Source organism: Bos grunniens, chromosome 5, assembly GCF_055505025.1.
Source record: "Bos grunniens cultivar Pamir isolate PY7600 chromosome 5, Bosgru_T2T1.0, whole genome shotgun sequence".
NCBI classification, from domain to species: domain Eukaryota; kingdom Metazoa; phylum Chordata; class Mammalia; order Artiodactyla; family Bovidae; genus Bos; species Bos grunniens.
This window is the reverse complement of record NC_141169.1, coordinates 116,320,745-116,462,186: the sequence shown is the minus strand read 5'-3', so window position 1 is coordinate 116,462,186 and position 141,442 is coordinate 116,320,745. Positions and strand designations below refer to the sequence as shown.

The 141,442-nt window shown below is 54.4% G+C and overlaps 1 protein-coding gene across 3 annotated transcripts; it reads left to right on the top strand.

Annotated features, from left to right (window-relative positions):
- The first annotated feature begins 48,700 nt into the window (after nucleotides 1-48,700).
- On the top strand, nucleotides 48,701-127,409 carry SHISAL1 (shisa like 1). 3 transcript variants are annotated; one of them, XM_086404286.1, is made up of 5 exons: nucleotides 48,701-48,863; nucleotides 78,358-78,453; nucleotides 82,094-82,307; nucleotides 92,043-92,360; nucleotides 123,994-127,409. In XM_086404286.1, coding segments are annotated over exons 2-5 (597 nt in total). In that variant the 5' UTR covers nucleotides 48,701-48,863; nucleotides 78,358-78,389; the 3' UTR covers nucleotides 123,995-127,409. The 3 variants fall into 3 exon arrangements, with proteins under 3 accessions (XP_086260412.1, XP_086260413.1, XP_086260414.1); XM_086404287.1 differs by lacking the exon at nucleotides 48,701-48,863 and adding an exon at nucleotides 48,884-48,958; XM_086404288.1 differs by lacking the exon at nucleotides 48,701-48,863 and adding an exon at nucleotides 49,489-49,622.
- The last annotated feature ends 14,033 nt before the right edge of the window (nucleotides 127,410-141,442 follow it).

Here is a 141,442-nt window from a genome sequence, read left to right as displayed (position 1 = left end):
CCTTCACCTGCTGCCTGTGCTGTCAGGGGACAGCCGGCTGCCATTTAGGGAGCCACAGGGGATGGGCCTGTCCCTGGCACGGCGTGGTAGTGGAGAACTGGCACTTGGGCTCCCTGGGTTCAAATCCCAGCTCTGCTGTTTACCAGCTCCCCAACTCTGGGTGAGCTAAGTCACCTCTCTGAGCCTCAGTTTTCTCATCTGTAAAATGGGTGAAATTATGCAGGGCTTTTTTTTTTGGTGGGGAGTGAATGAAGTAGTCCATCTGGAATGCTCCTCTCGGGGCGTGGCACCCACCCAGTGTCCACTGGCGGTGTGAGCTGTTCTTGGGATGTTATTCTGAATGATGACAGTAACTCATCGCTGTCAGAGAGCCCAGGGAGAAGTTGCAGGCCCGGGCGCAACCACTTCACTGGCCCGCCCACAGCCTCCATGGCCTCACACCTGCTTCCCGCTGGACCACGTGTCCCTGGTCCCGTCAGGCCTCGGTGCTCGCCCTTGCTGGGGAAGGGTACTCTTCCCTCTGTCCCTTTCCCCTGATTGTCCACCCCTCCCCCCGCAGATGAAAAAGTGAAAGTGAAAATCACGTTTGACTCCTTGCAACCCCATGACCTATACAGTCCATGGGATTCTCCAGGCCAGAATACTGGAGTGGGTAGCCTATCCCTGCTCCAGGGGATCTTCCCAAGCCAGGAATCGAACCCAGGTCTCCCACATTGCAGGCAGATTCTTTACCAGCTGAGCTATCAGGGAAGCCCCCCGCCCAGGTCTGCCCACCCCCTTACTCCATCTTCAGGCTCAGCCTCAGTGCCACCTCCAGGGGGGCTCCTTGGCCCCTCATCACGCTTCTCGGCACAGCCTCCCGCCTGACTCCCATCTCCTCCCCTGACGTTACATTGGCTTCTCACTCTGGAAGCAGGGCCCGCCCCGTCTTCATTTCTCCCCGCCACCCCCCACCTTTTTAATTAGAAAAGTTACATATGCCCATGATCATGGCTAATGCATATGCAGACCTTACGGGAACGTGTAGAAGGAAGAGTAAAAGCCGCCTCCACTCCCATGCCCCGCCCCGAGCAGACCCTCTCCCGTGAGCCAACGGCTGTTCTCCGTTTCCCTTTATAACTCTAAATAATACACTTCCACCTCTTTCTTATCGACTTCGCACAATATCTGCTGTGGCTCCTGCTCGGAACTGCAGCCTCCTTCGCCCACGCTCCCCGCTCCTGCCTCTCCACCTCCGACAGGGCGGGGGTTTGCCTCTCAGAACCGGCTCCATTGATTCTGGGATTGACCACGTGGACTGCAGACTCTGTCCTGCACCCCTCATCGCTTCCGGACTCTGGCTTCCTCGTCTGTTTCATCCCCATCCAGCCAGCAGCTGGGGAGCTTGTTGGGTCAGGACTCTCTCCTGCTTAAAGCTCCCAACCCGCACAGCTGCACCTACAGACAAACCCAGACTCGAGCGATGTGACCCGGCTCTGGGGTCTCTCCCCGTCCATGTCTCTCTCCCCACCCTCCGTGACCCCCCCAGCCCAGCATCACTGGCCGCTCGCAGTTCCTCAATTCTAGCCCTGCACCGGCTGCTTCCTGGGCAGAAAGCCGGTTCCCCTGCTGGCTCCTTCTTGCCACCCACTCCTAGCTTCAAGTGCCCCCTGCCCAGTGCCCCCTGCAAGTCCATTCTGGGATTTCCACCCCCCCTGAGATGCTCTCTACCCAATGACCCCTGGCAGTTCTCTGCCGCCCCTCACTTTTCTCCTGTGTCCAGCGTTTCCTGTCTGGCCCCCACCCTCTCCAGCGGCCACTCTGCTGGCGGGGGAGGATAGAACAAACAGGAACCGTCCATCTGTGCTTTGTCAGTGGACCAAGCCTAGAGTCGGGAATTAATAAAGAAGGTTTATGAAGTTAGCACGATGTAAATGCTATCCCCCAAGGAGCTGTGAAGCGTGATTGGAACTGCAGACTTGCAGGTGTGATTCTGACTCTTGAAAATGCACCCCTGGGAGGAGAGCCTGCCAGGCGCCAAGCACCACCAGGACCTGGTGCCCTGCTCAGCTTCTCTGCGGCTCCTGCGGCCTGGGCAGCCCCAGCCCGGGTCCACACTGCCCGCTTGCCTGGACATGCGTGCGCGCACATCCCCGCCTCAGGTGTGCGAGCCGGGCATGGCGGCCCCAAAGGCCTGCTCCTCATCCACAGAAGTCTCTGGTCCACCCTCATCCTGCGGACGGTTCAGGGGTGCAGGGTTCTGTTCAAAACCTCTGCCTTCCAGACTGCGGCTCTGACTCTGCTGTCCTCCCGCTTTTCTGGTCGATGGGGAGAACTCTGACCTGGGGCTGGCTCTCACCCCCGAGGCTGGGCTGTTTTCTCCCAGAGGGCCCTTGCAGGGTTTTTTCTCTTCTTGTTGCCATTCTGAATTGCACCAGGTGTGGGTATTTTTCCACCCGCTCTGCTCTCATTGGCACATTTGACCTGGAAATGTGGGTCTCGCTGCGGCTCGCGGGGTGCACCCCTTTCATCATTATTTCTTAAACATCGCTTTCCATTCCTCATCCCTGCCCTCTTCCAGGAGCTGCTCTCAGACGCTCATCTGCCTTTCTCACCTCCGTCTCTTCTGTCGTTTTGTCCTGTGTTTGGAGGTTACTTTGCTGAAGATTCTTCCAGAACGTCAGCTCGATCTCCCGCGGAGGCTATGCGGTCCTTAACCCAGCTGCTAGCCTGTTCCGGTTAAGCGATTTCCAGGGCTCTGAGTGAACCTACGGCTCTCTCCTGCCTTTCTTTCCTCTCATCGCTCAGCACCCACGCAGAACCGGTCCTGAGACTCTGGCCCTGGGTTGGGGGCGTGGTGTCAGAGGTCATGGTCACCAGCAACTCTGGTCAACAAGAGAGGAGAGACCAGAAGGGCACCCCTCGTCCCCCAGTGGGTCCCCTGTGTATCACCCTCTGACCAGTTCTCTGCCGGGGAGATCCAGGCTTCCTCTCCCCTCTGGCTGAGGCTGACTCTCCTCTGGTCTCTCCAGTCTATGCCATCCAGCCCTCAGGGGGGCCGACTACGGGTCCCTTCCCCCATAAGGCGGTCATCCTTATCCCTGCACAGTTTCTTTTTTTTTTTTTTTTTAATTAAAAAAATTTTTTTTAAAGTATTTTGCCATGCAGGATCCCAGGTCCCTGACCAGGGATCGAACCCGAGCCCCTTGCAGTGAAAGTGAGGAGTCCCTGCCAGGGGCCAGCCAGGGGAGTCCCTGCCCTGCACACTTCCTGCTTGAGCAGCCCTGGGTGGGGAGGGCAGCGTCCCAGGACCCAGCCTGCTGCCCTAACAGGGGTATTGGCTATTTTTCCTGCCAAGTGAATTTACGATGTTTCTGTTTCTTTCCTCTAAAGTAAATATTAAGGCATTGCTTCTCTCCCTGGCTTAATCGGGAAGCCAGTCCTCTGTCACCCAGGCACCTGTCGGGCACGCGTAGTTCACCCGCTCTCTGGCAGCTCCAGAGGAGCTGGGCCAGGGGGACGCGGGCTGGGTACTGTACGTGTGGGCTCAGTTGCTCGGTCATGTCTGACTCTCTGCGACCTCGTGGACTGCAGCCTGCCAAGCTCCTCTGGGATTCTCCAGGCCAGAATACTAGAGTGGGTTGCCACGCCCTCCTCCAGGGGATCTTCCCAACCCAGGGATCGAACCCAGGTCTCTCACATCTCCTGCACTGGCAGACGGGTTCTTTACCACTAGTGCCACCTGGGAAGGCCCAGGGAGCAATCAGGCTATAAAGGGAAAAGAAGGGGGGGCTAAGGATCACTAGACTCTGGTTTAAAACTGACTTTCAACATGCTGTGTGATCTTCAGGAAGTCACTTGACTTCTCTGAGCCACGGCTCTCGCTCGTCTGAAAACACAAACTCTTTCTGCTACCAGGAGCTGTTGTGCCAGGCCCTGCAGGTGATAAATGAGAACAGAGCCTGAGAACGGGAGGCCCGTGGCTGCAGGGAGGCAGCTCATCACGGCCACATTAGCATTCATTAATTCCGCCATCCATATGGATGTTTGCCCCAGGGAGAGAGAGTGCCCGGCCAGCCCCTCCTGGCCTCTCCCATTGGCCGTGGGTCCCGAGTTCAGGCCATCAGCATTTGGATGTGATCGGTTGATTTGATTAATGTACATTCCACTCAGCATCACTCCTCGGAGGGGAAGGAGAGTAATTATAATCAAGTTTGAGGAAAGCTGATGGTATTAATGAAAATCATTACACTCCTGGCAGCTAATCCCAGCAAAGGGAGGGATTGACTGTGTTTGAATTCCTCCTTTTTCAGTCCTGCTCTCCGGGAGGAACATTTTCAAACGCTTTGTGGGGGAGAGGCCGGCTTTCTTGGAACCACACTGGCCCTTGTTGGTGTTGCAGGCAGGAGACTGGGACAAGCAGGCCTGCATTTTTTCCCAGCCGCTTTCCGAACATCCTCTGGATCTCTCCCCTTCCTGTCTCCATCTCTCTCTGTCCTTCTTGGAAAGGCTGGTTGAGCTCTCTGATGAAAACACCAGCCACCTGCCGGGGTCCAGGCCTCCTGACCGGGCTGGATGGAACTCCCCAAGACCCAGATGGACGCAGGTCCTTCTGTCCTGCTGGAAACCCTTCCCTGGCTCCTGTCACCCCCAGGGCTAAAGCCCACCCTCCTGCGAGGGCCTGTCTGACCTGCTTTCCCCACGCCCTCTCCCTTGGCACGCCCAGACGTCCTGCGGCGCCCCTCGTGCCTTGTCTACACTTTTCCCTCCCTAGCTCCTCTGGGCAACTCCTACTCACCTTTCAACGTGCACCTCCTGCCTCAGCCTCCCTGTGATGAGAGCACATCTGCTGTTGTCGGGGCCACTGAGTGACACCCTCATTTGTCTGGAGTCTGGGCCGGGCAGGTAACGACGATGATGTAGCAACTCCTGAGTGCTATTAGCCCCTCCCCTCCCCTGGGGACAGGACCGCGGCTGGCCTGGGAGGGAAGCCCCAGCCGTCTGCCTCCCCAGGCCCGCCATACACACACTCCCCGTGTGTCATGCACACGCACCACACACACCCACTGTGCACACACATGCCTGCCCTTGGAGCCCTCAGGGCACGTTGCTCACCAGCGAGCGTGGGGTCTGCGCCCCCTCGGCGGCCTGCAGCTTTCCGTCCACGTTTCTCCCCAGGGAGGGCCCTCCGTGTGGACCAGCTGAGTGGCACTGGCTGGAGACGTCCCCTTCGCTGAACAAGTGAGGCTTAGTTGGGATTAAACTCAATGCCACCGTGTACACAAGACCAGAGTCCCGTCCCCATTCGCCCCTGCCCCCCGCACCCCCAAAGCTGAGAGCAGGTTGGCCGCCTGGAGGACTTGAGTGCCAGGAGCCGCCTGAACCCAGGAAGCCCAGTGATGCCAGGCCAAGGAGTCCACCCTCTGGCACCAGGATGCCAACATCTGCACGGAGCCAGGTGTGACTCTGCACGGTCACGGGACAGGCCACAGGTCACAGCAAGGTCATATAGCCTTCAGCTAAGCTGGAAGGAGGTTCTGCCCCGGCCTCCTCCCAGCCTGCTTCCCTCCCAGGCCAGCCGAGGTCCTGTCCCCAGGAGGTCACAGGCCCCAGGAATTGCTACATCATCGTTACTCCCTGCCTGGCCCAGACTCCAGACAAATGAGGGTGTCACCCTGTGGCCCTGCCAATAGCAGGCACCACAAGCAGAAAACACACACACACACACACACACACACACACAGGTGCACAAGGCCAGACCCACTCAGACACTCCTGGGGCATCGGCAGGGAGCTCCGTTCAGCCGTGTCCCCTCTGCTCTGAGTCTGAGGCCTGGGACGGAGGAGCCATGAGAAACCCCAATCCTGCGAGTGTTTGGTCCATGACAGACCACGCTTGTGCATGCACACCGCCCTTGGATCCTCACACGTGCAGGTGTGAAAACGGACACAAAGACCACGAGTCCCTTGGCAGACGGGGAGACCAGGGCGGGGAGAGCCCTTACCTGCTGGTGCACAGGAGTGGGCTGAACGCAGACACCCGGCCAGCATGCCAGGGTGTCCTGAGAGGCCCCTGGTCTGGCAGGCGGGATGCTGCTTTGAGACCCGGCTTTGCCACCTGCTGGCTGTGAGACATAAGGAAAGCAGCTCTTCTTTCTGCGGAGCATGTCGCGAGGGGATGTCTGGCTCAGGGGGCCAGAGGATGGGGAAGAGGCTCCCCCAGTAGGCAGGCCCCCCATCCCAGTGTTTCTGTGGATGCAAAGGTGCACACGTTGGCCATCAAGGCTGCTGTCGAGATGGGTTGACAGCTGGGAGAGTGGGTCTGGAGCTCAGGGAGACCTCAGAGCGGCCTTGTGCTGGTGGGCACCCTCTGTGTACAGTGGGGGTAAAACCAGGGTGGGGGCTGGCCAAGGCAGGGCATGGACACAGACAGGGGAGGAGGATGCAGGGCTCGGGGTCCGCACCTCTGGGGGGCTTTGGCTAACCTCCGCCACAGAGCTAGGGGCAAAGGTGGGTGGGGGCGAGCACCCCAACCGCTTAGATCAGAAAACAGGACAGGGCGGCGTAAATGCGTCACCGACACTCACAACTCTGGCACTTGGGCAGGTCCCATGTCCTGCTGGTCCCCAGAGCCCTCATCTAAGAAATGGGGGGGATGTTGAGCCCCCCAAAAGGCCAGGGCAAGATTCTGAGAGGATGGTTGGCTGAGCACCAGTTACGTGTGAAGTGCTAGGGTGCCCCATGGCCGGGCAGCTGGAAGGGGTCCCGGGGGCTCTGAGATCCAGGAGGTGGGCAGGCCTTTCCCAGGAGTGCAGTTCTGACGTCTGACCTTCTCGGCATCCCCCGCAGGCTCAGCTGAGGGGTCTCCCCTGGCAGGTGTCACGCTGAACAAATGTCAGCTGTTCCCTGATCGCCCCTCCCCCAACTTCTCGGGAGCCTCGACCCCCAGCATCCGAACCATGAAGGGTCCTCCAGCCCTACCTTCAAGGCGGATCCCGAGGGGCCTGCTGCTCTGGCCAAGTCGCTCTCTGCAGCCACTCACCTCTCCCCTGCTTCCTTAGTCAGGAGTGTCCCCACCTCCTTAGTCAGCTCTCTGTGGACCCTCCCCCAGGGCTTCTCACACGGCCCATTTAGTGAAGTCAAAGTATTGGTTGCTCAGTCGTGTCCAACTCTTTGCGACCCCATGGACTGTAGCCCGCTAGGCTCCTTGGTCCATGAGGCTTCTCCCGGCAAGAATAGTGAAGGGGATTGCCATTCCCTTCTCCAGGGGATCTTCCTGACCCAGGAATTGATCCCAGGTCTCCCGCATTGCAGGCAAATTCTTTACTGTCTGAGCCACCAGGGAAGCCCACAGACTCTCTGTAAAATACTGTTGGTGTCACGGCCCTTCTCCGGAGCAGCTCTGAGGTATGCCAGTGCACTCGGGATAAACACGGAGGCCACCTGGGTCTGTGCCATGTCCCCCTGGCACCGTCTCTTCGTCTTAGGAGCCCTACCCAATCCAGAGCTCCACCCCCATCCCCAACCGGGATCCAGCCACTCTGACCTCCTGGCTCTTCCTCAAGCGCAGCTCTCTGCTGGCTCCAGGTTTCTGGAAGCTCGCGGATGGTTCCCCCTGGGCTGTCCACATGGTGGACAGTCCTCACCCTTCTGCCCACTTCACACCAACCCCACAGAGAAGCCGCCCCACAGGGAACCTACTGGAAACCAGGGGTTTAACACTCTTCCCTGCAAGTCAGACTCAGGGAGCCCGGGGAAACCAGCAGTTTGTAAACACTGGAATTAGGGCGATTAGCAGGGAAGCGGGTTCCCTCATTAATTCAAGGCAGCTGCTCTTTATCTCTCCCGAGGGCGGGCGCAGGGCTGCTCTGCCCCACCGCGCCCAGCACACCAGCCTGGAGAGGGCAGCGCTCTGGGAGGATGAGCAGTGGGAGAAGCTGGCAGGGTGGGCTGGGCCAAGGGCAGATCCCAGCTCCCTGGTATCTCCCTGCGTGACCTTGAGCCAGTCCTTGCCTCTGAGTCTGCCAGTGACACCCTGAGGGTCCTCAGGTGGGCTGTGCGGGGTGTCCCGGCTTTCAGCTCCTTTCCTCCAGGACAATATGCCCCCACCAGCTACTCTGTGTGCACTCTTGCTCTGGGCTGAGCCAGGGGGCAAAGAGAAGGAAGGGTAACTCTGAACACAGGGGAAGCCCGGGAGGCTTCATGGAGGAGGCGGCTTCAATCTGTAAACCTAGACAGCATATTAAAAAGCAGAGATATTACTTTGCCAAGAAAGGGCCATGCAGTCAAAGCTATGGTTTTTCCAGTAGTCATGTATGGATGTGAGAGTTGAACTATAAAGAAAGCTGAGCGCCGAAGAATTGATGCTTTTGAACTGTGGTGTTGGAGAACACTCTTGAGAGTCCCTTGGACTGCAAGGAGATCCAACCAGTCCATCCTAAAGGAAATCAGTCCTGACTATTCACTGGAAGGACTGATTCTGAAGCTGAAACTGCAATACTTTGGCCACGTGATGTGAAGAGCTGACTCATTGGAAAAGACCCTGATGCTGGGAAAGATTGAAGGCAGGAGGAGAAGGGGATGACAGAGGATGAGATGGTTGGATGGCATCACCAACTTGATGGACATGAGTTTGAGCGAGCTCCGGGAGTTGGCGATGGACAGGGAGGCCTGGAGTGCTGCAGTCCATGGGGTCTCAAAGAGTCGGACACGACTGAGCAACTGAGATGAAGCCCAGAGAGAACATCTGCAGGCAAAAGAGCAGGGAGAGGGGAGGAGCCTGAGCCACGACCTGAGGCAGGAGAGAGAGGACCAGCACCTGGAGGGTTCGGATGTGTTCAGAGCTGAGTCAGAAGCTTCCATAGGCCATTCTAGATCGACCAGTGTCCAGGGACACCCTTCTGTGTGCAGGCCTGTGTCGAGTGCTGGGGACCCAGTTCTAGGCCTTGAGGGACCCCTCCTCTGTTCACTGTCACGAGCTCTGTCCATTCTGTGATGGGGAAGCCCAGGACTAACTCTGGGTAATCAGGGAGGACTTCCTGGAAGAGGGCACACCCTGAACGGAACCTTGTAAGCCAGGCAGGCCGGGAAGGAGACACAACGACCGTGGTACCGCTGGGCTGAGCTGCAGGAGTATCGGGGGTTGAGGGTGGTGGGCAGCAAGAGGTGTGTGAACTATCGCCGGTGTCTAGCTTGTACCGGCAACTGAACCGGACTCTCCCTCTGTGGTATTTGATAATTTTCTCAGCAACCCCCTCTGGGCAGCTGTTACTTTATAGTGTTTACAGAATAGAGCCCTGGAGTTCTGGGAGGTTAGGTGGCCTGCTGGGAACAGCAACCCAAGGCTAGGGTTAGGGAAGGCTGCCCCGGCGAGGGCCGTGGTGAAGGAGAAAACAGACAAACAGGCTCCCTCTTGAAAGCAAGACTCCAGCTTGGGCCGGACTGTGGACTCTGAGCTATATGCCCAGTATCTATGGAAACGACTTACCAATTCGAAAACCAGACCCACCCCCACTCCCCATGGAAGAGCCGCAGGGCTCGTACCTAGACTCTCCAATGCCTAAAAGAATACCCTAATTATCTGTGTAACCGAATAGAATCATACATTCTATTATGCTTATTGGGGTATGACCACAGGCCTATTGATAATTGTCCACTGTTAACTACCTAGGCTTAAGGCATATGAATCATGGATTAACTTTGATTGTATCTTTCTTTTCCTTTATTCAGACTAGTTTCAGGGAATTTGGGGAGGTGGGTTTGGGCACGTACACCTAGGATACAGAAGTTTTTCACAAAAACTGGTCGGGGTCCTTGGCTAAGAGGAGACTCTGCCTTGGGCCCGCCCATGGAATAAACTGCACTCCGCTATCTGCATCGTCCTGAGTGAGTTTGTTTCCCAGAATGCGTGGCCACAACAGACCACAGGCAGACCCTGGCCAGGGCGTATCTGATCCACATCAAGGAAGGTCCAGACAGTATTGGGAGGGCAGTGGGAGCCACTGGAGACTGTAGGCAGAAGAATAAGGCTAGGCTTGGACTTTTTTTAAAGGTTACTAGGTAAGGAGGGATGGATGAGCCAGGAGCAACCAGGCCTGACTGTGGGAAGGGCAGCCCACAGTCTGCCCAAAGCTGGGGGAAGGGCAGCCCGGGAAGTCACTGGGTGGAGTGTGGCCAGGCCTCACCTGCCACCTCCCCGCGCCCCCACTGCCCCCACCCGAGCCAGACGGTGGGCCGATGGGGGAGGGAGGAGCTGGACTGTTGCCACTAGGGGCCTGACAATGAGGTGATTATGTCTTGAGCTTTGCTTTAAAAAACCTTAATGGATTTTTTCCACTCCATAAAGTCACCCTGTGGTCTAGAAACGATAATTGAGATCCGGGGAACAAGACTTAATGCGGCTGAGAGAGCGTCCGCCGCTCCCCACTCCCAGCCCCCGCGATGGAGAGAGAGCTCCCCGGCTGTGAGCTCTGAGCCGTCCACACTGGCCCTCAGGCGTGTGTGACGGTAATCCTACCTGGTGTCCCTCCGTGCCAGCACCCTGCCCGGACTCCACAACCAGGAGCAAACGCCTTCCCCCTGCAGGAAGGGGGCCGCTGTTCTCGGGCTGCCTGTGGGCTCATCCTTGGTGCCAACCACCAGCCTTGCCTCTCAGGAGCGGGGGATTCCTGACCTGGGAGTCCCAGCCCTGCCTCCAGCACCGAGACTTGCACACCTCTGGTGACGGGGAGCTCACCACCATTTCCCACAGTCCCTCAGGTGATCCAGCGGCTCTAGCTACCCACCACGTGGGTGCAGGATGTCACAGCTCTTTGTCTCTGTGCTGCCCACTCCGGCGTCCCTCCCTGCCTGGCCCAGGAGCCCCGGGGGGACCGAGCGGGTGGATAAGAGCCACGTGTGCCCTGCAGCCCAGCGTCCCTGTGTTTCTCCTACACTGAGATCATCCTGGGCCCATGCTCACCTGTCCAAGGGGCTTGGGGAGTGGCACACAGGGCCACGTGGCAGCTGGACCTCTGTCCCAAAGCCCCACTCCTCTGAGTCCTTGCCCCTCCCACACCTCCTCCCTACGCTCTGCCAGGAAATCGCAATGATGACAACAATGACAACCACAAGAATAACAGCGGCTAACAGGTTTGTGGGCACCAGCCCCTGTTTGGAGCATTTCACACACATCACCTCCTGGAATCCTCTCCCTATTCTATGCAGAACCCATGGTTTTGATGCTATGCCACTGCTGAGGACCCTGAGCATCAGATGGGTTGTGATACTTGCCCAAGGCCACACAGCTCCCTAGGTGTGGGGACCGGGAAGAGTTGCTCTTGTTTGCTTGGGATCATGAAGCCAGAGGCCCCTTTAGTCCCTGAGTGGGCCTCTGACTCTGGGGAGCAGTGTGGCCCTCCCCCAGAGCTGGATCTACTCCTGGGGTCTGGGACAAACAGATTACTGTGCTCCCGCTCCTGATGCCAACTCCTTTTCTCTGCAGAGCAGAACACCCCTAAGCCCATGCTGTCACCAGGCCAGATGTTTACTAAAAGGGCCCAGAGGCTCTCCTCAGGGCCTGTGCGATGCTGGGACCCCTTTGATCCCCGAGTATTTACAAGGTTCAGAGGTCCCTGGCTTGTACCCCTGAGTCCAGCAGTGAATGGGTCCGAGGGCACAGGAGGACTCAGGGCCCCACATGAGCCTCGAGCAAGCGGCTTCTGGTCCACGGCCCCTTCAGTCCCATCAGCTTTGAGGGCCAGGTCTCTCTTTCCTGCACACCTGCTCTGTGCTGGACTCCTGGAGCCTTCTTCTGCCTTCCTGGTCTATAGTCCCATGAGGTGAGTGATGGTCCCGTTTCACAGAAAAGGGAAAATGAGGCCTGAAAAGTAGGGATGGGGTCGGCCATCCAGCTGCTGCCTCCAGTTCCCAGTGCAGGCCGGGGTCTGGAGTGAAGCCTTCCCTCGTTCCCAGACCAGCAGCTGCTCTTTTCACTCCCAAGGCTCTCTGGCGGCGTTCCTCGCAGGCCCCTGTGTGACCCTGGGCACAGAAGGAGAGAAAGTTGTTTGGAGCTGACATTTGGGTCCGCTTTCTCCTGGCATGATTGGCTTTGACTGGATGAGTGAAGCACACACCCGATTTGCTGAGAATAATTTTGATTTTGCAACTTTGAGCAACAGCCAGGTTTCAGCTTAAAGAGTACAGAGTCGATCCACTCGCCAGCTCTTAAGTTGGGGCTGTGCCATTAACGCCCTGCCCCCCTCCCCTCCCAGGCCACCCCAGAAGCAGTGTTGTTTGGAAGCAGAGAACATCTGGGCTGTGCGTGATCCAGCCTCAGGCCTACCAGGAAGAGGAAGACAGGGACAGCCGTGCCCTGGAGATGCCGTGCTGGGGGGTCCTACTTTGCCAGGACATGCAGCAGCCTGTGCCCTACCCCTCCTCACTCTAGAAGTTTCTCTTCTCCAGCCCAGGCAAGTTTCTGTTGCTGGAAGCACAGGTTATCAAGTTGGGTCTATGTTTGAATCACAGCCCTATGTGATTTGGGGGCAACAGGTTTCTTCTCTGAGCCTCAGTTTATTTATCTGCAAAATGGGGTAGTAACACATGCTTTGTAGAGCTGCACTGAGAATTCAGAGAGAGCCTTTGCAGAGTTCAGTCAGGTGCCTGGCAAACAGCGGGTCCTCTTTCCATTCTACCCTGACCTGCCCCACCCCTGTCACTTTCTCAGGGAGTCACACTGACACTCCTACCCCCACGAGGCCCCCCTGCTTTTGGACACTGGGGTCACATGCATGTTTGTGTCTAGCTTGATAGCAGGTCTTAAATGCAGCTCTGTGAGTTCCAATTTTGTTCTTCTTTCTTGAGATTGTTTTGCATATTATTGATCCTTTTGTTTTCTGTATAAATATTAGGATCAACTTATCAATCTCCTCCCCCCAAACACACATACAAGCCTGTGGGATTTGGATTAGTGTTCTTGCCTGGAGAATCCCAGGGACGGGGAAGCCTGGTGGGCTGCCATCTATGGGGTCGCACAGAGTTGGACACGACTGAAATGACTTAGTAGCAGCAGCAGCAGCATTCAATGTACAGATAAATTTGGGTCAATTTCAACTTGTTACAATATTGAGTCTTCTTATCCATGAACACGGCTTATCTCTCCACCATTCTAAAGGTCTTATTTCTCCACCTTTCTAAAGGTCTTATTTGATTTTGCTCAATAATGTTCTGATTTTTCCAAGAATGTCTTACACTTCTTTCGTTAGATTTAAAATGTCATTTTCTAGTTATCTGTGAATGTTATAGAGAAGTACAGTTGGTTTGGGCATATTGACCTTATAGACAGCAAACTTGCAAAATCTATTAGTTCTAATAGATTATCTGTACATTCTTTTGGGTTCTCTGCCATAACCAATAACATCATCAGTATATACTGACAGCTTTTTCCCACTTCTTATACTCTTTATTGTCTTATTGTACTAGCCTAATGTCGAACACATGGAGTGACGATGGGTAGCCTTGTACTTATTCCTGACCTCAGTGGGGGATGTTTTTAATCTCTCATCGTTAAGAATGGTGTTTGCTGAAGCTATCTATAGATATCTTCTATCAGATTAAAGAAATTTCCTTCTCTTCCTGGAGTGCTAAATATTTTTTAAAATCACGAATAGTTGTTGAATAGTATCAAATTCTGTCTCTACAACTATTGACTATTTATTTATTTGTTTTTGGCTGCACTGGGTCTTCGTTGCGTGTGCGAGCTCTCTCCAGTTGCAGCGAGCAGAGGGCTGCTCTCTAGTCGTCGTGTGCGGAGGTTTCTCTTGTTGCGGAGCATGGGCTCTAGAGCGCAGGCTCAGTGGTTATGGCGCACGGGCTTAGTTGCTCCACAGCGTGTGGGATCTTCCCAGACCAGGCGTGGAACCCGTGTCCCCTGCATTGACTGGTGAATTCTTAACCACTGGACCACCAGGGAAGTCCTCTACATTCATTGAAATAAACATACGGTTACGTCTTCTGTTCTCCTAATGTGACGAATTTTACAGATTGTCAAAATCAAGTCACTTTTTCAACCTGCAGTAAACTCAACTTGATCATAACATACTGTTCTTTGTGTCTATAGTCAGATTCTACTCTGCTAATATTTTCTTTAAGGTTTTTGCGTCCTTCATTTTTTTGGACATTGAGTCTTTTGTGTTAGTTACATATTGTTGCATAAAAACTTGCACCCCCAACTACTGGTTAAAACACTAATCTTGTCTCTAATGGATTCTGTGGGTCAGGAATTCAGTCGAGGGCATAGCAGGGACAGCTTGTCTCTGCTCTGCAGTGTCTGGGGCCTCAGCTGAAAGCTTTGGAGGCTGGGGACAGGAATTTATAGAAAGTTTCAATCAGTTGCATGCTGACTGTTGAGGTGCTGGATTGAGCCCCCTTACAACATGGTGGCCTGAGTCCAAGATCAAATGTTCCAAGAAGGGGAGAGGGAGAGAGGAGGTGAGAAGAGCAGAGAGGCCTACGCCATGCTCTTTCATCCTTTGCAGACCTCGCCTAGCTCACCTTCTGCAGCCTTCCTTTGCTCAAGGAGGTCACCAGACTCCTTCCAGGTACAGAAGGAGTGAGAAGAGGGTCAGTCTCGTCGTAAGGCAGGGCAAACATCTCGGTATGTCTGCCTTTAAAAAACACATTCTTCCCCCTTTCTTGTAAAGTTCTTCTCAGTTTCAAGTATGAAAGCCCTGCTTTGTCTCTAAAATAAGTAGGGAAACATTCCCACTTTCTAAATTCTGTGTCTAGTGTGTACGTGATTGATGTTATTTCTTCCTTACTTGTTTGGAAGCTTTCATCACTGAAGCCATGTGGTCCTGGAGATTTCCTCGTGGGAAAGCTTTACAGCATAGATCAAATTCTTTAATAGATATAGGATTATTCAAAATTTTTATTTTTCCTGGTTGGTTTTATTTTTTCCAGGACTTTATCCATCTCAACTGAAATTTTAAATTTACTGCTCAAAAGAGGTGTTCACAATACATTTTTTTTTAGAGCTGGTAAGCCCTGTAGAGATATCAGCTTTTTATTCTTGATACTTCTTTCTGTGTTTTTGATCAGTCATATTAGGGATTTAGCAATTTTATTATGCATTTAGAAAAACAAATTTAATACTTTGTGGATTTTTACTATTACTTATATTCCATTTTATTATTTAAGATCTCTCTCTCTCTTTCATTTCTTTCCCTCTCATTTTTATGAATTCACTTTGTTGCTGTTGTTTTTCCTGCTTCTTGAAATATTTATTTAAACAAGTTCTTTCCAGCCTTTTTCCCCCTGAAATACTTGTTTTGGGACTATCAGTTTTCCTCTAAGCACTGCTATAGAGACATCCCTTATTTTGATGATTAATTGTAGTTATTGTCCATTTCAAACTATTTTCTCACTTTCATTGTGATTCCTTGTCCAACTCACTGAATTTAGAAGTGTATTTAACTGATAAGAAATGGTGGGGATATTCTAGTTGTCTTTTTGTGTTTGATTTCAGTAAAATGCCACTGTAGTCAAGGGACATATGATTTTAATTAATTGAGATTTACTGAAACCTGCTTTATGGTCTGACGTTTGAGCTGTTGTGGTAAATCTACCTGGTGCACTTGATGAAAGTGTGAATTGTGCTGCAAACATAAATGCTTACACAATTCTCTCTATGTGGGCTCAATCAGGAGTACTGATTGTGTTCTCTAAATTTTCTATATTGTGAGTAAGTTTTTGTGTGCTCATTCTGTCAGTTACTGAGAAAAACCAATTGCTCTCCCACATGACTGCTGCTTCTCCTCTTTTAGTTCCGTCCATTTTTTGCTTTATTTTTTTTTTTAAGATTACATTATAAAGTGCATACACATTTAGAATAGTGTTTGTCTTCTTGGTTGATTGTTCATCTTTACCTTTTATGATTTTTGTCTTAAAATCTACTTCATCTGATGTTACTATGGCTGCTGCTGCGGCTAAGTTGCTTCAGTCGTGTCCGACTCTGTGCGACCCCATGAACTGCAGCCTACTAGGCTTCTCTGTCCATGGGATTCTCCAGGCAAGAACACTGGAGTGGGTTGCAATTTCCTTCTATGGCAGGTGATACTAATGATAAAGAACCTGCCTGCCAGTGCAGAAGACCTAAGAGGCGTGGGTTCGATTCCTGGGTCAGGAAGATCCCCTGGAGTAGGGCACAGCAACCCACTCCAGTATTCTTGTCTGGAGAATCCCATGGACAGAGAAGCCTGATGGGCTACAGTCCACAGAGTTGCAAAGAGCTGGAAGTGACTTAGCATGCATGCATATACTATAGCAAAACCCACTCACTTCTGGCTAGAGTTTGCATGATCTCTTTCTATTTCTTTGCTTTCAGCCTATCATACAAGTCCTTTTATTTAAGATATCTTTTCCAAGCAGCATATGGTTGGATTAAAATTAAGCCAATTTAAGTGAGATGATCTTTATCTCATATGAAAAGTTTTTAATTTCTATTTATTCCACCTGCTCTATGTCCCTTCACTGACTTTATCTTAGAAACATCAAAAGTTTTTTTATTATTTAATTTTATCCTTTCCATTAGCTTGTTAGTTACCCTTTCTTTGTTCTTTTGTTGATTACTCTAGAGATTATACTATGCATCTTTGACTTGTTATAAACTAATTTTAGCGACTATATTTACCGCTTCCTAGAAAATGCAAAAAGGCAAGGACCTTGGAGCATTTTAACTTTATTTGCTCTTTCTGTATATTTTTCTTATTCTGTTGTACACACATTTCCACTTCATTAGCTCATTTCTGCCTATATCGTTATATGTCTGCCTGAGGGCAATTTTCCTCTTCCTGAAAAACTTCTTTTATAGTCTTTCTTTTCTCAAAAGTCTACTGGGAATAAATTCTGAGCTGATCTGAAATAAAGGTCTGAAAGGATCTTTATTTCACTTTTATTTTTTAAGGAATATTATCTGTTTCCACTGTATACATTTAAAAAAACATTCATTCATTCATCCGATCATTGATTCGTTTTTGGCTGTGCCAGGCCTTAGCTGTGGCGCTCGGGCTTCTCTTCAGTTGCGGCATGCAGGCTCTCTAGCTGAGGCATGTGGGCTCAGTAGTTTGGTGTGGGATCTTAGATCCTTGACCAGAATTCAAATCAGGGTCCCCTGCATCGTAAGGTGGATTTTAAACCACTGGACCACCAGGGAAGTCCCCATTTCACTTTTATTTTTGAAAGGTATTTTCATAAAGTGTAAACTTCTCGTTTGGCATTTCCTTGAAAACTCAGCAGTGGCCACAGGACTGGAAAAGGTCAGTTTTCATGCCAATCCCAAAGAAAGGCAATGCCAAAGAATGCTCAAACTACCGCACAATTGCACTCATCTCACACGCTAGTAAAGTAATGCTCAAAATTCTCCAAGCCAGGCTTCAGCAATACGTGAACCATGAACTTCCTGATGTTCAAGCTGGTTTTAGAAAAGGCAGAGGAACCAGAGATCAAATTGCCAACATCTGCTGGATCATAGAAAAAGCAAGAGAGTTCCAAAAAAACATCTATTTCTGCTTTATTGACTATGCCAAAGCCTTTGACTGTGTGGATCACAATAAACTGTGGAAAATTCTGAAAGAGATGGGAATATCAGACCACCTGACCTGCCTCTTGAGAAATTTGTATGCAGGTCAGGAAGCAACAGTTAGAACTGGACATGGAACAACAGACTGGTTCCAAATAGGAAAAGGAGTTTGTCAAGGCTGTATATTGTCACCCTGCTTATTCAACTTATATGCAGAGTACATCATGAGAAATGCTGGACTGGAAGAAACACAAGCTGGAATCAAGATTTCCGGGAGAAATATCAATAACCTCAGATATGCAGATGACACCACCCTAATGGCAGAAAGTGAAGAGGAACTAAAAAGCCTCTTGATGAAAGTGAAAGTGGAGAGTGAAAAAGTTGGCTTAAAGCTCAACATTCAGAAAATGAAGATCATGGCATCTGGTCCCACCACTTCATGGGAAATAGATGGGGAAACAGTGGAAACAGTGTCAGACTTTATTTCTCTGGGCTCCAAAATCACTACAGACGGTGACTGCAGCCATGAAATTAAAAGACGCTTACTCCTTGGAAGGAAAGTTATGACCAACCTAGATAGCATATTGAAAAGCAGAGACATTACTTTGCCAACAAAGGTTCGTCTAGTCAAGGCTATGGTTTTTCCTGTGGTCATGTATGGATGTGAGAGTTGGACTGTGAAGAAGGCTGAGCGTCGAAGAATTGATGCTTTTGAACTGTGGTGTTGGAGAAGACTCTTGAGAGTCCCTTGGACTGCAAGGAGATCCAATCAGTCCATTCTGAAGGAGATCAGCCCTGGGATTTCTTTGGAAGGAATGATGCTAAAGCTGAAACTCCAGTACTTTGGCTACCTCATGCGAAGAGTTGATTCATTGGAAAAGACCCTGATGCTGGGAGGGATTGGGGGCAGGAGGAGAAGGGGACAACAGAGGATGAGATGGCTGGATGGCATCACTGACTCTATGGACGTGAGTCTGGGTGAACTCCGGGAGTTGGTGATGGACAGGGAGGCCTGGCATGCTGCTATTCATGGGGTCGCAAAGTGTCGGACACAACTGAGCGACTGATCTGATCTGATCTGATCTGATCCTTTCAGTATTCTGTTCCATCATTTCCTGGATTGCATCATTTGGTTGAGAAGTCATCTGTCGGTCTTATCGTAGTTCTACTGAAGGTCATGTGTCTTTTCTCTTGGACTGCTTGTGAGAGTTTCTCCTTGTCTTTGGTTCTGTGATAGTGTATTAGGGGTGATTTAGGGGCCCTTTCAGAGAAGGCAATGGCACCCCACTCCAGTACTCTTGCCTGGAAAATCTCATGGGCGGTGGAGCCTGGTAGGCTGCAGTCCATGGGGTCACGAAGAGTTGGACATAACTGAGCAAGTTCACTTTGACTTTTCACTTTCATGCATTAGAGAAGGAAATGGCAACCCACTCCAGTGTTCTTGCCTGGAGAATCCCAGGGACGGGGGAGCCTGGTGGGCTGCCATCTATGGGGTCGCATAGAGTCAGACACGACTGAAGCGACTTAGCAGCAGCAGCAGGGGCCCTTTAAGCATCTTGAATCTTGGCTTGAGGCTATTCATCAGATTTAGAAAATTCTTGGAAATTATCTTGTCAAGTATTGTTTCTAACCCACTTTTCTTCCCTCTTCTGGGATTCCAATTATATGTATGTCAGATCTTTTTTGGGCTTCCCTGGTGGTTCAGATGATAAAGAATCTGCCTGCAATGCAGGAGACCTGGGTTCATTCCCTGGATCAGGAAGAGTCCCTGGAAGAAGAAATGGCAACCCACCCCAGTATTCTTGCCTGGAGAATTCCATGGGCAGAGAAGCCTGGCAGGCTACAGTCCATAAGGTCACAAGGAGCTGGACATAACCAAGCAACTAACACGTTTCTTTTTCAGATCTTTTAACTGATTCCTGTGTCTTTTATCATCTTTTTTGTATCGGTCCTTCTTTTGTCACTCTGCACTATATATAATACAGATTTTTCTCACTCATTCATTTTCCAGTTAATTAATTCTCTATTCTGCCTAGTCCACTGTGCTCTCAACTCCATTGGCTGAGTTCTTGTTTTCAGTTATTTTGTTTTTCTGATCTAGAGTTTCCCTTTGCTTTTTTTTTTTTTTTTTTGTACATCCTGGTTTTTGGCTGAAATTCTCCATCTTGTCACCAATTTTCTGAACTTACTAATTACAATAATATTCATATCTGTACCTGATAACTCCAGAATTTGCATCACCAGTGGGTCAGTATTTTGTCTGCTTTTTTTTCCCTCCTCTCTCTTGTTTCTGCTACTGGTATACCCGCAAACTTTTAAATGAATGTTGAACACTGTGTACAAGTTTGTAGAGCCTCTGTATAATGTTATAATCCTCTTGAGAGGGTTGACTTTAGCTTCTGGAGGCATTTAGATTATAAGGAGAAAACATTAAGCCAAGCAGGCTGATTGTCTGCTGGGTCTTAGACTTTCTCAGGCCATATTTATCTCTGACTTACCCTTATTCTTGGGCTTCCCTGGGTGGTTCAGCAGTAAAGACTTCACCTGCAGTGCAGGAGACATGTGTTTGATTCCTGGGTCAGGAAGATCCCCTGGGGGAGGGCGTGGCAACCCATTCCAGTATGCTGACCTGGAGAGTTCCAGGGACAGAGGAGCCTGGTGGGCTATAATTGGTAGGGTTGTAAAGAGTCAGCCATGACTGAAGCAACTAAGCTGAGCATGTACACACACCCTTATTCCTGAGACGCAGCCGCCTTCAACAGTCCGACTGCGCTGACACTCCTCCTTGGTGGGCGCTGAACTCGTGTTTTTTTTCTTCTCGTGATCAGAAATCTGCTGAAAGTTCAGCTTAGATTTTTAGTTTCTTAGCAGCCGCTTTCTGCCAGGCTCATTCTGCTTAGGATACAGTACCTTTTTGGAAGAGTAGATGCAGAGAGTTCTGGACTCACTTCTCTGTGCTTCTCCTCTCCTGGAATTTAGATCGTCAGGTTCTGGGTGCCCTGACAGCCCTCAACTCCAAGTTTCATCTCCCAGCCCCAAGAGATCTCTAAGAGCTCTGATGAGCTGCCACTTTTTGTCTTTTTTTTTTTTAAAGCTTGGCTCCTTGGCCCCTCAGAACAGCTGCCTACAAATTGGAAGATGTCTCTGGGGAAAATCAGAGTGAACCCTTAGCTTTGCGTTAATGAGTTTCCCTCCTCTCTGGATTTGGCCTCTTTGGTCCCGGTTGCCTCTGTAGCTCTCTCATGCCTTTAAACAGATGCTCTGGGCATTTTATCTCACTTTGCTCTTTGCTGGGCGATCAGGAAGGAGGGTAGGCAAGAGGCAATGTTGGCCTCAACTCAGCTGGAGGCAGCGGAGATGGCAGAAGATGGATTGAGACAGAGGAGGTCGTGGCGATTCATCAGGGGTGGGGGCGGGGGAGGAGGCGCGCATAATGAATGCAGCTTCTTTGTACGTCTGAGATGCCAGGCACACATTCACCAACACAAGGCTCCCGCAGGCTCCTCTCTGGATGCCTAAATCTCTTCCCTGTGCACCCTCTGTTATAGTCCTGACCCTGCCATGGGCATCGTTTATGTCCTTATCCACCTCCCTCAGGTTTCCCTGATGGCTCAGTGGTAAAGAAATTGCCTGCAATGCGAGAGACACAGGTTCGATCCCTGGGTCGGGAAGATCCCCTGGAGAAGGAAATGGCACCCCACTCCAGTATTCTTGCCTGGAAAATCCCATGGACAGAGGAGCCTGGTGGGCTGCAGTCCATGGGTCACAAACAGCTGGACACGACTGAAGCGACTAAACAACAGCCACGTCCTTCACCAGCTGGGAGCTCTGTGTCCCCAGCGTTGTCCAGAACTGGGATGATTGCAGGCCCCTGAGGGAATGCGTTCATTAAAGAAATGTGAATTTGTCTAACAAAGACCTGTGGTGAGACGAGTGTCTCCTGGGTCCAAACGCACCTGGAGCCGACTGCTCTGGCCCCGGTGGGAGTGCAGCGTGGTGAGGCTGAACCTTCCGAGGTCCCCCAGGCCCCAACCCATCTGCTCCCCCGGCAGCTGGCATGCCTGGACTCCGCTCTAACTGGGTCACTGGACGAGTCTTAAGGCAATTCTCAAGGCAATCCCCGGGCTGCCAGCTGTGCCCAGCCTTTACCCACTCCTGTCCAGGCCACATTCTCAGCACCCCCACCCCTTTATCCGGTCAGAGGGGGTGTGTACCAGAGGCAGGCCTCTCCCTGGTGATGGGAGGACCTGGAGAGTGCATGCTTGCAGCAGCCTGGAGGAAGGAAAGAGATAAAAACACCACCACCTGTTATGACTTGGCTTCCCTTGGCCTCTCCTTCCAGGCCGGATTTAGACCAACAACCTGATACCTGGTGCATGCACCCCACCCCCATGCTCCCACCTTGCCAGGCCCTCCCCGATGGCCCACTCCTTCTCTCTCCTGATCACACAGGGAAGAGCTGGTGCAGCAAATTACCACTCACCTCTGACCATCTGGGCCTCCTCTGGGCAGTGGAGCTGAAGTCCCCGCAGGGCAGGGGCCACAGGACAGAGGATGCTCACGGAAGAGCTGGCCTGGCAGGCACAGCTACAGGAAACTCCTTTTGGTCTCAGATGGAGACTTTCTGAGACGCTGCGGACAGGTGTGGGGGCAGAGTTGGGAGGTGAATTCAGAGGAGGCGGTACACCAGGTCATGCAGCCTGAGGGAAGTGGGCTGGGGTCTCAGGGGCTGTATTCTCATTCTTTCCAAAAGCTCCAGCAGTTTCTGGCTCCAGGGTAAACTCCTAACCACCGCCCACTGCCTCCTCCAGACCCTGGCCACCCGATGGACTCCTATTCACCCCTCAAAACTGCAAGGCCGCCTCCTCCGGGGAGCCTTCCTGAGCCTCCCCACCCCTCCCAGAAAAGGAGTCATTCTTTCTCTAGGATGCCTCCCTGATCTGACTTCATGCTGGTGGGCGGTCCCTGCATCAGTCTCCCCGGCCACTGCCCAGATGTGGGGCAGTGAGGACATGAGGACAGTCTGCCTCACCCATCCCATGCTGTGCCCCCAGCTCCCAGTTCCTTGCTTCTCTGAGGCTCAGCCACTTCCCTTAACTGATGGGTCACTTTCCCAACAGGTCACGTCAGGGCCTCTGTCCCCACCGTGAGAGGGCAGAGATCACAGGAAGGGGTGACCATCGAGGGCTTGTTTGCAGGCAGGGGAGATATTTTCTAGGAAGCATATCTGGGGCTTCTTAGAATCAGAGACCAGAGCCCACCCAGGAGAGGGGCCAGGAACCAGTGGCTGCCTGGCAGCCAAGAACACAGGCAGATCCACCCATGGAGCAGCCGGCCGCCTCCCCAGGGCCATCCCGTGAGGCCACGGGCGTGCTGCTGCCCTCTCTAGGGCCTTTGCGGTCAGTTTCTGGCCATCGAACAATGGCAAGTTGGTCCCCAACATCCGAGGCATCAGCGGGTCAGAAACACAAGCTGTGCCTGAAGCATCTGGTTTGGATACTGCAGGAGAAACGCCCGGAGCGCTGTCATGCCGGCGGAGCCTGGGCTACCAGGAGAGCAGGGCTGGTGGCCAGAGAGTCCCCAGTGTCCAGCTGGAGAGCCCTCAGGCCGAATGACATCACTGCACATAAAACCTTCATGCTCTCTGCTTGTCCTCAGGTAGAGAGCAACCGTCTTAGCGGGGCTAAGGTCCCGCAGGTTCTGGCCCAACCCTTGACCACCAGCACCCTTCCTGTAGGCTTGGGCCACCCAGAGAGCCCTTCATTGCCTCAGCTACATCCCGAGGTTCTGCCTCAGGGCCTTTGCACAAGCTGTTCCCCAGGCTGAGAAGGCTCTTCCCCACCCTCCATGTGGCCAGTTGATTCCTCCACGCCCTTGGGGGTCTCAGCTTGAATGTCCTGTACTCAGGTGGGACTCCTCACTCCTCAGTTTGCAGTCACACACTATTGCGTCCCCTCGAGGGACTGCAAGCTCCCCCAAAGAGCTGGTTCACTGCTGTATCCCTCTGACTATCCCTGTACCCGACATGTGTTTGGTGCTCCATGAATGTTTGTTGAATGACTATGTGAGGGATCTCTGGCCTTGGCAGACTTGAATCTGGGCTCCAGCCTCCCTGTGCCCCTTAACATTTTATGTGATCTTGGACAAGGCACTGAGGATGAGGCCAGCAGAGGCTGCTGGGTGCCCTCCACAATGAACTGCACTCCGGGGCTAGCTGAGCCCTCAGGAGGCCTGAATGCCCTGCTGGCCACTGCCCCCAGCGCAGTGGACATCGGAGCTTTGCCTGGGGAGTAACTTGCAAGCACAGCTGTGCAAGGCAGCCCGAGGTAGACTTTCATCTCAGCCGATCAGTTCCCAAAGCTCCTCCTGAAGAGGAGGAAGGAGATTGTCCCCACGCCCCGCATTCCCTGTGCCCCTGTGCACACACACATGTCCCCTTTCCTGATGCCTGCCCACCTTGCATACTCCACCCAGACAGACTGAGAAGGGCCCCAGCTGCTCTCTGGGCCTCCAGGTCCCTCCAAGGCAAGGAGGAATTAATCAAGCTGGAAGCAGCTGACAAACATACCCATGGGCTGAAAAGGCCCAGACCCATTGCACAAACCACCCCATCTTCCTGCTCTGGGTGGATGCAGCCCCAGCCGCCCCCACACTGTGCCATCCATCCTGGAGGTACCCCAGCCTGCATCCAGTTATCTCCAACTACCTGCCCAAGGAACAGTGGGAGGCTGGGCTCTTATTGACAACTGCCCTGGCCAGAGGGGCTCTGCCCTCCCACCCCAGCTGCGGATCATTCTCAGCTGCAGAGGAGGAGCCCTGGGGGCTGGCTGTGGCCCATGCGTCCAGTGGAGCTGGGTCTGTCTCTCTGTCGGTGTGGGGAGGGGAATGGGATTAATTCTAGTGCGAGTGATTCTGGGAAAGACTCACTTGGTATGCAGTCTGAGGTGATGGCTGGTTGGAGTCCCAGCCCTGACACGGACCAGCTAGGACCACAGACTCATCAATTTGGTAACAAGTGGGTGGGGGGGCTCCTCTCGGGGGGCTGGGTCTTTGGTGACTGCAGCCTTTCTCCAGGCTCTGCCCACAAGCCCACGTGCCCCCTGCACAGGACTCCATTCCCGCTTGACCCCGCTTCCAGGGGAAACCCGTCCCCTTCCCGAGGGTCTGCCTCCCAAGCCCCACTCAACTGGCTGATGGCTCTTCACCCCTCGGCATGATATGCCCATGACGGACTCAGCATGGGTTGGGGACCTGGGGGTGGGACAAGCTTCATTCTTCCTCCAGCTCCTCACTCCTACCTGGCAGACTCTTTCCATCCTGGCATGAACACTAAGGGTATTTCCTGTGGTTTTTCCAGGCACTTTGGGATAATACAAAGTCCAGGCAAGTCCAACATTAAAAGTTCAGAGTCTCATGGAATTTAAAGCTTCCGCCTGGCCCAGCCCAGCTCAACATGGTTTTAGGGGCTGGGACGTGGTCACTTTCTCCTCTGTCCCCCTCGTCCCCCATTGCTGGGTGTGGTTCTTACCCCTCAGTGACCGGGCTCACAACAGGGCCAGAAGCAGGGCAGGGAGAGTCTCCAGATGGGCACAGCCATCTTCAGGGACCCTCCCCAAGGGCCCCAGAGCTTGTGGTTCCTTGGGCAATGCCTGTCCTCTGCCTCAGCTTCCAGGATGCCCCTTTCTTCAAGGACTAACTTGGCCCCAAGAATGAGCCCCTTCGTCCCTCAGCTTCTAGCACAGCCCCGCTCCTGGCTCACCTCCAGCTGCCTCTTGTCTACAAACCTATATCCCCAGAGGACTCCAAGGGACACTGGGCAGACCCTGGGGGGTGGTTTGTTTGCTTCCTCCACCCACGTTCCTCCAGCAACTACTGGCACACTCCAGTGCTTCGTGCAAATTACAGCCAGACCCATTCCTCCAGGCCGACCCCGCGGCATGCCTGGAGTTCAACCCTGTTCACAAAGTGGTGGCTGCTTTTGGGACCTGTGCCCAGGGCCGGACCAGTTTGGTGTGCACCATCTCCAATGCCTCCACTTCAGGCTCTCCTGACACCCCATGCTCCCCCATCTCAGCATTGACCACCACTCTCACACAAGGTCTTGAAGGCAGACACTGCTTCCTGGACAGGAAAGGGCTCCCCAAGTGTCAGCTGAGTGAGTGGGCTGGTGGGGAGCCAGCTCTCCATGAAATGGGGCCCCTCCATCCTGGGCACCAGGAAGCCAGAACCTCGGGGGGTCAGGGGGGCAGCCGCTGCACCTCAGGGGATTGGTTCCCCACGGAAGCTCCCCCTGCTCTGCTCCGCTGCCTAGGGAGGAGTCATATGACCCTCTGACCCCACACCCAAGACCCAGGGGTCCCACCCAATTCCTCTTTCCTTACACTAGGCCTGTCCCCACGCAGGAGGTGCGGTGCGAGTGGCCCCACCTCTGTGATCTCGAGCAAGGGGAGCAGCTGCTGGAGGGGCGGCCAGGGTGGGGGCAGGGCCTGCAGGAGCACAGCCATCCTTCTCCGGGCCTCAGTCTCCACATCTGTGAAAGGGAGCAGTGAATCAGGCCCCTCTAACCAAGGAGGGTTCTGGGCCAGGTACCCCCAACACACTCCACCGTTTCTTCTCTGATCCTCTATCTATGGGCCGGCCCAGAGCTGGCGGCGGGCATGAGCACTGACTCAACCAGAGTCAGACGCAGAGCCGAGCGGGATTCCAGGACCCCCTGGGAGGATGCTAGGTGGCATCCAGACGCCGCTGCCAACCCGCTGTGCAGGGAGCCCTCGTTACTGCTGGGCTGCATCCCGATCCTGCGGGCCGGCCCTTCCAGAGGGCTGTGCTGGGCAGAGGGGTCTCAGATCCTGGATGCCGGCCTGGTGCCCACTCCTTCTCTGAGCCCTGGGCTTGCTAACATGTGGACCGGAGGCTCCTCAAGGCAACTGCCCAGGGCCAAGGAGGGCAAGGAGGCCCAGGGAGAGAGGCCGATCTGGGATCGGGATGTCCGCTCTGAGCCAGGCTTCAGGGTGGAGCCCTCCCTGAGCTCCCAGAGGTCCACACACCTAGAAACAGGGCCCAGAACTGACCAGTTCAGGCTGGCCCTCCCCTGCCTCTCCTGCAGCCGGCCAGGAGCCTCATGGTGGGGAGCGGGCCTGTTTTACAACCGAGGAAGGGAGCCGGGCCAGGCAAAGGGATGGGCCCCAGACCCCTGGGCCCCTCTTCTACTGGGTCACTCAACACGTGTGCTGAGGGGCAAGGTGGCCCAGCGATCACACACCCTACCACGGGGGCCAAAGTGCCGCGGGTGAGTCCTGGTGTCCACCTCCAGGTGTTTAGTCTCAGGCAAGTCACTCAGCTTCCCTGGGCCTCAGTCTCTCCATCTGTGAAACGGGCTGGATCACAGCACTGCCGCAGGTACTGGACATGAGATGGGGCACAGAGCGCATCTGCTGTCACGGTCACCTGCCAGGCAGAGCCTGTGCCAGATACTGGGAGGGACAGAGAGAGGCACAGTGCCTGCCTGCCAGACACCAGCAGGTGCCAGGGGCTGGGGGGACCTCCCCCGGGAGGGGCTGTGGGCCAGGACCCAACGATCAGACTTTTGCTTCCTTTCTGTGGCGAATAGAACAGGCGTGTAGAAGTCGAGTGTGGGATAGAAGGCCTCCTCTCTGACTCCTGTCCCCAGCCCTGCGCCCCCAGGGTGCGCCCCCTCTTGCCACCATCGCGGGCTGGCCCCACTTCCTCTGCTCCTTTTAAAACCCGCCCTCCACTCCCGGTGGCCACGTGGCCCCGGGCATGCTTTCTAGCCTCACAAAATGGGATTAAAAACCATCTATCTTACTTAGGATGATAAGAAAAATAAAGTAGATAATCAGACAGCCATTCGAAATCCATCAGCTCCCTCCCCTCGTTTCCCTCTGTAATTTTCAGATAGGCTGAGTTCAAGTGATTTTAAACTCTACTGAGCGGATCTGCATGGCTCACTTTGCTTCTCTGAGCGATCTGCCACGGTGATAACCCCAGCGAGCCTCTCTGTACCCAGGGCTTCCCCACGGATGGTCCCCGGAGGCGGAAGCCGGGGCCTGGTTGTGACCAGGCCCTGGCTTTGCCCCCGTCGGGAATGATGGAAGGCATTGCCTTTGAGAAAAGCATCTGGGGCTCTCTGAGTGCGAGCTGTAAGGACCAGCTCAGGTCAGCCCTGAGAGACCCGGGGCTCCACCGACGTCCCACACAGGTAGCAGCAGGACGCGGGTGGATTCAAGCCCGAGAGGCTCTGATCTTCATTTCACTCCTCTGACATCAGTGCTGGCTGTAGTCATTTGCTGAGGCCACCACAGGCCTGCTGGCCTAAGCAACAGACTTTTATTTCCCCTCAGTCCTGGAGGCCTGAAGTTCGAGGTTTCAGAGTAGGTTCCTTTCGACCTTCTCTCTCTCCCCGTGTCTTCACATGGTCGTTGCTCTGCATGCGTCTACTCATCTCTTTATAAGGACCCCAGTCCTGTGGGAAGAGGGCCACCCTAATGACCTCGTGTTAGCTTAATCCCCTCTTCAAATGCCCTGACTCCAAATACAGTCACTCCCTGAAGTACTAGGGGTTAGGACTTAAACACATGCATTTGGGAGGGGACACCATTCAGTCCATAGCATGGGTGATTCATCATCATTCTAGAATTTATGGACCATGACCCCAGTGACTCCTGTAAAAACAGCAACGCCTACCCCTCAGCAACAACAAGACTTCTGCCTCCAATGGGGAGACCAAGGTGGGAGAGACTGTGACTTGACCATGGTCACACAGCCAGCCGGAGGCTGAGCAGGACGTGGGTTTGGGCCTGGCTCCCTCCAGAGCCCATCAGCTTTCCATGTGCTACAACAGCCTTTAAAATGGTCAGGGAAGGTTCTGGACTCCCCACAAGCTGCCTTCAGGGACGGTGACATGGCCAACTGCTTTATATCAGGTCGCCCGTGCCAGCCAGGGGCCCACTCCTGGAAGGAGCTCGAGGACACAGAACTCGGGACCTATTTATCTTGGCACGGCGGTGCCCCACCCCTGCCTGGCTCCGCAGCTGCTCAGGGGTTGTCGGACCGATCCGAGGGTGACTCAGGCGTGGTCACTGCCCGGGAGGAACGCATTCTCTCTGGGAGCGGGCAGCGAGCCAGCACACGTCGCCACACATGGGGACACGCAGCCAAGAGCCGGCTGCATCTCCCCTCCCGTTTGGGGCCCACTATCGCTCCGAGCTATGAAGCTGACCTCAGTGCGTCTGCTGGCAGAGCTCAAGTTAATCCCGAAGCCATTAGCTGTCCCGGAGCTGAGTCACGAGGGCGGTTGGCAGGGCTCCTCGGGGGTGATCTGGCCCCCACGTGCTTTCGCCTGCGCCCCCATCAGTGCCAGGAGCTTAGCCCGTCACTGCAGCCCCCAGAAATACCCAGAGAGCGCACATCCTTGCAGAATGACAAGCCCCGCTGGCCCCAGCCCCGAATTCCTCACCGCTTATGGTCCCAGCCAGCGGCCAGCTGTAAACAGCCCAACAAGGCGGCCCCACGGGCCCAGGAGCTGCAGTAGCAAAGAACATGTGTCTTTGTCTCAGTTGGAATCTTCGCCCCAAATCGCACTGGAGGCATTGGGCCTCTGGGTGGCAACTCAGGGTGCAAACCCCAGGCTCTGGGGCGCCGGATCCAGAGGCGAGTTCACGGTTGTCAGGCCCCTTTTACGTGCAGCTGCTGCCCCTGGGTGTTCTCAGGACACACCAGGAGCCCCACCTGGTAGACGGAGGACTGAGTCAGAGGGTCAAAGCACAGCCCCAGCCGCCTTCCTCCTGGCCCCGGACATTGGCCATCCCTTCACCACATCCTGGGGCGTCTCCAAGCCCTGCCAAGTCCCCAGGGAGGCCTGGACAGTCACACTCAACCTCCTTCTCCTAAGGGTCTCCCCACTTCCACATGACTCCTTCCTGAACCAAACTTCCGTCAGGCTTCCTGAGCCCTCTTCTCCTTGACCTTGAGCTGCCAAGCCCAGTTTTGGCTGAGAAGCCTGCTAAGCCACTTCAGGAAGGATACTCACCCCTCACAGCCTTGTTCTCCGCCCCTTGGTATCTGAGTCCTTAACCTTTAGGCACCACCCTTTTGGAACAATTTAGCAAGAATTCCCCTACCCTTGAGATCTAATAAGTTCCTCTTGGTAATTTTCCGACCGCTGACCCCCTCACTTCGCTCCTTGGCTCTAAATCCTCCCCAGCTATGTGGATCCTTGCTGGATCCACAAATTGAGCTCACTCTCACTCTCCTATCCCAGCAACCTTGGATAAAGGCTTCCTTGCCATTTTTAGCCAGTGCCCAGTGCAATTTTTCTCTTGATCACACGCCCCGAGACCCCTCCTCCCCGCCACCTCCACCCTCACCCCCAGCCTGGCCGTCCTCCTGAAGTTGCTCAGCCTCAAAATCTTACTCTGGGTCTTGTTCCCCAGCAAGCTTGACAGTTAGAGCCCCTGACTTTCCCTACTGGCTCCCCTCGCAGGCAGGCTCTCTCGTCTCCCAGCACCCAGCCCCGAAGTTCACATCTGTAAAATAGGGATGGGGAGAAGAGAAACCACATGCAGAGGGCAGAAGGCAGCTCTCTGAGTGGAACAGGTGCTCAGCAAACTGGAGTTCCCTTTTCCATGTGTGGCTCCCGTTTACAAGATGCCTTAAATCTGCCTGCAGAGAAAGAGTCCGTGTCACTAAGGGTACCGTCTTCCAACAGGGAAAACAAAATCCCAGGTGGCAGGCGAGGGGCGACTCTCAGAAACAGTGACATCTGCCCAGCTCCGGCGTTCCCATTTATCGCTCTATTTCAGTACTCAAAAGGACAGGCAGGTGGCCAGCTGCAGAGCTGAAATTGAATAAAGGAACCGGGAACTTATTGGATGGTTCAGGCTCAGCCCGGCGGGGTGTGGGTCTTCAGCAGGATAGATTCGGCTATTTGTTTTCTCCTCAACTGGAACAGCGGGGCAGGGGGTCGCCAAAGGCTTTAGATGTTTGTCCAGAGGTTTCTTTTCTTATCCGCAGGCACGCGACTCTCAGAACTGGCCAAAATGTCAGCCTTGAGCCTGCTGGGCTCAAGTGCCTCCAGGGAGATATGTATGGGTCCTTAGCTGGGTTGGCTTTGGAGAACAGGGGCTGGGTTCCATGAGACTCAGGGCTTCCCTAACTGGCTCAGTGGTAAAGAAGCCTCCTGCCAAGCAGGAGACGTGGGTTCGATCCCTGGGTTGGGAAGATCCCTTGGAGAAGGAAATGGAACCCACTCCAGTGTTCTTGCCTGGAGAATCCCATGGACACAGGAGCCGGGTGGGCTACAGTCCATGGGATCAAAAAAGAGTTGGGCATGACTGAGCAACTAAACACCACCAACAGCCATGAGACTCGGCAGACGTGACCACTCCAAGCTCTTCTAGGGGATGGGTGCTTGCTTTTCATGCAGAGAGATGGAAGCCCAGAGAAGGTGAGGGGCCAGCCCAAGGCCACACAGCACACGGGTGTGGGAGCTGGGAGCCTGGATACACAGATTCCCTTCCTCTGATGCCCTTTTCAAAGTCACTTACACTGTGAAGCCTTCCCTGCATCTACCACCCTGTCCAGGCTGGATCAGGTGCCCCCTGGGCCCCCGCAGCCCATCTGGATGCTATCATCAGAGCCCAGGCCCTGCTGCATTTCACCCAACACTGATGCACCTCCCTCCTGGGGGGTGTAGACGTGTCTGGACACAGAGCTTGCAACAACGGCTGAATGTGTGAACGCACATTGGCCGTGTCCTGCAGGCGGACTACTCTCCCCCCAGGGTGGTGGGCAGAGGCCCCACTGCCCAGCTCTCTGATCCCCCCTCACACTAGCTCAGATCCTACAGCTGGCAGACAATGACAATCATACTATTAATAACAACAATAATAAAAATAACCGCAGCACGGCTGCCACCAAGGACTGAACCTTACTACGAACCAGGTGCGTTGCCGCTGCGTTTTCCTGAAGGCTCGTGACAGCCGTGGGAGGTGGGTATTATTATCCTAATTTTTAAAGGCAGAACGAGGGCCGGACAGCTGCCTCTTTGCTTGATGAGCGAGGGTGTCGCTCCCAGACAGACAGTTCCAGACGGGGTGGGGCTGCAAGGGTGCCGAGTGAGGGTCGGGGGCTGGGCAGTTCGAGCTTGCAGTGCCACCGGCGTTCTGGGGCAGCTGTAGTGAAGCACCACCGATTGGGAACTCAAAGCAGTGGACATTCGTGCGCTCACAGTCCGGAGGCCAGAATCGGAGCTCGAGGTATGGGCAGGGCCGGTTGCCTCCGAGGCTCTGAGGAGTGATCTGTCCTGAGCCCCTCTCCCAGCTTCTGTGGGTTCCTGGCTGTCTTTGGTGTTCGCTGGCTTGGAGCCGCTGCCTCCATGTCTGCCTCCATCTTCACGTGGCCTTCTCCCGGTGTGTCTGTCTCCAAATGTCCCCTTTCTATAACGGCATCGATCACGCTGGACCAGGGCTCACCTGGCTCCACTGTGACCTCATCTGAACTTACCCATATCTGCAACAATCCTATTTCCAAAAAAAGTACCACAGTCTAGGCACTGAGGGTGGGGATGTCAACACGTAAATCCCGGAGGGACACAGTTCACGGTGGGCTTCCCTGGTGGCTCAGCTGGGAAAGAATCCGCCTGCAGTGCGGGAGACCTGGGTTCGATCCATGGGTTGGGAAGATCCCCTGGAGAAGGGAAAGGCTATCCACTCCTGTGTTCTGGCCTGGAAAATTCTATGGACTGTATAGTCCGTAGGGTCTCAAAGAGTCAGACACGCCTGAGTGACTTTCACTTTCATTTCAGTTCAATGTACTGGAAAGACCCTGGTGCTGGGAGAGACTGAGGGCAGGAGGAGAAAGGGGCGACAGAGGATGAGATGGTTGGATGGCATCATTGACTCAGTAGGCATGAGTCTGAGCAAACTCGGGGAGATGGTGAAGGACAGGGAAGCTTGGCGTGCTGCAGTTCATGGGGTCGCAGAGTCAGACACAACTTAGTGACTGGAAACTATCAACAACAGTTCAGTGTGTTAACAGCAATCCAAGGGCAGCTAGCGGTTGCTACAGGTAATCAGGGGCCAGTCACAGGGTTAGGGAGGCCAGGCTGAGTGCCAGGTAGGCCCTGGGGACAGGCCAGCCAGAGGCGGGGCCACATGGGGGCTCTGCAGGCACCAGTGTGCCCGGGATACCAGCCGCTGCTCAGGGAAGTGTGGCCCTGGTTCCCCATCCATCCCCCATCCCGCTCCTCAGCCCAGAAACCTGGGTCGGTCTCTGCCCGTCCCTCTCCCTCAGCCCCCAGATCGGAGCCCCCACCCACCTAAAGAACACTTGAGTCTGTTTACTGCTTACAGTTCAGCGAGTGCATGTATCATATAGTAGATGGCAATAAATGTCCCAGGGAAAAAGAAGCTGAGAAGGCAAGTGGAAGCTTCAGGAGGTGAGGGGTGCTCTAGAGAGGCCTCCTCTCAAAACTGACATTTCCACCAAGGCAGGCAGGAAGGAGGAAGCCAGCCTCAGGGATACCTGGGGACAGCAGAAATGTCCAGGAAGCAGGACAGGCCAGTGCAAAGGCCCTGAGGAAGGAGTGCGCTTGCTGGAGTCGGGGAAGGGTCGGGGACGGGAGCCTCAGAGGCGAGTTGGTTACCTTGTGTGCCCCTGGCCGGGGACTCAGCCTCTGACCTCCACCTGTTGCAAGAGGAGCTGCAACATCCTCATCAAGACCCCCAGGCCACCTCTGTCTGCGCAACAGGCCTGGCTCCCAAGCCGGCAAGAACAAACAGTGTGTGATTTCCATGATTGAAATCACTTTATATAACAATATCAAGAGACCCAGGGGAAGAGCAGTGAAGAAAGCCCCCAGAAATAATGAAATAAGATGATGACGGCCTCGCTATGAATAGAAACCCCATTTGCAAAAACCTCACCAGGGATCACAATATTTCTAAATCTTCCCGTGGCTTCTGTTTAATTGCCACAAAATACCATTTTCTTCCTTGCGCTTTAATCAACCAATTTAGATGTATTACCGTGCTTGACACCGCCTTGATTTTCTGATAAATGAAACAAAAATATTTTAAAAACACTTGCGTGGTGGAGAGCAGCCGGCCCAGATACCCACCCGTGTTCTGCTGCATGTCTCCACAGAATCCTAGTTGGTTCATTCGTTCGGCAGATTTTTGCTGAGGGCCTACTGTGTGCTGGGCCCTGGGGGGAATACTGGAAGGCGAGCAGATAGTGAGCCCGGCTCCCGGGCGGTGGAACCGCTGGATCAAAGGGGCATGTGTAACGACAGAGCAAAGGGACACAGCACACACACAGTCAGGAGGCGCTTCGGCCATGGTAGCGGGCAGAGAAAACAGAAACCAGACCGAGAAAGGGAATCTTCAGAGGGGAACAGGTAGTGAGACCCCTGAGGGCTCACTGGAGAGCTGACGTTTCAGGAAGGATTTGAAGGAGGTGAGCAGCGTTGCTGTGTGGTCCCAGGACCAGTGCCCAGCGGGGAAGTTTCTGTGAGCCAGCTTTGCTCTGGGCGCCATGGGGCTGTGGAGGGTGTGCGTCTAATTGTGGTTATTGCTGATTGGCTCTGCTGAGTTCTCAAAGGGACAGGTGGACACGTACGTACCTGCTGCACACCTGTTGGGAGGCAGAGGGCGTAGGGGTGGGGGACCACCTGGTCGCCAGGAACGGATTTCGCTATAAGCAAGGGATGATTTCAGAGGCTCAAATCCTCCTTCCGCTCTGCCTCACTCAAGCCCGTGCCTGAGACACCGGAGGCCAGACTCCGGGCTGGAAAGGGATGCTGCCCCAGCCCAGCCCACCATCTAGAAACCTCCACAGTCAGTTCACATGTCTGCAGGTCAACACAGGCACCTCCGGGTCCTCTGAGACTCAGGCCCAGGCAGGAGAAAGTCCAGGGCCCCACACATCCCACCTCGATGGTCAGGGCAGCGAGCCCCACCAGCCTGGCTACACGGCTTCACGGTCTGGGCCAGAAACCAGGGTTGCTCCGTCTGTGGATGAGAGGGGAGGGGAGCCCCAGACAGTCGGAGCTCTGGGCATTTTTCCTGGAGCGAGGAAGCGAGTCAGCTGAACCGCTGGCTCTTTGGGCCCCTAACGCAACGCCACCCCAGCTGCCACCTGTCTCCCCTCTCTGGTCCTCTGCACACCAGCAAGGCACCTCCGCCACGGAGGCTTCCCAAATGCAATCACTGGCTCTGGGCTGCAGCTGCTCCCCACTCCAGCTCCTGCTTCTCTGATTGTCCACGCCTAGAAGCCTCTCCTCTGGGGTCCCTTGTTCTCCTAGGCAGGCTCTGGGCCCCGGGCCTGGTCCACGGGACTCAAGACAGGCACCTTTGCCAGGACAGCCATGGGGGCACCACCATGTCCAGACCCACCCTCTCTCCTGGTCTCTCCTGGAGGGAACCCCCCGGGCACCGAGGCTCCAATAGCACAGGACAGACCCTCCAACTGGTCCCCCAGGCTGGAGGTGGGGGCAGCAGCCCCTCCCCCTTGGGGACTTGAAGTAGGACAGGAGCTACTTGTCCTTCCAGTCTCCCTCTGCTCTGGTCTGACTGGGGCGCCCGAGAAGGGTCCCTGCTCATTTTCTATGCCTGGGGAACCACCTTACTGATAACCCCGTTGACACGCTGCTGAGAACTTCAGCTTTACTTGTCCATCGCAAGTGCCGGATGGACACCGGTCTGTGACACTAGCTGATGGAGGGGTGATGGGAGAGGCCGACCCCAGGCCGCTGCTGCACTTGTCAATTGTCTAGGCGAGAGGGACAGTGGAGTTTTAGTGGGGTTGTTGTGGCCAGAAGTGGACAGACTCCGCCAATGGTTCGGAGGTGGGATCCACAGAGCCTGGGAGGGGCATCCGACTGGAGGGCAGGAGGGAGCCCAGGGCCACAGAAGCGGGTGGGTTTGGGGCAGCGGGACAGAGTCCCTCCTTGGGCCTGCCTGCAGACCCGGGGCCTGAGCACCTGCTGATGCGGGTTTGGCGTTCAGGAGAGATTTAGGCCCAGACCTGGGACTTGACGGCCCACAGAGGGACGAGAGAGGGAGGAAGTGGCCCAGTTATGAATATAACCAAGAATCGCCCCCTCCCTGACATCTTCTCTCCAGGTGGAGCAGTCCCTGCTTTGCAGCAGTCAGCACAGTAGCCTTGTGGAATGAATGAATGGTGGGAGGGTTTTAAGCTGAGACCCTAATGCAGAAACAGGCTCTCATTATACTGATTGTGTAAAATACCCGAGGCTGCTGGGCGTTGATACCGTCTGGAGGAGGCCGAGGAGCACACAGGTCAGCGGCTTTGGGAAGACGCCCTGAGCTGCAGGGCAAGGACACGGTGGGGGCGGGAAGACACCTGTGCCCTCACCTCCAGCATGTCCACGGGAGGAGGAAGCCGTCTGCTCATCTGCGGCTGCTTGGGGCGGTGCAGCACCAGGGCTGGGAGGTGGGCAGCCCGGAGAGCTACCACTGGAAGCTGCGGGACAGCACCACCTTCTCCCCCGGGCTACACAGTCTGTCTCTACCGGCCCCAGATCCAGAGACATCCCCGTGTCATGGAACCCCAGCGTAGATACTGTCCAGGTACGTGTGAGTTGCTGTTGCAACATCTCTGGGAACCAGACTATACTTGACTGCCTCTCAGAATGGGGAACTCTCTTCTTGAGGGGACAGCCTATTCTCTCTCTTTCATCTCCGAGAGTTGAGGCTGTTCCTCTATCCAAACCTGCTCAAATGGTCTCCCTGCCAGTCCCAGGCACCACCCCCTCCCCTGCCCTCGCTGCCAGAAACACACACAGTGCGTCCATTTCGTCTCCTTCCCAGCTTGGTCTCCAGAGGTCACTTCCTGTGCCAGTCACCACGCCCAGCTCTGCCCACAAAGAAGCACGACACCAGCACCAGCACCTACTATGTGCTCCAGAAGTACCTACTATGTGTCATTTCGCATGCATATCTCCCTCCACAGTGCTGTGGCATGTGATGATGGGTGGGTGGGTCTTCGGCTGGACAATAGCAAGAGTCATAATATTCTACCCAGAGCTAATTTTTATTGAGGTTCCAGGCACTCTTCCAAGCATTCATTCCAAGTATATTTGTTAACTAATGTAGAGGCATGGCAACACACTCCAGTACTCTTGCCTGGAGAGTCCCATGGACAGAGGAGTCTGGCAGGCTACAGTCCATAGGATCACAAAGAGTCGGACACGACTGAAATGACTTAGCACACACACACACATGCACGCACCAACTTAATGCTTGTATCATTAAAGGAGATTGCAAGCTGGATTGGGAGATGAGGGATGTCTGAATGTGTGTTCTGGTGGGTAGACAGATGGGCAGGTGAGATGGCCCATTACCTCCATCTCATGGTGGGGAAAATGGGCTGGGAGAGGTCAGGTGAGCGGTCTGAGGTCACACAGCCTGTGAGTGGCTGGGGTTTGCCGCAGGCTGTTGGGCTCCAGAGTAAGGCTCTGAGCTGCGGAGGCTCCTGACTATTCACATGGACTCAGGGGAAGCCAAGGCAGGAGTGTGCTCTCAGCAAAGCTGGACGGTGGAGGTGGGGCCTGGGACAAGGGCCTCCAAGTCCACCCACAGGTGTAGGATCGGGGTGGGGACTCGAGGCAGCTCCACACCCTAAAGCGAGGCACGACAGTATCCTCACCTTGGAAACAGAGACCAGAGGACAGGTGCTGAAGGTCACCCACGAGTAAGTGGCCAAGCCAGGATTCAAACACCTTCCCAGGCTCCAGGTGGACCCCCGGGACTGCAGCCGTGTGCTGGCTTGTCACTTTCGAAGATGGAAACTGTCCCCTCCCTCTCGTTCCTCTCCTCCCAAACAGCTGGCCGGGCTCAGCTGTGCCCCAAGGATGCCAGCGGCAGCTGGCTTCACCATGGGGGGAGACAGGACGTGCCCGCGCCCCCCCACACCGCACACACATGGAGTGGGAGGGCAGCAGGCTGCTCGGGTTTCCAGGCTATTCTTAGCTGCTCGGGGCCCACAAGCAAGGTCACCCCGTTGTCCCCGGGAGAGAAGTGACTCAGATTCAGACACACAGACAGAGGGCCTGCCCTGCTCTGGAAGGCGAGGGCCACTTCTGGTCCCGAAAACAGGCCAGGGTGAGCGGCTAGGTGGGAACCCAGGTTCTGTCTCGTTTAGTGGGCACACGATTCTGTCACTGGTCATCACTCCCCAGAAGGTGCCAAGGCCCCAAGGCCTGGGATGCCCGTAGCCACCGACTATGGTGGTATCATCTCAGCACCCAGACAGTGCCTGGCACACGGGAGAAGCTCCAGCAATATTTGTTGCATGAGCTGACTAGTCCGTGCACCAGCCCCAATCTTATTTTTGAGAAATATGTACTGTCTGGTGGGGGAAGGCAGACACGTTATTAATAATAACTGTAGCTGATTGTTTGTGAGCACAGCGCGGTCAGCTTGGCATAATGAGCACGGCCACATCTCATCAATCCTGGTGACAACCCCACTGGCGAGAATCCTGGTCTTACGCACGAGGAGGCCAGCCCTGGTGAAGCTGGGGGTCACCTCCCACAGGGACCTCTGTGCTGACTTGAAGAGGGGTGGGCAGAGATGGGAGACCCTGGAGAAAAGAGATTTCCCTGGGCCCCGAGGTGGACAGTGGGGTCTGGCCTTCCAGAAGGGGCATCGCGTGAGCAATGGGCCCAGGAGCCTGAAGGCACCTGTGGGAGGAAACCGGGCCCTTTAGTGAGTCTGCAGGTGCTGACAGTGAAAGGCTGGGTGTCCACGGGCACTGGGGGCCAGAGGAGGACTTGGGGCTGTGTTTTGGTGAGATCCTCTTGGCTGCCACGTGGAGGGGACACAGGAGGGCCCAGGACAGCTAAGGGGACTCAGGACCAAATCCAGCCAGGGCTGTCAGGAGTGTAAACAGCTGGAGCTCCGAGAGTTGGTGGGGTGAGGGGTGAGACGGCGGCCAAGGATGATGCCAGGTTCCGGAGGCGGGTATGGAGGGAATGGGGTGGAAACAGATGAAGTATCCAAGCTCTTCCCTTTAACCTTGATCTCTCGTCCACTACTCCCTCTGCCTCATCTTCCTGCCCAGCCAGCACCCCATCCGCTTGACCAAGCACCTGTCCAGCTCTCCATCACAAACACACACCAGCCAGGCACCTGCCCATCTGTGTGCCCACCAAAACACACACCCAGGCATCCATCATCTCCCAATCCAGCGTGCAGTCTCCTCTAATGATGGTTACCAACATTAAATTACTTAATGAATATACTTGGAACAGATGCTTGGAAGAGTGCCTGGACCCCCAACAAAAATTAGCTCTGGGTAGAATATTATTACTGTTGTTATTGTCCATCCAAAGACATGCCCAGCCATCATCACCTGTTAACCCATCTAGCCATACATCTATCCCTCATCCATCCATCATTCTCTCATCCATCTATCCATCAACCCCCCCTTCATTCATTTCTCCATGAAGCTCTCCATCTAGCCAAACATCTTCCTGCATATTCATCTTTCCATGGGCCTGTTCACCCGTCATCCACCCACCTACCCATCCATCCATCATCCATCTATCCACCCACCTCCCACCCATCCATCCATCCATCATCTATCTGTCCATCCACCCACCTACCCACTCATCTATCCATCAATCATCCCTCCACCCATCCACCCACCTACCCGTTAGATACCCATCTATCGATCTCTCCATTCATCCATCCAGCTTTTGCCCCATTCCCACATTCCCCTACACAGTCACAAGTACTCATCACTGAATACCCAGTCCTCTGTTCATTTCTCAGGAGGCGAAGACATGGAACCATGAATCCTCCACAAGGACTCTCAGTGTCATTGGGAAGGGCAAGCCCACACAGAGCAATCACCTACCAAAACATGAGTCTTTGCTCTAAAGGCCATAGTGACCCAGAAAAGGCCAATCTGTGTGGACTTATCAGGGGAGTCTTCCTGGAGGAAGGAGAGGTGCCTAGAACTGATTTCTCAGGGCCCTCCCCAATACCAGCTCACCAGCCAGCTTGCACAAATCAGGCTCCAATGTGCTCCACTCCACCCACCGCCCCTCTGGTTGCCTCTCACCTCTGCAAAAATTATCTTGTCATTTTTTTCTTATGACACATCTAAGCTGTTGAGACAGCAAGCTCTTGCATGGCTTTATCATAACAGTAATAAATAAGCATTCCATCCTGAAGGTTTTGAGTCCACCTGCCAGCCCCAGGGAGGGAGGAGCAGAACTGGGAAGCGCCCAGGAGACAGGGAAGAGAGGGTTCTAATTACACCCTGGAATGACTCACGGCACCTTTACAGAAAGGAGCTTCACACATCATTATCTGCCGTGGGAAGAGCAGCTTATTTGGGGTGTGGGGAGAATTAATTAAAGTTGGGGAGGCGCTCGGAGAGCTGAGGATGAAAGGTGCAAGGCAAGTGCCAAATGTGCTTATTAATAAAATATCTGTGCCAAGTTGCCGACGAGGCCAGCTTGAGCACCGGGCGTCCCGGCGGGCGCTGGGAGGGGCGTCAACCGCTCCCGGCTCCTGGGCTGGGCCTATGAGAACCGCTTATGCAAGTTCTCATACCGAGGCCTGCTCCAGGCCGGGCCCGGTGGTGGGCAGTGTGGGCGTCCTGGAGCAAGTCAGACCCAGGCCAGCCCTCGGGGAGCTCCCGGCGGTGACAGGAGCACAGACAGAAGCTCAGCGTGACCAGAGCTGTGACGGACAGAGGGATCCACCTGGCTCAGAGGAGGCTTCCGGGAAGAGGAGACAGATGACCTGGGTCTTCAAGATAAAAAGAAGCCAAGAGGGACAGGCCAGGAAGAGGAAACAGAGAGAGCTGGGATCTGGAGGCCTGAGAGCACCATCGATTCAGGAAAAGAGGAGGGCCAAGCAAGCCTAGGGTGGCCTTGAGGCAGGAGATGGAGCTCGCTGGCCAGTGGAAGGCAGACTTCATCCGGAAGGAAGGGGGAAGCCAGCAAAGGGCGTTAAGCAGGAGGGTGCTGCTGTCGGGCCTGAGTTCCGCGTGGATCTCTTTGGCTCCCACTGGAGAGTGGTCCACTAGGTGGGGGAATTGAGTCAGGGCAACTGCTGGCCACTGCACACTGCAGTACTGTCCAGGCAGGAGACAGAGAGGCTGGGGCTGGCAGCGCCGGTGAATACCAGCAGGACCGCCTCAGGGGCTGGAAGCGGAGGGTTCTTGGGGCCCTGCCCGATGAAGCCAAAATGCCTGGTGACTGGCAAAGGCGTGGTCAAGGGCAGAGTGCCCACACAGATGGGTCCCTGTGTCCACGGCACTGACCGCATCCTGCTCTGACTGCCAGGTTCCGGGTCTCAGGGTGGGGCCTTGGCCAAGTGTGTGTGTGGAGCATCAGCCCTGTGGACTCCACCTCTGGGGAGGTATCAGGAGGCTGCAAGCTGCAGCTGTTGTCCACCCACATCCAGCCCCGCTCCCTGCTGCATCTGATGAGGACCCCGAGTCCTCTTTCCTCCCCTAGCCTGCTCAGGGATCCCCTCATCCTTTATGGGTGGAGGAGGTGACCTCAGCTTCTCTGACCAGAGATTCTGGCCTGGGTTTGAGAGCTGGGCTCTGGGATCAGGCAGACCTGGGTTTCAGGAGTCTTGGGTAAGTTATTTCCGACTTCAGTTTATGGGTCTGTGAGATGGGCATGATTTTAGTCTGCATCACATTAGGCCACATGAGGCTCATCAGATGCACAGAACATGACCAGCACGAGGCTCGAAGCCGCTGGTTGTGCTTATTTTTACAGCTGAAGACCCAGAGCCCCCAGTGTCATGAGTAACACATGCCAGGTGCTTAAGGCCTCGTGTCTATTATAATAATCAGTAAATACCAGCCTACAGGTATTAGCTACTAGTGGGGTAGAGGTGAAGAGAGCCAAGTAGAGGCCCTGCTGTGTGCCAGACACCATTTATTAGAGTCCCTGAAAGAAGGCAGGAATTGTTATCCTCATTTCAAAGATGAGGATACTGAGGCTCAGAGAGGGAAGGTGACTTCTTCTGATGCAAGGCAGACCCAAGAGTCTGACTCCAAAGCTGGGGGCTTATTTTGTAATTTTCACACATTAAGATAGGATGTTAAGGCAGCAAGAAGGCTTCATATGCTAAGGGACCTTGGGCAAGTCACTGGGTCTTTCTGGGTCTCAGTTTCCTCATCTGCAATTTGGGCTCATGCTGCTGACCTTGGAAGCTTGCTCCAGCAAGCCGTTGTTCTGAGGTTCCATCTCTGCAGGCAGCACCCCAGGATATTCCCATGATGCTCTGGGGGTGGAAAGCAGCCCATATCCTCTTTGGCTGGGCTCCAAAACCAGGCATGGTGCTCTGAGAAGGTCTTAGAGCAATATGTGAGCAAGGCTGACTGCAGAGGGCCTGGCCCCTCACGTGCTCTGGATCTAGGAGGACTGAGACAAAGGCATTTATCTCCTGGACACCAAAACGGGGCCACATTTTCTCTGCTCAAGAAAGTGATGCAAATAGTATAAAGCATTCTGAACTTGGTAATCTAACACAGGGCAGGCAGCAGCTGCAACTCACCTGCTGTGTGACCCTGGGCAAGGTACTTAACCTCTCTAATCCTCCCTACCCTCAGTTGAAATGAGGCAAAAATAATAGTGCCTTGCTTTGGGGGGTGCTGGTGCGATGCAGGAGAAAATGTTTGCAAAGCCCCAGGCCTAGCATACGGTGCATGAATCCAGACTCTGAAAGCTGGAGTCTCCGGTCCTTTCCCCTCTTCCAATAGAGCCAGGGTCAGCCAGGGGAGCCCTTGGACAGGGGCTGTGGGCTGCCCTAGTCTGTGGCTGAAGGCACCGCCCCCCAACCTTCATACTCCCCACCAAGGCCCTGAGTAGCTGTTCAGAGGTTCTGATTCATCACAGATGTTGACTGGTGAACAGGCCATGGCTGGCAGGTGGCCAGACAGGCGGGGGCTACCTGGCCAGGGCCATGGGGTCTGCTCTGCGGCCAAGCTGGGGCCAGCATCCCCACGGCCGGGATCCTCACCAGAACAGAGTGCAGACAGATGCTGGAACCCACCACCAAAGGCTCCTTTTTTTCCCTGGGCTCTGTGGAAACATGAGATTTTGCAATAACAAAGGTCCCTCTGTGAGGTGGGGCCAGATCATTTATAACATTGGGAGAGGCCGCTCAGAAGAATCAAAGAAGTTTGAAATTCCGAGCCTGGCTGCCGGGCCTGAGCTGTCAAACCCCGGACAACCTGCCTCCCAACAGCTGGGCTCAAGTACAAGAAGCCAGCCCTGGGCTGACCAGCCAGGGCCTCACCCTCCCTGAGCCCGAGAGGCCTGGCCGGCATCAAGAACAGAGCAGGTGGGGAAACTGAGGCCTGGGAAGCAGAGCCAGGACGTGCTCCCAGTCCAGGGCCCTCTACTCCACTCCTCCTTGCATCGAGGTCATGGCAGGGACAGGGCAGGGAAAGACCCAGGCTCAAATCCCAGCTATGCCGTTTCCTAGTTGTGTGACCCTCTTAACCTCCCTGGGCCTATCTGTCAAAAGGGATGACTAGAAGCAAGTCCTGGGGTGGTCATGAGGGTTCAAGGAGACCACCCGAGTGACAGCGGGGGCCACAGAGCACCCAGAAAGTGGAAGAAAATGTAGATCCTCGTTCCAGAAAGGTTAGGTGACTCGCCCACGGCTTTACTGCTACAAAATCTATCATGGTCTAAGCTGCCTTGTCCCGCCCTGCGGGATTTAAAATGACTAATCTTTGCTCCTTGGAAGGAAAGCTATGACCAACCTAGACAGCCTATTAAAAAGCAGAGACATTGCTTTGCCAACAAAGGTCTGTCTAGTCAAAGCTATGGTTTTTCCAGTAGTCATGTATGGATGTGAGAGTTGGACTATAAAGAAAGCTGAGCGCCGAAGAATTTATGCTTTTGAACTGTGGTGTTGGAGAAGACTCTTGAGAGTCCCTTGGACTGCAAGGAGATCCAACCAGTCCATCTTAAAGGAGATCCGTCCTGAATATTCATTGGAAGGACTGATGCTGAAGCTGAAACTCCAATACTTTGGCCACCTGATGCAAAGAACTGACACATTTGAAAAGACCCTGATGCTGGGAAAGATTCAAGGCAGGAGGAGAAGGGGACAACAGAGGATGAAATGGTTGGATGGCATCACCAACTCAATGGATGTGAGTTAGAGTAAACTCTGGGAGTTGGTGATGGACAGGGAGGCCTGGAGTGCTGCAGTCCATGGGGTTGCAAAGACTCGGACACGACTGAGCAACTGAACTGAACTGAAGTGAATCTTTAGAACAAAGCCCCCACCCCACCCCCTAGACAGAGGCTCCTGAGAAGGGGCTGCCAGGGCAGTAGAAAGAGCTGGAGACCTCAGATTTCTGTCCCAGGATGGCCTCTCACAAGCTGTGTGACCTCAGGTCTATTACACGACCTACCTGGGCCCCCTCCCTACCTCTCCAAGATGAGGGTGCTCCCTGTCCCACTCCTGCGGTTTTTTGAGGTATAAGTGAGTGTGGAGGAAATGGAACTGAGAGACTCTGCATACGCCAGTTATCTTGATTATCATTGTTGTTGTTATTATTGTTCAGGGGCTGCCCATTGGGAGGGCTGGGCTGTGTGGAAATTGGGCCTCCAGTTCGGTGCTTGGCTCAACCTACCGATTTGCATCACATTAATTCTCATCATTTGCACACTGGGTCTGAGAGGCTGGTGAGACACAGTGAGGCCACGGGAGCCACCAGCTGCAGCAGAACTGAACCCAGGACAGATGCACGGATGGATTCTGTCTCGTTCACACAAGCTAATGCCTCCAAGGGTACGGGTGGGGTGGGGGTGAGGGCCCCGAGGGTTTGGGTGGGAGTCTTTACCTCTTTACCTGTTAATCAAGAAGGTAAAGATCTTTATCCCCTAGAAATTAAAGAATTTTGATACAAGTGGCTGCTGGGTCAGTTGGCTTCTCTGTGGTTGTGTAAAAAAAAATTAGCAGCTTAAAACCGCGCCCCTGTGTTATCTCACAGTTCCATGGGGGCAGAGTCAGGGCGGACTCAGGGAGTTCTCTGCTTAGGGTCTCAGGAGCTGGGCTCTTCGGGGAGAGTCTGGGGAGATTCCAGGCTCCTTCATGGTGCTGGCAGAGTGCAGCTCCTGGCAATTGCAGGACTGAGGCCCCCGTTTCATCCTGGGTGTTGGCTGGGGGCTGCTCTCACCTCCCTGCCGAGACCCCTCCATCTCAGCATGTCAGTCTCCCCTTTTTTTACATCCTCTTCTGCTGACAGCAGAGAAAACTCACTCTTTAAGAGTTCTACTTTTAAAGAGCTCCTGTGACTGGCTTAGGCACACCAGACAATCTCCTTATCTCCTGATCTTCTTAATCAGCCGATTAATAACATTAATTATATCTGCAAATCCCCTTTGGCCATAGCGGAGTAACACCCGGGGGAAGGCGATGAGGCCCTCTTGAAACTGGGTCTGCCAAGTGCTTTTTCAAAGAAAACAGAAGCCCTGTTTCCTCTTGGCTGGGAGGGCGGTGAACGGTTCTGCCAGCCCTCCTGCCAGCGCCAGGGGAGAAGCTGTGTCACACACCCTGTGGCCCAGGAGGGAGGCGGTGGGGAGGCCCCGGCGAGTTTATAACCCCTCGCCTGGCACAACTTGGCATCATTACAGCATGTCTGGCCTTAGGAAGGCCTCTGAACCAGATGACTGACTGTTCTCACAAGTCTCGAGAGGAACACTCAGCCATGGCAGTTATGGTGGGGTCTTGGAAAAGACCCTGATGCTGGGAAGGATTGAGGGCCGGAGGAGAACTGGGCGACAGAGGATGAGATGGTTGGACGGCATCCCCAGCTCCATGGATATGAGTTTGAGCAAGCTCTTGGAGATGGTGAAGGACAGGGAAGCCCGACGTGCTGCAGTCCATGGGGTCACAAGGAGTCAGACACGACTTAGAGACTGAACAATGGCAGTGGCTTCCACACACCGAGCGCCTACTATGTGCCTGGCCTGGAAAAATCAAAACTCACAACATCTTACAGAAGAGCAAACTGATGCTGTGAGCATGACCCAGGCCCTCGGGGGCTCCCAGCTCAGCACCCTGCTCCAGACCTGGTGTTCCTCATCACTGGGATGCCCAGCTGTCCCCGTGACCCCGCTCTGCAGCCACAAGGAGCCTGGGACTTTGCCACCACCCGTGACTCCCAGAGCCAGCTGGGAGAGTGGGAGCAGCAAGGGCATAAAGATGGCAGGGACACAGCCCTGGTGCCTCCAAGGGGCAGGACCAGGCGGCAGGAGAGTGCCCGAGGGCAGGCTCCTCCGGGGGCCTCATCTCCTCCCAGGGAAACAGGCTGTAGTTAGTGCCTTCCCGTGGTAGGCAGGCCCCGGCCTGGGGGCTTCAGCCTCCTTGGATTGAGAAGGAAACAGGCTCAAAGAGTTGAACACCTTGCCCACCACCTCCACCCACTTCCTTGAGGGACCAAGTGGCCCCCAAGCCAGGCCTGCAGTTCGGACCCCAGCTTGGCCGGATGACTTGGTCAGGGAGAGCCCCAGTTCCTTACATCTGGAATTTAGGAAGTGGGGGCTTAGAGGCCTAAGATCTTGAATCAGAGCCTGAGGAGAAGGGAGGCGGAAGGACTCTAGGGTCCTTGGGCCGGCCGGGGGCTGCTTCCTAGGGAGGTGTGGGATGACGGCAGAGCCAGCATGCGGGCTGATCGCGGCTCCTCCCCCCACCCACCCCAGGGGCTCAGCCTCCGCGCGCCTCCCTCCCCCCTTCCCAGAGGGGCTCACCGGGCCGGACCTCGGCCGCGCCCCCCCCCCCCCACGACGCCCCACTTCTAATTAAACAGCAGCAATTTTGACGTGGCAGGTGATCTTCTCGGGAAGCCTGGCTTTAAATTTAGCTCCCTCCCCAGCCAGCCCTTTGAAAAGGCTGCTCTCTCGGTGGAGAGCGAGGAGCGCGTGAGTCATCCGCCAGGCCGCCCGCCTGGGTGAGCAGCGTTTGCGGGGGAGCAGGCCTCCCGAAGACAGAGAAATAGTAAATAGGGCCGGGATTAAAGGCAAGGCGAAGAGTGGAGCACCCGCCCAACTCGACTCACAGTAGGTGCTCAGAAATGTGGGTAGCGGGGTTGGGGTCATTGCCGGCAAAGCCCAGCCCCCTTCATTTCTCCCCCAGCCCCGCCCAGAGTAGAAATACAAAAATAATTGTTGAATGGGTCCACATAGGCCAGTATTCTTATGGGTCTCACCTGATCCCCCCAGAGGTCCCAAGAGTCTGCTCTGTCCTGCTTCTATGCACAGCGTGTGAGAGGGTGAAAATGCTGCCCCTGCCCCCAAAGATAGCCTTCGAAGAATCCCCAGAACCTGAGGACCTTACTGTAGATAGGACAGGAAGAAAGGGGCTTCAGAGATGCGATTAAGGTCAGGATCTTGAGATGGGAGCTTATCCTGGATTATCTGTGGGCCCTAAATGCAATCACAGAGGAGCAGGGGTGGGGGGCTCAGACACACACAGAGGAGCAGCCACATGGAGACGGGGCAGCCAGGTGGGAAGATGCTTGGCTTGACGGGGCCACGAGCCAGGGGTGCCGGCAGCCACTAGGGAGTGGAAGAGCGCTCCGGGGAACCTCCCAGGGGGCAGCCCACACTTTCAGCCAGTGACACTGATTTGGAGATTTTCGGCCTCCAGAACTGTGAGAATATAAAGATACGCTGTTTTAAGCCACCAGGTTCATGGATGTTAGTTATCACAGCCTCGGGAAATCAGTGCCCAGGACTGGGGAGAAGTGACCTTGCCTGTGGGCACACAGTTGGTAAGTGGTGAAGCTGAGAGTCAACTCCAAGTCTGACCGGTTCCAAAACCCACACATCTTTCTGGCCACTCTGCCATTTTCTGGAAGGTCAGAAGGGCTGCTGATATAGATGACGGCACTCACTTGTTTGGGATAATCAACGGGACTATTGATGCAGCCTCTCATTTAATCCCATGATGACTCTTTGCAGGGGTAGAATGATTTCCATTTTGTAGGTGAGGAAACTGAGGCTCAGGGAGGTGAAGTGGCTTTGTTAGGGAGCCTGACCTGTAGGGAAATGAAGGTGCAGGGCCCTGGATGCACACCGAAGGCAGCCCAGCCCAGCACAGGGAACAGCTACCTCTCAACCTGAGTCCCCCCGCCACCTGTCCAGCACCGGGCCCTCAGCCAGTTTTGTAACCTCTTTGCTCCTTCGTTTCCATCATCCCATGGGATAATCATGGTCCTCCTCTTTGGGAGGGTTTACAGGAGCTGGGCAAAGTGCGTGAAATATCCTGCCTCATCTAATCTTTAAAATGTTTCGAGGAGATGATGCTGTGACCTGTTTAGAGAAGAAAGCTGTCAAAGGTGTGGAATCTGGGCTTGGAAGTCAGGGGTGGGTGGTGGTGGTGGGGAATCTAGGCTGGAGCCCTGGTCCTGTCCTTTTACAGCTGTGTGGCTCAGGGCAGTTGCCCTAACCTCTCTGAGCCTCAACTGCCTCACTTGTAAAATGGGGAAGCCAAGACCCAGCACTGTGGTGAGGAATAAGTCAAGCAAGGTGAGTGACGGGCTCAGCCTGGTTTTTGGAGAGGTGCACTCAGTGTCTGTAAAAATGGAGCCAGAGCCAGGGACACGGCGGACGTGGGGTTTGCAGGGGTGAGGTCCACCTGCCCCCCCGGGCACTCAAAGCCACTGTCCCTCCCTGATCCACCAGTCAGTGAGCCATCCTCACTCCCAGCCCGCTGCCCGGCCCTGGAAGAGGCTGCAGTGGCCCCTACACGACCAGCTTTACCCCTCAGAGGTCACTGGGCCAGGGCCGGGGGGGGGAAACTGGGGCTTAGTGAGGTTGGCTCAGTCTGGCCCCGGTCTGCAGGTGAGGGGTGAAACGGGGGAGGGGGTGGCTGCTGGGGAGGAGAAGCGGAGAGAAGGGGGGTTTGGAACAGGGGCGGGGAGCCCACGCCGCACGGAGGCCCGAGGAAGTCGGGGTTTTCCTCATTGGAAACTGGCCAGATCTGGTCTGCTGCGAAGGAGTCTCCGGCCCGAGTCTGACCCTGCCAGGGGCCACCTCAGCCTGACCCCGGCCCTGACCACCTCTGGAGGAGGGGCGGCCTGGAAGGGATGTCTGGCTCAGCACCCGCAGCGGGAGGCGCGCGGCAGGTGGGGCCCTCCAGCGGCCGGCCGCCGGAGGAGGGGAAGCTGGAGGGGCCGCCCGGCCAGCAGCCAGGTGGCCGGAGCGGGGCTGGCGTGCCCCTCGCCCGCCCCTCTACAACAGCTGCGCCGGCCCGAGGGCTGGGGAGCGGCCAGGAAGGAGGCAGGTGAGTGTGACGGGGCTGGGGAGACGGCGATGGGGTGCCGGAGGAGGAAGGAAGAAAGGAAAGGAACAGAAGGGAAAGAAAGCGGGAGGAGAGCGGTAAGGGGACAGCAGACAGGAAGGGGGGAGGAGGGGAGCAAACAGTGAGAAAGGGGGGAGCAGAAAAGAAAGAGGAGGTCGCGAAAGGGAAGAGACGCAGAGACACACGGCCGGGGCGAGGGCGAGCGCGGGGAGGAAGCGAGATTGCGAAAGGAAAAACGGGGGGAGAGAGAGAGAGAAGGGAGCCGCGGGCGCTGGGCGGGAGCGCGGGGCGCCGCGAGCCGGGAGAGGGGGCAGCAGAGGGCGAGCGGCGAGCGGCAAAGAGTGAAGTGGGCACAGCGGCGGCGGCGGCGGCGAGCGCAGGGCCGGCGAGCATGAGCGCGGCGGCGGCGGCGGCGGGCGCGGCGCGGGGCTCCGGGCCGGCGGGCGGGCGGGCGGCTCGGGCCGCCCAGTAGCCGGCGGGCGGGCGCGCGGCGGGGCATGCGGCCGGCGGCCGGTCCGCGAGCCGGAGCCCCAGCCCGAGCCCGCGCCCGCGCCCCGCGCGCCTAAGAGCTGCCGCCTTCCCGGCGCTGGCCTCGGAGCCCCCCGGAGCCGGGACAACTGTTGCGGCGGCGGCGGGGGCACCGCGGGGGCGTGGGCGGCCCGGCGCCCCGGCAGGCGGCTCAGCCCCGCGGGCGCCGACTCCCCGCGGCGCAGCGAAGAGCGAGCGGGCGGCGGGCAGGAGGTGAGCGGCGCCCCGGGGGCGGGCCGGGCTGGGGCCGCGCGGGGGAGGGGCGCGCTGGGCCGGGGGTCCGAGCGCAGCTGCCGAGAGGGGTCGGAGCGGAGCTTGTGGAGGAGGAGGGTCCCGGCGAGTTGTGCGGGGGGTGGGCGCGGATCTTCGGCTCCCTGGCTCCCCGGCTCCCCGAGAAGGGGGTCGGGCGCCCGAGGCGGGCGGGGAGAGGTGGGCGCCCTGGGAGAGGCAAGTTCGGAGCATCGAGGGATCCGGGGTGCTGTGGAAAGGGGGCCGGGGACGCCCGGGGAAGAGTCTGGGGGTGGGAGACGCGTCGGACAGCCGGCGCCTTGGCATTGGGGTCCGCGCCAGGGCTCACCAAGGTCGGGGTCGCTGAACCTTGGAGAGGACCTGGGCCGGGTCCCGGTCCGGGTCCGCGTCCAGGGCGCACCGTGCAGGGACGCGGCCGCCGGGACCGGCATTCGCGTCCGAGGCGGGGACCGGCGTCCGAGGACCAGTGCGGGAACTGGGCGAACCCGGAGCCCCGTGCGCGCCGGGCAGGGTTCCGGAGGCAGGCTGGGGACCCGACCGGTTCCGAGGGTCCCGGCTGGGCGGCGCGGGCAATCACGAAGGCCTCTCCAAGTGCGTGTCCCTCGCTCGGCACCCGCCGCGTGGTCCCAGTGGAGGAGCCGCCGCCGCCTCCTGGGGCCGAATCAATATTGATTCCGCGCCCGGGGGCCGGGTGGCCTGGCGGCGGCCTCCGAAGCGCCTTAGCGCCAACGGTTGCCATGGCAACGAGACCCCGAGCGTCTTCAGGTTATATTTATTCTAATTATTATTATCATTATCAGTGTTAGTATTTGTTACTCAGCCAGAGGAAACCAGAAAGGAGGAAGAGAAGCCAGTGTGTCCTGGCGCCTCCAACTGTCATCTCTTCAGAGAGAGCCGATGCTGGCTGGGGGGCCAGGCCCGACCTCGCGGGTCTGGTGCCCTGTGCGGCTTCCCCAGCCAGCACCCCTGGGGCAGTGGGGCTGGGAAGGCGACTTATATAATCTGCCAGCGTGCCTTGTGTCTACTGTGCCTCTCCTGACCTCTCTGATCCCTTGTCTTAGCGCCTGCTGCTCCTGCCCAGGCAAGCCCAGGCCGTGATGGGAAGAGGGAAAGGTGCCTTGCCCCAGGAATCACAGCCGGAGGCCTCCACCCCTCTCTCCCCGCCGCTGTGTGACCTTGAACAAGGCGCTTGACCCCTCTGAGCCCCTGTTTCCCCTTCGTGTAAAGTAGCACGGGCACCATGCCCACCTCTGAAGGTTGCTGTGAGGTCACACCGAGAAAGCCCTGTGAGTTCTGACTGTGTGACCCTGGGCAGGCGCCTGTCCTGCTCTGGGCCTATTTCTTAGTGTGGAATGAGGGCCTGGACCCCAGCGTGTCTTTAGTCACTGGCATCCCACGAATTTCACTCTGGGCTGCTATGGAAATACGGGTGAGCCAGTAAGTTGCCTTCAGATCAGGCTAAAGGGAGCTCCTCCTTCACCCCCTGTTCCCTCACCCGCCAGGTGGGCTGAAGGTGGCAGGGAAGCTGGCCGTCCAGCCCTAGTCCTTGGGGCCAGCCAGGAGCGTAACCATGCTGGTCAGTGTTGCCCGGGATTGGGATCCATCCCCCACCACCCACTAGACCGGTGTCCGCTCAGGGCGGAACACGTCCCTGAGCACAAATCGCCTCCCCCAGAGAGGCTGTGGTCTGTGCCTGTCCAGGCCGGGGGCCGAGTGTGGGGCAGGAGGTGGCTGGAAAGTTCACTGCGGCCAGGCAGCCCCCACTCCTCGAGGCTCAAGCTGAAAGCCCTAGGGAGGGGCTTCCCTGCTGTCACATCACACTGAATTCTCCGCTCTGTCTCAGGCTCTGGGAGGTATGGGACTGGCAGGGGAAGCTGGGAGCGGGGAGATTGGCTCTGAGCCGTGTGGGGGGTGTGTATGTGTGTGCATGTGTGTGTCCCACCCTGCCGCTCCCAGGCCACCAGCCTGGAGCTTATCGGGGGCAGCTGGGCTGGACAGGCTGAGTGGGGGCAGGGCCAGCGCTGCTCAGACCTTTGTGAGTGAGAGAGAGAGCAAGGTCCCAAGGAAGCTGAGGATGCCACGCATCATTCCTCCTCCCCTCACTCCTCTTCTTCAGCCAAACTCAGCGAGCCCCTACGTCTGCTGCTGGAGGGCAGCAGCTCTGCCCTTGGCGGCTCCAAGGGAAACCCGCCCGGAGAAGCCAGTGGGGAGGGAGGGCGGGCTTCCCCAGAGCCGGGGGAGGCTGAGTAGGGGGGATGCAAGTGGGGAGAATCTGCCCAGAGACCCTGCGGTGGCTTCAGGGCTAGGGGAACCCGGTCTGAAAGGCAGGCAGGCATGAATCAGCCAGAAGAGAGGAGCAGTGGTGTTTTCCCGGCAGAGCCCCTCCAGGGGCACAGATGTGGACACACAGCTGGGAGGGAGGCATCCTGTGGACAGGTGGGCGGGGCTCAGAGGTGGGGCGTGGGGGGCGCGGGGAGGGGGCTGCAGGACTAGGGAGCAGGGGGAGATGGTGCAGTTGGAGCAGGGCTAGGTCAGGAGGGCAGGTCACTGCCACCGCCGCCCATTCTGGGTGTGGGTTAGGTAGTGGGAGGAGGGAGGGATGGTCAGGTTCAGCCCTTGGACTAGTCCATGGTCTGTGGGTGGAGCCTGTGATTGGGGTGGGCAGAGGGAGGTTTGGAAGAACAAGAGGGGTCTGCTTCCCGGCCACATGGTGGGAGAGGACCGCTTCCTGGCCTGGCCCTTGGCTGCTGCTGGGAGGGGAAGGTAGCAAGTGGCCACCAGATCTGGCAGCTCCAACTGCCTGAGTGAGTCTATGACAGACTTCACTATCACAAGTATAAGGATTTGCCTGAACAGCAATGGGATTGCCTTTGACCATGAAAGCCCAGAGGCCCACTGTGCACTAGGTCCTGTGTTGGGCAGGCACTGAGCCCATTTAATTCTGTGCACCAACCCTGAGTCAAGCCGCTGTTGATGCAGTTGCACTGCTGAGAAAACGGGCTCAGGGAGGTTAAAAGTAACCCGGCTACTCCCGTGCCCCTAACCACTACGCTCCACCAGCCGGAGTTCAGCCTGTGCCCGATGGTGACCCTGGTGGCTCTTCAGACACTTTGCTGAGTCTCACATCCTCCTAGTCATTGCCCTGCTCACTCTCTTCTGGACTGATGCAGAGTGTGGCCCGTCTTAGGCTCAGAGGAAAACTATCACCTCCCTCCTTGGGGATGCTCTACCTCTATTAATGCAACCTCTTGTTTCAGCTTCTCTCCGGCTGAGTCACACAACAGATTCGTATCAATCTTAGGATGAACTCAGAGCCTATCTCTAGCTCTCCCAGGGTGGTTTTTCCCCAGCCCAGCCACTCTTTCTAGAAGTTGCTGAAGTCAACTCCTGAGCACTGTGGGCCCTTGGTTCCTAAACGCTCTTCTGGCAGGTGGGGTCTTGACTGTCTGGAGCCAGTGAAAGTGGGGAGGGTGACCAGAGGCCCTGCCCACCCTGGCCACAGTCTTCCGGGGGATGCCAGGTGCTACCCACTCTGTTGGTGTCAGCCTCACCCCGCACAGGGCTTGCTGGCAGGGGAGAGGCCCCACCCCCTCCGTCCTCCTTCTCCCTTTCTTTTATCCCTCCCTCCCCTCCTCCCTCCAGCACACACATTCCTTGGCCCCCTTCTCCAGGGTCTGACCCCTAAGAAGGTAAAGAAGCAGCCAAGCCCCCTCACACCTGCCCCGAGACGTGACTCAGGGCGCAGGATCTGTTTGACAACTGACTATATGAACAAATACCTCTCGGAGCTGAGACCGTGGCTGTCCCAGCACCTCTGCACCTGGTGGTGCACCCCCCTGTACCCCAGTTTGGCCCACATGTGATGAGCTGCCTTTCCTTTCCGCCTTAGCTGCGAGCAGGTTGAAAATTTTCCAGAGGGTCTTCCCTGGACGTCCTGATGTGACCACTCACTGCCGAAGCTCTTGCTGTCTGAGCCTGGGTTTTCTCGTTCAACAGTGCAGCGACTTAGCGCCTGCCTAACGGGTTTCATGAGGGTTGCGGTGGGGAAAGTCACGGGCAGAGTCTGGGACGTGGGAGCCCCTACCCTCCACATCCTATAGCTGGGGGAGGGGCAGATAAAGTCAGGGACCCCAGCATCTCAGAGGCCCATGTCTTGTACCGTGATGTTGGGATGCTTTAGGGCCTGATAGGGAGCTCGAAGCTTGTCCACTTACCGTGTAAGTGGGGACCCTGGGGCCCAGGGCAGGCTGGTGGCGTGCTCAAGGTCACAGTGAATTGGGCATCCTGGAAAGTCAAGGATGTTCACGATATGATGCCGGCCCTGTCGGCATCATTCAGGGGCATCTGAGGCCGCTGCCTGGCGTGGGGGAGAGGGGTGCAGACGTGAAACCGTCAGGGAAAGTCTTCAGAATCTCGCCCTCCCTGGCCATGCAAGTGGAGAGGCAGAAGCCGTGAGATGAAATGCAGACGCCTCCTGTCACACGTTTCCAGCCACCAGCCATGAATGGAGCGTTTCCTTGGCATGCTGTGGACCTGCTGCCCCCTTTCCTCCCCGGTCTGGGGCACACACTCCCATCCCCGCCCATCTGTCCACACGCACACCTACCCCAGCAGATGAGCGCGCACTCGCCTTCAAGAAATTAAGAAATAATGCATGAGTTTCCCAAATTACACCCATTTAACACTGAATTAAGTAAGTTCTGGAAGCTTTTAACAGAGCTCTGGGAGGAAAAAAAGAATTTTTTTTTTTTTTTTTTTGGTTCACACTTCCCTGGAAAATGAGACAAACCGTGATCTTTTAAAACCCAGCTACATAATCTGATTATTCCTTGCTGGCAAGCATCTGAGAAATGCCCGGCGGAGGGCGGAGACGGCCGCTTTACCGAGCCTGCGAGATTTGCATCGGGAAATTGGGAAAGTTTGCCTCCTGCGCCAGATTGGAAGCTCCCCGGCGCATGATGGGTTGAAAAGAAAGTGCTGCTTTCTTAGATATCGGCACAAATTAAAAATAAAGGCAAATTCCTTCCATAATCCAGCTCAAGAATTTCCTCCACGGCTCCCTGAGCGGGTTACTGAAATGATGGTGATTTGCTTTCACTTCAGGCTCCTCTTCTTTGTCAGGAGAATCGTCCACGCACAGCTGGGTTTGTAGACCAACAGAATACGCATTTAAGCTCTGGCTCATTCCACCTTTCCGGGACACCTACCCTGTACCAGACACAGTGCCAGAGCCGGGGAACAAGAGATGGTTAAAACAGGACCCTGCCCTGCTGGGTTTTGTGGTGTGTCTGTTGGAGGCAGAAGAGCAGGGAAAAAAAAAAAAAAAAACCAGACACCTATGAGGTCCCACTATACCTGAGGGGTCAGGGAAGGCTTCCTGGTGGAGGTAACTTTTGGTTTGGGTCTTAAAAGGTGCATAGAAGTGTGCCAGCACAAGGGGGCAGAGGGCATTCAGGAGGCAGAGGAGCGCCTGAAGAAAGTCTTAAAATGGGTCTCAGACATCTTTGGATCTTGGGATTTCAATGTTTGCAGATTCCTTTATTACAAAGCCCTTTTTTGCCCGTTATATTCCAGCACCCTCAGACAACCCCAGGGCTACCTTCCTAGGTTTCTTTTCCCTAAGGAGAACAGAGGCCAGAGAGGAGAGGCAAATGGCCAGGAACCCAGTCCGAGCTCTGAAACCTGAGGCTCTGGGTTAGATGGGCTCTATGGAGAAGGCGGTGGCACCCCACTCCAGTACTCTTGCCTGGAAAATCCCATGGACGGAGGAGCCTGGTGGGCTACGGTCCATGGGGTCACCAAGAGTCAGACACGAATGAGTGAATTCACTTTCACTTTTCACTTTCATGCATTGGAGAAGAAAATGGCAACCCACTCCAGTGTTCTTGCCTGGAGAATCCCAGGGATGGTGGAGCCTGGTGGGCTACTGTCTCTGGGGTCGCAGAGTCGGACACGACTGAGGCGACTTAGCAGCAGCAGCAGCATGGGGCCAGCAGAACATATTGTAACCCGCTAAATGGAAATTCTAAACATTAAGTCAAAGAATAACAGAATTACTAATACCAAAGTCTACAAGATCCTCTTTCTGCTCTTCCTTCTCGGCTACAGCCCAGGCTCGGCTTTAGGACAGGAGTCCCAGGATGTCCATGCCAGACCTATGGGCTCTGAGCCTCAGTCTCTACATCCAGAAAATGGGAAGATGGAGCCTCTCCCTGCCCATTTGTGGAAAGCCTGGGATCATCACTGAGCCCCAGAGGCCTGGCCAAAGAGGCCTGGTCAGTGGAGTTCAGCCTTCAGCTCAGGAGGAACCCAACCCACCCTCCCATGGGCTTGCCTCTAAAGAGCCCTGTTGTTTAGATTTTTCTGGGAGCAGATGGGGAACACAGCATCATCTGGCTGTCACTGCTCAGAATCTGATCCCTGAGACCTTGAGGCCTTTGGAGGATAAGCAGGGCCTCTGAGCTGAGGGCCATCGTCAGGGCAACAAGCAGAGCTGCAGGGAAGCTCCTGGCTCCGATCCCAGGGGAGCAGCCTGGACCACCGAGGCTGCACTTGGGGCTCCACCATGAACCAGTCTCCTCTCTGCTTGTTCCTAACTCTATGCCCCTGGGCAGGTTATATAACTTGTGAGCCTCAGTTTCCTCATCTGTGAAATGGGTTGTTGCGTGAATCAGATAAGATGGATTTGCAGCTTAGCGCATCGTGTGTATTCAAAGACACGTCAGCTCTCTGTAATCTCACTTTATTACCTGTTACTCTGTGAACACTTCTCCAGTCTTTTGATGAAGCAGCTGGGAGGGACCCAAACCTGATCATCCAGGAACCCCCAGAGCAGGGGATTCCAAGACTGTGGTTGTTGATTAAGTGAAGAAGTGAATATAGTGGCCCCTTAGACTGCCCTGGTGCCTGCCCGGTGCCATGGCAACCACAGAGCAGGATGGCGAGATAGCCAGCTCTTGGGCTCACCTGCCTGGGTTCACATCCCCTACCTGTGGCCAATGCTGGACTGCTTATTTCCCTCTTTGAACCTCAGTGTCCTCATTTTTAAAATAAGCTTGATAATGTTTATGATAGTCATAATAATGCCTTACAAGGGTGGTTTTGAGGATTCAAGGTGAGGACTGTGACATTCCAGGCTCCTGGATCAATTACAGTGATAACTATTATTTATTATCCCCAAACTCTGGAAGGGGCCGTCAAGATTTGAATCCCAGTTTCAACCCCTAATAGCTATGTGACCTTAGGCAAGTTATAAAACCTCTCCAAGCTTCAGTTTCTTCCTCTAAAAACGGAGAAGCACTCACCTAGCAAGAGTTCTGGCAAGAATGAAAAGAGTTGACTCAAGGAGCATATCCGGTACAGAGCCAAGCACATAAGAACTCAGTAAATAATACTGTTAACATTGTCATCAACTACATTTAATAACAGGAACACCCGGAGAGCACGGAAGCAGTGGACTTTCTCTCTGTCCATGAAGGGTAGAGACCACTCATTCCTAATTTAGCTGTGTAGCAGCTTCTAGCTCAGGCATGCTTTGGGTGGGTCTGTGAACGAAGGGATGAACTGCTGGATGGATGTGTTCATTGCTCAGGAGTGTTAAACTCTTTGCAACCCTATGGACAGTAGCCTCTGTTGATGGGATTCTCCAGGCAAGAATACTGGAGTGGGTAGGCATTTCCTTCTCCAGGGGATCCTCCCAACCCAGAGATCAACTCCTAGTCTCCAGCATTGCAGGCAGATTCTTTCCCATCTGAGCCACCAGGAAAGATGAATGGATGGGTAAATGAACAGATGGATGAATGAATGGGTGGATGGATGGATAGATGGCTGGGTGGGTGGGTGGATGGATGAATGTGTGGGTGGATAGATGGATGGAGGGATGGATAATGTATGGGTAGATGGATGGACAGGTTGATAGGTGGATGGATGAATGAGTGGATGTATGTACATATGTATGGATGGATGGATGGTTGGGTGGGTGGGTGGATGGATGAATGTGTGGGTGGATAGATGGATGAGGGATGGATAATATATGGGTGGATGGATGGGTGGGTAGATGGATGCACAGGTTGATGCATGGTGGATGGATGAATGGGTAAACAAATGAATGAGTGAGCGATGGCTGTCAGGAAACATGGAAAGCCTAAGATCAGGGAAGCTCGGGAAGGGGCCCAAGGACTGGGGCAGAGTCTTCTCTTTGAGTGCTGAGTGATGAGATAGAATGAGTTTTATAGCCGGATATGATCTCTCTTCTCTGCGTGAACATTTATCCACCTTCCAGGAACTGGCGATGAGGGGCCGAGGCTGAAGACCCAGGTTGCTTGATGTCCCTGACAGTTTGGCTTGGGAGCTGGACAGAGCTGTATTCAGACTGTGGCTTCCCCCTCTTTAGGGCAGAGGAGTCCTGGTGCTTCCTGGAACCTCTGTCTCCTCCTCCACAGTATGGGGGAATGCTGTTTCCTTTGGGGGCGTGGTGATGCACGAAGCTCACACGTTGAGCGTGGTGTGTGGTTTGTGAAGGTGCGTGGCAAGTCGGAGGAAGTGTTTGGACTCCGTGCAGTGGACGGCAGGTTGCGGGAAGGTTCTGAGGCTGGGGGAGGCACGGTGCAGGCAGTGCGGACCGCCAGCCTGTGGGCCACCTGGTTCCTTCCAAAGAGGGCACTAGACATGGGTTCTGAAAAAGAGTGAGGGGCGAGGGCACTGCCAACCTGCTGAGGCCACAGAATGGGCGCTGGGCCCTGGAGCCCTGACCTGCCGGGAGGTCCCCCAACTTTGCCTAGCCCTGTTCTGGGTGCTTTGCAAATACTACCTGATTTAATACTTGTAATACACCTGAACAAGGATGGATCACTTGTGGCTTCCCCAGGGACAGCTAAGCTTCCCCAGGGATAGCTGCTAAGGAGCGAAGCCAGGATTCAGATCTTCCCATGCGGGATGGAGAGAAGGCAGGGCACCCTCTGTGGTCAGGAGAGGTGCTGGCCTGGAGGTGTGGGTCACCACGCTCCTGTGCGCCCCCTTACGTCTGGGTAGCCTTACCCAGCCACCTCCATCCTCTCTGCCTCAGTTTCCTCCTCTGCAGAGCAGGGTCCACAGCAGACCCTCCTGCAGTGTGTCTGAAAGAGGGCCACGGAGGCAAAGCACTCCAGGAGGGAGGCCTCCACAGGCCCCACCCATTTGTCACTGTTATTTGCATTCCTTCTCTTTGGCAGAGACGCATGGGGGAGCGAGTCCTTGGGGATGGGTGGGACGTGGCAGGAGCCGGCGAGGGTCTGCCCTGGGGCTGCCTCAGCATCATCTGGGCCTGGAGCTCGAGGCCAGTGGGTCCTTAACGTCTGGAGTCTGGTTTCTGCTGCGCCTGGGACCTTCTCCAAAGGGGCCGGGTGTCCGCCAGGAGCGGGCAAGCGTTTACCTGTGTGTGTGCTGTGTGACTGACTATTCACTCCCAAGACTGTACTCAGGGCTTGTCCTGCTGGGACTCTGGGTCCCCAGAAAGACTGTTCTGCCTGGGTCCAAGTCCCGCATAAGGGACGGCTCTGATGGGGGTGAGACCAGAGGGCAGGGTAGAGACTCTGCCTGGGGGAAAAGGGCCAAACATCAAGGAGGCCTCACCGGAGGATGTGGCGCCAAAGGAAATGGAGGATGAGCTGGCCAGGCGGCTGAGCTAGGGGTCGGGGGATCTTGAGGAAGAGGAAACAGTGCATACAGAGCCCAGAGGACAAAGTCTGGGAAACGTCTGGATGGCATGGCTGTCCTGTGGTATTTTTGGAAAGTTGTTGAGGTGAGCCCATGGAAGTTGGCAGTGGCTTGATCTCCAAGGACTCGGGCTAGTTAAGGAGTTTGGACTTTACTCTGTAGGCGCGGGATGGCAGATGTGTGGCTTGAGTACCGCCACCGGCCACTGCCGCACCCAGGGCAGACATGGCTAATCAATCCATCACAGCATGGAGTCAGGATGTGCTCCGGCCCAGTCCCCTCACCCCCACAGTCCTGACCAGTTGATCCTGTAGGCACACTCGATGACACCTGTTTGCCCTACCGCCATTGTCAACGGGAATCATGACGGTCCTTCACAGCTGCCTATGGTGTGTGGCTCATCCAGCACCCAGAGTCCTTTCCTGATTAGAGGAGGCAGGTGGTAGCCTCTGGTTCCACCCCAGGCCCCCAGGCTCCACTGTCCCACAGTGTAGGGTAAGTTCCATCCTTCCTGCGAAAACAGTCTTTCTGTCCAGTGGGTCCGGGCACAAGCACCCTTTTGGGAGTGCACGCCCACCTATCCTGAGAGGGCCCCTGTCCGTCGCCTGCAGGTCAGGCTAGCAGATAAGCCTAGGCAGCCCCTGGATGTCTGACTGGGGTCTGGCCAAGGAGTGGGGTCTCCGGGGGAGGGGGTCGGGGCCTGGCAGAAGTCTGGGGAAGATTAGGAGGCTTTTCTCCTGAAATTCAGACAATTGGACAATCTGTTCTGGATCGATTTAGAAGCAGTGAAGTGAAAAAAAAAAATCAGAAAATATAGTGTGAAAGCTATTTTCTCTCTCAGTGGGGAAGAGGCGACGAGCTGGAGTTTATTTGTGGACTGTCCGAGGCCGTGGCCAGGGCCTCTCACCCCCTCGCTGCCTGTTCCGCCACTGCCCTGGCCCACTCCTACCCCCACACCCCGCCGCTGCCGCCTCCTCCTCCATGCCCAGCGCAGGGCTGGGAAGCCAGGGGTCTCAGAGGGGCCGTCCTCCCTGGCGGCAGCCTCGGGGAGGCAGCGGTCTGCAGGGGACTCACATGGATGCGCGGGACAGGCAGACAAGGCGTCTCCATGCCAAGGGCGGGCTGCGTCCGTCTCCTCACTCCTGTATCCTCAGGGCCTAGATCTGGGATTGGCATCTGGCAGGTTTCCAGCCTGAGTGATGGATGGAAGGGAGGGAGGGAGACAGGAAAGAACAGAGGCTTTGAATGAAGTGACCCGCTCATGGTCTTGTGTTTGTAAGTGGTGGAGGTGGGGTTGGAACCAGAGCTGTGACCCCAAGACCTGGATGTTCCCCTGCCATCCCTGGGGCCAGGAGCAGGTCTGAGACATCACAGGTTTCCCCCAGCACGGGTGCTTTCCTTTCCTGCAGACACAACTCCTGAACGGGGTCTTTCACCACTGGGGCCAAGTGCCCACGGGTCAGTGTGGGGCCAGACCGGAGCGGGCAGAGGGTGCTGTGCAGAGAGGCAGGGAGGCAGGTCCCCCCTCCCCACTCTCCAGTCTATGCCCAGAGGTGGTGGTGCACTGAGTTCTGGGGGATTTCAACCAGGGGCTGGATCACTGGCAAGTCCTGAGTGTGGAGGGTTGGGAAGGGCTCCAGCCCAGTAGGAAATGGAATCAGCTGATTCCAGTCCCCAAAGAATGGGCTCTTCTCTTTTCCCCCAGGCATTGGGAGAGGGGGAAATTCTCAGTGGTTCTGTTTGCTGCTGCTGCTGCTAAGTCGCTTCAGTCATGTCCAGCTCTGTGCAACCCCATAGACGGCAGCCCACCAAGCTCCGCCATCCCTGGGATTCTCCAGGCAAGAACACTGGAGTGGGTTGCCATTTCCTTCTCCAATGCATGAAAGCGAAAAGTGAAAGTGAAGTTGCTCAGTCATGTCCGACTCTTCGTGACCCCATGGACTGCAGCCTACCAGGCTCCTCCATCCATGGGCTTTTCCACGCAAGAGTACTGGAGTGGGGTGCCATTGCCTTCTCCGGTTCTGTTTGAGAATGTGGCAACCCCCTCCTCCACCCCCTATTTCCTCCCCAGATACCAAGGCCAAGAGCCAAAGGCCCGTCAAGGAAGAACCTTGACTTGGAAACAAGACCAGCTTGGACCCAAGTCCCAGGAGCTCAGCTGCTGTGTGATCTTGTGTAGGTTCACACTTCTGAGTGTTAGTTTTCTCATCTGCTGACTGTGAGCAGTAGTACCCTTTAAAAAAAAAACATTAAAAGGAGACGATTTTTGTCAAATGTCCGTCATGCGGGCCAGACAACACATACTAAGTCCTCGAGAATCGTCTCTTCCTCTCGTTTCCACGTGTGGAAGGCAAGTCATGAGACTCAGTTTAACTCTTGTTTGGGTTCTGTCTGCACCCACGTCCTGAGGTCCCAGCTCGGTTGGGTTTCACATATTCTGTCTCGTGTAATCCCACCTGCCCATGGGAGGCTGGGGGTTAGCACCCCACTTTATGGGGAGAGGCCCAGAGAGGCAAAGGGACGTGTCCAGGGTCACAGGGCAACCGTGTCCCCCTCCAACCCCACCTCTCCGCCTCTTGCTGGCTGCCCTCTGCCAGGCGTGGGCCCAGCACCCGCCTCCCCAGGAAGACCCGTCCTCACGCCCCAGTTCTGATCCGGTTTCCTGTCGACGGCTCTCTCATCAATGCTTTTTGATGTTACCTCTCGATTCCCCAGAAATTTCGGAGCAGCGTTTTCCCCACCGCAGTGCACTAATTAGACCTCCATAACACTGTTTACCGGGATGTCAACGTATGCTATAAAATTTTGCAATCTTTTTTTTTTTTCTGCACCGTAAGCAATGCTCAGTTTCAAAAAGGAGGAAGCCTGCCACGATGGTCCCGGAGTCGTGTTCAGCCCCTGGAGGACCCCTGGAGGAAGGCTCATCCTGGCCCCAGGCTCTGCCCAGTGAAGCAGGGACCTCCCCTGGGGGGGCAGGTTGCTGTCAGCCTGAGGGTGGGGTCTTCCATCCAGCCGGGGTCTGTGCTCTGCCCCTTGCTGTCCGGGTCCTTCTTTAGCATCTTCGGTGTCAAGGCCCCGGGGTCAGAGCCCACCTGCGGGATGTCAAGGGGCTCCGGCCACTCTGAACGCCTGCAGACACTTTTATTATGGATTCTTTTGTTTCCAGTGTGCAAACTCAGAATGGGTCACCAGTTGGGGGAGGACAGGTTTAAACAGAGGACGTGCTGGCTGACCCTGGCTTTGCTGGGGAGGCGCCCCCAGGCTGGGAAGGTGTGAGAGCAGACAGGAAGAGATAAATGACAGTGGAGTGGCTCAGAGGGTCTGGTCTGATTCCAGAAGCCAGCTGCTACCCAGACACCTGCCGGCACCCGGACACGATGACCTTGGGCCTGAGCTGGCCTCCCCTCCCGTCTCCTAAGACACGTGACGCTGCCACCCTCCGAGACTCAGGGAGTTCACCTGAAGGGGCGTGCCTGAGCGGGGTCTTCCCTCCCTCCTGGCCCCCTACCCCTGTCTGGTGACTGATCGCTTGTTCTTCTGGGGATGGGATGACTGAGGAGCTAAGTTTGGGGTACAGCACATGTGGGGTGCCGGAGGTCCCAGGAATGGAGATGAGCAGGAGGCCACCCAGTCCAGGTCCGGGCCCAGGAGAGCTGGTAGGGGTGAGCAAGTGTTAGCAAGCCATAGGGAGGGTGGCCTCAAGCCACCTCCTGCCACCTTTGGAAGCGTCCTCTTTTATCTCTGCCCAGCCATTGCCACCAGGGAACCCTCCTGGTGTGCAGCCTCCCAGGAGATACCCTGCCTGGCTCACTGAGGGCCAGTGTGGCCGGCCAGGCTGGTGACCTGGTGACCTCCCAGGCCAGTGAGGGCAGCTGAGCTTTTGAGAGAGGGGTCTGGGCCTGGCCTGGCTCTGGGCGGCTGGCTGCATGTTCACCTCCGGCTCTGCTTAGCAGCTTCGGTGCCAATTTACAAAGAGTGTGGGCGGGAGGCTCGTTAACCCCCAGAAGTGGAGCTGCTTCAGGGGAGATGCGTGGATGGGGGGCCCTTTCAGGCCAGGCTGGGTGGGGGAACCAGCTCCGCACCACCCCTGTGGTCGCTGCTGCGGCCCTATTTGCATAATTTTGAAGTTGATTGGCCTGAAGGCAACTTCGCTTAATCACAGCTGACAAGTCTCTGGTTGCAACGGCAGCTGCTTCCAATTAGCCGTGTTGGTGCCGTGGTTTGTTAGACTCTCCCAGCAGCCCCTCTCCCAGCCCCCCACCTCCCAGCCCTCCTTATCAGGCCCAGAAGGAACCCGCGGGGCCTGTAGCTGCCTGGGGAACGTGCCTCCTTCTCCCTGTGTGTGGACAGCCCGGGATGCAGCCGTGGGGCCCTGCCAGCTCCCGGGAGATGCTACCACGCTGGGCTGTGGACTGTGCTTTGGGCACTGAGGCTACAATGTGGGGGTGCGAAAGCTGGGCTGCCCAGTTTTGTTAATAAAGTTTTATTGGCACACAGCCTCTGCCATGCAGCTCATATTGTCTAGGGGTGCTTTCTTGCTCTGAATGCAGCGTTGAGTCATTGTGACCCACAGAGCCCTTCATATGTACTATCTGGCCCTTCACAGAAAAATTTCCCCTCCTCTGACCTAGCCCAGAGGTTCTCACACCTGAGCGGGCGTCAGAATCCCTCGGAAAACTGGCAAAGTACAAATTCCTTGTCTCCACCCTGGTTCTAGTCCAACAGGTCCCAGGGGGCCTGCAGCCAGCATTTCTAACCAGCTCCCAAATGAAGTACAAGCCCACACTCCAGGCCACACTGGTCCAGCCAGCTCCAGGGTCCCTCACGGCAGTTTCCATCACCTCACCCCATTCTGAACACCATCCTCATTAGACAGAAGAGGAAACCAAGGGTCTGAGGGGTCCCCGGCTTCTGCACAGTCCTGAGCTGACAAATTCTGGCTCTTCCCCACCACCTGCTATGCCGTTGACCCAGACACCTCTCCCCAGATACAGCATATCCCAGGGTACCCGAGGCCCCCAGCTGGCTCACCGGGCTTGGTCGGTTCCCTATATCTACACTGGGGTCTGCCATTAGTAACACTAACTCCTCGGCAAGTGAGAATGTCAGTCTTCCTTGGGTTGGGGGAGCGTGCTCGCAGGAAATCAGGGTGTCAAGGGCACCTCGTGGGGACTCAGCTGCCTCCCCTTCCCCTGACGCCTGTACCAGGTTCCACCAGGTTCCCAGCGTCCGATTGGCGTCATCTCCCCGCTGGGACAGAGACCCTGCTGCCACCCCCCGAATCGCCTGCTGTCGCTCTGTGGATGATCGAGGGCGCCTCAACCCAGCACCCTCTTCATCCGTCACCTTCCCGTGACCTGGGGGGGTGGGGAGGCGCAGGACACCCACTTACAGAGGCTGGGCGATCTGTCTGAGGAGGTTGGGCTACATCAGATGGTCCCACCTGGTTTGGGGGCACATTGCTGAGCATAGGAGGATCGGTCATGACCAGTGTCCCCAGTTTATGGATGAGGAGGCCAAGTTACCCGAATTCATGACCAGGAAATTCCTGAAGGGGCAGAGTGTCTGGGACTAGCCCGGGAGGAGGTGGGAATCACGCAGAGACAGATCCTTACGGGAATTGGAACATCCCGGCAGCAGGGGATAAACATCCTTGACCCCGCCAGCCAGCATGATGGCCGGAACAGGAGCCCCACGTCCCCTGGGGCCACCCCGTCACCCCCACTCCCCTCTGTGCCCCTGTCACAGCTGCAGGCTTTCTTCAAAAGCACATTTCTCGTAGTCCTTTCGGACCGTGCAGGATGTGACCTAGGGACAGAAGTTCCTCCCTCGGCCCAGAGTTGCTAGAACACCCCGTGACGTTCGTTTGAGCGGCTGCAGGGTGTTTGGTGTTTGGACATCCTGCAATCCTTCTCCGGTCCCTCCAGCTGGACTGTCTCCAGGGTTTCCATCCCATACACAGGGTGGCCGAGAAGGTTCTCGCACCTCGCGCCTGCGGCCAGCAGGGCCTTCGCTGAGCCTGCTCATCACGGCCTCCATGCGCAGGAGGCTGCCCCGAGCTTGCTGTGGGGTCCTGCTCCCTCCAGGGACCCCTGCCAGCCCTCCAGGCAGATGTGCTGTGATTACAGCCTCTTTTAAAGAGGAGCGAAGGAGTTCCTGCCGTGTAGGGTCGTCACCCGCGGTAAATGCCATGATGCCGCTGTACTTTCATATGATGACGTATGTGCCCAGGATCTGGCTGAGGCAGCCCAGCTCAGAGAGGTCAAGGCACTGGCCCAGGGTCACACAGCCGAGCAGCGGCAGAGCCCAAGGTCAGATCCCTTCCTTCTGGTTCTCCGCAGCTGTGCTGCACCTCAGACCAGAGGCAGGGGAAGCCGTGTTCCCGGGGTGACTGCCGCCCCCAACCCAGTCCTGTGTTTATTGCACTGAAGGGACCCTCTCTCCTGCGTGTCTTAGTCTCTCTGCCTCCTCTCTTACCCGTCCCCACTGCCGAATGCTCTGGTGTGAGTTGAGTCTCAGCTTCACTCCAGCTAGCGGGGTGACCCAGGGTGAGTTACTTAAACTCTCTGTGCCTCGGTTTCCTCATCTATAAACTGAGGGTAAACTCAACACCTCTTGATCGTGAGGATTAAATTAACACCCATCCTCCATGCAGCCAGGCTGGCTCGGGCACTTCTCCTGGGCTCCCACAGCCCCCTGGCTTCACCCTCACAGCGCTGGTCACCCTGGACTGCCCCTGTCCACCTGGATGGTGACCAGATGAGGGGCGCCCGGGCCCATCTGGACCCAGCGCTCTGTCTGCTGTAAGCAGAGCACTTGTGACTTCAGGGTACAAGAAAGGTTTATGTCTGGCCCTGCTCAGGGCAGGCAGGGTCCTGTGATGGGAGGGAGGGAGAGGGAACCGGCCTCCATTCTGGCCTGGCTTTAAAGGCCACTGTGGCACCAGTCACAACAGAAATGCCAGCTACAGATGGGGCAGTGGGACAAGAAACAAAGGGCCCTGGGTGTGGAGATGGTGCCTGGAGCAGGGAGACTCGGCTGTAGAGGCCCACGGGCCCTTTGACTATGTCCAGAGGGTCACGTGATGTGTTTCCAACAGCAGCCGATGCAGGCAGCTCTCCCTGTAAGAGAGGGCTCCTGCTGCCAGCGGGGGAAGTGCTGGGGGGTGGGGTTTGTATGGAAGGGGGCAGCCGGGAAGCCAGCCCAGCTGTGGAGTCAGGTGGACATACCCTCCTCCTTGGGCTCTGTGTGCTGGGGTTCCTTTCCCAGAGCACAGCAGGCTGAACGTATTCACCAGTGTGTCTCGCCGGGGCAGTGCCCGGCACGGAGGACAGCCTCCAGAAGTGACATCACTGGCCAGCATCTGGCTAAGACCTTGGGAGTCTCATCGTGTGATATGTTAGCCCAGATGTGCCTCTGCAGCCCCAGTTCAGCTGCTCCTGAGCCATGAGACATCATGAGACCAGCCTCGGTTTGTTCACCTGTAAAATGGGACTCTTTGTGGGGTGTTGTAAAGACAGAAAGGTGGGGAGATCTGAGCCTTGCCCTGGGGACAGTCTCCAGGCAGCACTCCCAGCCCCGGGCCTGAGCTGGGCCCCCGCCACTGAGGCAGGGCCGAGGCTCTCTCCAGCTGCCCGGCCTCCTCCCGCCCCAGAAGGACCCGCTGAGCTCCCATCCACACTGGCCGGCAGCCATGCTCCTTAGCCTGTATGACGCCTGACCGAGTCGCTCTCATTTATTGGGGTGTAGGCTTGATCGTGGTTGGGAGTCCGGAAGGCCGGGGCTGTGATGTCCTGGGTGTTCCCAGATCCGCACTGTGTAGGTACGACTTCCTTTGGAGCAAACCCCCCTGAGCCTTGCCAGGAGCCAGGGTCCCTGCCCTGGACAAGCGCCTTGCCTGGGGGAAGAGCCGGGCCAGGCCATGGAGTGACTTTCAGTCCCAGAAGGACATGAGGGGCCCCAGTGAAGGCTGTGTTGGGCAGGTTGTGGGGTGGGGAGCAGGCTCTGGGCAGAGCTAGCAACCCCATATGGGGTACACAGAAGCTGGTCCCGGACCACCAGCTCGGGTCCTCTGCCTGCAGGCTGTGTGACCTCAGGCAAGTTGCAGACCATCTCTGTGCTTTGGTGTGTCCTGTCAAGAGCCTAACCCAGCTGGCGGGTGAATAGAGGGTCAAATGCCCAGACAGGCTTGAGCTTTGCGGACCAGCGAGGAAGCTGGGATGGGAGGGAATTTAGAGTGGGGGGAAGAAGCATGAGACTCTGACCTAGGGCAGCTCCAGCCCCCTTCCCTAGCCCCCATCCCCTCTTTAAGCTCCTCCCCAAAGCCGGATGCCTTTGGGGCCCTGCCCGGGTGACCCGGTACCCTTTCTCACCTGTCCTTCACACCCAGCTCCCCTGATGGTCTCTTCCTGTGCTTGCACCCAGCTGGCCAGCCTGGCGTGTCCAGGCAGAGGACGGTGTAGGCAGACCCCAAGGCCATGGTTGGCTGCCGCCCCTTCTATGTGAGCGTGGGCCGGCCCTGCCTGCCTTCCCTCACCCATTGGGTTCAGTCTTCATCTCTGCTTCCCGCCCCTTCCTCACCTGAAAGGGCCAAACCCCTGGTTTATGACCCTTGGGGGCAGGCCCCGCAGAGTCCCGTCACACGTACTGTGTGCCAGGGGTGCTCACAGGGCCCTGCCTCCTGCTCCCACTGCAGCCGCCCCCTCCCTAAGCCCGGTCCCACCCCTTGGCCTTTGCAGTCGCCCGGCTCCCTGCTGGCGTGCTCCCTTGCCAGGCCCACCTCATCCGGTCTGGAGGAGCCCGCTGATCTCACCGATCTCATGTTCCTTGGGGACACCCTCGATCCAGACCAGGTCAGGGCCTGCCTCTGTGCGCAGGGGCCCCGAGTCACTGCACATGGAATCTGGCTGGCTCCATGGGGGACGGGATGGGTCTGTTCAGCCCACCACTGTGTCTGCGGTCCCTAGCCCAATGCTGCTGGATGGAGGCCTCCCCCACCTCCGTGGCCGCTCCCAACAGTCCGTCAAGGGGGGCATGTTATCCCCATTTACAGACAAGAAACTGAGGCTGTGCTTACTTCTGTTCTCCTCAGTGAAGAAGGGTCCCTGGAGCCAGAGCCCCCTCCCACAGAAGGAGCTGGAAAGGGGCCCCCAGAGTGGGGAGAGAAATCAGGGTGCCCTCTGACAGTCTGCGGGTCTGTCTTTCTTCTCCCTGGCCTGACACTTTTAAGTGATTCATTCTTCATGTGATATTTTTGTGTTTCTCCACTGGGGAAAAAAATACCGCTGGGATTTCCAGGGGTTGGTTGTTTTATCTCCATGGTGTAGCCAAATAACTCGAGAGAACATAGAGGCAGAGGGCTTCCTGAGCTCTCAGCTAAGCCCTCTCCTTAACCGGGAGGAGGGGACCAACGTGCCTTTGGCCGTGGCCCCAAGCAGGGAGCAGAGCATCCAGGCCTCCAGCCCAGCCTCAGCTGCATGCCCTCGGGTGGATGGCTCCCCTCCCTGGGCCTCAGTTTCCCCACCTGTGAAATGGGGGAGCAGCAGTGCCCGCCTCAAACATTCAAGGAAGGGGCCTGCCTGGAGGGCCTGGTGAGAGCAGGAAGGGTGGGCGGAAACTAGCCAGGCTTAGAACTTGGACCAGAACCGGGTTGGTAGGGGTGGGGAGGAGGCCCTTCCGGGGATCAGCTAGAATGTTCTCTCGAGGGAGGGACTGGGCGAGCAGGTGGTTTCCAAGTTGCTGGTGCCCTGCACGCAGTTCCATGGTCACGCCCGCACCGACACCCCACAGGGCACCTTGCAGAGCTCACCGCTCCCCTCCTGAGTTGACCCTACACTGGCCATGTACAGCAAGCACTGTCAAGCCTGCCTGATACGGGGACGGTGGGTGGGGTCAGGGGATGTAGATCCAGGACTCTGCGCTGTCCCACCTGGGCTCTCTGAGACTCTGGAGTTGGTTTCTTGGCTTGGGTGTGCGACATCCACCCAGGGCTGACCCCTGAGGTCACTGCTGGTGTCGGCAGTGAAAGTTGCCCTCCTGTCTCAGCGAGAGTCACGCTCAGGCCCCAGACTGCATCTCACGTGTGCCCACGGGAATGCGCTCTTTGCAGTAAAGCCAACCTGGCATTCAGGTCCATGAGTGTTGGCAGAGTTCCTGCTCTTGGGGCAGCAAACATGTATTCAGCACCTACTGTGTGCAGAGCATCCTCTGTGGGGGGTAGAGAGGCACAGAACGCCCCCACCCCACCCCAAGGAGCTGGTGCCGCACAGGGAAGCAATTAACAATCAGACAAAGCGGAAGGAAGTCACACACGCGTGATCAGTCACTCAGTCGAGTCCGGCTCTTTGCGACCGCATGGACCGTTAGCCCGCCAGGCTTCTCTGTCTGTGGGATTTTCCAGGCAAGAAGTACCTTGGGGTGGGTTGCCATTTCCTCCTCCAGGGGATCTTCCCGACTCAGGGATTGGACCCGTGTCTCCTGCGTTGGCAGATGGATTCTTTACCACTCCACCACCTGGGAAGCTGGAAGGAAGTCTGCTAGCTAAGGGCGCTACTCTTGAAAGGAAGAATTCAAACATACTTTGCTTTGCTCAAGGGCACACAGCAACCTCTCAGGGACCGAACCCATCAGCTTTAGAAACAACAGTAGGCGCCAGCAGGTGAGAGCCGTCTCCGGAGCATTTGCTAACTTGCGAGATGTGCTGGCTGCCCTGCTAGCAGCTCTGGTGCTTCCCGTCTTTCTCACCCCAGCAAGCGGCAGGGTCATGGTTCCCATCTTACAGATGAGGAAGCCCAGAAGACTCAGCTACTTAGCAGCAGGACCCAGATTCTAGGCCAGGGGAGACCAGCTCCAAAACCTGTGCCATCTTCCCCGGAACCCACGGTGAGCCCCTGCTTGGGGTCAGACAAACCTGAGTTCGAAACCCAGGCCTGCCACCCTCCAATTCTAAGCAAGCCACTTAGGCTCTCTGAGCTCAATTTATTTGAAAAATAGAAATGATAATATCTGCATTCATTCAACCACTCCAACAAGTGTTTAAAAGGGCTTACTTGTGTGCCATTAATGGAGCATTTGCTAATTGACTAGATGTGCTGGGTGCCCTGCTACCAATTCTGGTCCTTTCCATCTGCCTGCAGTGCAGGAGACCTGGGTTTGAACCCTGGGTTGGGAAGATTCTCTGGAAAAGGGAATGGCAACCCATTCCATTTGGGGTCGCAAAGAGTCGGACACGACTAAACAACTGAACTGAACTGAACCCACTCCAGTATTCTTGCCTGGAGAGTCTCATGGACAGAGGAGCCTGGCGGGCTACGGCCCACGGGGTCACAAAGAGTCAGACACGACTGGGCGACTGACACTGCCATGTGCCGGGCTTTATGCTGCTGCTGCTGCTTCTAAGTTGCTTCAGTAGTGTCTGACTCTGTGTGACCCCATAGATGGCAGCCCACCTGGCTCCTCCGTCCCTGGGATTCTCCAGGCAAGAACACTGGAGTGGGGTGCCATTTCCTTCTCCAATGCATGAAAGTGAAAAGTGAAAGTGAAGTCGCTCAGTCGTATCCGACTCCTAGCGACCCCATGGACTGCAGCCCACCAGGCTCCTCTGTCCATGGGATTTTCCAGGCAAGAGTACTGGAGTGGGGTGCCACTGCCTTCTCAGGGGCTCTGTGTTACATTGTGGCAAAACCAAGCAGTGTCAGCCGGACCGGCTTCACAGTGTGCAGTCCGTGCTCAGAGGGTCCACACTTGGTTTAATGCTCTGCCTTGGCTGTCTACAAATGCTGGGTGATTCTTGAACGAAGATATTTCTCTGTATTTTTCATTTTGCACTGGGCCCTGCAAACTATGCCACCGGTTCTGGGTCTCAGCCATTCTCCAGTTTACAGTCTGCAGTCTAGGGGAGCAGACAGACATAGCTCAGACAGAGCCACTGTACCCAGCATGCAACTATGAACCACCGTCTGTATGCGGAGAGGTAGACAGGCTGTGAGCGCACACAGCAGGGTTTCTGACCTTATACCTGGGTCAGGGGGACACCTCTTGGTGAACACTGGCTCTGGGGGATTCATCTGAATCTGCCAGGAGAGGGGTGGGCACAGGATTGGGTGGGGGCCGTGGTAAAGGGGCTGCAGGGAGGTCAGTGTGGCTGGAAGGTGGGCCTCCTGGCCAGGGAGGGGTCAGGACCCTGGCAGGAATCTGGCCTTCACCCCAGTGCTGTGGGAGGTGCTTGGAAGGTTTTTTGTGTTTTGTGTGGGGAGTTTTATTCAGCTGCACTGGGTCCTAGTTGCAGCATATGGGATCTAGTTCCCTGACCAGGGATCGAACCCCGGTCCCTGCATCGGGAGTGAATGAAAGTTGCTCAGTCGTGTCCGACTCTTTGCGACCCCATGGACTATATAGATCATGGAATTCTCTGGGCCAGAATACTGGAGTGGGTAGCCTTTCCCTTCTCCAAGGGATCTTCCCAACCCAGGGATTGAACCAAGGTCTCCCGCATTGCAGGTGGATTCTTTACCAGCTGAGCCACCAGGGAAGGCAAAGTCTTAACCACTGGACCACCAAGAAAGCACCCCCTTGGAAGGTTTTAATCAGGGATGGTACAATGGGATTTGCATTTTGAAAGGCAGCTCTCTGACTTTGAGGGGAGGGTGGGTTTCAGGCACAGGGATGCCGGGAGGCCCCATGTGCTTGACTGATTCACGGAGAGAGTGCAGGCCATCAGGGCGGGTGCAGCATGGCCCTCAGGGCCTGTGTGAGGTTGAGAAGATGGGGAAGGGCACCCAACACAGGCCGTGGCCATGACTGCTGGCCTGAGTCCGGCCCACTTCCTGGCTTCCCGCCTGCCCTCCACAGGCCCTCAGGGTCAGGAGGACACGCTCTGATCTTGCTTCACACTGGCGTCTATTCCTGGACTTCACGTTTGGACTGAGATTTCATAACCTCGAAGTGGGCGTTGTCCTTAACACAAAGGTTCACAAACCCAGGATTATGGAAGGGCCTGGACGCTTGAGGACTTGCTGGGGGGTAAACTCGCCGCCGGGGCTGCGTGTGCCGGTCCCCAGTGTGTGTGGGTCGTGGCGGGGAGGGGTGCACGCCTGTGCCTGTGTGTGCAGTTGCAGACGTGTGTGGACACGTGGGCTGCCTGGAGTGTGACACACCCGCCTGCCCATGAGGACCGGGTGCAGGAGCAGAGCGCGGGCTTTGAATCCTGGTTCTTCCCTGCCTGCCTCTCCACCTGCACCCCAGGGACGGCAGGGGAATAGCCCTCAGGGTGTCAAGAAGTAGGTGAGCTTGTCAGAGTCCTCGCCTCCCGGCCCAGGGCGGGCGCCCGGCCGCTGTCTCCAGGGTTAGTTCCGATACCCGTCTGGTGGGCACCTGTTCTGCCCGCCGGACTGTTCATGAGGCCCCAGAGGGCTCTGCCCTTGTTTCATTATTAATTCACAGAGCTCATATTGCTGTTAATAAGAAGAACACCCAGGCGTAGTTACTAGCTCATCATGGGATCACTTGCTTCCTGACTCTCCCCCACAGTCCCCGTGCCATCCCGTGGCAGCCAGACCTGGTCCTTCTTGTATGTGGCTGAACCCCAATGCCACCCAGCCCTGGGTTTGGCCCCTAGCAGAGGCCTGTTCACTGATGGGCATGCAAAAGAGGACCCGTTCCCTGGACAGTAGGGGTCGAGAGGGTAAGCCGCCTCACCAGCTTCCTGGGCCAGGTGGCACTTGAGCCGGGCCTTGTGGTAGGTCCGATGTGGACATTGGAGTCTGGGGAAGGGATGCCCAGGGAAGGGCCAGCCTGAGCAGAGGCCCTGACTCCTGTGCTCTGCCACCTGTGCCTGGCGCCCAGAAGCTGGCGTGGGACCTGTCCTCGCCCCGCAGAGCTGCAGCCCTGCAGGGATGGGTCAAGGTGGGACGTGTTTGGGTGACAGGTGCGTAACTAGTCACAGGCCCTTCTTCGTCCTCGATGCTGTGAAATAATATAGGGCTCAGGTGGCGGGGTCTGAAGAGGCCAGGCGCCCCCTCGGCAAGGGGTCTGGGTTCTCCACACCCCCCTGCCTGCCACTTGTTTTTCTCCAACCCATTTGCTCTCAAGTCGGGACACAAACCGAGCAGGCAGCATGCTCTCAACCGTGCCAGCCTTTGGAGCCCACCCAGGGGAGTGAGAGAATTAGAGGGAGGGAAGCTTCACTGAGAGATGGGCACCCCCGCTGAACCTTGAAAGCTGGTTCCAGGCTTACAGGGCGTGGACTTGAACCTGAGGAGGCGGGCGGGTGGTCGGATGGGCACTTTGGGAAGCTGGTCCTAGGCCCGTAGGACCCGGCCTGGTGGGCGAGGCTGGGGCAGAGCCAGCTGGGAGCCGGCAAGGAGCGGCGCTCCCCACGGACACTTTTGAGTTCCAAGCCCCGTTTCCAAGCCCTCAGATGCGTCACTTCGTTCAATCATCCCAAGGACTCTGTGAATTAGCTACTATTTTTATCCTCCTTTTAGGGCCAAGGAGACTTGTCCCAGGACACACAGGGAGTGGTTACAAAAGGTGGAGCCAGGCAGTGTGGCCCAAGTTCAAGGCCTGCCCTTCGAGGCCCACTGGCCTTGACCTGGTCCAGGCAAGAACTGATGCTCTTGGCCACACCTAGGGGAGCTCGTGGTAGGGTGAGCAGGGGTCTGGGAGAAGCTGGGAGAAGAGGAGAGTCTAGGTGTTGTGCCAGTGGTCACCAGGCGTGCAGGGTCCTGGGGGGCGGGGGTCTGGGGCAGCGGCCCCCTGCCCAGCGCCCAAGGCCCAGCGCCCCTCCCCACCGCTGCCCCTGTCCCCAGCCCTGCCTGGCCTGGCTGACTCGAGAACCAATCTGTTGTTGCTGGTGGGGTTTAATTCATCTTCTCCGGCTCTGTTTCTCTTCACATGCCCTCCTTCCCTTACACTCAGGCCTTGCCAAATTCGGTGTTTAAAAATACTCCTCGGATCTGGGAACAGCAGTCCCCGGCTGACCCCAGGGGTGGACGCGGAGATGCGTGCTTGACGCGTGCTTCTGGAGGCCATCCGCTCTGGGAGTCCCGCTCACCCAGAACGTTCTCCCTGCGATGCGAGCTTTTTTACCATTGGCTACCAGCTCCCACAGTGGGCAGTTTACTGGTTCTCAGAGGAATAGAACCAGGGACGATCAATTAGAGGTTCTCTCATAGCCCAGTCGGTAAAGAATCCGCCTATAGTGCAGGAGACCTAGGTTCGATCCCTGAGTCCGGAAGATCCCCTGGAGAAGGAAATGGCAACCCACAGCAGTATTCTTGCTTGGGAAATCCTATGACAGAGGAGCCTGGCGGGCTACAGTCCATGGTGTCTCAAGAGTCGGACACGACTGAGCGACTAAACCACCATGATAAATTGAATTTGTCTGTAGTAGATGTGCCTTCTGGGGGTTGGGGGGCTCCGGAGGCCCTGGAAACTCCTAAGTGCCTGGAGGAACCGCCTGCTTGGAGACTGGGCTTGCTCCCTGGTGGAGCCGGTGGGCAGCTGTGTGACCGCAGGCAAGTCACTTCACCTCTCTGAGCCTCAGTGTCCTTTACCAGATGGGAGTTTGATGGCTGCTTGATTGGGCTGTCGGGGATCATCTGAGAAAACATGGTGAAAAGCCAGCACACAGCACCCATGGAGAAGCCGGCTGGTCTGAGCTAGCCCCGGGGCGCAGCCCCAGAGGCAGGGCCAGCCCTGCGGGGCGGGGCTGGGGGGGCTGCTCACTCTGCCAGCCCCAACTCCTGCCTCTGCTGGGGGGCCTGCCCCCAAATGTCACCAGTGTGACACACCCAGGTCCCCCTCTGCAGGCTCTGGCGAATGTGGGTGCTACAGACAGCGTGAACTCTGGGCTGGCCTTCTCATGGGAACCCCGCAGGGCTGGTATCCAAAGCCGCTTTGTTCTGGCCCGGCCGGGAACAGAGTCGCTGGCTGGCTTCGAGCTTTGCTGTCTTGGGTCGTGACAAATGGAATTTTTATGTAAGTTCCCAGTAACTCTCTGCAGGGTTTTCTTTCCACCACAAATTCAGCCTTCAGTGCTGACACCTCAGCTGCCCGGGGGGGCCTGGGGAGGTGGGCAGCCCCCACCCCAACCCTTGTCCCACCAGCAGGGCTGTGGCATCCGTCACCCATTGACTCATCCTAGGCGGCCACACAGGGGGACATAGTGGAGATTGGAGGCATGAATGGGGGAAGGGGCTGAGCAGATCACAGGAGGGCTCCGCTGGACGGGGGGATGGACACGGCAGGCAAAGCACATCCCCGTGGTGGGTACACCTGTGCTGGGTGGGACCTTCACACCCACAGCAGGCCCTGAGGCCACTGTTGCTTCAGTGCCCCCAAGAAGCCAAGAATCAGAGTCAGCCAGGCTGGGGCTCTCACCCAGGCTATGCCAAGCCCTGACCCGGACTTTCATGGTCTGATAGAACAGGGCGTGAGGACCAGTCCTATAAGATAGAGCTGGTGGGCACCCTCACCCAGCACACCCTGAGTCCCTAGAACCCAGCCAAGGCCTTGGCCCAGAGCGGGGCGGGCTGGGGGTGGGGGGAGGCGGTCAATGAGTGGATGCTGAGAGAATACATAAATGAATCATTGAATTAACACATTAATGAGAGATGAGTTGGAATATGATAAGCCTCAATGGAGGGACAAGCTGCTTCCAGCTGATGGAATCAAGGCAGGCTTCCTGGAGGAGGTGGCATTAGACCAGCTTCTAAGGCAGTACAGGATTTGGTCTCACAGGAAAGAGAGGAGGGCACCCCAGGTGTGAGTGACAGCCCCCCTCCATACGTGCAGGGCTTTGTAGGGAGTAGGGGCAGCATGAGGGAGGGCTGGGCCCGTGGTGGAGGAGGACCCCCACCCTAGCATTTGTTCAGTGAACCCACCAGCTCTCAGATTGCAGCCCCGGCTCAAAAAATGGGTGGCCCCACCCTACAGGGGCCAGAGGATCCCAGAGTCTGGAGGCCGTCTTGGCCCTCAGGAAACCCTCAGCTTACCCACCTGCAGATGGGGGCTCAGGACCTGTCACTCCCCACCCCTCACAGGGTCTTTTCCCGGGGTGATCCTTAGGTCTCCCCAGTATGAAATCCTTTCCTAAGCACTTTCAAATGCTTTAATCTCCTTCATCCTCCCAGGAGTGCCCTGAGGGAGGCGGGGAGGAGGCCCAGACTCAGAGCAATTAAGAAGCTGGAAGCCTGTGGGGGCAGGGCTGCTCGTGGTGGGGGGGAGCAGAGAGGCCTGGGTGGAGGGGTGGGCGGGGGCCCTCCCCAGGGGCTGGCACCGACGTCACCGTGAGTGAGCACTGTGTTCAGGCATTTGGGCTGCGTCTCCCGGCCCTGCCACCCTCTTTTCCTATTCTGGCTCACCACACTTCAGAGCCGCCCTGACACGCTGGTGCCTCCCTGCCGCCCCTGCTCCAAGTGAGCTGCCCGGGGAGGGGCCGCAGAGCAGGGGCAGGAATCTGAGGGTACCCCGTGTTTGGTGGTGAATCTGACCCCCTCTCCTGGTCCGACACTTCCAGCCTCTGAGTTGCCCCCCACCCCACCCCCCGGTAGCTTCCTACCTCCACTCAGGATTCAGAGCTGCCCCAGACCCATGCTGGGGTCCCCGAGCTCTCCCTGGTCGGGAGAGCTGGGAGGGCAGAGGGTGGCGCACAGGACCTCGCTTGACCCAGAACGTGGCACATAGTAGGTGCTCAGCAAATCCATCCCCAGCCACATGCAGCTACAACCCCGGTGGGGCTCTAGCAGTCCACGCCAAGTACACAGGGCACGCTTGGGCCTCCTCCCCAGCCTGAGCTCTCAAACCCCTGGGGAGTGGGGGTGATGATAGTCAGGGAACCTGTCTCTCAGGTTTTTCCTGAGGCCTCAACAACCTGATGTAAAGCAGCCAAGGCCCTGCCCTAGGGGGCTTGCGGGTGCCTGCCCCTCCCCCAACCTTCCCTGGCTCCCTGCTGCTCTCACCTCAGGGCCTTTGCACCTGCTGCCCCCTCGGTCTGCAACACTTCCTCCACCCCCACCATCCACCTCCAGAACTCTGTCCTCATCCCAAACGGGAGCTCTGTCCCCAAGGAGCACTCTCTCCACCTCCCCCAGCCCCCCACCCCGCCATCCTACTTCCTGTCTCTGTGAACGTGACTCCTTTAGGGACCTCGGATGACCGACCACCCAGCATGTGTCTTTTTGTGCGTCTGGTTTGTTTCACTGAGCATAGCCGCCTCGGGGCTCATCCGTGTTGCTGCCTGTGGCAGCGTTTCCTCCCTTTTGAAGGCTGAGTGATGCTCCACGGTTAGCACCTGCCGTGTGGTGTTTACCCATCACCCATCGGTGTGCGCTCAGGCTGTCCCTTCCCTTCACTGCTGTGAACTGTGCTGCTGTAGACGTGGGTGGACACGTATCCGAGTCTCTGCTTTCGGTGTTTGGGGTGTGACCCCAGGGGGCTCATAGCCTGTGGACTCCTCATCCATTTGTCTGTGCCCTGTCAGCTCTGCTGAGTGTGTTTGGCTCGTTGCTGGGTCCCTAATGCCTGGAAGGTGCTGGCTGGATGCATGCTTGCGGTGGGGGTTGGGGGGTGGGGCAGGGAGGGGGTCAGGGCAGGGGCGGTGGAGGGAAGTCCCCGTTAGAACACAGCAGGGAGACCTGGGTCCTGCCGGCCCCTAGCAGCTGCACGAGCTCACTTCTAGTCCCCTTGCTCACCCCCATTCTCATTCCCGTGCCCACCACCCTCAGCCTGCTGGTTATTTCCACCACCTGATCCATCCACACCCCTTTGATGAAGTCTGGTTTTGCCGTGAAAAGAAAGGGAGGTGACAGTTGACTGGTTGGGGAACTCATTCATCCCAGAAAGGAAATTGGATGGCGGCATTGCCCCCATCCGCATCCTGGCCCCTGCTCCAGCACACTCGCGTCCCCGCCCGTGCCTGCTGGCCCCGCCGCGGGCAGCAGAGCCGGTGGTCCGCTCGACAGGCAGGACGGCCCGCAGCTGGCCTCTCTCGGCTCTCATTCTACAGGCAGCGCTCGACGGATCGATGCAAGCCAAACGATGACCAGTTGTGGCCAGCAGCCCTTGAACGTGCTCGCCGTCCTCTCGTTGCTGATTTCTGCAGGTAGTACCCCCCAGGATGCTCGGTGGGAGGTGGGCAGTGGGGGCGGGCGGTAGGCAGGGACAGGAGGTTCCTTTCCGGGGTCACTGCTAGCCCAGCCAGAGTTATGGGTGCTAACGGGAGTCACCCTCGTGAGGAGCTAACATTCGGCGAGGCCCCGTGTGTGTCTGTCTCGGGGAGCTCCGCTGGAAGATTCTCGAGGATGCTGTGGGGGTATCGCAGGCTGCCATCAAGCCCCAGGAGAAGCCCTTAGGTGCAGTGACTTCTCTCCTGGGCCTGGCAAGTCGAAGTCAGGCAATGTTGTAGTCACCTCATTGTGCAGAGGAGGAAACTGAGGCTTGGAGAGGGAACTGGGCAGCCTGAGATGGCACAGCTGGTGTAGGGGCTGGATTCCAACCCAGGCAGCATCATGCCAGGTCCCCGGCCCCCAGCACCCGCCAGTCTCTAAGGTCCGCCCCTCCCCGATCCCAGCAGGAGGGCTCTCATGCACCCCTTCACCAAGATGAGCATAAACCGCGTCCTTCATTTGCCTCCGGGTGAAGCTGGCCGCCTGGAGAAGGGGCACCCGCCTCTGCCATCAGGGCTGGCCCTGCTCTCAGCAAGGCGCCTGCTGGCTCTGTGTCTCTCCCTCTGTCTGCGTGCCTGTTTCTTGGTGTCTCCCTCTGCCCTGTCCCTCTCCCCCTCTTGCCCTTGTCTCTGTCTTTCTCAGGCAGGGATGCACATAACCCCTCCTCACCTCTTGCTCTGACAGGGTTGTGGGTGCCAGCCTGCAGCTTCAGGTCCCTTGCCCCTTTGCTGGCCGTTGTGGCTCAGAAAGAGGCCATGAAGGGCCCCTGGGGCAGAGCCCAAGACAGGCCAAGGCCAGGGGTCTGGGAGTGGCCACCATGCACAGAACTCCTTCCCTGCGGTGGCTTTCCTGAGAGTTAGCTCTTCTTATCCCTGGAGAAGAGGGACTCCTCACCCATTTACAGATGAAGAAGCTGAGGCTCAGGCCAGGAAAGAGACCAGTCCCAGGCCACGCAGTCAGAGAACGTAGTCACCTGGCTGTTAAGTGATGGCCCTGCAGACCCTGAACTTGGCAAATAGGGGGAATCATGGTCCCCTCTCGGGGACCCCAGTTCCTGAGAGAGTGGCTGTTCCTTGGTGTTCCGTCTCTGCTTGGGCCCTTTTTCCTGGTGACTCAAGATGCGCTGGCCTCCTAACCACCATCCCTCTGCCGTCAGGCCCCAGGGCCCTGCTGCGCCCGTACCTGAGGCCAGAAGCATGGCCCTTTGTCATCCCCTCTGTTGCTTACCCCCTCCCTGCCCTAAGCGGGACCTGTGTGCTGTTCACAGGTGCTCCTTGGGGCCCCCAGCCCCCGGGAGACTGCTGGTCTCCCATCACCAGGGGCAAGGAGGCGCAGAAAGGCCCTGATGGCTCAGGTGGTCCTGTACATTCCAGGGGTCAGACCAGTGTCCCAGCTCGGGGCCCAGGGCGCCTCGGGCTCCCTCACATTCTTCCTCAGGAGGCAGCAGTGGCCTTCTGGTCTCTGTCGGATGGTCAAAGCAGGTGGCGCCGGCCCTCCAGGGTGGCCAGGGTGAGCCTCCGGGGACTTGTCCGCCTCCCCTCCCCACCTCCATGGCGGCACTTCCGGCTCCTCCAAAGCCGGGCTCAAAGGCCCCTTCCCAGCTCTGCCCCTTCCCTCCCAGGGTCCTGCAGCCACAGCCTCTCAGCCCAGCCTCAGGGCCCCAGCTGATCTTCCTGACTCCCCACCGGGAGTTGCTGACACACTCAGCCCCTGTGCGCTGAGTGTGAGCCGACCCCCGCCCCCAGCCGAAGATGGAGCTTTTTCATTGACCGGAACACGGCCCAGAACAGTGGCTAGAATTCACTTCCTGCCTCTGCCCTTCACCTCCAGCCTCTGGTACATTGTTCCTCCAGGCCAGTGGGTCCCAAACCAAGTCTTTGCAACCCCTGCAGGTCTTGCTAAGACTCAGCTTATGCTCCCCCCGACCCCGCTCCCACTCGAGTTTCTGTCTCAGAATGCGGGGCTCGAAGCACTGTGTCTGTGACGAGTCCCTGGGGGTTGAGGATGTGGCAGGTCAGGGACCGCACCTCGAGACCGATGCGCTCAGCCTCGGTTTTCTCCTCTGTACTCGGGAATGCACGAGATCAAGTGAGATGGTGAATTCACCGAAGGCTTCCTTAGTGAGCTCTGTGTCCTTAAGATGGTCTTCTTTTTTTTCCAAGGCTGAGAAGGGGTTCTGGAGAGCTCCCCTGACTCCTGAAAGGCTGGGACCCTTCTCTTGCAGTGGTCCTGCCCATCCCCACAGAGGAGGGTGCTGTACTTTGAGGAAGGGGCCCGGGATTTCACGAGGCCACCCAAGCCAGCCTCGGTATCCCAGTACATGAGACCCACCCGCCCACCGGCCAGCACCACCCAGCTGGGATCCCCTCAGCAGCCCCGGGCGCTGGGAGCTGTGTGGGCTGGAGTCTAATAACCTCTCAGCAGAGACAGAGCTTTCAACTAACTGAGGCGCTTCTGCAGAACCAGAGCCTTTGTGGTTGGAGAAATGTATTCAGCCTACGAAGCCCCTTTTGAGCGATACAAATTAGATACAGCAGTCCCTTTTATGAAGATACTAATTAAGCTGGAGTCAGCGGGCTCCAGGTTTTTTTCCATTGTTATATTTGTTCAGGCTTTCACTCCTGTTTATCACCATCGGCATGACTAGTAAATACTGTTCTGGGCTTAGACGGCGTCACCAGTGGCTGAACACCGATCTCTGGCCTTGAGTCAGGGGAATGAGGGTCCGAGGCCAGGGAAGCTTTGTCACCGACTGAGTTTTTTGATGGTCTTTTGTGTGTCAGAAGATGCAGAGGGAGAAATTGTGTTTAAATTCAATGGTCTAGGGGGCTGAGTTATTTATGATAAGAGCTGGGGCCACTGAGGCAGCCCCGTGAGGGCTTCTGGTTCTAGGGGGTCAGTTTAGTTGAAACTAAGATGCAAGCGGACACTGCTTTCTCCACAAGCAGGACCTGGTTCTCGCATCCCTGTCGCTCACCACCTGGGCCAGCCTGGACTTGTTGGCGAGTCCACCACCAAGTCCGCCCAGTGACGGAGGAGTGGAGAGGGTCCTGGACCTTGGATCCAGGCAGGCCTGGATTGGATTCCCCCTCCACCACCTCTGACTGGCTCAGACAGGTCACTGTAGGCCTCTGAGCCTTGGTTTCTCCCTTTGTAAAGTGGGATCCCAGACCTGCCTCTTAAGATGGCCAAGTGGATTAAATCCGATAGAACCGGTGAAGCACAGAGTAGGTGCTCAATTCGTGTTGTTTCCTGATTGGGTGCCTGCTGTATGCAAAACCCTGGGAAAGGATGTCCTTGAGGCTAAGATCAGCTGGGCCTGCAAGGAGCTCCCGGGGGCTCAGTATATAAGCAGGATGGTAGCCTAGGGGGGGCCTAGGAGGGGTCAGGAGCAGGCTTCCTGGAAGAGGGGAGGCTCACCCTGGGCCACAGAAGCCTCCTGGTGAGGGAAGAGGCAGCAAGACCCTAAACTAGACCAACCAGGCTCTGCCCACGATCCTCACGGACTGACGGGTGTCTTGGGCCAGCTGGGCCTGGTGAGGGACCCCCACCAAGCCTGGTGACTCTGTTTTCCAGTCTTGTCCGCGCATTTCCGGGTCTGTGAGCCGTACACAGACCACAAAGGCCGCTACCACTTCGGCTTCCACTGCCCCCGGCTCTCGGACAACAAAACCTTCATCCTCTGCTGTCACCATAACAACACAGTTTTCAAATACTGCTGCAACGAGACAGAGTTCCAGGCGGTGATGCAGGCGAACCTCACGGCCGGCTCTGAGGGCTACATGCACAAGTGAGTACCACGCTGGGGCCCCGGTCAAGCCAGGGTGCTGCCAGGACACCCCAACCTCCCAGCCAGCTGTGGGGTAATCAGTGTGAGGATGGGTGGGCCTGGAAGGTGACAGGTTTTCTGGGCTGCTCTGTCCTTTTCTGGGATGCCTTCTCATCTGAGAAATGGGCACACGACAACACAATACCTGCCTCTCAGGACTGATGGGAAAGCGGAGTGAAGTCAAGGACATGGAAGACTTTCGGTGCTCGGACCTGGAGCCCACGGGACCCAAGTTCCTTTTTCATTCATTGTTTGTTCAACAAATATTGGTTGACATTCCTGACTCAGAAATTGTTCCCACGCAGCCCCTTTCCCTAAGGTGACTGGAACACATGAGACCAGGGCCCTGATAGGCGGGATCTGAATGTACAGAGAGAGGAGGAGTGTGCTGGTAGAAAAGCAGTAAGAATATGCTAAGTAAGGGCACATGTATCAAAACAGTATCCACTTATTCATCTTATGATGAATGAGCAGATTGCACATTTTTAAAAGCCATTGTGTCCTCTGCCTTCACCTATTTAATTTTTGGCCTTTTTCCTATTGAATCATAGGAACTCTTTATATATGAAGGAAATGGGATGCGTTTCATATATTTTCTCAGAGTGTCTTTGAGTTTGTGCTGCTTTTTTCTTCATGCTTAGTTTTAAATTACTATACAGTCAAATTGTACCCATATTTTTGTCGTTTATGCCCGGTGGGGTTTATATCGTCCTGAGATAGGCTTTTCCTACTCTGAGATCATAAAAAGATTCCCTCATGTTTTATTTCTTGTATGTTCATTTTCTTACCTTTAGATATTTGATGTGTCAGGAATTTATTTGGATGTAAGATTTCTTTCTTTAATTTGCCTGCAAGTAGTTTGTGTGGATGTTTATTAGGAATCTAGCTTTACTTTTTTCCTAAATGGGTAGACAGTTATTCCAATAGGAATGATTGAATTGTCCGTCTTCTCCTCACTGATGCAAAATGCCAGCTTCCTGTATACGATAATATACTAAACATGAGTGTCTGGGTAGGTTGGGCCGGCTTTCCTCGGCCTGTTTATGTTTGCTGGCACCTCATTGTGTTCACTACTGTTGCTTTTGATATGTTTTAATATCTTCTTAGTCTATTCCCTTAGATTGTTTGTCATATAAACTTTATAATTAGCTTTTCTAGTCTCTCTGCCAAACAAAAATCTAGGTAGTATTTTTTATGGAGATTGTGTTGGATTTGTAGATTAATTCAAGGAGAATGGACTTTTCCTGACGTTGAATATTCCCTTCCAAGAATACAGGGTGTCTTTCTGTTTGTTCAGCTTTTCTTTCATAGTGTTTGAGAGTTTTCTTCACAGAGAGATTATACATACCTTTTCATTTATTCGTATTTATTTCTTTTCATGCTGCTGTTTTATAATGAGGTGTTTTTTTCTACTGGTTGCTCAGCTGGTAAAGCATCTGCCTGCAATGCAGGTGAACTGAGTTCAATCCCCCTGGAGAAGGGAAAGGCTACCCACTCCAGTATTCTGACCTGGAGAATTCCAGGGACTGTATATAGTCCATGGGGTTGCAAAGAGTCAGACACAACTGAGCAACTTTCACTTTCTTCCACTAAATCTTCTAACCAACTGTTGTTTAAATGCTAAAACCTAATGGTTTCTAAATATAAACTTTTTTACTCAGCCACCTTACTGAAATTCCTTATATTTGTAATACTTTTTCAGTGGACTCTCTTACATGTCCAATTATGCTGTTTGCAAATAATGATGATTTCATCTCCTTCTCTCTAACTTTTGTGCCTCACTTCTTTTTCTTGTCCAATCATGTTGGCTAGTACCTCTAAGACCATCTTTGAAATTGTCAGGCACTCTGATCTCCCTCCTGACTTTAATGGGGATGCTTCAGATATTTTCCCAGTAAGCCTGAGGATGACTCCTGAGGTAGATATATTTTTTTCGTGGTAAGGAAAAAAATCTACTTGGAAGGAGTGGGTTTGTTGAGTGACTAGTGGGGGGATCAGTGTCACCGCTGGGAGCGATGGTGGTGGGAAAGGTCTGAGCCTCAGTCTCTGTGTGATGTTGGGCTTGGATGCTTTGCCACCACACCATGCTCTCTTGGGGGGAGCTGCCTCTTCCCTCTGATCAGGCAGGAGATGCAAATTGCTTGACTATCATCTAAATCTCTTCTCCTCCCACCAAGGCCAGCTCCCCAGCCTGCCTTCCTCAGATGCATGGGTGCTTCCCTTGAATATCTTGCCATCTGCTCAGACCTTAGAATAATTCTGTGTGAAGTAGTTCAGCAAGCCTCTTCTGTCACGAGGGCTGGAATCAAGCCTGGAACTTGACCCAAGCCTTTTTATAAGACCAAAGACTAATTTCTTAAGCCAGGAGGGTGGTGCCAGGACTGAGGTTAGGACCCCAAAGTGTTGTAGTTGCTGGCTGAAAGCCAGACAGAAGACAGAGGCTTGGCAAGGTGGCCAGACTTCTCCAAGGCCCTGGCGACTGGCGTCTGGGATCCTCGTTTTGAACACACAGGTTTCTGTGGTCTGCACGTTCACACAGGATGCACGTGGAATTCTCCACCGTCTCAGCACAATGGGTCCCGGCTGCAGATAATAAAGTGTCAAACCACAAAACAAAGCTCTTCCCTGGGGAGGCATGGCCACACTGAGGAAGTTTAGCTTGGTTTTTATTCTGGAACCTCAGCAAGCATTTTTGGAGCAGGCAGCATGGGGCCGGCTCTGTGTCAACCTTCTGAAGTCACCTGGGAGCCCACCCTTAGTCCCCTTGATGTACAAGAAGGCGAGGTGTGGAGAGGCTGGATAACTTGCCTGACTGAGGCAGCCAGTGCGGGTGGAGCCTAGAGCCGAACTGGATCTAGAGTTGCTTTAATAAATCCGAGACTTCTGTCAATGGCAAGCCCCAGAGCAGGGACCCCCGCCATGACCCCATGGACACATGGGCCTCATCCTCGTTTTGGGGGTCTCTCTGTGCATTGTGAGACACTGGCCACCACTCACTAGAGGCAGGGAGCACCCCCTCCCCACTGATGGGCTGTGACCCCCAACCGAGTCTCCTGACTGCTAAGCACAGGATGCGGGACTTTTCCTGGTTGAGGGCACTGCTCTGAAGGAATGCCTCCTCGTCACTCTCCACTGAGCTTCCTGTCACCTCCCTTCCCACAGACGTGGAGAGAAGCCCAGAAGAGCTGGGCTGCACTCCTCAGCTGGGCTGTTCAGCTCTCTTGGGCCTCACGAGGGAGGCGTGGTGCTTGGTCTCCCGCATCCAAAAGTGTAGAAGAAAGTGGGAGTCACGCAGTACAGAGGAAGGAGCGTTTCTGGGTAGCCTGAGTATGAAATGCCAGAGGAAGAGTGTGGAGAGGCAGCAGGGGCTGGCATGCTGGGCTGGGGGCCCCTGGGCTGGGAGCAGAGGGGGTGGCGCTTGGGCTTCCTCTTGAGGGTGGCACAGGGCCCTGAGGGCTTCAAGTCAGGCTTGTACTCATGGATGGTGCAGGGACAAGGACCTGGGACATTGCAGAAACTATGATGCTGACCTGGACAAGATGGGGGCCCCGAAGAGGGGATGGGCCGGGGACACCCAGGACAGAGCCAATCAGAGCTCAGATAAGAGGCCCTGGAGGGCCTCCTGCTTAGCTGTCGGAGTTGAGGGACCTTGGGGAGAAGGCCTGAGCCCAGGGAGCTGGACCAGGGCCTTGTGTCCAGCCAGAGCTTGTGTCAGAGAGGGGACAACTGGAAGATGGGCTGGTGGGAGTGGGAGGATAGGTCAGTGGTGAACGGGGTGGGACAGGCCTGGCTGGCTGAGAGGTCCTGAGTGCTCCAGGTGTGTGAGGGGAGCCAGGTAAAGTCCGCCTTTAGGACTGTCCTGCCCTCTGGGGCTCTGATCCCTCTGGGCAGGACACCTGTGTTGTCTCGTTAGTCCTCACAGCTACTCTGAGAGCAAGGAAAAAGGGGCTGGGCCCAGGCTGGTCAGGTCACCTACTGCAGCCACAGTTGAGGCCAAGGGATGCCAGGGCCCTTGTTCCACCAGCGGGCTCTGCCACCCCTGGGTGCCTCTAGAAAGCCAGGGCTTGTCTGATGCTGGGGAACATGCCAGACCTCAGCCCAGAGGCCAGATGAAGGTTAATACCCATCTAGATGGACCAGCGCAACTGTGACCCCCACTAGGGCTTTATGAAGATGCAAGGGCCGCCTGACACTCGCCCGCCCCTCCCAGTGAATCAGCCGGGAGGCAGGGCTGGTGGCAGGCAAAAGGAGAGTGCTTCTGATGACTTATTTACTTGTGTTTTTCTGGAGGAACAGAACGGTCTGTTTTGGTTCTGGCTGCTTGGCAGAAAGGCAGGCAGAGCGAGAGAAGCAACCTCGCCAAGCCCACCACCTCAGGGAGATGCCACTTCTAGCCACTCGGGCAGCAGTCCTGGTGTTCAGGAGTGTGTGTGCACCCTCCCATGCCAGGTTCTGGGCAGGACGCTAGCAGCAGTGACCACCCAGGGCCCTGGACAAGCAACAGCAGCAACCTGTTCAGGGCGTGGGCTGGGACGGGGCCTGTGTGGTCGGTGATCAGTCACCTGTTCAGGGCGTGGGCTGGGACGGGGCCTGTGCGGTCGGCGATCAGTGCTCTCTGAGGGCAGAGGTCGCCCCTCTGGCAGTGGGTCACGGACCGGAGTCCTTGTGCGGCACATGGGTGTTCCTTCACAAGGCAAATGGGCTGCTAGAGGTGGGAGCCTGGGACAGGAATTCTCAGAAGACAGCAGAGTCCTCAAGGCCTCACCATGGGAAGTGATGGGTTGTCAGTTTTCCCTTGGCTGCAGTGAAACCTCTTTCCTCCAAAAGCTTTCCTTTCCCCAAACCCAGAGGTGCTCCGGCCACGCAGACACAATGGTCTGAGGAGCATACCTCCTCCATCCTTGCCCGGGACTGCCCATGGGTGGTGATGGGACCACCACCTGGCCTCAGCCGGCTGACATACCTGCTCCTGTCCGGGAAGGTATTCAGCGAGATTTCTCCATCAGAGAAGGCTTGGTTTATTGCTTGAGAAGCACCAAAAGAATGTGAATCAGTAAATATCCCAAAAGATACTGAAAAATTGATATCTATGGTTTTGGCTGGCTTCTTATCTTGCTTCATAAAACAGCCTCTGTTTTATCTTTTGACCTTTACAACACCCACACACACACACCCCCACACACACACTCAGCAAAGGCCCCTGCATCTGGATGAAATTAATTTCCAGATCGCATTTCTAAATTAAATTTTATAAAAACCAGAATGCTCACAGCCAGCCAACCATGGAGAGGCGGGGAGCTGCCTGGGGATGGGGTCCGTGGCCCAGGCTTCTGTGCTGGCTACCAGCTCCAGGGTGGCCTCCCTTGCAGGTAAGAGGGGGTCAGCAAAGGTGGCACCTCCTTCCAGTGCCCCTCTACTTCCTCTGAACTGGAGGGGGGCCGTGAGATCACACTGTCACCCCAACCCCCCAGGCCAGTTAGACTGAGCTGGCTGCGGAGGCCTGTAGCCCAGCAGCGCCTGCGCTTGCCATGGCGATGACACCCTGAGATTCAGGAAGCTCTTGCTGGGGAGGTTGGACCCGGTCCTCAGTTCCCGGTAGAGGGTGAGCCAGGACACATGGGCCAAGCAGATGCGGGGAATTCCTGCCTGGACATCTGTCTCAGACTCGACCTTGGGATTTCCCCCCAGTTGCGCACACTCTGAGGTCACATGGCCCTGTGTCTAAATCCCAGCGCGGCCCCTCCCCAGCTGTGCAGCCTTTGGCAATGACTTTGCCTCTCTGGGCCTCATTTCCTCATCTGTAAATTAGGGAGACCAACTCCTAACTCACAGTATTGTTGCAAAGATTCAGAAACACAGGACGTGGTGATTGCTAGTATTACTATTAACTACTAGAGAATATGGGAATGGCAACCCACTCCAGTATTCTTGCCTGGAGAATCCCATGGACGGAGAAACCTGGTGGGCTACAGTCCATGGGGTCGCAAAGAGTTGGACACGACTGAGCGACTTAACTAACTAGAGAATATGGGTTTCCTGGGTGGCGCTAGTAGTAAAGAACCCGCCTTACCCAGTGTAGGAGATGCCGGAGACAAGGATTCGAGACCTGGATTGGGAAGATCCCCTGGAGGAGAGCATGGCAACCTGGAGAATCCCATGGAGAGGGGAGCCTGGCAGGCTACAGTCAATAGAGTCTTAAAGAGATGGACACGAGTAAAGCGACTTAGCATACATGCACGCACTAGAGAATATGCCTGCTGCTGCTAAGTCGCTTCAGTCATGTCCGACTCTGTGCAATCCCATAGACGGCAGCCCACCAGGCTCCCCCGTCCCTGGGATTCTCCAGGCAAGGACACGAGTGGGTTGCCATCGCCTTCTCCAGAGAATGTGTATAGAGAAAGTAAAATCTAGTGAAGAGGTTATGAATATAAAGTCTGCCATTGTCACCAGCTTGCTATGAGTGCTCAGTATGTGTTAGCTTAAGGAATGTCTGAAGCCGCCCCAGGCTGAGGGCTGGGCACACAAAGATAAGTTAGACCCTGACTCAGCCTCAAGGAGATCTGATCTCGATATGCAAATAGTCCTACAAGACAGCAAAGACAGCAGAGTGTGTTCTGGGAAACCCAGTGGTTTTGGGGGCCCAAGGAGAGGGATTGGACTTAACACAGGACATCAAGGAAGGCTTCCCGAAGGAAGCTGCAGGAAGACAGGGAGGTGGGGCCAGCTGCATGCACAGGAGGTAGGGGGCAAGTTCCAGGCAGAGAAGCAGCGTGGATACAAGCCAGAAGGGGGCTGTCTGCCCAGAGAACGTGGGTGGCACCTGCCTTACTTAGGCAGTGTGGTACTGTGGTTAGGGATGTGTGTTCTGGAGCTGGACTGCTGGGCTTAAATCCTGGCTTTGCCGCTTCACAGCTGTGAGATCTCAGACACTCTTTTAATTCCTCTGAGCCTCGGTTTGCATCTCTGGGCTGAGGATGACGGCAGCAAGGGTTCCTCCCTAGTACGCCGTGAGGGTCGGACAGGCTAGGATGTGTCAAGTGATTAGAGCGATGCCCGCCAGCCGCTGCTTTGGTTGCTGTTGTTGTTTCTTAGCCCTGGTGGTTTAGGCCTAGCTGTGGTCCCGCTCCCAGCCCCTGCAGGCATCGTGGACTCCCTCTCTGCAGGGTAGCATCTGCCCGCAGCTGGCCCTGCCTCTCCCTCCCTTCTCCCCTCCCCCAGCCCCCGCGGCTGCTGCCATGGGAACCACCCAGGAAAAGCCTGGCGCTTCGAGCAACGCTGTGGGGGCTCCAGGGGAAGGTGGAGAGGGGTGCTGGGGAAAACAGGGGTGCCGGGGGCTGGAGTCAGGTCCTCCTCCCGTGTCCATGCAGACTCCTGTCTCAGGATGCCGGACCGCACTGCTGGCCTCTGCTCCCTGGCAGGAATTCACATCCGCATGTCTCCAGGCGGAGCTGGCTTCCCCTTGAAATCAGGCAGCAGGGGGATGTGGTGGGGAAGACTGCCGGTCAGTCGTTCACACCTTAGCAAGAACAAGCCCCTGGGACAGCTGCAGGCCTCAGGGAGGTGGTGGCTGGAGGTGGGGCTGCAGGAGGGATCCAAGGGGCTGTGATGCAGAATTGTGGGGTTACTCATTCCTCAAGCAGCCCGGAAGCCCCAGGCACTTGTCAGTGCCTGCTGGACGTGAGGTGCTCAGGACACCCAGAGCCTCCCCTCGAGGAGCCCCCCGCCCCACACGTGGGGAGGGAAGGCCTTCCAGTTAGAGGGCTTGCATGCATGTGTGTGTGTGAGTGAAAGTCAGCACCCTCCACCTGGGGCCCAGCCCGGGGAGGGGGCTGGAGGACTCGGAGGGGAGCAGCCCCCATCTCACTGCAAAGGCGGAGGCTGAGCACAGGTGAATCAAGTGGGAAAGATCCAGAGTCTGGAAGCCAAGACCAGGAGGAGCTCCACTCCATCTCCTCCAGAAACAGAGACACACCCATGTCCTCCCAGGCTGCACAGCAAAGCCAGGCCGAGAAGAGGCCGGAGCCGGGCCTCCAGGCTCCAGGCTTCAGACAGCATCTAGGGGGCCCTGCCGTGGGGACCCAGGACATCCAGGGAGCCTGTCTGCTGGGAGCTGGGGCGGGTCTCTCCCCGTGGAATGTGGGGCAGCGGGGCTGGATGCCGGCTCTGCCTCCTGGGAGCGCCTCCTCTCTGCCACTGCCTGTGCATGCCCACCTGCACAGATGCCCGCAGCAGGCAGCAGATGGAGGAGGCATTGAGTGATTAATAAGTAGGTCCCTTTAAACAGTCGCTCTCCCGAGCGAGCACTGTTTGGAGCTCAGCTACCCCAGCTGCCATGGCGAGGCCAGGAAGCAGCCTCCCTGACCATCTGGGCACTCAGGGGAGACTCAGACCCTGGCCTGGGCGGGAGGATACACACGACCCAGCTAGCATGGCCCCGGGTGGCGGGAGAGGGTTTGAAGGGCCCTCAGGCCAGAGAGAAGCCTTTCCCAGCCGGGGTAGGTGGGGCAGTGTATCCGGGAGGCTTCCTGGGGGAGGCAGTCTCCAAGAGGCGGTGGTAGGAGTCAGGCAGGAGAGGAAGTAAGGGACTGGGGGCATTGGAAGGGTTGGCCGGGCTGAAGGTATAGCCCCTGGGAAGGCCCGGTGTGCCTGCAAGTTCCTCGAAGGTGGAGACGCCTTGGCAGGAAGCCTGCGCCCCTTCACAAAGAAGCATCTATGGCTCAGAACCCCCATCGTCTCTGCTTCTGGAGGACAGACTAGACCTCAGCGTGGAAGTGCTGGATGAAGAATAAGAGAACCGAGGTCAGGGGCCCTGAGACCCCTGGCTGTGCAGTCTGTGGTGCCTGGTGGGGAGGACTGTGTCGGGGAACGGCCGTGGGGCAGGCTGGAAAGGCATGTGGCTGGTGGAGCAGATGGACCGGTGTGTGCTGCATGGGGTCGGGGGAGGGTAGCTGAGCCCACGCCCTGAGTCCTGGGCTTCTGAGGGGCGGGAGCAGGGGGTGTGATGGAGCAGGCTGGGGCGGAGCTGGCCCCAGGTGGGGAGGCCGGCTGCATTCCACGCAGAACTTCCAGGTACCCGGTGGCCCCAGGTGGACTCTGCGAGGCAGGAACTTGGGTCTGTGCGTCCTAAGACAATGAACTTCCTGCATTTGCTCTGGGCTCAGAAGGATGGGGAAGAGCTGGAGGGGGGAGGGAGGGGTTGGTGAGAGAGGGGGTGCTGAGAGCCTCCTAGGTGGTGGGAACAGCTTCAGCAAGGGCTAGGAGGGTGGGCAAGCGCGGGCCACCTGCGGGAGACAGCTGGCCGGTCTGAGCGTAGCCCCCACATGGGGGGAGGGAAGGAGGGTGAAAGTAAGGGCTCCCACACCATGTGAGCCCCAGATGTCCAGCTGAGAATTCCTTCCCCACCGGAGTTCCTACCCAAGGATGTGGAATCTTGGAGGGGGTGCTTGGGTGGGACAGGGTGCAGGGCAGTGGGATCCGGGAGGTGGCCAGCAGGGCAGGTGGGGGAGAGGTAGTCATGGGGGGTGGGCATGAGAAGAGGGAGCCAAGATTCCCTGTCCCCCCAGAGGGGCCCAACACCCTCTCTGAGACCCCAAAGCAGCTTCCGTACCACGTCTTCTAATGGACCCCGCTGCTTAACTGCAGCCCCCGCGGGGCAGGGGTCCCGGCGTCTCTCAGCCTCTCTCTGTTTGCCCGCAGCAACTACACAGCCTTGTTGGGAGTGTGGATCTACGGCTTCTTCGTGTTGATGCTGCTGGTCCTGGATCTTTTGTATTACTCGGCAATGAACTACGACATCTGCAAGGTTTACCTGGCGCGGTGGGGCATCCACGGACGGTGGATGAAACAGGACCCCCGGCGATGGGGGAACCCTGCCCGGGCCCCCCGGCCAGGGCAGCCGGCCCCGCAGCCCCAGCCTCCCCCGGGCCCCCTGCCACAAGCCCCCCAGGCCGTGCACACGCTGCAGAGAGACAGCCACACCCCGCCGCTGATGACTTTCCAGAGCTCGTCCGCCTGGTGAGTGGCCGCCATCGCTTGTCTTTGATGAGCTTGGAAAATGCTGAATCGTTATTGCTGCTGGGTCTGGCTCATCGATTACTGGACTATTTCCTTATTTGCCAAGAAAAGTTTAAAGTGGCTCCTAATAATAACATATGCCTGTATGGAAAGGTTGAAATGGAGCTTAGGAACAAAGCTTGCAAGTTGGTTTTACTCAGATTCTAGTGTGAGAGCTGCTGGCACTGAGCATGAAATGGAGTTGTGAGTTTCCTGGCTGCCAAGGCAAAAAGGGAAATTGGATGGCTTTCCAAGTTTTCAGTCTGGTCAGAGGATGCAAATTGATCTGCCAGGGGCTGAGGGAGAAGCTTTTTTTCCAGCATCAAGTTTGAAAATAAGCATATTACTGGGTTCCATCGTGCATGTATGTTGAGTCACAGAAAGGCATCTGAGGGTGATGCAGTCAGGCTGCTCAGTGATGGCTCAGGGGAAGGGAAGAAAGTCGGCAAGGGGGATGTGGGATATTGGTTAGCCTGATAGGGTGGCTACCCCAGCAGAGCCCCCATTATCCTGCCCCAGGAGCACATTCATGGTCACTGCAATTCTCATATCTATTTGTCTCCAGTCTGGTGGGGGATGGGGGATACCCTAACCTGGGGGTCCCTGGGCAGTGCAGGGCTGGAGGGAAAGGGGAGGGGGTCTGTGTGTTTTGGAGCAGGACCCCATTGTGCGGATGACCAGCACCAAGCACAGGCACCAGCCCCTGGAGGAGCCAAGCTGAGCAGAGGTGCTCAAGTTCGGAGTCAGGTGTGGGGTTCAGGTGCTCTGCAGGGGCGGGGCTGCAGCCATGGACACACAGGACATGGGGTACGTCATCCCAGGACATAATAGCACCAAGTCAGCCTGCAAGATCCGGTGCAGAAACCTCCAACACGGTGACCCCTGCCGAGTCCATGCGCTTGACAGGCAGCCCGGCCCCAGCTCTGCCAGTTACCAGCTCCGTAACTTTGGGCAAGCCCCGTCACCCTCCTCACCTGCCCGTCCTTGTGAAGGAGCGGAGTGTAAGGACCTGCACTGCCCATCCCCACCTCCCGCCGCCCCAGGGGTGTGCTGCTGCTGCTGCTAAGTAGCTTCAGGCGTGTCTGACCCTGTGCGACCCCATAGACGGCAGCCCACCAGGCTCCCCCATCCCTGGGAGTCTCCAGGCAAGAACCCTGGAGTGGGTTGCCATTTCCTTCTCCAATGCATGAAAGTGAAAAGTGAAAGTGAAGTCGCTCAGTCGTGTCCGACTCTTAGCGACCCCATGGACTGGAGCCCACCAGGCTCCTCCGTCCATGGGATTTTCCAGGCAAGAGTACTGGAGTGGGGTGCCATTGCCTTCTCCGAGGGGTGTCCCGAGGATCAAACAAAATGGCTGGCGCATAGTAGGTGCTCAGTGAACCGTTGCTGCTTCTTTGTTGGAGACGCAGCCCAGCTAGTTCATGATCATTTAAGTAGCTAACAGATTGTGACCTTTTCAATAATGGATGACTTAAATAATTAATAAGATACACTTAAATCAGCTTGTGCTTATTGATCGAGTAATTGCCCCATCTGTCACACAGCAGACAAAGAGGCAGGCGTGCTCAGCTCAGTTGGACAAATGTGGACTGGGTGAGTCCTCTGGGCAGGGCACTCGAGCCGGGCTCCCGGTAATGTGGAGGTGATGGGTGAGAAGGGGCTGCTCTTCACTTTGAGGAGCGGGGAGGGGACGCACAAGCCCACCCAAAGCTACAGACCATGAAACCGCTGTTGGCTCAGCCCCAAAGGTGGGGTTTCCTGAAATGTGGGTCTCTCACTGAAGACACACCTGGGGTGTTTGTCAAAATAAATTCCTGGGTCTCAGCCAGAGCCTCCTGATCAGAGATCTCTGGAGGTGATGCCTGTAGGCATGACAGTTTGAGAACCACTGCAAAATGTCGTTCCCAGGAGCCGAGTGTTCTGAGAGCTGAGAATCTACCGTGTAGATGAAGGTAGTTCTGCCTCATCCCTCCATCCCTCCCCGTGTACTTGACAAGACCACGATGTGAGCCCATCTTTCTGGGGAGGTGCCGTTCTGCCTGCAGGCAGCCCGCTCCAGTATTCTTACCTGGAGAGTCCCGGGGACAGAGGACCCTGGCGGGCTACAGTCCACAGGGTCGCAGAGTTGGGCACAACTGAAGCACCTTAGCACGCACGCACGCTCCTCAGAACCCGGATGGCTTCCCTGCACCATAAGGGACCGCGTTGGTCCACTTCTGAGTTGCTGCGTCTGGTCCTAACAGTTCTCAGTCTCTCCCTTGCTGTTAACCCTTGCCTGTCTCCAAGGTCTCCCCCTTTCCACACCACGTGCCTCCTGTGTGCCAGGCGCTGTGCTGTGCTATCCAGATAAGGTTCGAGGCAAGTGGCTGTGGACAGGAAAGAGCATGCAAGCTTTGGGGGGTGGTCCGTGATGTTCGAGTTCGTGGCAACTATATGAAAGGCTGAGGTCACGGCCCACAGGGTCTGCTGTCTGCAGGGGGAGACGTTTCATTTTGGAACTCAGGGCCGCTGCATGCCCTCCTGGGTCGCATAGGCAGACTCAGAACGGAGTTTCCATCACTACGTGAGCCTTCCTTCAAGAGCAAGCTTCAGGAACATGCAAGGACCTAACGGGGGTGGGGGTCCCCGGAGTGCTGCCGGCCTCCCGTTCTGCCCTCCACTCCCTGCGTGACCTTGGGCCGGGGCCTCTGGCTTGGGCTTCTGGTTTGCCAGCTGAGGGGAGAAGGGATGGAGCAGACCTTCGTGTTGCTGGGCCTCCTTGATTCAAGGAGTGAGCACCCTTGGCTCCAGCAATGTCTACTGAGTGCTTGCTGTGTTCTGGGCACTGTCTGTATCCTTTCGTCCTTTCCAGGATCCCTTGGGCTAAATGCCCATGGCACGGGCACCAGCCCCAAGGTCCCCAGTCAGCAGGGTCAGCACGTGATGGGGGTGGCGGGCAGGTGAGCAGTCTGGCTCCAGCCCCTGCCCTCCTGCCACTGGACGGCGGCTCCCCACCCTCTGGGCTGCCAGGAATCCCTGCCCCCTCCCGGTGTGGACCTGTCTGCCTTTCGGTTTGGCTAAAGTTCCCCAAACAGTCCCTGCCCCTCCCTGACTCTGTGCAGGAGCTGGGGACGCAGACACAAGCAGGGCAAACGAAGTCAAGGTTGAGAGCAACCATCCCGGGATGGAGGTTGCCATCCCATACAGGAGGGCACAGGCAGGCTGTGGGGCTGAGCTGGCCGAGGTCAAACAAGCCTCTCTTTGTGGGCAGCGGTGGCGGGGGGCAGGCAGGGGGAGGGCTGTGGCGTGCTCACGGGTGCTGTCAAACCAGGGGTCGGGGGTGGCTGGAGAGTCAGGGCTGGGTTGCTGCCATCAGTGTTTCTCCTGGAACAAGAGCTCGAGTCTGTGCCGCTTTACTCCGAATTGTCACCTGCATCTTCCAAACACCCACGTTCCAGCCGTTGTGAGTGCTTCCCCGGGGCATCGCCGAGACGCGTCTCCTCGAGCACGGAGCCCATCAGCTGCTCCCTAAGCCTGTCTCGTTCTCTCTCTTTCGACTTTCACCTCAAGAACTCTTCGTGGCCTCTCTCTCTCCCCCCTTCCCCCATCCCAGTCCTGTGCTACATGGATGACCCCAGCTGCTCCAGCTCCTGGAGGCGCCTCCATTCCTGGCCCACAGCCCAGCTTCTCCCCACACGGGGAGGAGGACCAGGGGTTTTCCTCTTAGAACAGGGGCCGGGGAGGAAGGGGGTCTTGCTTGGTTCCCGGAGTCTCCATCACGAGATGCCTCCCTCTTCTGGGGGCCTCACACACCCGTTCTGGCCCTTATTTGGGGACAGAGGACTCTGGAGTCAAGTTCCAGGTCTGGACAACTCCAAGGGAGATTGAGGCAGGAGGCTTGTCACAGGCACCCCAGAGGGGAGGCCCTAGGGGGGCTGCTGCTTCCCAGTCCAGCGGCTGGGAGGAGGGCTGGGCCTGGACACCCAGCAGTGGACTGAGTTGACCCTTAGCACTCCAGCGGAGTCCTGTGTGGGGCAGGGCTCAGTGAACACTCAGAAACCCATGGAGGAGGCCATGGGCACTGCCCTCTCCAGACAGTCAGCAGGGCTGGACTCCGTGTCAGGTGGTCAGGGCACAGAGACACAGATGGAAACAAGGTCAGAGACAGGAGAGAGAAGGAAGTGGCCACTGCTGAGTGCTGACCGCGTCCCAGACACCCATCACGGGCTCCATCAGTGGGGTTGGCACATGTCGATCGTAAAGCCATCATCCTTCGTCAGTGGATTATGTTAGTGTCATCATCGCTGTTGGCGTTGCTGGAAGCAGCTCATGTCTCAGGGCAGGAGTCGGATGGCACCACATGTGGGCTCTGCGGCCTCAGGCAGGCCCTGCCACTGGCCAGTGCCTCGGTGTCCCCGTGTAAATACCAGGCAGGGGTCGTAACCACCCTGAGAAGTAAACGGGCCGATCCTGGTACAGGACTCGGCCTGGTGCCTGACCCCCAGGTGTCGGCGGTTCTTGAGGTCATTTCACATTTGGGTAAATAAACACGGTTTAGGTCCTGCCTTGCCAGGATTGACGGGGAGGCAGAAGCAGTCTCCACCCCGAAAGGGCCAGCCACACGCCACTTGTCCTGTAGGGGTGCTGAGCCCCGGTTTCGGATACGGAAGCTGGGAGGTGGGGGCTAGAAGGAGTTCGTTGACCTGCCCAGGCCAGCCAGGAAAGGGGAGACTGAGCAGGGCCCCAGCCCAGAGCCAGTGGCCTCTCTGCTGGGGGCTCGCAGAGCCTCGAGAGGGGTGGCCTCTTCCATGGGAGGGGGCAGGAGCCTCTTCATCAGAAAGTCCTCCAGCAGCGTGTGGGCTGAAGTGGCCCCAGGCTGCTCCTTAAAAAGCAGTTTCAGAGGCCGAGCCCGCATCTCTGAGCATCACGTGCCTGAGTCCCGGCGGACGCACGCTGCCTCCATCTCCTTCACTGGAAATGCCGTATCCTCACCACCTGTTTCACCTCTCAGAATGGCCTTGGGGCGACCAGGGCCACCCCTCATCACTGTTGTCCAGAGCAGGGACCCTACAGCCCCTGAGTTATGGAGCTTTTGGTCTGGATCGGGATTGGGGACAATCAGGTGATCAAGGGCAGCTGCCTTCTGTTCATTTCAGGAGGAAGCCAGATTTCCCTTCGTTTACATGATAACAGCCTCAGACTGCAGCATTTCCTACTGAGATCCACTGCAGGCTCAGTCTGTCCTGGCTCATTTCCTTCTGAAAAGTGGTGACACGGCGCCCCCGATATTTGCTCATCACGTCCCCCTGGAGAAGGAAACGGCAAACCACTCCATCGTCCTTGCCTGGAGAATCCCACGGACAGAGGGGCCTGGTGGGCTGCAGTCCACAGGGTCGCAAAGAGTCAGGCACGACTGGGTGGCTCACGCTTCTCCCTTGTGCACTTGGCATGCTGGTTTTCTTCCGCGTGTAGGGATGTTTCACCTTGATGCCCCTCACACGCCAGCTGGCTCACCGGCCGCGGGAGGACAGTTCTGGGCTCTGCGTCTCCCCCCACCCGGTCAGCTTTTTGCCCCAGCTCAGGGTCGAGCTCCCGGTGAGTCTCGTCTCTGTCACTGTGCCACGGTTCCCGGGGTTAGACCCTGCACCCACTGCAGGCATGTCTGGTGTTCAGGGCGCACAGTAGGTGCTCAGCAAGTGCTGTTTGGTTGACATGGCAGCTGCAGAGCTGGAGCTACGCACCCCTGCCGTGTCATCCAGCCCTCAGGCTGTGTGGCTCTTTGCCAGTGCCAGCCCCCCCAGGGGTGTGGGGGCCCTAAAGGAGAAAGAGGAGGGGACCTGGGGTGTTGCGGGAACCGCCCTGGCTTCTTGCTGCAGCTGTGGGGAGAGGGGACCCAAGACATGGTGTTATGCCCCCTGCTGCTGTATCGTCGTATTCACGTGAGTCGTTGTCCCTGGGGATCACGGTCAGACGCTCCTGGCTTTGAATCCCAGCTTGACTCCTCTGGACCTGTCTGAGCCTCGTTTTCCTCATCTGTAAAATGGGGACAATCACAGCCTAACTTCACAGTGAGGTCTTGGGACTTGTTGACGTTCTGGTTGCCTTCTAGGATTCCCGCCCCCCGCCCCTTGGTCCCTGCCTGGTCCCCTCTGGTTCATCCCACCTCCCCATCAGCCCCAGATAAGGGGCTTCAGCTCCTATTCTGGTCCCCAAGACTCTTCCCAGCCTACCTCAGTCTCTCTGAAGCCTCAGGCTCTGCCCTCTTCCCTCTAAGACACAAGTGAGCAAGTCGAGCACTGGAAACCTTGGTGACAATTGCTGTTTAGACCCACCCCTATCGTTATTTCCCTGCTAACAGCCCCCCTGAGAACTGAGCTGTGCAGCTTTTTCCTCCCCTTTCACAGATGAGAAAACACAGGCCCAGAGAGGCTAAGTGACCTGCCTGCAGCCATGCTAGTAAGTCCACGGACCTCAGCCAGGGTCTCTCTAGTCCAAAGTCTCCCGGAACAAAGTCCAATCCCGAGCCCACCGCCGCAGCCCCTGTCGCTCTCAGAGCCTCTTCTGTCTCCCGCTCCCTCACCTAGAACCCACCCAGCTCATTGCAGAACTCATCCGTGCCTCCCCTGTGGGGTCCCTGGAGTTCACCCGACTCCGGAGCCTCCCCCAACACCAGGCAGAGCACAGCCATCGCTTTCTTCCCGGCTCTGCGACCACAGTCTGTGGTGTGTGGTTTCGGCAGGGAAACCAGCCAACGGCAAGAAATTCCAGAAAATTAGGAAACAAAGGGAGAGGACGAGATATCCTCTTTCCTTGGCGCCACATCAGACACCGAGGAGGCCTCCGTGACTGGGATTCCGAAGGCAGTGGATTCAGAGTCGGCCTGGGGTTTCAGTGCTCGGGGCTTCCGGCTGGGCCAGGACACCGCGGCCCTGTCCCCTCGCATCCCGTCCTTCCTGGCTGGGCCCTGCCTTCCCCCACCCGGGCTGGTTGACACGGGAAGCCACCCTCTGCCAGCTCTCCCAGTTTGCATCTTGTTCGCATGGCTTTGGTGGAAGCCCGGGAGAGTGTTTGCTCATCAGCGTGACTCGACGACTCGGGGGAATACATGAGGGATGGGGGTGGTGGTGACGGAAAGTCCAGCCCGGAGGCCTCACTTGCTGTGTATCCTCAGATGCATTGCTGGCCCTCTCTGAGTCTCCGTACCTGCTCTGGACAACGGTGATGAGAGGTGAAGGCGGGTACATGGACGGGCCCAGCCCAGGGCTCAGCGCACAGTAGGACCGCAGGGAGCACGGACGCTATTCCTAGGGAGCACCCCGTCTCCCCTCAGCAGCTGGCCTGTCCCTCCTTACCCCGGGGAGGGCAGAGAGCCTGACTTCTCCTTGGGGAAAATCAACGTGGGGGCCAAGAGGGAACACTTGGGTTTGGCGCTGGGGACTGAACATGAGGTGGGGAGCGCAGGGGCAGATGGCACTGCTCCAGCACCCCGTGTCCGGCCCCAGCCCCGCTAGGACAGAAGAGTGAGTGAGGGTTTTGTCTGCCTGACTCCGTGCCTCACTCTTAGCTCTCAAATACTTATTTGATGAATCCTCGTCTTAAGGGCCAGAGAAGGCAATGGCACCCCACTCCAGTACTCTTGCCTGGAAAATCCCATGGATGGAGGAGCCTGGTGGGCTGCAGTCCATGGGGTCGCTAAGAGTCCGACATGATTGAGCGACTTCACTTTCACTTTTTACTTTCATGCATTGGAGAAGGAAATGGCAACCCACTCCAGTGTTCTTGCGTGGAGAATCCCAGGGACGGGGGAGCCTAGTGGGCTGCCATCTATGGGGTCACACAGAGTCGGATACGACTGAAGCAACTTAGCAGCAGCAGCAGCATCTTAAGGGCAAGAAAACCAAGGCACAGAGAGGTTAGGTAATAGGTCCAAGGTCACCTTGCTGGTCACCCGAAGCCTCAGCGTTTGAACCCAGGCCATCTGCTCCAGCCCAGGCTGTCAGGGCTGGGTCTCCAGCCTGGTCCCTTTGTCGAGGGAGCTGGATGGGAGGAGCAGCTGGAGTCAGGAGACAGAGCTTGAGGGCCTCCACATCCCCCTGAAGCCTTGGGCAGGAACTGGCTCCTTGAGGCAGAGTCCAGCCAGGGCAGGACCAAGGGCAGGGGAAGGGACTGGGAGAAAGAGGGGGTGTGTGGCATCCGATTCTGGTCCAGCGAGGGGCAGGGATGGGAGCTGACCTCCTGCACTCCTGTCCTGGGTCAGGCACCTGAACACACAGTGAAACTGACTCAAGTGCAGACCGTGGCGATGAGGGATCAGATCTGACTGGAGGGAGCCCAGAGGAGACACCTGCCCATCCCGGGCATCAGGGAGAGCTTCCTGGAGGAGGTGATGGCTAGAATGGTCTCTAAGGATGAGTAGGAGTTGGGCAAACATTAAAAAATACAGCAGGGAGGGTATTCTAGTAGGAAAAACAGAATGTCCACAGGCCGCAGTGTGGGGTGACGCCCACAGAGCCTGCAAAGGAAGCAGCTGTCCGGGCACACAGTGCATCTCAGAGTTCTTCTCTCTGTTAGAATAATCAGAGCATCAGGTTCTTTTTCTGGTGCAACCCCCTTCACTGACAATATTCCACAAGAGGCCAGAAATGCCCCCGAGAGAGTCTTCTGGGGTTCAGAGCCTTCTCCTTCTGCTCTTTCCCTGTGCAGAGAGCCACAAATCCTGACGGAGACCCCCAACCCAGCCCTTGAAAGAAATAGCTGGGTGCTTGAAGACCCCCGAGCCCCCGGGGTCCAGAAGCGAGGAGCAGGTCACCTCCAAAGAGACCTGGGGCTCTGCTGGGGGTTTTTCCACTCGTACCAACGAGTAAACTGTGATATTGGGGCAAAAGGGAAGCGGGTGGATGAAGTGGTTTGGAGGGAAAGCCACGGGCAGCCCAGAGTTCAAATCCCACGGCTGCCCTCCTGAATCCCGTGACCAGGACGGTTCTCGCCCCCTCCCTACCTGCCCCCCGCCTCAAGCCTCAGGGTCCTTGGGAGAGGGTGATGAGAGGCCTGGGGAGGTGGGGCTGCGGGGAGCCAGAGCCCAGGGCCCTTCTTTCTGGTCTTGGCTATCACTTCCCTGTTTAAGCCATTTCCTCTGCCTCAGCCCTCCACCAAGTAGCCATGACAGTTTCCTTTCTTTTCGTGCCAAATTTCCCATCGTAAAATCGCCCCTGCTCAATGGAGAGCAGGCGAGGAGTAGGCCAAAGGGGCTCCCCACCTAACGCGGCCCCGTCTCCCCTCGGGCCCTCGCTGGTCACCAGCGCCTGCTTCACGTTTATGGTTGCTGCCTTCGCACATAAGACTGTGTGTCTCGGGTTTTTAGTTCAGCTTTATGTCACGGAGGGCTGCCTGCATTACTGAGAAGTTTTCATAAGCGTTGCTTTAATAGCTGTGTTCATCGTGCCTTGAGAGGCGATGGTCCATGTCTCCATGACCCGCCTTCGTCTTGGGCCACCTGGGGGCTTCTAACCTCCCACCCAGTGATGCTTCTCTTCCTCTCTCAGAGCATCACTCTGCTTGTGCCCTGGATCCCTCGGCCTCCAGGAAAACCCCTCCTCATCCCTGCCCAGACACGGGTCCCCTGGTGATAGAGTGCTCACCCCTCCGAAGCCAGCTGCCTGCTGGTTCTTTATAGGCAGGAAGCAGCGTGATGAGGGGCAGACCTGGAGGCTTAACAGATCTGGATTCAAATCTTGCTCCCCCATTTCCTGATGGCTGGAAGACCTCCAACAGGTGACTTAGCCAAAGTGCCCTCACCTAGAAAGCAGGTGCTGAAATCAGCCTCACTAGGGTGCTGGCTAAACGAGACATACGAAGAGCCTGATGTATAGAAATGGCTGTACACATGTTTTCCAGCTCTCCCCGCATCTCATCGGGGTGTGGCGGGCTTTCCAGGATATTGAAGATGGCAGTCAGCTGTCCCCAAGGTTCACAGCCTTCTTGGCCGAGTACCAGAGAGCAATCAACACGAGAAGGAGTTTCAGTGAATGAGTAGGAGTTTTCTGGAAGTAGAGAAAGGGCAGAGAGAGCAGCTTGGCAGTGCGTCAGATGAGGGAGAAGGCTGAGGAAAAGCGGGGAGCCCCAGGGAGCCCCAGGTCCTGGGCACCACCTCTTGTGGCTCCCAGGCCCTCCTTGGCTGCGCCTGAGTGCACTGCTCCATCCTCGTCTCCCCAGCCTTGGACGCTGGAGGGCTCTTTGACCCTCTTCTCCCCACCTTCACCACCCCGGGAACCCCACCCGGTCCATGTTTCCGGTCTTGTTGAGCTGCCCCGGACCCCTGCCTGGCTCCATCTCCACCCCCATCTCCTGTCTCCCCTGACTCCAGACTCACTCGGATGTTCAGTAGACACGGTGGACAAGCGCATCCAGGGACCCCTGCCCCCTCCCGCTGTCTGCTTGGGACAGAATCTCGGAGCCAGCTGGAGTGCACCCTCCTCTCCCACTTCACATGCCCTGTCGTCAACCATATGCCCACATGAGCCCAGAACCCTCCCTCCACACCCTTCTCCCCAGACCAGCCATCCCAGTCTGTCTTCTCCCCTCCTAAACCTCTCTGCTTCTCTCCTCTGCCTCCCACCCGCCCCGAAGCCCAGCAGCAGCAGGGAGATCTTCAAACATGACTCAACAGCCACCGACACCTCTCTCACAAGGGGCTGAATCCAGCAGCCTCTCACTGGGCACACAGCTTGACCTGAGACCCCCTCCCCAGTCCCTCTGCCCTCCTCTCTCCCAGTTGCCCCAGCCACACTGGCCTTCCTGGTTCCTGAGCTGGCCAAGCCCACCCCCACCCCAGAGCCTTTTCACCTGCCGCTCCCTCTGCCTGAAACGCTCTCCTCCCAGACACCTGTGGGGCTCGCTCCCTTCCTTCCACCAGACACCTGCTCGGATGTCACCTGCTCCAAAAGGCCTTCCTGGACCAAGGTTTATAAATAGCAACAGTGCCCCCTCCTCCACCCCCCACCCTCCTCTCCTCCCCCTTTTACTCTTTTGGTTTCTATGTGGAGCTCACCACCTCTGTTGAGTTTGATTTCTTGTCTGCTGTCTCCTTTGCTGTCAGGAATCCTCAGGGAGATGGGATTGGTCTGTCCTGTGCCCGGCCGTGCCCCCAGCACCCAGAAGTAGGTGCTCAATAACCAAGTGACTGCATTTTTATCTGCCTGGAGCTGGTCATACAGTAGGCACTTGGTAAATGTCAGACCAATGAGTGAATGGCGTCATCATTGTTGACAACAGAAGTTCCTGTCTATTGAGGAACCAGTGAGCTAAGCAACTTCAGCGGACCGTGCCAGTTCATGTCCCTAGCTTGGCCACCCCAGGCTCCATGCACAGACGAGGAAACTGAGGCTCAGAGAGAGTTAGCAGTTTCCCCAGAGCTGCACAGTGCCTGAGCCGGCATTCATGCCCAGGTCTAGCTGACTCAAAGTCCACTGCTCGTGCATGAGCAGTGGGCTTCCCTGGACTGGGAAGCGGGGTCTCACCAGTACCTCTCCCACTGTGGGAGTGACGCCCCGAGATGGCACTCATGAAGTGCCCAGCCCCGTACTGAACCCGATGATGCATTCCCTGTGCAAGTCAGGCCTTACCCATCCCTGGGGCAGGACCTCGAGCGTTCCCCCAAAGGGTATGAGATCTGGGGCTCCAGGCACTGGCCCACCAAGCCCTCTCTGGCCTGGACGCAGTATCGATTGGAAACCATACAGGTTCTGCACCAGCTCCGTCAAGGCTGCCACACGTACGTGGTTGGGTTACATGGTTGATTTGGCTTGGTTTGGTTTTGGGGTCTTCCTCCTTGCCCTTGCACCATTTGTGAGGGTCTCTTTCAGCCCTCAGAATCTTTCTGGAGACCCAAAGAGGGGCTAGAGCAGCCAGGAGCCCCACGCCTCCACCTGGCTGCTCGCCACCTGCCTCCTTCCTCTAGGCATCCTGCCCCATCCAAGGAGGTCCCGGCTACACAGCAGCCAAGCAGTGCAGGCTGGTTATAGAAAACGTTGCCTCGAGAATCTCACGGCCTCAGCCAGCAAGCTTGCAGAGAGCCCAGCTGCATGGTCTTGGAGTCAGAGCTGGGTTCAGTCTGTGCCTCCACTTGCTAGTGGGGGAACTCAGGCAAATTAGCTCACTTCTCTGAGCCTCAGCTCTCCCATCTGTAGGATGGGCCCAGTAGACTGACCCTGCTGGCTGACTGTGAGGAATACAACAGGGCCTGGCCTGTGATGGGAGCCTCCATAAATGCTCATTGTAATTATTGGTGTGTTATCAGTACAAGAATGAAAGTGGAGAAGAAAAGCCACAGAATCACTGCCCCCCGACCCTGCCACACACACACATACACGGGTGTTTTGCATTTTCTGCTTTCTCGTGCGTGTGCTTTTACACGCTTCCAAGAGTGATGTACAGGAGGCCCCCTTATCCAAAGTTCCCTTTACCCAGTTTCAGTTGCCTGCAGTCAACCTTGTTTGAAAATATTAACTGGAAAATTCCAGAAATGAACAATTCACAAGTTTTAAATTGCTCACCATTCTGAGAGACATGATCAAATCTCACGCCGTCCCGCCCAGGATGTGAAACGTCCCTTCATGGTGGGGTGCTCCACCATCCGTCTCTCGGGCCTCTCGGTCATTGCAGGGCTCGCGTTCAAGCGACCCTCACGTGCTGGATAATGGGCTCTCGGGGCAAGAACGGTGATGCTGGCGGGTTGGCTGTGCCAAAGGGAAGCCATAAGTGGTTCCTCTTAGTGAAAGGATGGAAGTTCTCAATAAGGAAAGAAAACACAGTTAAGATCTTGCTAAGCTCTATGATAAGAATGAATCTTCTACCCGGGAAATTGTGAAAAAGGAAAAAAGAACCTGTGCACTGCAAAAGTAACAGCCGCAGGGCCTCCTCAGTGCTTACTGTAGACGAAAAGGCGTTAAATCTGTATGATGAGGTACTTAGAGAGAGACCACACTCACATAACTTTTATTACAGTGTATTGTTATAATTGTTCTATTTTAATATTAGTTGTTGTTGTTAACCGTAAATTGTGCCTAGTTTATAAATTAAACTTTATCATAGGCACATATGGATACAAGAAAACATGGTCTACGTAGGGTTTGGTTCTCTCTGTGGTTTTAAGTACCCACGGAGGTCTTGGGATGTATCCCCTCCATGGTTATGGGGGGACGACTGTACTCACAGTTCTGCATTCTGATTTTATTCACCTAACATTAAATTAGCTGTTACCCTGTGGTTTTGACTTAATTTTTCTAAATATCATCGTAGCAGCTTCTCAGTGGTCCAGATTCCATATGCTGGCACTAAATCAGCCATTTCACCCCAGCAAGGCATTTACACAACTTAACTATATATATATATATATATATATATATATATATATATATATATATGTGTGTGTGTGTGTGTGTGTGTGTGTGTGTGTGTATATATATATATATTTTTTTACTATGATGAAAACATTGCAAAGGGGAGGAACCAAGTTAGGAATGGCAACAAACACTTTTACATGTTTATGGTTTTCCCTTTTTTGAAGTATGTCCTCTGCATGGATTCCAGGCCAGTGGATTGTTGAGTGCAGGCGTGTGACAGGTTTATGGCTCTTTGTGTTAGCATCAGCCTCATTCCTAAACGGACTGTCCCCACCCGCAGCTTCTGAGGATGTAGCCCCTTCTCCAGCCTGAGGTTTGCTTTTTTTTAAATTATTTTATTAATGGGGTCAAACACCTTGCCTTTCATCTGTTAAGTAATTGTATTTCCTCTCCTGTGGCGTCTGTATGTGCTAAGTCACTTCAGTCGTGTCCAACTCTGAGACCCTGTGGACTGTAGCCTGCCAGCCTCTGCTGTCCATAGGATTTTCCAGGCCAGAATACTGGAGTGGGTTGCCATGCCCTTCTCCAGGGGAACTTCTTACATGTCTCTTACATCTCATGCATTGCAGGCGGGTTCTTTACCACTAGCGTCACCTGGGAAGCCTCCTCTCCTGTGGGGGTGCCCACATATTTCACCATGACCCCCAAATAGGAAATAATTGAAGCCATTTCCATCAGCACGTGTTTCCTAAACTTCAGCTCCTGGGTGTTCCTCTTGCCTGTGTACCTCTCTCCCTTGTACTATTTACTTACTACATTTTTTATTGATCTTAAATCAAGCCATTTTTTAAAAAAGAAAACCCAGACTTGCTCTAAGCACTCATATCTTTGATTTCAGGGTTACTTTTTTCCCAGGAAACTCTCCTATGCGATGGGTGGGAGTGTAAATTGGAGCAGCCACTCTGGAATACAGTGTATAGGTTCCTTAAAAAAGTAAAAATAGAACTATCACACAATCCAGCAATTCTGCTCCTGGGCATGTAGCCGGAAAAGACTAAAACTCTAATCTAGGAGGATACACGCACCCCAGTGTTCATAGCAGCAGTATTTGCAATAGTCAGACATGGAGACAACCTGTGCTGCCACCAAATGATGGATAAAGAAAATGTGGCGCATCTGTACATGTGGTGGTACCTAGCCATAAAAGAGGATGAAATAGTGCCATCTGCAGCAACATGGACGGACCTAGAGATGGGTCTTATGGTACTAAGTGAAGTATCAGACAAAGACAAATGTCACATGATATTCCTTCTCTGGGAGCTCAGTTGGTAAAGAATCCGCCTGCAATGCAGGAGACCCCAGCTTGATTCCTGGGTCGGAAAGATCCTCTGGAGAAGGGATAGGCTACCCACTCCAGTATTCTTGGGCTTCCTTTATGGCTCAGCTGGTAAAGAATCCGCCTGCAATGCGGGAGACCTGGGTTCAATCCCTGGGTTGGGAAGATCCCCTGGAGAAGGGAAAGGCTCCCCACTCCAGTATTCTGGCCTGGAGAATTCCATGGACTCTAAAGTCTTTGGGGTTGAGAAGAGTCGCACATGACTGAGTGACTTGCACTTTCATCACTTATATATGGAATCTAAAATGTGATACAATGAACTTATTTACAAAACAGAAGCAGACTCACAGACTCAGAAAACAAACTTACAGTTACCAAAAGGCAAGGGTTCGGGGAGGGGTAAATTAGAAGTTGAGATTAGCAGATACACACTAGTATATATAAAACAAACAATAAGGTCCTACCACAGAGCGCAGGGAACTATATTCAATATCCTGTAATAAACCATAATGGAAAAGAATATGAAAGACATTATATATGTTTATATACATATAACTGAAACACTTTGCTGTACACCAGAAGCTAACACAACTTAACTAACAGTAAATCAATACAACATTACTAACAGTAAATCAACTATACTTCAATTTTTTTAAAAAGTTACATTTTTCCTAGTACATATAAAACAAACCCATAAACATACCCAAGAGTTGGGGGGGGCCACCTCAACAGAAAGTGAAAGTGAAAGTCGCTCAGTCGTGTCCAACTCTTTGCGACCCCATGGACTATACAGTCCATGGAATTCTCCAGGCCAGAATACTGGAGTGGGGAGCCTTTCCCTTCTCCAGGGGATCTTCCCAACCCAGCGATTGAACCCAGGTCTCCCACATTGCAGGTGGATTCTTTACCAGCTGAGCCACCAGGGAAGCTCAGTAGAACTGGCAGTTAAATCTTGAGACATTTTCGGAGCCTGTTGTAAAACACAGCCACTATAAAAATTCAACGATAGACACTTCCAATTCAGTAGATCCTATTAAACGCAAAGGTGACAGATATTCAAAACTCTTCACTTCCTGATTGTTTTGCTGTGTCTGCTCCTCGCTGTGCTCTTGAGGTCTGCTTATCTGTGTGGTGGAAACGGGCAGGATGGTGACCGCCGCTCACCCCTTCGGGGCTCCGCACTCAGCAACATCATGTTGGCAGTGTTTATGTTTGCGCCATAGAAATGGGCAGTAAATGCTACAAACCAGGCTGCTTTTCCCCTGCAGGACTGGTCGCTAAATGTTTACCAGCTCACCGCTGTGCGGTACGGCTCATGCTGGCACCTCCCAGGGTCTGCCTGCCCCAGTGGTCTGCTTACTGTGGAGAAGCAGACGTTTTCTTAGGTGAAGGCAGGGTCCTGGCGCTCCCGGGGACATCCCAGCAGCAGTAGCCAGGATGAGAAACAAGGTGATTCTGGGGGAGGTTCATCCACCCTCCCAGATTCTGGTCCTTCAGGTGCACGGAATAAGGGGGTGGGTGGGCCTGACCAGGAGACAGAGCCTGGTCGGGCCTCTGGCCACACATCTGGCTCTCAGCCCCCGAGAAGACCTCTCGGCATCCCTTTGCAAACCCTCTGGTTCCATCTGCCCTTCCTTCTCTGAAAGAGCCGGCAGCAGGCACCGTGAACTCCCAGATTTATTCAACCAGCGCTTTATCCAAGGTCGGCACTAGGTCGTGGCCGGTGCTGAGTGCTGGGGATAGAAAGATGAAACGGGTTTAGTCCTGCCTGCAGGGAACACTGGCCGGTGTTGGGCCGGAAATCGATCCTGCCCCTCCGCTAGCTTTGCCTGGAAGATCAAGGTATTCAGCCTCGGGGTGAATATACCTTGGGGAGGGTTTGGGGAAAAAAATCCCTGAAAGTGCACTTCCAGAGTGAACTAGACCCACTCTTTCTGGGCCCAGGATGCAGCTCAGCGAGGTGCATGAGTGAGGGCTTTGGGTCCAGCCAACAAGATCCGTGGGGCCTGTGACCTTGGGTAAATCACTCACTCCTCCAAGCCTGCTTGCTTGTCGGTGAAAACAGTGGCACCAAGAGGACAGAGGGGGTGCCTGTTAGGAGCCTGACACAGAGCCGGTGCTTAGCCCTGTGGTGCCCCCATGCCCAGGGCCCCGCTGCCAGGCGGGTGTGGGTGCCGTGTACATGCATAGCGTATAGTGTGTGGGGGTATGTGTGCATGCAGAGTGCAGGGGTGTGGTTTGGGCGTGGTGTGCATATGTGTGTAGATGTGTGTGTAGTGTGCACACTCATCTCTGCCCCCTCTGCCCCCTCCTGCCGCCTCGGTCCTGACCCAAGAGCCATGGGCAAGGGGCATGGAGGAGGGGCCAGGGCAGCTAGGGGTGAAGGAAGAAAGAAACAAGGCAGGTCGGCACCCAGCCTGCGGGAGCACAGTGGTGTGAATGGCGCCAGGGCCCGGGGCCAGGAGCCACGGACAGCCTAGGATAAGGTGCAAAGGCTCCCAGGAGGCACCTTCACCTCCCAGGGATTTACAAAAGAGTGAACCAAACCCTGAGCCCCGGGCCACACTATGGACACGGAATGAATCAGACCCCTGTCTCAGACCCCATGAGACCCTCACCCAAGCCTGGCCTCTGTGGCTTCCCTTCCCAGCTCCCCATGGGCTCCTACTTAACCCTCAAAACCTTACTCAGGTCGCTCTCCTCCAGCCCCTGGAGGACCTCTGTCCCTGCTCCCATCACAGGCAGGACCACGTGGTCTGTTGTCTCCTCTGTGCCCACTAGACTGGGCAAGAGCAAGGACAGTCTGAGTCCTGCTGGGGATCCCAGGGCCCGGAGCAGAGCCCTGGGCTGGGAGTCAGGGTGGCTGACGAGCCCTGAGTGGCTTGTTCCCCCAGCACACTGCTGACTGCTGTTTAACCTTGGGCAGCCCCTTCCCTCCCCGAGCCTTACTGTCCTCACCGTGTCAGTCGAGGGAAGGGACAGAATGCTTCCGTGGTGCCTTTCAATTTAAAACCTCCCCGACCTTCTACCTGGCTAACAGAGACGCGGACAGGGACAAGAACAGATGTGGAAAGCGCTTTGAAAAATTCATAGCAGGAAGCCCAGGGAGAGAGGCTTTCCTTTTGTGGGGTGGGAGGAGAGGGGAGCTGCGGACAGAGCTGCGGATGAAAAGGACCGCTTCCGGAGCTCTTTGTGGCATTTAATGTGGAATGCAGAGCGCCCAGGAAAGCAACGGCATCAAATATTTACTAAAGCAGCATTAAAAATTCACCTTTAGGATGCAGAGGTTTAAAGACCCTGAGCTTCCTGCAAAATGCTACAAGGCAGGAGGGCGAAATGATGGGCAAGAGGGTGTGTGTAGGGTGTGAGCAATGATGTCCCCGGAACCAGGCACTGCTCCCCACGGACCCCTCCTCTACTCCCCCTGCCAAAGCGGCCTCCAGCCCTGTGTCTGCAGAGGCATGCGGGCAGCCCTCCTCGGCCATAAGCCTTTCTGAGGCACCCGTGACCTGCGGGATAAGAACAGGCCCTCGGCTCAGCCTCCATGGCTCTCCGTGATCCGGCTTCTGCTTCTCTGGGCAGCTGAGTCCCGTAGGATGAAAGGAGTGAGCTGCTGAGGTTGGAGGAGATTGAGGTGGGATCAGGGGATGTTCCAGGCACTGGGAGTGGCCTGTGCAAAGGCACTGAGGCAGACAGATGCAGTGTATTCATGCATCAGAAGCAAAATCAGGGTGCTGGAGTCTGCAGAGAGAAGGGGAGCACAGGAGGGGAGGGGTGGGAGACACACGGGGGTCTGAGGTGCAGGGTCATGGTGAGGAGGAGGCTCCTGATGCAGGGGTGGAGGGAGCCCTCCAGGAGAGGGTCAGGGGCCTTTTCAGAAGCTCCCCCTGGCAGTGAGTCCAGCAGAGACCAGCACTGGCTCACAAGCTGGGCTGTGGCCAGAGCAGAGGAGGTGGGGGCAGACAGCCCACAGGACTGGCTGTGGATTGGGGAGGCGGTGGTGGGGAAATGAGGGGCTCCAAAGACCGTGTCCCAGACTCTGGCCTGAGCCACTGGGGCGATGCTGGTGGGATTTCCTGAGATGGGGACCCAGGGGCAGGCCTGAGTTCGGGGATAAGCCATCTGGAGTCTGAGGTGCCTGTGAGCATGGACGGGGTGATGCTGCAGACAAGTCAGGGAGGAGCTTGGGGTGGGGGGCAGGGTGGGGAATGTGGGCTGAATCCCAGCTTGGATTTGGCCAAGGGGCCTGTCACGGAATCGCGCTGTGGAGGGGCGGGAGGTGACCTGGGGCGAGGATGGAGTGTGGGGCGAGGGACCAGGGACGCCAGCCAGGAAGTGTGGGGGGAGCAGTCCCGAGGCAGAAGGGACGCAGGAGGCCTGGAGGGGCGTGATCCTGCAGGAGCAGGGTCGGGCCGAAGGGCTGCGGGGACCCAGCCTCAAATGCCAGGACCTAAGACCCCGCCCTCTGCCCACTGCTCCTAAGATGCCCCGTGCCTGATGCAGAGATACAGTCAGCGGGCTCCTCCGAACACGCCATGACCACCCCCATCCGCCAGGCCTCTTATGATTCCAGGATGACAGCAGGCTTCTCTCCCTTTGGGGAAGGAAGTGAGGTTTCACGTTAGATACTTAAAAATGAAGCATTGCCTTAGAAGACCCCAAATCATTCTAATTTGTCCACAAACAAGACCCAAGTTTGATGGTCTCTCGTTTTTCTGGGAGACTCGGTAACCCAGAGCTGCCCATCTTCACTGTCTAGAGGACCAACAAGATGTCTTGCTAAAGGCAAAATAAAAATGCCCTAGAGGGTCTCTAAACCCCCTTTTGAAATACTTTTTCTCCCCACTTAAGACAGCCATGCACTGAGCGCTCACTCTGTGCGAGGCGCTTTAACACTCTGCCTCCTGTGACCTTGGCAAAGTCCTCACTTGGCAGAAAAGTAAACGGAAGCTCCCGGAGGCGGGTGACTGCTGGCTGGTGGTAGGAGTGAACACGGACACTCGCCAAGGGTCTGCAGGGACCCCCAGGGCCTGCGGCCTGCCTTGCTCCTGACAGCTCTCGCTGGAAGCAGGGAAGGATGAAAGGAAGCCCTGACCCAGAGAAGCCTGATCGCTCTGGGGGTCGTGGAGCCTGGCTGTGTCTGCAGGACTGGAGGGAGGCCAAGCTGGCAGCAGGGGAGCAGGCCAGAAGCGGGTTGTGGGGTCAGCAGAGGAGGAACCTCTTTCCAGGCAGCCTTCCTTCACAGCAGAGCTGCTCTGCTTACTAGGTAGTGAGCTCCCCATCATTGGGGTGTGCAAGCTGAGACCAGAAATTCATTTCCGGAGGCTGTTCACTCTTTCCCAATTAAAGTACATGAAGTGCCCATCTTAACAGTACAGTTTGGTGAACTTCAGTCTGAGATGGTGAACGTTCTAACATGCAGAAGGCTTCCTCCCGACCCCTGAGTACCACTTCTCTGACACTCAGCCCCTAAGTCATTTTGCCCCATTGTAGGCTCTCCCTGGGCTGGAACTGGATGGTGTGGACCCTAGGGTCAGCACCTCTCACACAACACTTTTTTCGATGAAATGAATTCCGCCATGACGTTGCTCATATCAAGAATCTGTTCTTCTTCACTGCTGTATAGTACTCCACTATCTGGGCATATCACACTGCTTATCCCTTCACCTGTTGAGGGCATTTGGGTTGTTTCCACCTTGGGGTGATTATCCATAAGGCCACTCTGAACACCCATGGCCACACGCTCCGGTGAACAGGTAGACACAGTTCTCTTGGGTGCTTAGGAGTGTCTGATGGCTGCTGTAAACAGTGACCATACACTCGGTGGCTTAGAACAGCACAAATGTACCCTCCTGTAGTTCTGACGGGCAGAGGTTCCCAAGGAGCCTTATGAATTCCTGATGTCCAGGTGTTCGTAGAGCTTGTCCCTTGGAGGCTCCAGGCAGAATCTGTTCCCAGGGGCAGCCTCTGTCCACAGCTCATAGACCCTTCCTCCAGTGGCATCACTGTGACCTCTGCTTCCATCCGCACATCTCCTCTGACTCTGACCCTCCTGCACCCGCCTTCTTCAAGGACCCTCGGGATGACCCTGGGCCTCTTGGGTAACCAGTCTCCCCATCACACAGCCACATCCCCGGCTTCTGGGGATTAGGACAGGGACCTCTTTGGGGGCCTGAGCTGTGCCCACCCAGGGGGACATGCAGCGTCATGGGACAAGGGGTATGTTCAGCCTCAGCACGTGTGGTCGGTCAGTTTCCCTAAGCGGCTGAACCTCTTTGCCCTCCCCGGGTCGTGGGTGAGAGTTCCTTCTCCCCCAGCTCCTCACGTCTTTGTCATCTTAGCCCTTTATTTCAGGGGCATGGAGGGTGGCCCCCTGTAGTTTTCTATCATCATTCCACGAGCACACCTCCTCCATGCAGCCCCCCATGACCACATATTTGCTGTTGAGAGCGCTGCGCTGGGGTGGGGTTGGGGGACTGCCCTCTTAGCCCTGCAGTGGTCCTGTACTGTTCTTTTCTTTGAGATGTGGTAACAGTGTGAGTATGGTAACCTCTAAAGTTCCTGTGAGAATGCTCTAGAAATTGAGCTGAAAACTCCAGTCCCCGGTGCCTGGCTCCTGGTCTCCGGGGGAGCTCTTATCAGTGCTGAGGGGCTTTATCTGCAGCTCACCTGGCAATTAGTCCTGTTGCTGGTCTAACTCCTCTGCTTTTACCTGAAGCCATTATTATTACCGAGTCTTAACCTTCTGTATAATCATACGGGATTTGATTTAGGTCATACCTGAATGGTCTAGTGGTTTTCCCTACTTTCTTCAATTTAAGTCTGAATTTGGCAATAAGGAGTTCACGGTCTGAGCCACAGTCAGCTCCTGGTCTTGTTTTTGCTGACTGTATAGAGCTTCTCCATCTTTGGCTGCAAAGGATATAATCAATCTGATTTTGGTGTTGACCATCTGGTGATGTCCATGTGGAGTCTTCTCTTGTGTTGTTGGAAGAGGGTGTTTGTTATGACCAATGCATTTTCTTGGCAAAACTCTATTAGTCTTTGCCCTGCTTCATTCCATATTCCAAGGCCAAATTTGCCTGTTACTCCAGGTGTTTCTTGACTTCCTGCTTTTGCATTCCAGTCCCCTATAAGGAAAAGGCCATCTTTTTTGGGTGTTAGTTCTAAAAGGTCTTGTAGGTCTTCATAGAACCATTCAACTTCAGCTTCTTCAGCATTACTGGTTGGGGCATAGACTTGGATTACTGTGATATTGAATGGTTTGCCTTGGAAACGAACAGAGATCATTCTGTCCTTTTTCAAATTGCATCCAAGTACTGCATTTTGGACTCTTTTGTTGACCATGATGGCCACTCCATGTCTTCTGAGCGATTCCTGCCCGCAGTAGTAGATATAATGGTCATCTGAGTTAAATTCCCCCATTCCAGTCCATTTCAGTTTGCTGATTCCTAGAATGTCGACATTCACTCTTGCCATCTCTTGTTTGACCACTTCCAATTTGCCTTGATTCATGGACCTGACATTCCAGGTTCCTATGCAATATTGCTCTTTATAGCATCGGATCTTGCTTCTATCACCAGTCACATCCACAGCTGGGTATTGTTTTTGCTTTGGCTCCATCCCTTCATTCTTTCTGGAGTTATTTCTCCACTGATCTCCAGTAGCATATTGGGCACCTACTGACCTGGGGAGTTTCTTTTTAAGTATCCTATCATTTTGCCTTTTCATACTGTTCATGGGGTTCTCAAGGCAAGAATACTGAAGTGGTTTGCCATTCCCTTCTCCAGTGGACCACATTCTGTCAATCCACTGGAGAAGAAGGAGAAGACTCATTCTGACGCTTACTCCTTGGAAGGAAAGTTATGACTAACCTAGATAGCATATTCAAAAGCAGAGACATTACTTTGCCAACAAAGGTACGTCTAGTTAAGGCTATGGTTTTTCCTGTGGTCATGTATGGATGTGAGAGTTGGACTGTGAAGAAGGCTGAGCGCCGAAGAATTGATGCTTTTGAACTGTGGTGTTGGAGAAGACTCTTAAGAGTCCCTTGGACTGCAAGGAGATCCAACCAGTCCATTCTGAAGGAGATCAGCCCCGGGATTTCTTTGGAGGGAATGATGCTAAAGCTGAAACTCCAGTACTTTGGCCACATCATGCGAAGAGTTGACTCATTGGAAAAGACTCATGCTGGGAGGGATTGGGGGCAAGAGGAGAAGGCGACGACAGAGAATGAGATGGCTGGATGGCATCACTGACTCAATGGACGTGAGTTTGAGTGAGCTCCGGGAGTTGGTGATGGACAGGGAAGCCTGGCGTGCTGCGATTCATGGGGTCGCAAAGAGTCAGACCCGACTGAGGGACTGATCTGATCTGATCTGATCTCAGCCCTTTGGAAGTGGTCATTGTTATTCAAATTGCCAGGTGCTCGTCTTGTCTCCCCAGTAACTTTGCAACTCTGGGCAAATCACAATACCTCCCTTTGCCTCGGTTTCCTCATCTGTAAATGGAGGAAGTAAAAGACCCATTTTCTAGGGTTTTTGGAAAGCAAAGTGAGATGAGGCTGGAAAGTGCTGGGATAGTGCCCGGTCCAGGAGAAATCCCCCATCACAGCAGCCCTGACACTGGCCTTGCCTGGAATTAAGAAGGATCTTGTCTGCACTTGGGGTCACGCATGAGCTGATCCTAGACTCACGCCGCCTGGAAGATCCCATGTCACCCGCTGCGACCCTCTGCCTTGCTTCTGCTAAGGCAGCTCCCTTTCCTGGAGTGCCCTCGCCCACTTCCCGCAATGAGTTTTCCCCTGAGTCCCCGCCCTCATCCAGGCCACGCCCCCAGGCTCTCAGGGCTGACTTGATTGGATCTGTTGCTTTTGTTCTGGGGGTCCCAGTGCAGCTCCCCACTGGTTCTGAGTCCTGGAGGGCTGGGCCCATGCCCGGCAGGTCTGTACCCCAGCATGCAGCCCAGGCCTGGCAGAAGATGCCACCAGCAGGGGCTGCCAGATGCCACTGTCCTGCTTTGGTCTCCCTTGCATGGAAGCCCTTGTTTCTGAACCAGTTCCCGAATGATGGACAAGTCTTTGATCCTAATCTTCGACTCGTACCCACAGTGCTGCAGTAAATGAGCTTAGAAGAATTTTGCCCTTGTAGGTGTGTTTGTTGGATGATGGTTAAGTGGAATTACTGGGTCAGAGGGCATGTGCATCTGTGACTTTGGTATGTGCCAAGCTGCCTTCCAGAGGTGAACTGATGTCCTTCCCACCAGCACAGAAGGCAGAGGCTCCCCGCCCCCGCAAACCAGCACACACATGGTGCTCTCTCAACCTTTCCGACCTTTGCGGGACTTGCTTGAGTGGAGGAATGTGGACGTTTCCTCTGGTCTGTGCTCTGGAACGCTTTCCCATTATGGCTTTCATTGGCATGCCTCTCATTATAAACTTTGGTTTTGCGATTGGACAGTTTCTTTCTTCTTGGCAATTGGTTTGTTTAGATTCTCTCTTCTGAGATTCTTTGGGTAATTTCTATTTTCTTGGAAATTCACCCATCTCATCAGAGTTTCCTGACTTTGTTGGACAGAGTTGAGCGGGTAGGCCCCTCTTTCTTCTGTTATTTGTCCGTCCCCTCCATCTTTATGGAGTACCTGCTCTGTACCAAGTGTCGTTGTCGGTCCTGGGGGCAGGGTAGTGGGTCAGAAGCACTGAAAAGTCCTACTTATATGGAGCCTAAAGATGATGTAAAATGCATCTGTAAAATGCACGGAGTGTCAGATGGTGATAAGTGCTAGGAAGAAAAACCCCATGAGCAGGGAGAGAGTTGATCGTGGACTCCAGCTTTTAAAGGGGTGGTCAGAGAGGCTCTCAGTAATGGGCGACTTGAAGGACATGAGGGAATATTGTTGTTCAGTCACTAAGTTGCGTCCGACTCTTTGTGACCCCATGGACTGCAGCACGCCAGGCCTCCCCGTCCATCATCAAGTCCCAGAGTTTACTCAGACTCACGTCCACGGAGTCAGTGATGCCATCCAGCCCTCTCCTCCTCTGCTGCCCCCTTCTCCTTTTGCTCGCCATCTTTCCCAGCATCAGGGTCTTTTCCAGTGAGTCAGTTCTTAGCATCAGGTAGCCAGAGTACTGGAGCTTCAGCTTCAGCGACAGTCCTTCCAATGAATATTCAGGATTGATTTCCCTTACGATTGACTGATTTGATCTCCTTGCAGTTCAAGGGACTCTCAAGAGTCTTTTCCACACCACAGTTTGAAAGCATCAACAGCCATGTGTTTATCTGGGAGAAGAGATGGCAGTGTGCTGGTGCAGGTGCTAAATTGGTCTAAGTTCTTGGAGAAATGCAATGAACAGGATAGATATAGATAGAGTGAAGATGCAGATGTAGGTTTCTATATATAAATCTAGATATAGATAGATATCTCTATATAAATAGATATCTCTATAATATAGATAGAATGTATAAGATCTACACAGAGATATATATAAAGAGATTTACTCTAAGGCATTGGCTTCTGCAGATTTGGAGATGCAGAAGTTCCAAGATCTGTAGGTGGCAAGCTGGAGACCCAGCAGAGCTGATGGCCTGGTGTGGTCCGAGTCTGCAAGGCCTGAGAACCACAAAAGCCAGTGGTGCAAATGCCAGTCCCAAGTCTGATGGCAGGAAAAGACTGATGACCAGCTCAAAAATGGGCAGGCAGAAAGGGAACCCTCCCTTCCCCTGGCTGTTCCTTGACCTTCAGTGGATTGGAAGAGGCTTATCTGCCTTGGGGAGGGTGATCCACTTGACTCAGTCTACGGATTCAGAGGGGAAGTTCATCCAGAAACACCTTCACAGACACACACAGAACCGTGTTTGATCAAATATCTGGGCACCACCCCCATGGCCCAGTCAGTTCAGTTCAGTTCAGTCACTCAGTTGTGTCCGACTCTTGGCGACCCCATGAACCACAGCACGCCAGGCATCCCTGTCCATCACCAACTCCCGGAGCTTACCCAAACTCATGTCCATTGAGTTGGTGATGCCATCCAACCATCTCATCCTCTGCCGTCCCCTTCTTCTCCTGCCCTCAATCTTTCCCAGCATCCAGGGTCTTTTCCAATGAGTCAGCTCTTCACATCAGGTGGCCAAAGTATTGGAGTTTCAGCTTCAACATCAGTCCTTCCAATGAACACCCAAGACTGATCTCCTTTAGGATGGACTGGTTGGATCTCCTTGCAGTCCAAGGGACTCTCAAGAGTCTTCTCCAACAGCACAGTTCAAAAGCATCAGTTCTTTGGCGCTCAGCTTTCTATATAGTCCAACTCTCACATCCATATGTGACCACTGGAAAAACCATAGCCTTGACAAGATGGAACTTTGTTGACAAAGTAATGTCTCTGCTTTTTAATATGCTGTCTAGGTTGGTCATAACTTTCCTTCCAAGGAGTAAGCATCTTTTAATTTCATGGCTGCAATCACCATCTGCAGTGATTTTGGAGCCCCCCCAAAAATAAAGTCAGCCACTGTTCCCACTGTTTCCCCATCTATTTGCCATGAAGTGATGGGATGGCCTAGTCAAAGCTATGGTTTTTCCAGTAGTCATATATGGATGTGAGAGTTGGACCATAAAGAAGGCTGAGCACTGAAGAACTGATACTTTCGAACTGTGGCTGGAGAAGACTCTTCAGAGTCCGGTGGACAGCAAGGAGTTCAAGCCAGTCAATCCTAAAGAAAATGAACCCTGAAAATTCACTGGAAGGACTGATTCTGAAACTGAAGCTCCAATACTTTGGCCACCTGATGAAAAGAGCCAATTCATTGGAAAAGACCCTGATGCTGGTAAAGATTGAGGGCAGGAGGAGAAGGGGACGACAGAGGATGAGACGGTTGGATGGCATCACCAACTCGATGGACATGAATTTGAGCAAGCTCTGGGAGATGGGGAAGGATAGGGAAGCCTGACTTGTTGCCGTCCATGGGGTCCCAAGGAGTCAGACCCAAGTGAGCAACTGAACAACAGCAACGACCCCCACGGCACAGTCAGGCTGACACATAGAATGAGCCATCAAGACTGCAGCAGAGTGAACAGAAGAGGGAAGATGAGGGGTGCGACCAGAGAGGACATCATGGACAGTCTTTGGCTTCTACTCTGAGTGAGATGGGAGCCAGTGAGAGTTTTGAGCGGAGGAGTGACATGACCCGACATACCGTGGATTTTCACTGGACCCCTCTGGCTGCTGTACGGAGAAAAGACAGAAGGGCTGGGCTAGTGAGGAGGCCACAGCAGGAGCGATGCAGGAGGCAGGAAGGGCGGGGTTGATGGCCACACCTGCAGGCTTTACTGGTGGGCTGGTGGTGGACGTGAGAGAGTGAGAGGGACCAACGATGCTCTGGGACTCGTTGTTGGTTTGCATTTGTTTTGTTTCTGCCCATGTTTTCTTGTGTAATTACGGCAAAGCACATAACAAAATTTACCGTTTTAACCACTGTGCTTTTCACAGGCATTGAGTGCATTCATTGTACAACCTTCACAACCATCCGTCTCTAAAACTTTTCCGTCATCTACCCATCCTACTACAGGAAACCTTTCCGAATCATTCTACCCCTAGTGACTTTTGTTTGTAATCCAGTCTCAGTCTTTTTTTCTTAGCAAGTGTGTATGGCTCATTAACATTTACTAATATGGCAGCTACATTTAGTCTTAGTTCTGGCATCATAGTTTATGGTATGCTTTCTGCTTTTATAGCTTTTGTGGGGGTTGTCAGTTTTCACCATATGCTCTCTGTTTTCTTTGTTTTATTTTTTGTGTATATGTCTTCTGACAATTTGGAAGGCTGTGTTTTTCATCCCATAGTTATCTTCATAATTATACTGTCATATGACACCTTTAATCCTCTGTTTCTTTAGACAATGTTTATTTTCTCCCTACTATGAGTGATGCCCAAATCAGAATATTTCTACTTTCCCCTCTCCTTCTCCCTCTTCCATCAAGTGATTTTAGATGATTATATTAGTTTTTCCATTTGCCTTTGTACCTCTAATATTACTTCCATCTCGAAACGATTTTCTGGACTTCTAGCTATAAACACAGAAGACAGTTTACATATATTACCTCCCTCCTCTGACCTCCACCTCCCTCCTATAGTTTATATCAGTTTTCTGTTATCTCTTTTGTTCTTTTTTTATAACAGTCACAGTACATTAGTTTCAGACATGGTCCTACAGTTAAACACACTGTCCTTGCCAGTACTCTTGCCAGAGTTACTCCACTTGCCAGAGTTACTCTTCAGTCGCTCAGTCATGTCCAGCTCTTTTCAACCTCATGCACAGCATCACGCAAGACTTCCCTGTCCTTCGTTATCTCTTGGAGCTTGCTCAAACTCATGTCAATCAAGTTGGTGATACCATCCAACCATCTCATCCTCTGTTGCTCCCTTCTCCTCCTACTCTCAGTCTTTCCCAGCATCAGGGGCTCTTCACATCTGGTGGCCAAAGTATTGGAGCTTCAGTTTCAGCATCAGTCCTTCCAATGAATATTCGGTGCTGATTCCCTTTAGGATTGACTGATTTGATCTCCTTGCAGTCCAAGGGACTCTCAAGAGTCTTCTCCAACACCACAGTTCAAAAGCATTGATTCTTCAGTGCTCAGCCTTCTTTATGGTCCACTCTCACATCAGGCTTCTCTGATGGCTCAGACGGTAAAGAATCTACCTGCAATGTGGGAGACCCGGGTTTGATCCCTGGGTCGGGAAGATCCCTTGGAGAAGGAAATGGCAACCCACTCCAGTATTCTTACCTGGAAAATCCCATGGACAGAGGAGCCTGGTAGGTTACAGTCCATGGGGTCAAAAAGAGTCGGACACGACTGAGCAACTTCACTTTGTTTCTCACGTCCTTACGTGACCCCTGGAAAAACCAAAGCTTTGACTATATGGACCTTTGTCAGCAAAGTGATGTCTCTGCTTTTTAACATGCTGTCTAGGTTGGTCATAGCTTTTCCTGCAAGAAGCAAGCGTCTTTTAATTCTGTGGCTGCTGTCACCATCCACAATGATTTTGAAGCCCAAGAAAATAAAGTCTGTCACTGTTTCCATTGTTTCCCCATCTATTTGCCATGAAGTGATGGGACAGGATGCCATGATCTTAATTTTTTGAATGTTGAGTTTTAAGCAGCTTTTTCACTCTCTTCTTTCACCTTTATCAAGAGCCTCTTTAGTTTCTCTTTATTTTCTGTCATTAGGGTGGTGTCATCTGCATATTTGAGGTTAATGATATTTCTCCTAGCAATCTTGATTCCAGTTTGAGCTCCATCCAGCATGGCATTTCGCATGATGTACTCTGCATCGAAGTTACATAAACAGAGTAACAATACACAGCCTTAACGTACTCCCTTTCCAATTTTGAACCAGTCTGTTGTTCCATGTTCAGTTCTAACTGTTGCTTCTTGACCTGCATACAGGTTTCTCAGGAGGCAAGTAAGGTGGTCTGGTATTCCCATATTTTTAAGAATTTTCCACAGATTGTTGTGATCCACATAGTCAAAGGCTTTGGCGTAGACAATGAAGTAGAAGTAGATGGTTTTCTGGAATTCCCTTGCTTTTTCTATGACCCAATGGATGTTGGTAATTTGGTCTTTGGTTCCTCTGCCTTTTCTAAACACAACTTGTACATCTTGGTTCACATACTATCAAAGCCTAGCTTGAAGGATTTTGAGCATTATCTTGCTAGCATGTGAAATCCTATGAGTATCCTCTATTAATTTATGCAAGAAGGGCTCATGCGAGCTACAATTTAAAAAATGTGTTTTAAACGTTTTTCTGCTGACTTTATATTTAAAATCTGATTCATCTGGGCCTGAAATTCTTTATTCACTCATTCATTCAACAAAGTGTGCCAGTTACTGTTCCGGACCCTGGCAAAACAAAAATGAACACAATACACCAATGCCATGACCTTCATGTAGTTTATTATCTAGTTGGGAGAGACAAATGATAAGCTAGGCCAGTAAGTAAAATATTTGGTGTGCTGGATTGAGATAAGTCTAGGGAGAAAGATAAAGCAGGTGATTGGGGGACCTGGCTCAGTTTTGTGACATAGAAAAGACAACTCCACAGACCTTCTTGCCCAGAGCCCAGTAATGCATACTGGGGTGTTGGCTCTGCCCTTCAGAGCACCACTCACTCTGGAAACATGGGCTTTACTGGCTCAGTCAGAGCCCTTCCATCAACTCCACACCCTTGACCCTGGAACACACACTAGAGCTTGATTGAAAATGATTTATCTGTTGTTCAGTTGCTAAGTCATATCCGACACTTTGTGACCCCATGAACTGCAGCTCGCCGGGCTTCCCTGTCCTTCAGTATCTCCCGGATTTTGCTCAAACTCATGTCTATTGAGTTGATGATGCTGTCTAACCATCTCATCCTCTGTCGTCCTCTTCTCCACCTGCTCTCAGCCTTCCCCAGCATTGGGGTCTTTTCCAGTGAGACAGCTCTTCACATTAAGTGGCCAAAGTAATCAAGCTTCAGCTTCAGTGTCAGTCCTTCCAATGGATATTCAGGGTTGATTTCCTTTAGGAATGACTGTTTTGACCTCCTTGCAGTCCAATCAGATACACGTAGCAGAAGCCCGGCTACCGTGGTGTGGAGGCAGACGTTCTGGGGCTGTCACCAGAGCCAGGTTTCCTCCTGCTCCCTTCCCGCTCCTCCCACAGCGGTGAAGGTCTGCCATTCTCGTGCTCTTTCTCTGGATCCACGTTCCCTTCCCAGGAGACTTCAGCTTACACGGCATTGGCCAGAGTGGGTCACGTGGCCACCCTTGTCTGCAAGTGAATATGGGAAGCTGAATATTTGTGACTGGGTCATTGCTCCTATAAATGGATATAGGACCGGGGGTTTACTGTGTCTGCTGCAGATGGAGTTTGTGTTTCTTTTCCTCGTTATCCTTATTTGGAGGTGACCTCCAGGAGAGAAAGGACAATGGCAACTCAACTCTGCCAATCATGGGCTGATGTTTACTCTCCTGATCTTCTCCCAATGATCTGTTGACCCATCCAGGTGCCAGCATTGTTCTGGTTTCCTCTCCATGATTTTTATGATAATGGTCATATTCAGTGGTGTGACTCCAAGATTCATAATATTTTCTTTTATTTTTATTATGGATGTCATTGGCATCTGTTCTTAATATCTTCTATTTGTTATAACAAGGGTGACCATATGGTTTAATATCCAAAGTAGAGTACTTTTGAGGATAAAAGGGGAACAGTATTGAAAATTATAAGTATTAACTGAGACTGTCTTAAGCCAAGACATTATAATAACCCTGGTAGTCACTGAGGCAGAAAAACGCTGTTGGTTTTTGTAAGTTGATCTGATGTCTTACAGATTGAAAGTTGTATCTTTATATCTGCACCCTGTGTTCTAATAACTAGCTTGTTGATTCTCTTGGGTTTTCTATGTACATGATCTGCCAATAATGGTAATTAGGGTTTTTCTGTTTCATTCCTGACTCTTTATGCTTTTTTCTTATCTTATTGCTTGGGCCAGAGGCTTCCCTGGTGACTCAGATGGTAAAGAGTCTGCCTGCAGTGCAGGAGACCCGGGTTCAATTACTGGATGGGGAAGATGCCCTGGAGAAGGAAATTGCAACCTACTCCAGCATCCTTGCCAGGAAAATCCCATGGATGGAGGAGCCTGGCAGGCTACCGTCCATGGGGTCACAAAGAGTTGGACACAACTGAGTGACTTCACTCAGTCAGAGGCAGTAGTGCTATATGGAACCATAGTGATGGCAGACCTGCTTTTCTTGCTTCCAGCCTTAAAGTCAAACAATTCTGTGTCTAGGAGACAAAGATGGCATGTGTACAAAGGAAAACCTGGCTTCTCCTGTCACTGAGGCCAGACAGAAATGTCCCCATGGAGGAGACACCATGTGATACTTTGTTCCCTTCTGCTTTCCTAGAAAACCCTTTCGCCGTGCCTCAGGATGGGGGAGGTGAGACCCAAAGCACCCGGCTCAGCCTCCGAGAAGAACAACTTCAAGACGCCAGGGAGAGCCAAGACGGCTGTGGCGGTGCTGGAGGAGAAAATGCTACCTGTGCCCAAACCCCCTTCCTTGGACTTCTAAGACTAGAAGCAAACAGTGGTGGCGGGCCAGGGTGCAGGAAGGGGCTTCTGAGCCACCCGTCTGCGAGCAATAGTCCCACTTTGGGCTGGTGGCTTCTGAGAGGTGGCACCACTGTGGACTCAGGATGACCGACACGGCTGCTCAGGCCAAGTGAAGCAGAAGGATTCAGGCCTGTGCATCCTGTCCATGGCTCCCTTGCCCCTGCTCCCTCCAGTCGTGGCCCGTGGGCCTATCCACGTCAGAATTTTGAATGTGCGTGTGCGTGAGTGTGTGTGCGTGTGTATGATTAGGGGTGTCTTTTTGTTTGATTGGTTTTATTGGGGTCCCCCAAGTTCTCTGATGGGCCTGGGTCCGCTTGTGGTGGGGGTCCCGGCCAGCTCTTGCTGGCAGCTGTGAGCCAGATGGAGTTGGCAAGCATGGGGTACAGCCCCACTGTGCCTCCAGGGGTGCTTGGGATGTGGAAATGCCAGTGGGGATGCGTTCTTATGGAATTTTTTTCCCGTAATGACAGTGATAATGAGAGACACATCTCAGGCCATCTACGGGGCAGGCAGTAGACTGTCTTCACACACACCCACTCTCATCACTTGGGAAGTGAGTAGGATGAACTCCCTGCAGAAATGGCCTGGGTCTCACAGCCAGGAGGAGACCAGTTCTCAGCTTGACCTCAGAGGTCTAAGAACCCAAAGGCAAAGCTCCCCAGCCCAGGGTACCCACAGTACAGTCCCTGGAGCATCTCCCCAGTGGCTCCTCAGTGGATGGGCCATTGTCCCAAGCTTTCCACCACTGCTGCCCCGGGACCCTCTTACAGCATATTCTGTTTAAGCACCTACTGTATATCAGGCTTGCTGGGCAGTGATCTGGAAAGGAGCTGAGTCAGACAGGCCTCCTCCTTACCCCCAGAGGGAAGAAAGAGACACACAAATCCTTGCTGGACAGAGTGATGAGCACTATGGAAACCCAGAAGGGAAGGTTCTAGAAGCCCTTCCCACTTAAGGCGAGACTTCCATGCAAACCTGGGTGTTCATAATATCTGTCCACTGAGCTCACCACCACTGCCATCCACCCCACTGCCCCAGGGCGCACACGTGGAAGGGCATGATCTGGGAAATGATCACATAAATCCCTGAAGGCCAAACTGGCAGTGTAGACACCCTCATTCCGCTGGTGTTAGTGATGCCAGAATCTCCCCCAGCACCCAGGTGGGTGGGTCCCTGCTCCTCTGCTCAAGTACCTTTACTCAGCTAGACCCAATGTCTCCAACAGACCCTCCATCCATCACACGTGGCAGAGAGCAGGCAGACCCGTGGTACTGGTCAGCTGGGGGAGAGGACAGGGGAGAAATAAGCAGTGAATAGGAAGGTAGTAACAGCAGTGAGCCCTAAGCCAAGAATTCAATCAAAACGGGGTTCGTGAGGGTTAAGTTTGGCTAGTCGGGGAAGGCCTTTCTGAGCAAGTTAAGCCCAGACTTGAATGGTCAGCAAGAGCCAGCCATGGACATTGAAGAGGGAAGAGATTTCCAGGCAGAGGGAATAGCTAGTGCAAAGACCCCGAGGCAGCAACCGGCTTGATGATCTCAAGGAACCAAGAGAAAGTCAGGCTGGCACGGATGCAGAAGAAAGATGGGAAGAGAGGCAAGTGAGAGCCCAGACACTGTGGTTCACTGAGACACCTGAAGCGGGACAGATGTAACACCCACCCTCTGATAAAGCAGAAGGACATTTCAAGGGCATCAGCATTCTGCATCCAGCCTGGCTCATCAACCCCATAGAGAAGGGACTCTTCCCATTTCATGGACTAGGATACTGAGACTCAGATGGATCAAGTGACTTGCCCAAGGTCACAAGGGCAAGCTGAGGAAGACCCCGACCTATGGCTTGAGTCTCATCTCCTCCAGACAGTGCTGCCAGAACCCAGGGCCACAGTTTGGCAGAGGCCAAGCTGGAGAACCTCTGCCTGGCTCTTGCTTAGGGATCAGCGCTGCTTCCTTCACCCTGGATGCTGAGTCATCCCCGGACCTGCCCCGGGGACTTGTCCAAGTGGAGCAGCTGTTGCCATGGAGGGTTGCTCAGCAGCCATTCGGCACAGCTGGATCAGCCCACACCTGCATCCCATGCACAGAACCCTGGGAGTCAGAGAAATCGCAGCTGGGGGGAGGGGGTTGGGCATGGGTCCAGACTGACATCAGCTCTGTAGGGAGATCAGGGTGGCCTCAGGAAGTCCTGTGCCTCCTCTACTGTCTGTTGCCCCATCTCTAAAAGGAAGGGGTTGGACCAGGTGTTTAAGGGGCTTGCATCTCCAGCTTCCTGAGGTTCCGGGTGGAGCTCATGCAGCTTTTCACATGGAGACACTTCCTCTGCCAAGAGGGAGCTGGTGGCCCTGCCTCCCTGCCACAAACACCAGGTCCAGGGTCACTGTCACAGAGGCCAGCAAGGGCTGCAGCCCCCTGGTTTGTGCTACTCAGCTTGAGAACTTGCAGGATGCTGCTCCTGGCCCCACAGAGGTCTCTCCAGGAGGGACTGATGACCCCTTGGGTGCTCACGGTTGCAGCCAGTAAGGGATCAGAACGCTCTGCTGTAAGCAGGGGGCCCCTCACCATGTAGCTCGGCAGCCATCACAGACAGCAAAGCAGCGGGGCAGCCTGGGATGCAGGGGCAGAGCGTGGGGACCCACAGCCCTGCCCCGTCCCCACTGGGCGGTCTTGGGGAAGTCGCCTCACCTCTCTGAGGTTCGCCTGTCCAGTGTGTGGGGTGGGGGCCGTGGCTGGAGTGATTGAGGGGTGGGGGCCGTGTGGGTGGTGTGAATGCCCATCTGAAAGGCAGGCATGCCGTTCAGTCCCTCCTGGTGTCCACAGGTCTTCAAAGCCCCCGGGGGATGGGCCACCCTGGCAAAAACCTGTCCCATCCTACCATGGCAGATAGACGTGCCAGTGAGTAGAGCGCCCCTGAGAAGAAGATGCTCAGGGTAGCAACAGGTTCAAGTAGAGATTTACAGACTTAGTGTTTTTTAGTGACTCCCAAACCTGTTTTTTCAAGCTGCCTACTTTTACTTTTTACTGTGAGCTTCTGGCTATTACCACGTACTTTGCAAAAATAACAACAACAATAATAATAATACTATGGAAAGAAAAACAAAAAAGAAGAGAAAGAAGATGGCAATATATCCGCTGAGGAATCTGTCCTTAACCCCTTGTATTCGTAAGGACTTTTTCCCACTGGGAACCGTGTGTTATCACAAGCAGTTTTATGCTTTCCTTCTCGTCTGTGTTTAGTGTAATTGTGCGTTTTGGAATCTCTACGCAGAACCAGTACTTGGTAGCACCCATGGGTCTCTCTGCCCTCGCCTGAACCTCGGAGATCCCCCTGCAGCTCAAGGAGCAGCCTGCTATACAGGAGGGCCCGGGACCGCCAGATGCCCGCCCGACATCTGATGCTGACCGGGACCCATAGGAAACAGTCCTTAACTGAAAACACATACACACACGCGTGTGCACGCACACACGTGAACACACATGAATCTGCAGGTAGAGCCCATCTCTCTGACGCTTTATAGCGAAATAGCAGGTAGGTGGCTAGTGTTCCTGGGGTGGTGGCATTTCCTGTCTTCATCCAACACCTTCAGGCGAGTTCAGCCCCCAGGCTGGAAAGGACTTGGGGGAATCAGGGAAAACATGACCAGGCGTGGGATTGGCAGTCTTCTTAAGAGAAGCTTTCTGGCTCCCTTGAGGCCATTCCACCGAGATTATGGGTGTGGCTGGACCTGGCACCATCTCCCATGTACCCAGCAGATGCCCAGACCCCTGCCCACACCAGGCTGGGGTCCCACCACTTGGCTATCTCTGCAGACCACAATCCCTGCTCAAGCCCTGTCTCCTGGCTCCTCTGACACCCCATTTAGTGTGTCTACTAGAGGTCATGCCATGAAAGAAGACAAGCTTCCCAGAGTCTCAGGCTTTTAAAAATTGTTTATTGGTTTATTTTCATTTCTTCAGTTTGGCTGATTGGCCCCCACCAGTAGGAGGAGTCTTGGCCTAGGTGGTCCTGAGAGGTGAATTTGCAGATTCGGCAGTGACCCCAGTTGACCTGACAGCCTCAAGCAGAGATGCTGGCGGTGTTGCTTGTCAGTGTTGAGGGGCAGCCGTGTCATTACACAGACATCTGGGTTGGCCCCGCTCTCTGCAGCAACTTTGGGGGATTCTTATCTTACCACTCATCAGTGAGCCTCAGATAGCCTCTGCCTGTTCTCAATGGCCTTCTGAAAGGTCAGCGGGGCAGCCGCCCACCCAGTGACTGGATGACATTCTGGTCACTGCCATCTGCAGCCCCAGAACTCACCACCAGGCTGGGGTGATATCCTGTCCCCTCTGGAAAACCCACACTTCACACCGTGTGACCGTGTGACCGACTCCAAGCTCCCCAGCAACTCCTGAGGGCATAAATGCAGTGGCAGATGGTACTTAAGTGATCGTATGCAGCTCTGGGGCCCGTGGCCTGAACACTCAAAAGTTGAGTTGAGCAGTCAGGTGAGACAGAAGAGTCTAGAAAATCCATTTTGCTCGTACATGCGTTCATTCATCTGTTCAACAAAAATTTACCCAGCGCCCCTCTGGGAACAGTTCCTGCTGCAGATGGAGAAGGCGGAGGAACCCGCTGTGTCCGAGGGAGAGGCCGGGACCTCCTGTGAAATGACTTGCTGTGCCTGATGGTTAGGAATGCTCAAATCCACAGGGAGAATAAGTGACCTTGGAGGTGACATTGTTCCCCCTGCCCCCAAGCCTCCAGTCCAAGACGCTGCCAGATAGTCGGTGCTAGATAGATGCTTGGTGAGTCAGCGGCTTTGACTGTCAGTTACACTGCACCTAAAACTCCTATCTTCCCATCAAAGCCCTGACCATGTGCCCTTGACGGACTGAAAGTCAGGGCTGCTGCAGTGCCTGCCTCCAGGGGACACCATTTCTATAGACGGCGCTGTGAACAGCTGCCCCTGGGTTGGTGCAGTGAGCTGCCCTGTGAATTGCCCTGAAGTGCTCTCTGAAATGTGCAGGATCCCATCGAAGCCAGTGAACCCCCAAGAGGGTCACCACGCGCATGACCAAAAGTTGCAGATGCCGTGGCCTCTGCGGGCATCCGGCGTGGCTGCAACTGGACCCAAACTGGTGACCCTGAGAGAGTCTCTTCTTGGAGCCTCACCTCGGGTTCTCACCTTGGTTCCTTCCTGCCTCTTCCCCATCTTCTGGGTTAAAGCTAGTGGGCTATGTCACGGTCAGCTAGCCAGTCAGAGTCTAGGTGATGGGCAGTAACTAAGAGAGGACTGCGAGGGTGAGGGGCCCAGTGCCCCTGACCAGGCGGGACCCCCTTGCCCCCAGCTGGACAAGGGCACAGACAGACGTGTCTCTCTCCTGTAAGCCCCCATTTCACATGCGCAGGCATGGGGTCTCTCTGAGAGCTGATAACCGGGAAAACCAAAAACCAATAATATTCCTAATAATAATAATATAATGTAATAACAATAATGTGTTTTACACGGACCGCTGTTGCACTGCTTTTGTCTTTATATACAGTAGTTTTTATAAAGATGTCCTTAGGTTTTAATAAAGGAGTGTCACATCAACTCTTCCCTGTCCTGAAATTTGTTTTCATGTTCCACCATGTCCCCAGGGGGCAGCTGTGCTCACATCTGTTGTTGCTCCATCAAGGAGGGTGGACCCCCAGGACCTGGAGGGTCTCAGCCGAGGAGCTGCCTGGGGTGGCGTTAGGGGCAGCTGGTCACACAGGGTCCCCCCAGAAAGCTTCAGAGGGTCCACAGCCAAGGGCAGATCGAGAAGGCAGATGATGACCACCTTCCAGAGGGCAAGAACCGGGTGGAAAGCAGACAGGGCCACCCAGGGGGGCACTGGTGGGTGGCGGGCGGGTCAGTGACAGTTGCTGGGGACTCAGCGCCGTCCCTGCCCGTGCCCGTGGATGATGCAGGCAGAGGGCGGCTCTGCTGGTCAGCGGGTTTCCGGGCCCCGCTCGGAAGACAGCCCCCCAACAGCGGGGCCGCCCTCAGGCTGGCGGGTCCGCCCTCAGGCTGGCGGGTCCGCGGTGGAGGACCAGCCCCCGCGCTCCACCAGGGACAGACACGCTTACTGGGCAAATAGGGTTCTGTGCCTCCAACCCAAGGGGGCCACGCTGGAGCCTCTTTCCCCCAGTCTTCAACCCCATCGTTCCCACCTGGCCCAGAGCAGCGCCGCCCTCTGGTGGGTCCAGCTCAGCTCGGGGGTTTTGCGCTCAGGTGCTAGTCAAACCCTCCCCCTCAGCCCACCCGACTTGAGCTCCACCCCAAGGTCCAGACTCTGAGCACACACCCTCCTCCTCCCCAAACCTCCCCCCAGCACCCGCACCAAGCTTCCTGGCTGGAGCAGAGAAAAGGACCAGGCAAAGCTTGGGGGGATGGACAGGGTTGACGTCACTGTTTTGCTGCTGCAGGCACATCCTTGGGGTACGTTTAGGATCTTTGGAGAGGCTGTGGGGAGGGTCTTTCATGCCCCTGTTTCCAGGCAAGGAGGGCCAGGCCAGGATGCAGCCTCATGCTCACACACATGCACACTCACACACACACACACCACACACACACACACACCCCTCCCTGCCTTGGTGCTGGGAGGGGGACAGAATAACCTTTTGAATAAAGATTCCGCTGGAAAGCTGCCTTCTGTCTCCCAGTGGTCTCTTCCCCCCATCACGGTTAGCTCCGGCTCCAACTGCCGACAGGGGTGCCAACATGAGAAAGGACAGTGGTGGCTCCAGAGGCTTCAGGATCTCAGGTGCCCAGTCGAATGTCTCAGACTTGATCCGATGGGCAGCGTGGAGCCGTGGTCAGGCCGGGGGCACAGGAGAGACAAGATCAATCTGTCCTGGGGGACAGCAGGGTCTGGGCCTGGAAAGGATACTCTCTGGCAGGACTTCGTAGGCTGGAGGCCATCAGAGACGACAGTGGAGAAGCTGAGCTGTGCTGGCTCCCGCCCCACTTCTTTGTACCCCCTTCCTCTCCTGCTTGGTCCCTGAGCCATTGGGCACAGCCGACCGGTGCTTCCTTAGCGAGGAAGCACAGCCTATGGTCCATACTGGACAGACACTACTTCCTCCCCAAGAGAAATGTCTGCAGGAAGTAGGGCCACCTGCCTCCACACTGGGAGCGGGCCAAGGGGTCCTCCCAGGATGACTGTCCTCACGCCACCCCGGCTCCGAGCCACCACAAAACGAAGCAGCCAGGCTTCGGCCATGCTGAGTCCTATCTCAAGATTCCATCCCCCGTTATCTATGACAACACCCCCTTCAATCTCGTATCATGGGTTTCCCCCTCTGGTGGGTCAGTACCACAGCGTTCGAATAGGCCTTCGTTTCAGCCGTCTGAAAGGCACACCCCACCACGCACCTCCAATGATCAGACTGCGCCCCAAGCCCCTGCCCGGCCCGTGAGAGCAGCTGGAAACCTTAGGCCATATGCATTTTTTAAAACTACCTGAGAGCGCTAGAGAGCTGACAAGGTGACAGAGAATTTTGACTTCAAGGCCTGGAAGAAAACAAACGCAGAAAGAGGAGGTGGCTTGGGCTGATTTTCCCCTGGGGACTTACTGATTCTGAAAGAAGGGCTGGGAGGATGAGCCAGGCTGGGGGAAAGTGTGGGAGTCCAGGACCTCTGGAGCGGACCCCAAAGCCTGCACCAGGAGAATAAGGGTGAGCCCCTGCAGCTCAGTTCTGCTTCCCTTGGGGGCCCAGAGACACCCAAATCCTGAAATCGCTTTAAGGGGATCCCAGATTGCTAACACGCCCACGTAACTGATAGCAGCAAACACTGATCTTCCCCCAGAGGGATCTCCTCATCCCAGGCTTCAACATATTTCTGCAAACCATTTATCAAGTCTCTACACCCTCAGAGGTAGCCAGGCACAGGATGCAGCAATATGCATAAGAAACAGCAGAAACAGATCACAGGAGAGGCCCGCAGAGGCTCCAAAACAACTGCCCTTAATAAGCTCAAGATGACAGCTCTCTGCAGTATCCTGGCCTGGAGAACCCCATGCACAGAGGAGCCTGGTGGGCTACAGTCCATGAGGTTGCGAAGAGTTGGATATGACTCAGCGGCTAAACAACAACAAAAAATACTCAAACCCCATAAAATTATGTCTAAAAATTGAAAACCAAATGCATAAAATATGTAAGTATTTTATATCATATAACTATATTATAACAATATTATATAGGAAGTTTTTAAAAGAGCCAATTAGAAATTGTAGAAGTAAAAGTATAATTACCAAAATTAAGATCTCAGTAAATGGGTTTAATTTACTGAAGCTCCAATACTTTGGCCACCTGATAAGAAGAGCCAACTCATTGGAAAAGACCCTGATGCTGGGAAAGATTGAAGGCAGGAGGAGAAGGAGGTGACAGAGGACGAGATGGTTGGATGGCATCACTGACTCGATGAATATGAGTTTGAGCAAGCTCTGGGAGATGGTGAAGGACAGGGAAGCCTGGCATGCTACAGTCCATGGGGTCACAAAGAGTTGGACACGACTGAGCAACTGGACAATGACAAAATGGGTTTAAAGACAAACAAGGCAAGAATGTCTGCTCTCACCACTGTTTGTCAGGATAGAGCCCAAAGTTCCAATCAGTGCAACAAAGGCAAGAAACAGAAATAAAAGGCATGCAGATGAAAAAGGAAGGGTTAAAACTGTCTCTATTCGTAGAGATGTGATTGTCTATCAAAAAAAAAAAAAGCCAAGGAAGCTACAAAAGGGACTTCTAGAACCAATAAGTGAGTTTATAAGATCACAGATGAACACACAAAAACCAACTGTATGTCTAGGTACTAGCAATGACCATATGAGTCACTTCAGTTCAGTTCAGTTGTTCAGTCATGTCCAGCTCTTTGTGACCCCATGAATCGCAGCATGCCAGGCCTCCCTGTCCATCACCAACTACCAGAGTTCATTCAAACTCACGTCCATCAAGTCAGTGATGCCATCCAGCCATCTCATCCTCTGCCGTCCCCTTCTCCTGCCCCCAATCCCTCCCAGCATCAGAGTCTTTTCCAATGAGTCAACTCTTCGCATGAGGTGGCCAAAATACTGGAGTTTCAGCTTTAGCATCATTCCTTCCAGAGAAATCCCAGGGCTGATCTCCTTCAGAATGGACTGGTTGGATCTTCCTGCAGTCCAAGGGACTCTCAAGAGTCTTCTCCAACACCATAGTTCAAAAGCATCAATTCTTCAGTGCTCAGCTTTCTTCACAGTCCAACTCTCACATCCATACATGACCACAGGAAAAACCACAGCCTTGACTAGACGAACCTTTGTTGGCAAAGTAATGTCTCTGCTTTTGAATATGCTATCTAGGCTGGTTATAAAAAATTACAATTTCTTTTAAAAATTGAAGCATGGGGACTTTGCTGGCTGACCATTGGTTAAGATTTCGCCTTTCAGGGCAGAGGGTGTGGGTTCAATCCCTGGTCAGGGAGCTAGGATCCCACAGGCCTCCTGATCAAGAAACCAAAACAAAACAGAAGCAATATTGTAACAAATTCAACAAAGGCTTTAGGGACTTTCCTGCTGGTCCAGTGGTTAAGAATCCACCTTGCAATGCAGGGACATGGGTTTGATCCCTGGTTGGAGAACTAAAATCCAACGTGACATCAGGGCAGCTAAGCCGTAGTTCTGCGACTACTGAGCCAGCATGCTCCAGAGTCCACAGGCCACAACCAGAGAGACTTTGTGTCGCAACTACCGCAGCCCGCACACCACAGCTAGAGAACCCGCGCACCACAATGGCAACGGGGGCCTGACACGGCCAATTAAACAAATAAAAATCCACAACTATAAAAAATCTTCAAGAATTAAAGTGTAAATCTAAGAAAACATGTACAGGACTTTTATACTAAGACTACAAAATGCTGCTGATCAAAGATCTAAATAAATGAGAAAATGTACCTTGTTGAAGCATTGGAAGACCCAAGGTGGTAGAGATGCCAGTTCTCCCAAAACTGCTATATAAAGTAAAGAGTTACCATATATCACATAATTGAGCAAGTGTCAACTGACCTCAAAGGACATTTTTTGACCACAGTGCCATTAAGATAAAACTCTAAGAAGAAAAGTAATAACTAGAGAATTCCTACTTGTTTGGAAAACAAATAGCCTAAGGTCAAAGAAGAGATCATAATTGAAATTAGAAATATTTGAGCATGAAAGAAATGATACATATTAAAACTTGTGAGGGAAAGCCACTTAGTTGTGCCCGACTCTTTGTGACCCCCTGGCCTATCCAGTCCATGGGATTCTCCAGGCCAGAATACTGGAGTGGCTGGCCTTTCCCTTCTCCAGGGATCTTCCCAACCCAGGGATTGAACCCAGGTCTCCTGCCTTGCAGGCGGATTCTTACCAGCTGAGCCACCAGGAAGCCCAAGAATACTGGAGTGGGTAGCCTATCCCTTCTCCAGTGGATCTTCCCAACCCAGGAAACGAACTGGGGTCTCCTGCACTGCAGGCAGATTCTTTACCAGCTGAGCTACCAGGGAAGCCCTTTAAAACTTGTAGGGTACAGTTAAATTAGTCCTTAAAGGAAAATTTAAGCTAAAGAGCATATATTGGTAAAAAATAAAAAAATTCAAAGGAGTTCTAAATAAATGAAGAGATACAATGTGTTCATGGATTGGATGACATTCTCCCCAAATTTATTTACAAGTTTTGCTGTTCAGTCACTAAGTCATGTCTGACTTTCTGCCACCCCATGGACTGAAGCAGGCCAGGCTCCCCTGTCCTTCACTATCTCCTGGAGTTTGCTCAGATTCATGTCCATTGAGTTGGTGATGCTATCTAACCATCTCTCCTCTGTCACCCCCTTCTCCTCTTGCTCTCAATCCTTCCCAGCATTGGAGTCTTTTCCAATGAGTTGGCTCTTCACATCAGGTGACCAAAGTATTGGAGCTTCAGCTTCACCATCAGTCCTTCCAATGAATAGTCCAAGGGACTCTCAAGAGTCTTCTCTAACACCACAGTTGAAAAGCATCAATTCTTCAGCACTCAGCTTTCTTTATGGTCCAACTCTCACATCCATACATGACGACTGGAAAGACCATAGTTTTGACAATACAGACCTTTGTTGGCAAAGTGATGTCTTTGCTTTTTAATATAGAAGTTTAACTAACTTCTTGAAAACTAATGATTTAGCCACACTTCTCACAAATCAAAAATAGTATAGCCAAATAAGCCAAAGGAAGAGGGAAAGAACAATGAAGATAAATATGGAACTAATGAAAAAGGAAATAAACAGGACAGAGAATCGGCAAGGTCAAGTGCTAGTTCCTTGAAAAAATTAATAAAACTGATAACTTCTTAGCAAACCTCATCAACAAAAAAGAAGACAGAGATTCCCAACGTCAGGAATTATTACTAAAAGCAAGATACCACAATACATCAGGAGAACATAAAAAAGATAAGAGACTGTTACAAAAAGTTGCATCCAAACATCTGAAGATTGAAAAGAAATGAATGCTTTTATTTTGAAAATTATAATTTCCCAAAACTGTTACTAGAGAAATAGAACCCTGTGGAGCCCTATAATTATTAAATAAATTAAATCTTTCCCACTAAGAAACACCCAGGCCCTGCAAATTTAATCAAACATTTAAAGAAGAAATAATGCTAGGTCTTCTCTAGAGAATAGAAGCTTACAAGATCTTCTCTAGAGAATAGAAAAATATATATAAAATGAATATAAAAGAGTATAAAATGACCTCAACTCATTTTATGAAGCTGGATTTACCCTGATACCAAAACCTGACCAAGTGAACCTCAGTCATCAACAGAGATGCAAAATCTAAATCAAAAGATGGCAAAGGAAATGTAGCACTACTTAATCAGGGGTAACCCAGGAGTCTCAGGTGGGCTTAACCTTCAAAAGCAATAAAAATAATCCACATTATATTTATTATGCATTAGGATATCAGAAGAGAAAATATATGATCACTCAACAGACACAGAAAAAAGTATAACATTCAACACCTGTTTGAAAATGCTGAACAAGCTGGGAGTACGAGGGAGCTTTCCTTAAACAGACAACAGACACTCATGGAAAACTTACAGAAAACATCTTATAGGTCTTAATGCTTTAAGTATTGAAAGCTTTCTTTTCAGATCAGGAACCAGCCCACCATACCTGCTATCATCATCTCAATCCACTGTTGACTATGAAACCCTGGTAGCATTGTAAGGCAAAGGAATAAAAGGTGGAAAGATGGGAAAGGAGGAGATTAAAGTGTTGGCTTGCAAGATGATATGATTGCACAGGTACAATCAGAATAACCTAATTTAAATTAGATCCAGGGGCTAAAGATAAAAACTTCCCAGGTGGCTCAGTGGTAAAGAACCTGCCTGCCAATGCAAGAGAAGCAGGTTCAATCCCTGGGTCAGGAAGATCCCTGGAGAAGGGAATGGCAACCGACTGCAGTATTCTTGCCTGGAAAATCCCACAGACAGAGGAGCCTTGTCACAAGGTCACAAACATCAGACATGACTCAGCACACATGCACAAACATAAAAGATGCATATCTCATTCAAGAAAAATCTAATACGGGTTGATTAGACCTACTTTGCCATACACCACTCAGGGATCTAGGCACCTTCTTGTCTACCAGCATCTCATCTCATGGTCTCCAGGGTTGCCATGGCAAGGACAGATGGAAAGTAAGTGAAGTTCATCAGTCCTTCTGTGCTTCGGTTCTGAAGTAACAGGTGTCGTTTCCACTCACATTCCATTGGTTGGAACCAGTCACATGGCCCCACCTAACTACCTGGGAACTGACGAGTAAGATCCTCCGTGGTCCCGAAATAGTCAGGTCACACCACACCTTCTCCACCTGCCAGGGTCCCTGAATCTGGGTTGAAATCTTGGATCTTTGAGAGAGTGGTCTGCACAGTGCTCCCCAGGGCCTCTGTACCATTCCCTCTTGATGTGGAAATCTTGTGAACTACAATGCCACCTTCCACATCAGTAAACCAAGGATGCTGCTACCATCAACGATCACATTACAGCTGCCCTGATAGTGAGCCCCGGGGGACTCAGCGTGAGAAAGCACAGGATGCCGGCTCCGGTAGCCGACGTGCATATCAAAGGAATGATTTCAAAGAAGATGTGGTACGAATATACAAAGGAATATTACCCGGCCATAAAAAAGAAGGAAATGATGCCATTTGCAAAAACATAAATGGACCTAGGGATGATCAAACTAAGTGAAGTAAGTCAGACAAAGACAAATATGATATTGCTTATACACAAAGTCTAAAAAAAAAATTGATACAAATGAACTTATTTACAAACAGAAACAGACTCACAGACTTCAAAAACAAGTTTACAGTTACCAAAGGGGGAACAGGGCAAGGCGGGGGTGGGGGGGATAAACTAGGAGTTTGGGATTCGCATAAACACATTACTGTATATAAAGTAGATGATCGACAAGGACTTACTGTATTACACAAGGAACTCAGTATCCTGTACTAACCTATATGGGAGAAGAATCTGAAAAAGAACGGATACATGTGCAACTGAATCACTACACTGTGTACCTGAAAGTAGCATATCATTGTAGATCAACTATACTTCAGTGTAAGATAAAAATTACATTCAAAATGTTTTTCAAAAAAAGGAATGATTTCAGTGAGCCCAGACTCTGGCATCTTCCCATACATAGAAAAGCACTAAATTCCTTAACTTGAGATATCTAGCTTTCTTTTATTAACAGTAACCCTTTGATATTCCAACTACCTGGTCTTTTGTTGCAAAAATCCCTGCATATCCTGGCTCCCCACGTGCCTCTTCGGAACACTGTTTCAGCGTCATCTGAGATGCGGTGCCCCAGGCTCAAAGTCCTTCCAATGTCTGCTGAATAGAACATAATTCTCAACTATTAGGTTATGCTTTTTTTTTCAGTTGACAACCTACAAACTGAAAGAGGCATTACCTGCCTCCTGTACAGACCCAGGGTCCACTGATGGGCAGTCAGGACAATGTGCAGTGGAAACGGGAGGATGGAGGGAGGGTCACGGCTCTGTAACAATTCAGAAACCCTGCTGGGTGGACGTTGCCAGGATTCCTTGATCAGGCTCCTCTGGGAAGAAGCCCCTTGTTGGTTATTCTCCTTAGCCCTTTTCTGTGTTCCCCAGCACCTCCCTGGACACATCTGCAGTGGACATAGGAGGCCAGGCCATCCTTGGGGGCTGTGATGCTGTCTGCCCACGGACGACTGGGAACCCAAGGCATTTTTGGGGGGGATTTTTGGGAGTTTTTTAAAATTTCTATTGGCATATAGTTGCTTTACAATGATGTTTTAGTATCTGCTAGTACTTTGGCCACCTCATGCGAAGAGTTGACTCATTGGAAAAGACTCTGATGCTGGGAGGGATTGGGGGCAGGAGGAGAAGGGGACGACAGAGGATGAGACGGCTGGATGGCATCACCAACTCGATGGACGTGAGTTTGGGTGAACTCCGGGAGTCGGTGATGGACAGGGAGGCCTGGCGTGCTGCGATTCACGGGGTTGCAAAGAGTCGGACACGACTGAGTGACTGAACTGACTGAATTGATTGATACAGCAAAATGAATCAGCCATATATCCCCTCTTTTTTGGACTTCCTTCCCATCTAGGTCACCACAGAGCATTGAGTAGAGTTCTGTGTTCTCTACAGTAGGTCCCTATTAGTCATCTGTTTCATAAATAGCAGTGTATGTATGACAATCACAACCTCCCCATTCATCCCGCCCACCCCTTTCCCCCTTTGGTGTCCATATGTCGATTCTCTATGTCTGCGTCTCTATTTCTGCTTTGCAAATAGGGTCATCTTACTGTTTTCTTAAATTCCACATATATGCATTAATATACAATATGCGTTTTTCTCTTTCTGACTTACATCACTCTGTATAACAGTCTCTAGGTCTATACACGTCTCTGCAAATGGCACAATTTTGCTCCCAAGGCTTGTTTTAAGTCAAGAACAATCAAAGCCTTGTTTTAATCCAAGTCTTGGGTTCCTTTCACAACACGATTTCCTTAAAAACCTAATAAGCTTTGAACTTGTTTCCAGTTAGTTCCGTGCTGCACACCTCCACCCAAACATCCTGTTTGCGATATCGGTCTCAGTTCTGCTCATCTTCCTTTTCGCCCCGAAGTCTCACCCGCTCACAAGGTAACAGCAGCTACCTTGAGTCTCCTGGGACCTCTTTTTCAACCTGCTTTTTGCCCTGAGGTAGTTTGAGCCTTTGTTGTTCACCGACTTTCTCCATCCTGTATCAAGTTATTTTTGGCTTTCCAAGTTTGCTAAGCCCCTTATTTCTGGAATTTCTCTGTTCTCTTTATTTCTGATCACAAACTAATCACTTCCTTCCTGAATTCACAAAAAACATCTATTTGAGGGTAGTCAACAGCCAAGACACACTTATAATATCCTGCTTTCTTACCTCTTGTTTTAGTGTTCAATTGGCTTCCCTGGTGACTCAGACGGTAAAAAACCTGCCTGCAATGCAGGAGACCAGAGTTCGATCCCTGGGTCGGAAGATCCCCTGGAGAAGGGAATGGCAACCACTCTAGTATTCTTGCCTGGAGAATTCCATGGACAGAGGAGCCTGGGGGCTACAGGGTCACAAAGTGTCGGACACGACTAAGCAACGATCATTTTTCACTTTTCTCAATTGTCTATAAATTAGTGCAAACTGATTGAAGGAAATGTGTTGGCATTTATAACCTGGATTGCCAGCCTCCAGCATCAATTTCCTTGGCACTGACCACCAGCCACTAAGCCAGTGCTGCGTATTTTAGCTTTCACATGCAGCAACATTGATTATTGGTCCAATAGGATAGGCTGTGCTGAGTTCAAAACAAAGGGCTATTTATCCCTCAGGCAAAGATGATGCAAACAGGCAACACTGCAGAGAAAGCCTCTTCCATAAAGTGACTCGGGGACCCAGCGGCTTTCGTCTTGAGTCTCCATGAGTTCAACGCAGTGGCCCGGTGGTAAGTGCCCTGAAAGGAACGCAGCAAGACGAAGAGGCACTCTTAGAGACCTCATCCCAGAACTTGTAACGTTGTCTTCCTAAAATCTCCCAAGTGGAAACCGACGATAAAGACGCTGGGGTCAAATCAATATGCTGTCGGCTTGAGAATAGATGGGTTAGAATACAGAAATATATGTGAGTATGTTTGTGACCCCACGGACTGTAGCCCTCCAGGCTCCTCTGTCCATGGGATTTCCTAGGCATGAATACTGAAGTGGGTAGCCATCCCCTTCTCCAGGGGATCTTCCCCACCCAGGGACTGAACCCGCATCTCCTGCATTGCAGGCAGATTCTTTACTGACTGAGCCACCAGGGCAGCCCCATGTTTGATAACAAAAGTAATATTTCAATACAATGGGGAATCATTAATTAATATATATCTATTATGATTGTTTCACTAAATCACAAATATTTCCAAATGATACTAGCATGACTAGCTACCCATCAGAAAAAAATAAAATTGGACTCCTATTTTAGCCATATGTAAAAAATAAACTTTATATTAAAGATGAAAAAAATGCAGCCAGAAATGCTAAAGAGTTGTATGAACATTACCAAGACCAGATACCCAGTAGCTGTAGAAGGAATAATAAACAGTAACACAAAAATTATGTTTTCCACGACAAAAGATAATACAAAGTCAATATGTGGACAAGCGATTTAAACACAGAACACATATAAGGCTTACATCTGATTTATGGAGAGTGTGCAGAAATTGGTGGAAAGGAATAAACAACCCAATAGGAAAAAAAAAAGGCGGGACACCAAGAAGCAATTCACAAAATGAATCCAAATGGCAACCAACCTCTGAAAAAACCTGCATGTTCACCAGCATGAGAGAGGGGAGCAAAGTGAGATAGCGGAGCCGCTTTACACCAGACTGGCAAATGTGAATCCGCGGTCAGCAGCGGAATGGGAAAAGGTACTCGTGCTCTGGTGCTAGAAATGAGATCAATTACATCAGCTGTTGAAAGAAACCTTAAAATATCCATGAACATTACATACACCCTTTAACCTAGCATGAGTGGAATGGAACTTGCTGGAATGGAAACCAAATGATGCTTATTGGCAGGGAACAGAATCAGTAATGTGCTGCCGAATGAAAAACAACCCGTGCGTGCGTGCTAAGTTGCTTCAATTGTGTTCACCTCTTGTGACCCCATGGACTTATCTTTTGTCATGGAAAACATAATTTT

Excerpts from the sequence above, each read along its gene's own strand:
- SHISAL1 (XM_086404286.1), top strand. The coding sequence starts at position 78,390 with ATGACCAGTTGTGGCCAGCAGCCCTTGAACGTGCTCGCCGTCCTCTCG. Across the intron at positions 78,454-82,093 it reads CTCGTTGCTGATTTCTGCAG|TCTTGTCCGCGCATTTCCGG; the intron begins GTAGTACCCCCC and ends TCTGTTTTCCAG. Across the intron at positions 82,308-92,042 it reads TCTGAGGGCTACATGCACAA|CAACTACACAGCCTTGTTGG; the intron begins GTGAGTACCACG and ends GTTTGCCCGCAG.